The sequence below is a fragment of the Salmo trutta genome, chromosome 9 (genome assembly GCF_901001165.1).
Source record: "Salmo trutta chromosome 9, fSalTru1.1, whole genome shotgun sequence".
Classification (NCBI taxonomy): Eukaryota; Metazoa; Chordata; class Actinopteri; order Salmoniformes; family Salmonidae; genus Salmo; species Salmo trutta.
In genome coordinates, this window is record NC_042965.1 from 20,936,035 (window position 1) to 21,062,275 (window position 126,241).

Here is a 126,241-nt window from a genome sequence, read left to right on the forward strand (position 1 = left end):
CCCCAATCAGAGACCACAAAGAGGTCATTGTGCTGGCCTATCAAAAAGAGAGAGGGGAGAGATTTTGGCGATGGTTTTCGAGTGCAGCTTGCAGGCCTGTTCTCTGTCTGAATAGTTATTTCACACTGTTTATTTAGATGCAGTGATGTATTGTGATTTATCTGACATCAAACAGAGCCACCACAATGTTCCTTCGCCTCATCCATACCATTCCCACCCTTGTCATCAACTCCCACTGCGGAAATTGCTTTGACGCTGCTGGACTCTGTTCAATAAAAATCACTACTCAGAGGTTTACGGACGAGAACAATGTATCAACATTTTTGAGCTATGAGAATGTGTTGGAGAATTGATTGATACAATCAATATGATAAATCAATGTTTACTTTGTGAAACAAAAATAGACTTACCTGGATATCAATCAAATACTTCCCTTGACCTCAGTCAGGTGAGCTGTGACCTGTGACTTCAGATGAGCTGAGATGAGCATTAAAAATCAATCACACACACACACACACACACACACACCCAAACACATTAATGTACACACTTAAACACACACACACACACACCTAACACACAGCTAAAATACAGCTCTTTCTGCCTAATCATTCAGCCAAGACGCAAGTTGGGTGCTGAGAGGATTGGCACCATACTCAGCCTCTGTGGGTGAGCAATGTGAAATCTATGGTAGATCAAACCACATGCCCCAGACAATACCACAGATAAGACCTTCTGCCTTACCTTCCTCAACATTACATTGATCAACTCCGCTTATGCACAATCAAAACGAGAAAAGCAAATGAATTATTCAGCAAGCCATTGCACATAGATCCTAATACCAAGTGGACATCCATTCATGTAACTCAGACTTGCACTAGTCTCCCATAAATCTTCAGTTCATGTGCAGATCTTAAAACCCATAAACAGTACATGTGTAATATAAAACCATGCACTGTTCTGTTTTGGAGTGAATTTAGCTGTGTTTCTATTCTCACATGTCCTCTTGTCCCATGTTTGAGGTTAAGATGCAGTGGGTGGTTCAGACAGACTCACCTTGGGCCACTTGGGGTTGAGTAGACGGGCCTTGACAGCGTCGTCCAGGGCAGCCTGGTAGCGTCCCAGTTTGTGAAAGGCTGCTGAGCGGTTGCTGTAGAGGATGCAGTTATGTGGGTCGGCTCGCAGGGCGTCGCCATAGAGACACAAGGCAGCCTGGAAGTCACCGCGTTGGCACGCCTCGTTGCTCTGCTGAACTCTCTCCATGAACTCTGCCTTGCTGAGGCCACATCTGCCCCCTTCCTCTTCAGCCACAAGCCGTGCCGCACTGCCAACTGTCCGGGAGCCGAAGATCGAAAACTGGAGATAGAGGGCAATGAGGTGGAGAAGTTCCATAATTAGGCAGACTGTTGTATCAGAAGAAAATGATAACGTTTCAGAGGAAGGCATGTCAAAAGGATTGCAAAGTAAAATCATTAAATACAATTTAAAGAGGGAGATGAGAGGAGAAATGTTTTTTGCTTTTACAAATTCTTTGGGTTTAATTTAAACACTAAGAGAGAGCTTGTCCTATCATTGATTCAGCTAATTTAAAAGCCATGTTGGCAGACCAGCAGAACCCCCTGACTCAGCATGAAATAAACAAAGACAATACCTTCAGGCAGTAGTTCACAATAAAACAACTAAAGACTTAGAATTACTCCAGTACCATTGCAGATCCCAAAAATACAGCTTTGTTTCTTTAAAACTATTTAGGAAGTCTTATTAGAAAATGACTGGTTTGGAAATGTTGTGTCAGCTGACCAGAGACGCTTTGTTAAGTACATTATTGAATGAAAAAACTCTCTAGATTGTCAATCTGATGGAGCCGCTTCCACAATACCTCATTCATACCACACCTCCTCCAGCTGAATTCTGGGATAGGACAGAGCAGCAGTCAGCATGCCTGGTAATTACTTCCAGAGGGTGAGAGAGTGAAAGGGGAAGATAGGAGAGGAAGGATAGACGTTGGCTATGACTGAACTACATTCAACATCACACTATTGTGGAAAGTATTAACTGAACAACAATCAACATCACACTATTGTGGAAAGTGTGGTTTTGTCATTCCTCAATGCATCCTTCTGCAAAATGTTAATCACGATAATTACAGCATCACTTAGGGCAGTAAAAATGCATGAAGCTCAGATCTGAACAACCTGTACGGTAACTACTGTCCTCTGTTAAATGTCCTCCTTCACTCCCAGTGCTGTTTGGTTTAAATGCTGCTGCTGAGTGTTACAACTGGAGTGAAAGCATGTTGTAGTAGGATAAATAATGGGATTGGGGTAAATTTAGGCTAAGTGGGAGTGTGCATACAGTAGCTGGTGCAGCCACCCACTGGTAAGAGCTGTTTATGACCTAAGAATGCACATCAACCAATGGTAAATAACAGACTGGGGCCTAGTGTGGTTTGGGGGCTGTTTTGTTGCTGTTCAGTGCATGTGTTTGTCATTGCATTTGTGTTGTGAGCTTATGCATGCAAGCTTTTCTCTGGGTGTCTAAAGGGGGTTGAACACTGGAAGCAGAGTCAATTTTAAACACTTACCCATCATCATCGGAGACAATTTTGCCTGTTTGTTATAAAAAATAATATACTGCTGATATTCCATTGGCCGTCATTGTATTCTTACTAACCACTTTCAACACAATCTAAATTCACTAATGGATGTGTGATTGAAGGTCCCCTCTGTGATCTAGACTAGGGTACGTTCTGGTCTCTGGCCCAACACATCCTGGGGTATCTGTGTGGGCACTGCACTGGACCGGAAGGGTGGAGAGTGAGGGAGAGAGTGCTGAGATAATGAGAGCCTAGACAACTAAGGGTCCCTATAGACCAGCTGGAGAAAACTCCCTAACATGTCATTCCCAAAGGACTGCAGAGCAGAATGAAGGAACACATACAGGCGACACTCACACTAGTGGACCAAAACATGCACAACTGCAGGGGCTGTGTAACCAGTGAGCGAAAGCTATTCAGATATTTAACTCATAGTGAGTAAGACGGACTCCTCCACCAGAGTACCAGTGTGGTAGTTTATGCCTTCAGACCAAAATGAAAACATGTCACATGCCAACAATAACATGATCTGCACCAAATTGAGGGCATGAAAACTGGAGGGAATATGAATTGTTAATGCATCAATCTAAAAATCTAACTGAATTTTGAGGTGCTTAGCCAATTCCTTAGCCATGAAATGTTGCAGGTAGAATCAAGGGTCCACATGCATATGGTTCACCAAGACTCTGTATTTACATAGCAATATCATTGAAATATATACATACAGCGTGGCTACACAGTGTTGGGATACTGTAAATATATACATCTATTATTATTAAAACTGTCTGCGTTTCGGTTTTTCAAAGACTTCTAAATCAACTCACAATAACTGCAGAAATCAAACTAAAATGATGTAGGCTATGTAAAAAAGTAGTAGTTTTAACAATGTTTCCCTGCACCTTTTCACCATTGTAATAACTTAGTAACAATGTTTCCCTGCATTGTAGTTACATAATGTCTCGAAATCTGATTTGCAGCATTAATAGCGTCATCCAGGATGTTGTTCCGGACCATTGTGAGCATTGACCCTGCATCCTTTTGGTTATAAACTGACTGTCGACTCATTTCATCTGCAGCCTAAGCATGAAACATTCTTGCAGTCACCATATTCAGTCGACAGTGCAATAGTAAATGTGATAGCTATTTGACAACTATTCACTAACAAAATGTACCAATATGGTATATCTTTGTAAGTCATGTGACTTTCTAGCAGTTTTTGTGCTCTGTACCTTTTCCTTAAAAGTTGCTTGCTCCTCCATCCTGTGTGTTTGTAGGCTACTTGTCTTCTGCAGCAGGCTTCTCTGATCCCATGATAAAAGTCACTAAATAAAATGCCAATGTATTCTTCAATACGTCTTCCAATTGTTTCCGAAGGCTGTCGGGTAGTCGAGAAACTGTAAAAATATCACGTCAGAAATATTTTTGGGAGTTCTATACAAACTTTTCTCAAGAATAGTGCGCCATGTTGTCAAAAGCTTTTTATTTTTTTCCCTTGCCTTTTCCCCTGTTGCCATAGCGGATTTCTGTGCTGCAGACGTTTCTCGAGACAGTTTACTGCAGGCTACCTCGTGACATCAGAGGGGCGTTAGCCTACATTTTTATTATTCCCTACACCTGTGTTTTTATTGGTTTAATGTGTGGTATTTATTATAATCCAAACCAAGTTGATCTTGAAATTCATATAAAGAGTCTTCAACACAGTGGAATGTCACTGCTTGCTTCTCTCCCGTGATACCCTGATTGGTAATGCTATTTGAGAGACATATCATTTTCCATGGCCCGCAACGCTTGTCTTGAAGTGTGTTAAATTTTTCAATATCCCCATGCATGACAGACAGTTAGCACTGGCATAGAAAACACATATGGTCAGCCACGCAGATATCATGTGAACAATGTCATAAGCATAGCCGCAGGGACTAGGGGTGCTGAGGGTGCTGCAGCACTCCCTGAAAAATCATAATAAAAAATGGGAAAATATATTTTTTCACAAAAATAGCCACTGGGCCTTTACTAGTATTAGTTGACCAACATCTGTAGAGCTGGCAAAAACATTTTTTCAGTATCTCCGCTTTGGAAAAAAGGTATAATTAATAACAGTATGTTGCAGGATTCAATAGTTGGAAGTATAAGAGTTGTTGCCCTGTCCTTTCTCTGCAATTGTCATTCTAATGGAATTCAGATAGAACACAATCCTGACCTCAAACATTTACATCAAAAGGTGCAAAGTTATGGGCAAAGACACAAAACCTCCACATCAAATTAAATATTTTTTATTAATCAAATAACATGGAAAACAACCACCTTTTTGTGCAGTATTAATTTACCATCCTTACAAACTACTTAATGTAAATCTACATTACTGTATTGTACATAGGCTGGTCATCTAGGTTTGTACCCGTAGACTTTCCATCACCACGATGAAAAACAATGCACAATATAGTAATTGAGTACATTGAGACATCAAGTGGTTTGTGATGATGTGATATGATGATGTGGCTCATTTGGTAGAGCATGGCACTTGCAATGCTAGGGTTGTGGGTTAGTGGGACCAGTATGAAAAAGTATGAAAATGTATGCACTCACTACTGTAAGTTGCTCTGAATAAGAGTGTGTACTAAAATGAAAAAGGAATGAATAGAGCATTTCAGTTTTCCCATAGAAATATGTAGCATTTGCAAAGTATTTCAAGAAATATTCCACAAGTATTATCAGACTCAAGCTACAAATACTGGTAAACACTCAAACACATTTAGTTTAAAAAAATTCACAAAAGTAGTGCACTGGGCCTTCACTAGTCCTGTATTAGCGGACCAAACTACTTCCCGTAGCTATGGTCAAAAATCTTAAGAATTACAGGAAATTTGCTTTAAAACGAATTTTCTCTCAGCCTCATGGCACAATGTGTAGATTAGCAGGAAATTAGCTAAAGAACTTCAAATGTTTTTTGTTGGGTGGAGGGGGGTGCTCGAACCTTGCGGGATCCGAGAAACCGCGCTATGCCACTGACAGTTAGGATACTTTCTGCCATTCCCTATAGTTTTATAATGACTCATTGAGGAATGGCATATGCTGACCCATGTTGCAGGAACCTGAAGAGCCTGGAATTGCTTTTTTGAATGTAAATAGCCTACCTCTCGAAATTCAACGTGGACTCAGGGACATAGATGTAACATAGTAAACCTAAATCTGTCTCCATATGATACATTTCGTATTGTATGTATTCATTTGTGGATGTTCATCATCCATTTCGTATGATATATTACGAATTGCAATTCATATTATACAGTGCCTTGCAAAAGTATTCACCCCCTTGGCGTTTTTCCTATTTTGTTGCATTACAACCTGTAATTTAAATTGATTTTTATTTGGATTTCATATAATGGACATACACAAAATAGTCCAAATTGATGAAATTAAATTTAAAAAAGTACTTTTTTCAACTATTATTTATATTTTTTTAACTGAAAAGAGGTGTGTGCATATGTATTCACCCCCTTTGCTATGAAGCCCCTAAATAAGTTCTGGTGTAACCAATTACCTTCAGAAGTCACATAATTAGTTAAATAAAGTCCACCTGTGTGCAATCTAAGTGTCACATGATCTGTCAAATGATCTCAGTATATATACACCTGTTCTGAAAGGCCCCAGAGTCTGCAACACCACTAAGCAAGGGGCACCACCAAGCAAGACCAAGGAGCTCTCCAAACCGGTCAGGGACAAAGTTGTGGAGAAGTACAGATCAGGGTTGGGTTATAAAAAATATCTGAAACTTTGAACATCCCACGGAGCACTATTAAATCCATTATTAAAAAATTGAAAGAATATGGCACCACAACAAACCTGCCAAGAGAGGGCTGCCCACCAAAACTCACAGACCAGGTAAGGAGGGCATTAATCAGAGAGGCAACAAAGAGACCAAAGATAACCCTGAAGGAGCGGCAAAGCTCCATAGCAGAGATTGGAGTATCTGTCCATAGGACCACTTTAAGCCGTACACTCCACAGAGCTGGGTTTTACGGAAGAGTGGCCTGAAAAAAATAAGCGAACATGTTTGGTGTTTGCCAAAAGGCATGTGGGAGACTCCCCAAACATATGGAAGAAGGTATTCTGGTCAGATGAGACTAAAATTGAGCTTTTTAGCAATCAAGGAAAACGCTATGTCTGGTGCAAACCAAACACCTCTCATCACTCCGAGAATACCATCCCCACAATGAAGCATGGTGGTGGCAGCATCATGCTGTGGGGATGTTTTTCATCGGCAGGGACTGGGAAACTGGTCAGAATTGAAGGAATGATGGATGGCGCTAAATACAGGGACATTTTGGAGGGAAACCTGTTTCAGTCTTCTTGAGATTTGAGACTGGGATGGAGGTTCACCTTCCAGCAGGACAATGACCGAAAGCATACTGCAAAAGCAACACTCGAGTGGTTTAAGGGGAAACATTTAAATGTCTTGAAATGACCTAGTCAAAGCCCAGACCTCATCCAATTGAGAATTTGTGGTATGACTCTGCTGTACATCAGCAGAACCCATCCAACTTGAAGGAGCTGGATCAATTTTGCCTTGAAGAATGGGCAAAAATCCCAGTGGCTAGATGTGCCAAGCTTATAGAGACACACCCCAAGAGACTTGCAGCTGTAATTGCTGCAAAAGGTGGCTCTACAAAGTATTGACTTTGGGGGGGTGAATAGTTATGCACGTTCAAGTTTTCAGTTTTTTTGTCTAATTTCTTGTTTGTTTCACAATAAAAAATATTTTGCAACTTCAAAGTGGTAGGCATGCTGTGTAAATCAAATGATACAAACCCCCCCAAAATCCATTTTAATTCCAGGTTGTAAGGTAAGAAAATAGGAAAAATGCCAATGGGGGTGAATACTTTTGCAAGCCACTGTATGTTACGAAATGCAATTTGCACAATATGTTTTCAAATTTGCAATATCTATGATATTCGTTGTGACTAATGTTAGCTATGGGGGCTAAAGTTAGCTAGGCTAGAGGTTAAGGTTAGGGGAAGGGTTGGCTAACACGCTAAGTAGTTGCTAATAGGCAAAATTTTGAAATTTGTCTGTGATGTGTTTGGGTTGCTACACTTAGGAAAAAAAGGTGCTATCTAGAACCTTAAAGTTATTTGGCTGTCCCCACAGGAGAATCATTTGAAGAACCCTTGTGGGTTCCAGATAGAACTGTTTTGGGTTCCGTGTAGAACCCTTTCCACAGAGTGTTCTACATGGAACCCAAAATGGTTCTATCTGGGACAGCCGAATAACTCTTCTGGAAACCATTTTTCTAAGAGTGTAGACGTTTGCGTTATTCGCCCACCCATCCTCCCCAACCAACCTACCTCCTTTCACTTTTGGCTTAAAGGTACTACATGTAACAATTCAACAATGAACCGTCTCTTGTTGTCAAATTTACATTGACTGGGGCCAGCAAATCTCTTGTTGTCAAATTGACAAAAATAATCTGAATTACCTTTATTTGCCAAGTACATTTACACATACCCGGAATTTGCCTTAGTGAGAAGATGCTGTCAGCAATACATAATATGCAATACATAATATACAAACACATCATACAGAAAATACAATATTGGAACAGTCTGTAATACCAACATGTTTCAAGCAGACCACCACAGTCCCTGTGCCTAAGAACACTAAGGTAAACTGCCTAAATGACTACCGACTGTAGCACTCACGTCTCTAGCCATGAAGTGCTTTGAAAGGCTGGTCATGGCTCACATCAACACCATTATCGCAGAAAACCTAGACCCACTCCAATTTGCATACCGTAGCAACAGATCCACAGATGATGCAATCTCTATTGCACTCAACACTGCCTTTTCCAACCTGGACAAAAGGAACACCTATGTGAGAATGCAATTCATTGACTACAGCTCAGTGTTCAACACCATAGTGCCATCAAAGCTCATCACTAAGCTAAGGACCCTGGGACCCTGCAACTGGATCCTGGACTTCCAGACGGGCCGCCCCCAGGTGGTAAGGGTAGGGAACAACACAACCACCATGCTGATGCTCAACATGGGGGCCCCTCAGGGGTGCGTGCTCAGTCCCCTCCTGTACTCCCTGTTCACTCATGACTGCATGGTCAGGCACGACTCCAACACCATCATCAAGTTTGCCGATGACACAACAGTGGTAGGCCTGATCACCGACAAAGATGAGACAGCCTATAGGGGGGAGGTCAGAGACCTGGCCGTGTGATGCCAGGACAACAACCTCTCCCTCAACGTGATCAAGACAAAGGAGATGATTGTGGACTACAGGAAAAGGAGGACCGAGCACGCCCCCATTCTCATCGACGGGGCTGTGGTGAAACAGGTTGAGAGCTTCAAGTTCCTTGGTGTCCACATCACCAACAAACTATCATGGTCCAAACACACTAAGACAGTTGTGAAGAGGGCATGACAAAGCCTATTCCCCCTCAGGAGACTGAAAAGATTTGGCATGGGTCCTCAGATCCTCAAAAGGTTCTTCAGCTGCACCATCAAGAGCCTCCTGACTGATTGCATCACTGCCTGGTATGGCAACTGCTAGGCCACCGACCGCAAGAGTCTACAGAGGGTAGTGCGTACGGCCCAGTACATCACTGGGGCCAAGCTTTCTGCCATCCAGGACCTCTATATCAGGCGGTGTCAGAGGAAGACCCTAAAAATTGTCAGACTCCAGCCATTCTTGTCATAGACTGTTCTCTCTGCTACCGCACGGCAAGCGGTACCGGAGCGCCAAGTCAAGGTCCAAAAGGCTTCTTAACAGCCCCAAGCCATAAGACCCCTGAACAGCTAATCAAAGGGCTACCAAGACCCTTATTTTACGCTGCTACTCTCTGTTTATAATCTATGTATAGTCACTTTAACTCTACCTACATTTACATATTACCTCAATTACCTCATCTAACCAGTGCCCCTGCACATTGACTCTGTACGGGTACCCTTTGTATATAGCCTCGCTTGTTATTTTACTGCTGCTGTTTAATTATTTGTTACTTTTATTTTCTATTTTCTATTTTTTACTCATCTATTTTTTACTTAACACTTTTTTTTTCTTCTTCACTTCTTAAAGAATTGTTGGTTAAGGGCTTGTAAGTAAGTATTTCACTGTAAGGTCTACACCTGTTGTATTCAGCGCGTGTGACAAATAAGATTTGATTTGATTTTAAACATAAAACACAAAACTCTGGAGTATAGGCAGATTACAGTGGGAATATATCCAATTTACAAAGGGGATATATCTTTATAAGCAGCTGGAGGGATGCTGCTGTGGCGAATATGTACAGTGTTGTGTGGGGGTTCGCATAGTGCAAATGCAGTATGGTGCAGATTTGTATTAGAGGTCAAGACATTTGCTGGCCTCAGTCAATTTGACAACAAGAGCTGGACAGTCTTTTGTTGACCAATAAGAAGGCTGTGGCATTACAATACAATTTTGTGTGGGCCCAATAACATAACTCCAACAACTCTCTCTAATGTCAATATGCCTTGTCTACTGCTGTCTTGGCTAGTTATTACTGTTTTATTTCAAGATAGAGCCTTCAGTCCCGCTCAAAATGCCTTAGACAGCTCTTTCGTCCCACCCAACACATATGCAGAGACCTCACCTGGCTTAACTTGTCCCTCCAGAGACGAAACCTCTCTCATCGTCACTCAACACCTAGGTTTAACCTTTGTCTGTACATTATGCCCTGAATCTATTCTACCACGCCCAGAAATCTGCTCCTTTTATTCTCTGTCCCCAACGAACTAGACGACCAGTTCTTAAAGCCTTTAGCTGTACCCTTATCCAACTCCTCCTCTGTTCCTCTGGTGATTTAGAGGTTAACCCAGGCCCTGTAGCCCCCAGTTCCACTCCTATTCCCCAGGCGCTATCTTTTGCTAACTTCTGTAACCGTAAAAGCCTTGGTTTCATGCATGTTAACATCAGAAGCCTCCTCCCTAAGATTGTTTTATTCACTGCTTTAGCACACTCCGCCAACCCTGATGTCCTAGCCATGTCTGAATCCTGGCATAGGAAGGCCACCAAAAATTCTGAAATTTCCATCCCCAACTACAACATTTTCCGCCAAGATAGAACTGCCAAAGGGGGTGGAGTTGCAATCTACTGCAAAGACAGTCTGCAGAGTTCTGTCATGCTATCCAGGTCTGTTGCCAAACGGTTTGAGCTTCTACTTTTAAAAATCCACCTTTCCAGAAATAAGTCTCTCACTGTTGCCGCTTGTTATAGACACCCTCAGCCCCCAGCTGTGCCCTCGACACCATATGTGAATGAATTGCCCCCCCATTTATATTCAGAGTTACACTGTTAGGTGACCGAAACTGGGATATGCTTAACACCCCGGCCATCCTACAATCTAAACTAGATGCCCTCAATCTCACACAAATTATCATGGAACCTACCAGGTACAACCCTAAATCCATAAGCACGGGCACTCTCATACATTTACATTTTAGTCATTTAGCAGACACTCTTATCCAGAGCATCCATTTCATTTCATGCATTTTTTTTTGTTTTTGTACTGGCCCCTCGTGGGAATTGAACCCACAACCCTGGCATTGCACACACCATGCTCTACCAACTGAGCCACATAGATATCATCCTGACCAAACTGCCCTCTAAATACACCTCTGCTGTCTTCAACCAGGATCTCAGCGATCACTGCCTCATTGCCTGCGTCCGTAATGGGTCCGTGGTCAAATGACCACCCCTCATCACTGTCAAACGCTCCTTAATTAAAACACTTAAGAGAGCAGGCCTTTCTAATCGACCTGGCCCGGGTATACTGGAAGGATATTGACCTCATTCCGTCTGTAGAGGATGCCTGGTTAATCTTTAAAAGTGCTTTCCTCACCATCTTAAATAAGCATGCCCCATTCAAAAAATGTAGAACTAAGAACAGATATAGCCCTTGGTTCACGCCAGACCTGACTGCCCTTGACCAGCACAAAAACATCCTGTGGCGTACTGCATTAGCATCGAATAGCCACCGCGATATGCAACTTTTCAGTGAAGTTAGGAACCAATATACACAGGCAGTTAGGAAAGCAAAGGCTAGCTTTTTCAAACATAAATTTGCATCCTGTAGCACAAACTCCAAAAAGTTCTGGGACACTGTAAAGTCCATGGAGAATAAGAGCACCTCCTCCCAACTGCCCACTGCACTGAGGCTAGGAAACACTGTCACCTCTGATGAATCTACAATAATCGAGAATTTCAATAAGCATTTTTCTACGGCTGACCATGCTTTCCACCTGGCTAACCCTACACCGGTCAACAGCTCTACACCCCCCACAGCAACTTGCCCAAGCCTCACTCATTTCTCCTTCACCCAAATCTAGATAGCTGATGTTCTGAAAGAGCTGCAAAATACCTTGACTCCTACAAATCAGCTGGGCTAGACAATCTGGACCCTCTCTTTCTAAAATTATCCGCCGCAATTGTTGCAACCCCTGTTACTAGCCTGTTCAACCTCTCTTTTGTATCGTCTGAGATCCCTAAAGATTGGAAAGCTGCCACGGTCATCCCCCTCTTCAAAGGGGGTGACACTCTAGACCCAAACTGTTACAGACCTACAGTATATCTATCCTACCCTGCCTTTCTAAAGTCTTCGAAAGCCAAGTTAACAAACAGATCACCGACCATTTCGAATCCCACTGTACCTTCTCCGCTATGCAATCTGGTTTTCGAGTTCGTCATGGGTGCACTTCAGCCACGCTCAAGGTCCTAAACGATATCATAACCGCCATCGATAAAAGACAATCCTGTGCAGCCGTATTCATCGACCTGGCCAAGGCTTTCGACTCTGTCAATCACCGCATTCTTATCGACAGACTCAACAGGTTTCTCAAATGACTGCCTCGCCTGGTTCACCAACTATTTCTCAGATAGAGTTCAGTGTGTCAAATCGGAGGGCCTGTTGTCCGGACCTCTGGCAGTCTCTATGGGGATGCCATAGGATTCAATTCTCGGGCCGACTCTTTTCTCTGTATACATCAATGATGTCGCTCTTCCTGCTGGTTATTCTCTGATCCACCTCTATGCAGACGACACCATTCTGTATACTTCTGGCCCTTCTTTGGACACTGTGTTAACAAACCTCCAGACGAGCTTCAATGCCATACAACACTCCTTCCGTGGCCTCCAACTGCTCTTAAATGCAAGTAAAACTAAATGCATGCTCTTCAACCGATCGCTGCCCGCACCTGCCCGCCCGTCTAGCATCACTACTCTGGACGGTTCTGACATAGGTATTTGTAGTTGTCCACATATTCTAAGTGTCTGGTTAGACTGTAAACTCTCCTTCCAGACTCACATTAAGCATCTCCAATCCAAAATTAAATCTAGAATAGGCTTCCTATTTCGCAACAAAGCATCCTTCACTCATGCTGCCAAACATACCCTCGTAAAACTGACTATCCTTCCGATCCTTGACTTCGGCCATGTCATTTACAAAATAGCCTCCAACACTCTACTCAGCAAATTGGTTGTAGTCTACCACAGTGCCATCCATTTTGTCACCAAAGCCCCATATACTACCCACCACTGCGACCTGTATGCTCTCGTTGGCTGGCCCTTGCTTCATATTCGTCGCCGAACACACTGGCTCCAGGTCACCTATAAGTCTATGCTAGGTAAAGCGCCGCCTTATCTCAGCTCACTGGTCACCAAAGTAGCACGCGCTCCAGCAGGTATATTTCACTGGTCACCCCCAAAGCCAACTGCTCCTTTGGCCGCCTTTCCTTCCAGTTCTCTGCTGCCAATGACTGGAACAAATTGCAAAAATCAGTTTACCGATCACGTGTACATAGCTCATCTGTAAATAGCCCAACCAACTACCTCATCCCCATATTGTTATTTATTTTTTGCTCCTTTGCACCCCGGGTTTCTCTACTTGCACATTCATCTTCTGCACATCTATAACTCCAGTATTTAATTGCTAAATTATAATTATTTTGCCACTATGGCCTATTTATTGCCTTACCTCCCTAATCTTACTACATTTGCACGCACTGAATATAGACTTTTCTATTGTGTTATTGACTGTGCGTTTGTTTATCCCATGTGTAACTCTGTGTTGTTTGTGTCGCACTGCTTTGCTCTATCTTGGCCAGGTTGCAGTTGTAAATGAAAACTTGTTCTCAACTGGCCTACCGGGTTAAATAAAGGTGAAATACATTTTTTTTTTTTAAACATAACATTCTGAGAACCATGTTCTTAGAGCTTCTTAGAACATTCTAAGAATGTTATTTAAAAACATATACATTCTGTTCTCAGCATCAACAAAACTCTCTATCCTCTATCTTGTTAAGTGTGTTCAGGTGGGTTGGCTGCGCCCACTAATTGGCGATACCTCATCTTATTGATTGCTTGTTTGCTTTGAAATGGGGTCTGCTTGACTAGACTAAAATTAACATCTTTATATAAGTTAAAAAAAACATGGCATGCTAGCTCCATCCTGGTGGTGCAGTGGACTAATTCAATGGATGGAGAACAGAAGATCATTGGTTTGAATCTCACTGACGCCATGTCACAATGAAAAATAAATGTGTTTGCATGATTAGTGCTTAAGCAAATGAATTTCAAAATAGTTAATCTAAGCTAGCAGTATTATTAAAAATCTAATTGAAATATGTTCTCAGAACATTATTTAATTACCTTTAAATAACCTATAATTTCTGTTCTGACCCTGCTGTTCATCTATGAACATTTGAACATCTTGGCCATGTTCTGTTATAATGTCCACCCGGCACAGCCAGAAGAAGACTGGCCACCCAGAGCCTGGTTCCTCTCTAGGTTTCTTCCTAGGTTCCTGCCTTTCTAGGGAGTTTTTCCCTAGCCACCATGCTTCTACACCTGCATTGCTTGCTGTTTGGGGTTTTAGGCTGGGTTTCTGTACAGCACTTTGTGACATCTGCTGATGTAAGAAGGGCTTTATAAATACATTTGATTGATTGATAGATTGATTGTTCTCAGAATGTTAATAAAACCTCCTAGGACAACTTTCAGGGAACCATAGTAAAACGTTCTCAGAACCTTCCTGCAACCTCAAAATGAAGGTTCCCAGAACAGGAAAAAATGTCACTTCCGTTCTCAGAAAGTTTTTAAAAAACATGACATTTTTCTTATCAGGAAGCGTATGGCTTCATTACCCAAAACCAATGGGAAACCAAAAATGTACGTTCCCATAACTTCCAAGGAACCAAATGTGCTAGTTGGGTTCTGTTTTATGTCGGCTAACCATACCAAACATAACATGTCATACTAATCTGAGTGTCACAGATTTACGATTACTATGTTATGTCTACTTTTTGAGGCCAGGCTGCAAAATTATGCTCCTCAATGGAAATTGTGGATAGAGCTTTTTTCCTTTATATGCTATCCACAATCATAATTTTCAGAACATTGATAATCATCCACTATCGACAACAATTGAAATTGTCTACAATTATGCAGGCATGTGCTTTTGGGCATAGTTTTGAAGACAAATGCATTTATGGATGTTGAATTTACTAACCACACACAGGAGGTAACCCATAATAAACGTTCATTAATGGCCATTAGGCCTATTACCGTTTCAACACTCCGTTATTTGATTTTTAAAGTGGATAAAGCTGTCTGCACTGGCCACCAGAGGACGCTGCCAGCCATACAACTCGTCGACATGTTGCACAGTATATGTCTGTCCTGAGCCTGGCTGGCCTCCCTCTCATTTTGCCATCCTGTGTTTACTGCAGTGATTAAAGTTCAAGATAAAGTTAGAATTGGGCTATGCCTATGTGATAACGAAAGCCTTAAAACATTTGCCTCTGAGGAATTTACAGACAGTTAGAACTTAACATTTATAAAATATGCTTATAGCCTAATATAAAATTGATTGGAATAAAGCAATATTCAACCTCCCCATTGCATAATTCAGAGGGATTCAGGTTAAGCATGGCTTGTCTAACACCGCACAACAACGCAGACCGCACCTTGAGTGCACTCCACTCGGTTATCTAAAGTCGGACTCAGTTATCTAAAGTTGGCACTATCTGTCCTAATATTCTTTTGACGTAAACACTTGAGGAAAACATTTGGTAAACATTCTAGTTCTGATTCTGACTCAGCATTTCAGTTCACAAGGTTCATACATCTAGCTCAGCTCAGACATCTAGGTCGACATATGCAGTCAGGCCTAATCACTTAAAGGTGGACAGAAATCAGACTGAACATTCATTTTCATAAATGGTTTATGGAACTGTTTGCGCAAAGTATGCTCTCGGACTTAACTAGAAATATTTAAACTAAAACGATGCGCGCACTAGGCTACACAACCATGGAGAGATCACAAGGCATATTAGATCACTTTTTACGGTCTCTTGGGATCATTACAAGGGTAGCCTATAATATACAATCAGTCAGAAACTTTGACATATTGTTTTGTCAAATGTTCTCATCATGGGGACAGTACTTGACAGCATGCCAATACGTTATCTTTTTTTCAATTAACCTCTCCAGACGCACGTGAAACGTGAGCAGCTTTTACCTAGTTCGAACTGCACATGACGAGTTGTGATTTTAGACATTGATCACGTCTGCACCAACATGTATATTTTTCCAAGGTTCATCGTGAGATACTCAAGCATTTTATGCTGAGACAGAAAGTGCTTTGTGGAAGACTACATTTGTGTGCGTAATCGTTGGATAGCGTGGTAGCTCTGTTCGTTTTCCATTATTTAGGACAATAGAATAACTTTAATTCAATATTTTTATTTTGTTTATAGGTCCATGCATGATATAACGTTAATGATAATGCTTAGGTCTAAAATATGTAAGTGCTCTGTGATCGCAATTAGTTAAATAGTGTAGGCTACAGCAATGCATTTCTTAAGTCTTTAATAGCATGATAGAGTCTATTTAACTTTGTCGTTTTGCGCTAGGCAATTTTACAGTGAGTTATACATGCGGACAGCGAGATTAGGGGTCATACAGATCATTCATTTATTTATTTTCAGCAAAAATGTATCTGAATATACTTGGGTTTTTTCAACAATTCAGTGCCTTTTGAGAAGTGTATCTTGGTATCTTTTAATTTCAGCTGATTTTAACATTCTGTCATAAAAAGCACGTTCGACAGGTTTGACCATAACAGATTTGATGATATCATCTTAAATCAACCATAAATCCCCTTGTGACAGGGGGAATGGTGGCTGTGTGCAACAGGGTGGCAATTAAATGCATGTGTAGCACATGAGGATGTGTGAAACTTACTCCTCAGCCTGAAGTGTCCCCACTTGTGCCAGCAAATAGCTAGCTTTTCACATGGCTCAGACAGGTAAACCCCTTCATCGGGGCAGCAGTGGCGGTTCTATACCATTTCAACTGGGGGGGGGGGGGAGTAAGCTGGGGCCAGTTGTACTGTTAGAGGGACCAGTTACATTAGACGTTATTGTTGTCATATCGTTTTCTTCACTGTATTAGCAGGCAAAAGACCATGTTCATAATCATTAGTGTTCCGCATTGCCACTGTCTAATAACGGATGTAAAAAAAGAAAGATAGCAAAAATGTGTTATGTAAAAATGATTTCATACTCCACATTTAGGGGGGCCACAAGGGGGTCCAAAATTGTTGTCACAGGGGCACTGGCCCCCCCTGACCCCCCCCCCCCCCCCCTCCCCAGAACCGCCCCTGCGGGGCAGTAACGTGTGCTGAGCAAGCAGCATGACAAGGTACAGCACAAAAAGTGAAATTGATCCAAAAAAATTCTAGCCTGTCTCTCTATGCATATTCGACCGTTCAAAACACCAGCAAAGAGTAGAACCAGCTCACCCGCTTTCACACTATGATTTCACTATTAGATTTTCAATGTTTCTTTTGAAAAAAACATATTTTAAAATGATAGTTTCACCATATTAAAATGAGAGTTCAGTTCACCTAAACATTAGGGATAGAAGTAAATGAATCACGCATTAAATAAATAATAATCTTCAGAAATGACTTTTTCAAAGCAGCAAAATAACTAGGGCTTTACAATGATGGTGAAAAGCTGGAGAAATGTTAGGATTAAGTGGGTTAAAATAATGTAAAACAGCAGTATTTTTGCAGTTTAGCAAGTCTTTATTCATTTAAAAATTCTGATTGATTTAATTCTCCATGTGGTCTATATTAATGGTCTATATTAAAGGGCACCAATTGAATATAGCAGGCTTTTAAAATGCAATATTGGTGCACAATTTCTACTTAAAATATCAAAGGGATGCAAAAGGTTTATAGAACGACCCATTTGTTTTAATGCCTATACTCTCGGTCTTCTCTTTCGACTCCAAGCCGGATCAGTCAGGTTTGAGTCGTCAACATGACATTTGCTGTCGCTGAGCAGAGGCCACTCGCCTAGATGTGTTCGCGGGTTCGACCGAACACAGTCAAAACAGTCGCGACTCTTTTGGTAATGACAATGATATGGACCCCTGCAGCAAAGCCAGCGCAGCCAGAGGACACCGTGTAAAAATGGTCTTTACACTTATCTATAGACTGACCCAGTTTTGACCCCACGTTTAAATAATTAGTTCAGTAATTTATTACACACTGTCTATAACGTAAAATGTGAATACATCTAAAGCAAGGGACATAAAAACGTGCATTTGTGAATACAAGCAAGATACATTTCCTTCTGTATTGGGTATTCTCCTGCTAGGGAGTGGAATGTAATTTAATGTTGTTTCCATTATCCAAATTATGACCATCATTTTAGCAATAGCCTAGTATTTTTGTAGGCCTATCTAGGATTATTTGATAATGCATGATGTAAGTTAAGGTGCCCATTAATTAAGTTACTACAGTTCATAGCCTGTAGGCCCAGCAAATCTAAATATAATATATCATAATATGCAGGACAGTTAATACAGATTTGCTCTAATTTCCAAAGACATTATGTTTATCCTATTTTTCTTAAATGTAGCCGTGATCATATCGGTTAATCAATTTGAGTACATCACCATGCTAGCCTAAAACCAATACATTTAACAGAAATGTACAATATATTATGTTGTCTTAGAACTTATTAGGGGAACGGGGTGTGACAAAAGCTCTAAAATCCCCACCTGTCTAGTCTAGGGAAAGTGGGCGTTGTGTGACATCAGAGGAGTGCCCAACGGTGATTGGTTGCGGAGGGAGATCCCCGGCTGCCTAGTAGGAATAAATCCATCTTCTATCTCTCATCAGTGAAAGCTCGACTGGAACTGTCTGTTGTCCCACTTGACCTGATTGTTGAGAAGTTTGCATTTTACCCTGAAACAGAAGTCTACTAAGGTAAAGTGAAACTTTACTTTGATTGTCTTGGTCTTAAAGCCTGCAATATATGTGCTTGTTTGGATTGTTCAAATTTTCTATTTATAGGGTCTGTTATTGAAGCAATTGTAAAAGCTTTGGAAGAAAATTATAATATGCCTACATAATTAATTTGATGTAAGAAATATGATTATATTTAAGTACCTATTATAAGCACCTATTTTATTTATTTTTTACCTGTATTTATTACACAGTTTGTATTGTCTTAGAGAGGCAGTCTTCTCCCTTGCTTGCTTATAGGTTTTTATTGATGTTCTTTCTGTAGTTCTAATAGAGTGATATTGAACTCAACCTTTAATGTGGGGGATGTTCATTGATGTGGAGCTCTTCCTCTAATGCTTGTATCCACTGCTGATCTTTCTCTGTGAATTAACACTTAAATGTAGCCTAGCGGTCAAGAGCATTGGACCAGTAACCAAAAGGTTGCACATCTGTCTATGTGCTCTTGAACAAGGCACCTAACCAAAACTGCTCTGGATAAGAGCGTCTGCACAATGTGGTGCATGAACACAAGAGTACATTCATGTTAAGCTCTTCCTCCACAATTATTGGAAATGCATGAATTCATGTGTTTTCACACTTGTAACACATGAATGAATCAACTTGTCTGTCCTCAGCTAGAGAAATGAACAACCCACAGGAGAGAGCTCTTCACATGGCCACCCCACTGAGGGAGAGCCTTGCCCTGACCAAACTAGCAGGCACCTCCGTCTACCTGAAACTAGAGTCATCCCAGCCCACAGGATCCTTCAAGATCAGGGGCATTGGACACCTTTGCAAGACAGTGAGTGAATCACCCATACCTACAATCTTAGGCTCATGAGTTAGGAGAGGAAAAGGATGTGGAGTGAGGGGGTGCTTGTGATAAGATGGGGTGATGTTGTTGTGCTAGAATGCATGTTAGGGGCCCCAGCAAAAGAACATGGGGTGTGGATGTACAGGGGAATCGTATATAGCATGTTCCCAGTAGGACCAGTCCAGACCAGTTTGAGGAGGTCAGTCCCTGTCTAAACACTGGACATGTGACTAATTTGATTTGATTAGATATTTTCAATGTGGGGGCCCTTGAGTTCTTCTCATAAAGGGGAACAGAACTGTGTGTCATATCATGTGCTCTTGGTTGTCTTTCAGTGGGCTGAACGAGGCTGTGAGAGATTTGTCTGTTGTTCAGGTGAGTAATCAATCACATCCTTAGCTTGAAATCACCACTTAAAAATCTTTGTCACAATACAAGAAGCATAACATATTATCTCAGAAATCTATATGCTTATGGGATCTTTCAGCCAAGCACTCTCCGTATAGTATCCGTTTTCCTAAAGTGGTCAATGTCATTGCTCCATCACAGGAGGAAATGCTGGTATGGCGGCTGCCTACTCTGCCCGTAAGCTTGGGGTACCTGCCACCATTGTCGTGCCCAGTGTCACCCCGGAACCAACAGTTGAGAGGCTGAGGGACGAAGGCGCCGATGTGGTCATTCATGGCAAGGCGTTGAATGCGAGCATTGAATATGGACAACAGCTTGTGGCCAACAACCCTGGATGGATCTTCATCTCTCCCTTTGATGACCCTCTCATCTGGTGAGTTACAGATACCATATCAATACACTTCATCTGGTGAGTTACAGATACCATATCAATACACTTCATCTGGTGAGTTACAGATACCATATCAATACACTTCATCTGGTGAGTTACAGATACCATATCAATACACTTCATCTGGTGAGTTACAGATACCATATCAATACACTTCATCTGGTGAGTTACAGATACCATATCAATACACTTCATCTGGTGAGTTACAGATATCATATCAATACACTTCATCTGGTGAGTTACAGATACCATATCAATACACTTCATCTGGTGAGTTACAGATACCATATCAATACACTTCATCTGGTGAGTTACAGATACCATATCAATACACGTCATCTGGTGAGTTACAGATACCATATCAATACACTTCATCTGGTGAGTTACAGATACCAGATCAATACACTTCATCTGGTGAGTTACAGATACCATATCAATACACTTCATCTGGTGAGTTACAGATACCATATCAATACACTTCATCTGGTGAGTTACAGATACCATATCAATACACTTCATCTGTTGAGTTACAGATACCATATCAATACACTTCAGCAACATCAGTGTTGCTCTATTTCCTGTGAATGTACTGGTAATAATAGTCAAAGTAAGAGTGTCTTCCATGAAATAAGGAAAGCTGATAAGGGATAAGAAACATTCAACTCTATTCCAATCCAAATGAAACTTTGCGTGGCATATTTTCTTGTATACATTTATTATGCGTAGTATCCTGAGTGTTACCATGCTTTACTGAGTAAAACTTGTACATTATTCTCTGTGCAATGATAGGATGATTGGCAGAATGTATGAGGATATCTTATTGTGCATTTTTGTGCTGCAGTGAACAAGAGGGATTGAAGATAGTCTAATTCTACAAGATTACTGAACCCTCATGGCAGCCAAATGTTTCTGGTTAATTTCACAGCCAAACACTAACTATACACTTCAGCTGAATAGACTTCAATGTTATCAGCAGCATTATAGCAGAACCGGCAGCCTTTTCTTGTCTCATGAACGATTAACAACAAAACTTATTCCGAAAGATTGTTAGTGTTCCATTCCAGTCAACATAGAACTATGTATACAAAGCAGATTCTAAGGACTGCTTTGCAATGTACCATAAAATGTATTGTGAATGAAAAGTAAACCTTTTTTTTCAATGTGTTTGTAGGGAGGGCCATGCGTCTCTGGTGAAGGAGATGGAGTCCCAGCTGCAGGAGAAGCCTGGGGCGATGGTGTTGTCTGTTGGAGGTGGAGGCCTCATGAATGGGGTTGTCGAAGGACTGCGTCGCGCCGGCTGGGACAATGTTCCAGTCGTAGCGATGGAGACCATGGGGGCACACAGCCTCAATGCTGCTATAAAGGCTGGGAAGTTGATCACTCTGCCTGAGATCACAAGGTAAGAAATCGTAAGAGTCAGGTAGGTAGATTTGGTGGGCTATTTATTTATCTCTTTAACATTACAGCCAAACAGTCATATGTTAGCACAAAAAAAGAAGGCAAAGCCGTATGCACAACAACAATTCTATCATTTTCATCTACACAGCATTGCCACAACGTTGGGCCTGACAAGAGTATCTGCACAGACCCTGAAACTTGCTGGCGAACATACCGTTTACTCCGAGGTGGTCACAGACCAGGAGGCTGTCAAAGCTGTCGAGCGCTTTGTTGGTGAGTATCACAAACAGTAGGCTAGACCTGTGTAGAGGATCATATGATTACTACTGTATACCTAAAAAAGCCACAAGCCTCTCTGATACTGAATTCCTCTTCCTCCATCTCCAGACGATGAGAAGGTCCTGGTGGAGCCTGCGTGTGGCGCTGCCCTGGCAGCTGTGTACTGTGACATCATCCCCAGACTGCAGAAGGAGGGCAAGCTGGCGCAGGACCTGGGCCCTGTGGTGATCATAGTGTGTGGAGGCAACAACATCAGCATGGAACAACTCCAGAAACTGAAGCAGCAGTTGGGCATGTCATCTAGCTAGGCAGGCAGACAGACGGCTTTGGGTTCTGCTGACTCTTTCTCCATCACTCCATTCCCCAGATCGTTCCAGCTTTATCTCCCCATCTCCATTGTGCACTACCAATATGTGCATCTGATTATGAGTCATGAACACCATTGGGTCAAATCATTCCAGACTGTGTGCAGTATACTCCTGAAAGGGCATGACTGGCTGAAGGATGAACTGACTTTCGATTAAGCAATAGCTTACGGTTAAGATAGAAAAGCATTGAAAGGCATTGATAGGCATACAGTCGTAGTCTTTCAATTGAATAGCCTAGATGATTAACTTCTTGGTTTAAAATTAACCAAGTAAAGTTGTATTTAGCATGCTTTATGTTCATGTAAACTATACCATTGGTTGTATTTTCTTCAACCTCTTTTGTACTGTATGAGTGATATTTAAAGATAAATATAATTATACACATTTTTCCTGAATATCCTGTCTGGAATACCATTTTTTATAATCTGTGTTATGAATTTACTATTTAGATTCTGGTGAGGCTTCTTTCCTCTGTGCAAATAAATAAACTAAAACGACAAACTAAATGTAACGAAACTAAACCTTCTCATATCTACAGTATTTGTTTGTATTATTGGATGAAATTCTGACCAATAGCCATATCAGACATTAAATGCATCTAATTGACCAGTCATATGGTTCACGTCAGCGCAGGGGTTCAATCCTAAAGATGATATGGTTGGGAGATATTCATGCACTCAGCATTTGAAGGCCTTTTATTTTGTATTTATTTAACCTTGATTTAACTTGGCAAGTCAGTTAAGAACAAATTCTTATTTACAATGACGGCCTAGGAACAGTGGGTTAACTGCCTTGTTCAGGGGCAGAACAACAGATTTTTACCTTGTCAGCTCGGGGATTTGATCAAGCAACCTTTCGGTTACTAGTCCAACGCTCTAACCACTAGGTTACCTGCCGCCTCTTCTACCGGCCTGGCCAATCAATGACCTCCTGACCACCACTGTGGAACACAAGTGGCTCTTTGACTGCTTTACGTTATTGTACCAACGTTTCAACATACCATGCAAGATGGACTAACCATGCCAGTTGAAATGGAATTACTGTAATTACATTGTCTTATAAAGGAAAATTAGGTGACAACCAGTTCTGGTATGATGTAACAAAACTGTCTCGTAAGAAGGCATGTTACGCTATTGTTCCCAAAACAATGTTTACATGTCTATCTTAACAGTTATGATAATCAATATTATCTTAGACAGTTGAAGTCAGAAGTTTAAGTACACCTTAGCCAAATACATTTAAACTCAAATACATTTAAACTTTTCACAATTCCTGACATTTAATCCTTGTAAAAAGCCCCTGTCTTAGGTCAGTTGGGATCACCACTTTATTTTAAGATTGTGAAATGTCAGAATAATAGTAGAGAATGATTTATTTCAGCTTTTTTTTCTTTCATCACATTCCCAGTGGGTCAGAAGTTTACATACATTCAATTAGTATTTGGTAGCATTGCCTTTAAATTGTTTAACTTGGGTCAAACGTTTCAGGTAGCCTTCCACAAGCTTCCCACAATAAGTTGGGTGAATTTTGTCCCATTTCTCCTGACAGAGCTGGTGAATTGAGTCAGGTTGGTAGGCCTCCTTGCCAGCACACGCTTTTTCAGTTCTGCCCACAAATGTTCTATAGGATTGAAGTCAGGGCTTTGTGATGGCCACTCCAATACCTTGTCTTTGTTGTCCTTAAGCCATTTTGCTACAACTTTGGAAGTATGCTTGGGATCATTGTCCATTTGCGACCAAGTTTTAACTTCCTGACTGATGTCTTGAGATGTTGTTTCAATATATCCACATAATTTTCCTCCCTCATGATGCCATCTATTTTGTGAAGTGCACCAGTCCCTCCTGCAGCAAAGCACCCCCACAACATGATGATGCCACCCCCGTTCTTCACGGTTGGGATGGTGTTCTTCGGCTTGCAAGCCTCCCCCTTTTTCCTCTAAACATAACGATGGTCATTATGGCCAAACAATTCTATTTTTGTTTCATCAGACTAGAGGACATTTCTCCAAAAAGTACGATATTTGTCCCCATGTGCAGTTGCAAATCGTAGTCTGGCTTTTATATGGCGGTTTTGGAGCAGTGGCTTCTTCCTTTCTGAGCGGCCTTTCAGGTTATGTTGATTTAGGACTCGTTTTACTGTGGATATAGATACTTTTATACCTGTTTCCTCCAGCATCTTCACAAGGTCCTTTGCTGTTGTTCTGGGATTGATTTGCACTTTTTGCACCAAAGTACGTTCATCTCTAGGAGACAGAACGCGTCTCCTTCCTGAGCGGTCTGACGGCTGCGTGGTCCTATTGTGTTTATACTTGCGTACTATTGTTTGTACAGATGAACGTGGTACCTTCAGGCGTTTGAAAATTGCTCCTAAGGATGAACCAGACTTGTGGAGGTCTACAATGTTTTTTCTGAGGTCTTTGATTTTCCCATGATTTCAAGCGAAGAGGCAAAGAGTTTGAAGGTAGGCCTTGAAATACATCCACAGGTACACCTCCAATTGACTCATGTGATGTCAATTAGCCTATCAGAAGCTTCTAAAGCCATGGAATTTTCCAAGCTGTTTAAAGGCACAGTCAACTTAATGTATGTAAACCCTCTGACCCACTGGAATTGTGATACAGTGAGTTATAAGTGAAATACTCTGTCTATAAACAATTGTTGGAAAAATTACTTGTGTCATGCACAAAGTAGATCCTAACCGACTTGCCAAAACTATAGTTTGTTAACAAGAAATTTGTGGAGTGGTTGAAAAACGAGTTTTAATGACTCCAACCTAACTGTATGTTAACTTCCGACTTCAACTTGATCAGTCAGGATTTGGTTCAGGTGTCCTCTAAGATCCCTCAATTTACAGGGTCATAAAACCCTTACAAATTACTGAATTTCTTGTTGCCTTTGATAAGATGGTGCACATAAGGGAAGGCACTTTTAGAGGTCACTGGCAAATTATCAGAATAGCGTAGTCTGCCCATTGAATATACAGCTTTAGGCTATTTGTCAAATATAAATGGTAAAAACCGTTGACATAATATTGATATTGAAGTACACAGATAGTTACACTTAGTGAGAACATGCTTTGGCCTTGTTGTTCCTCTAATCTTATCTGTGTCCCTGCCTGAGGTGAGGAGCTTTTGCAGAGGGACCACACTGGAAGTCTTAAACTTGTATCCCCCTTCCCTCATCCAATTGGCTGATTATTGAGGGCTGTGACCCAGTTCTGTTTCCTCATTGGCTGGCAGATTTTTAAAAAGGAGGTGATCAGTCAACTGTGTTAGGGGAGACTATAAGGATACTGCTGACCAATATCTAAAACTGACCCTAACGAAATTTTAACCAATTCTGAAATTAAATATCGGTTTGCAGGTCAGGAGTGTCCATATAGACCCTCTGAAGACAGGCTTCCTTCCCCCTGTTAAATGACCCAAAACACCTTAAGAGTCCCGGGCACAAAACATTCTCAGAGTTCCTCACATGCAGCCCAAGATACACGCAGTCTGGGATTTATATAGTATGTGACAGGTCACAATGTGTAGTGTACCAAGGGTGGAATAGGGGTAGGTGACTGAGGAGAGGCACAGATCCAGCTGGAACTGGCCCGGAACTTGTTGCTCTGAAAAGGGGTCTGGTTTATAGCAGACTGGGGTGATGTAACACATGCTTGAGTTGGGACTAGGGCCCTTACATAAAATAAGGAACCCGAGCACCCAACCTTTCACAATAGTCTGTGGGACCACAAGACAACCAACTTTATCTTTCAACACCCTTTCAGTAAAGGTTTTATTTGTCTCACGCGCCAAATACAATGGGTGTGGACTTAACCGTGAAATGATTGCTTGCGAGCCATTCCCAACAATGCAGAGTAAAAAAATTATAAGAAAAAGAAAAACAGTAACATAAGAATGGAGCTATATACAGGGAATATCAGTACCAGATCAATGTGCAGGGCAATGAGGTATTTGAGGTAGATATGTACATGAAGGCAGGGTAACATGACTAGGCATCAGGGTATATAATAAAATAAAGAACAGAGTAGCAGCAGCATATGAGTGTGAGCATGAATGTGTGTTTGTGTTGTCGGTATGCGTGTGTGTATATACTGTACACTACCGGTCAAAAGTTTTAAAACACCTACTCATTCAAGGGTTTTTCTTTATTTTTACTATTTTCTACATTGTAGAATAATAGTGAAGACTTCAAAATGATGAAATAACACATCCGGAGTCATATAGTAAACAGAAAAAGAGTTGGCATTCTCTCAACCAGCTTCACCTGGAATGCTTTTCCAACAGTCTTGAAGGGGTTCCCACACTATTTTATTTCACTCTGTGGTCCGACTCATACCAAACCATCTGAATTTGGTTGAGGTCGTGGGATTTTGGAGGCCAGGTCATCTGATGCAGCACTCCATCACTCTCCTTCTTGGTAAAATAGCCCTTACACAGCCTGGATGTGTGTTGGGTCATTGTCCTGTTGAAAAACAAATGATAGTCCCACCAAGCCCAAACCAGATGGGATGGCGTATCTCTGCAGAATGCTGTGGTAGCCATGCTGGTTAAGTGTGCCTTGAATTCTTGGCTGGTGACACAGACAGTGTCACCAGCAAAGCACCCCCACACCATAACACCTCCTCCTCCATGCTTTACGGTGGGAACTGTAACAATTTGGACTCCAGACCAAAGGACACATTTCCACCGATCTAATGTCCATTGCTCGTGTTTCTTGTCCCAAGCAAATCTCTTCTTCTTATTGGTGTCCTTTAGTAGTGGTTTCTTTGCAGCAAATTGACCATGAAGGCCTGATTCACACAGTCTCCTCTGAACAGTTGATGTTGAGATGTGTCTGTTACTTGAACTCCGTGAAGCATTTATTTTGGCTGCAATTTCTGAGGCTGGTAACTCTAATGAACTTATCCTCTGCAGCAGAGGTAACTCTGGGTCTTCCATTCCTGTGGCGGTCATCATGAGAGCCAGTTTCATCATAGCACTTAATGGTTTTTGCGACTGCACTTGAAGAAACATTCAAAGTTCTTGACATTTTTCGTACTGACTGACCTTCATGTCTTAAAGTGATGATGGACTGTCATTTCTCTATGCTTATTTGAGCTGCTCTTGCCATAATATGGACTTGGTCTTTTATTGATAGCATCACTGTTACTTCCTGTTTGAGCTTTTGATTGTAAACAGGAAGCAGTAGAATAGCGTCATGGTCAGATTTGCTGAAGGGAGGACAATGGAGGGCCTTATATGCTTTTCTGTGGGTTGAATAAAAGAGGTCTAGAGTTTTAGCACCCCTAGTGGTGCCGGAGATGTGTTGGTAAAATTGAGGTAGAATGGTTTTAAATCTCCCTGCGTTAAATTCTGCCCACCAGAAACGCTGCCTCTGGGTGAGTGGTTTCTTGTTTGTTCATGGCCCCATACAGTTCGTTGTTTATGAAGAGACATACCCGTCCCCCTTTGGACTTGCCCGAGGCCGCTTTCGTCCGATCGTGCCACTGCAATGATGTGTGAAGAAAATCATCAACATTTTATCTGCTAGAATAGCATATGCCAAACACACATCTAAGCAAAGACTGGCAAATGAAGTGGATTTACGCTAAGATTAAATGCCAGTGAATGTGGCTGGGGAAAAAACACTGCACGGTCAATATCACTAAAAGTGTTATTTTTTGTCCTCAAGATAAATCACTCAAAATTGTATATAAAAAATATACACTGGATCAAATTTCAAAAGGATCCTTATGTGTGTATGCCTTCATGATGATAGAAGCATAATGACATAGAAGTAGCTTTTAGACTATTTTATTTCAGTGGAAGGAGGCAGTTTTTCAATGTCCCAAGTGTTGCTCAATCAACTCCAACGAGAATAATTCAGAATAAAATTATACATTTAAAAAAATATTTACTAATTTTCTTCATAAAATGTTATCTTATGTATAGTCTTTTTATGTTAAATACTGCACTTTTTATCGGAATATTGACTGTTTTCTGTACGTCCTCAAAGTAGTTTGAGACCTCAGAATGTGACATCACCTATTAAGAGGGCTCTTCTCTTCCACACATCTCTCATTAAAGATATCAAAACAAAATACAGAAATGCAAGGAAACAGAAGAACAAGCAAATCATTGCGAAAGTGACCTCTGTTAATATACTGAAGAAGTACACACTTCAGAAGTATGCCCAGACGGTGTTGGGTTTTTCAAATAAGAGAGTGAAGTTGGAAGGGGACCTTTGCTTTTTTCTGACAAAGGAAGGGAAGCAGAACAGAAACACAAATCAAAAGGAAAGTGAAGGATTTCTTTCTCCGTGATGATGTAATTCGTATAACGACCGGCCGCAAACAAACCATCACACGACTAAAGAACAAAATGCAGAAGAGGCTTTTGACTGACACAATGAATAATCTGCATAGGAAATTCCTGTCTGAGGAACTAGGCCAGTTGTCCTATACCTCCTTCTGCCGCCTCAGAACATTTGGGGGTTGTTACGCCCAATGACACTGATTGTGAAACTTGTCAGTGCAAAACCCATGACAATTTACAGTTCATGGCAAATTCTTTTCACAGCCTTGGGCTTTTGTCCACCAAAAACCTTGAGGACATGGTTGACTCAAGTATGTGTGACCAGAAATCGAAGCTATGTGCTTATGGTGAATGTAAGGATTGCTTCCTCACCACTCATCCAACTCTGAAACCTCCTGGGAATGTAGAAGTTCCTCTGACACAATGGAGAAGATCCAAAAAGATGAAGAGAAGTGCTCCATGATAACCGTGAAGAGGGAGGTCACAATAACAGAAACTGAACTGGTCAGTCAGTTTCAAGATAGACTCGCCAAGTTTAGGCAACACATCTTTAATATCAAGTGGCAATACCGGGCCTATAGGGAGCTTAGGGAGAGTCTGAAGAACAAAGAATGCTTGCTGCATATTGACTTCAGCAAAAACTATTCATGCAAATACAGTCAAGAGATCCAGTCCGTGCATTTTGGAGGATCTCACCAGCAAGACACTCTCCACACTGGAGTGCTCCATACTGCTACATACCAACCACCAATTGCTTTTTGCTCCATTTCACCATCACGGAGACATGATCCACCTGCCATCTGTATACCCCCTACCTTATCACAACACAACTGATTGGCACAAATGCCTTACGAAGGAAAAGAATTCCACAAATTCACTTTTAAGAAGGCACACCTGTTAATTGAAATGCATTCCAGGTGACTACCTCATGAAGCTGGTTGAGACAATGCGAAGAGTGTGCAAAGCTGTCATCAAGGCAAAAGGTGGCTATTTGAAGAATCTCAAATATAAAATAACTTTTTTGGTTACTACATGATTCCATATGTGTTATTTCATACAATGTAGAAAATAGTAAAAATAAAGAAAAACCCTTGAATGAGTAGGTGTTCTAAAACTTTTGACCGGTAGGGTATGTGTGTGTTTTTTGTGTGAGTGTCAGTGTAGTGTGTGTTTATATAACTGCAGAGTCTTGTGAGTGTGCTTACAGTTAGTGCAAGATTGGGTCAGCGCAGATAGTCTGGGTAACCATGAACTATTTAGCAGTCTTATGACTTGGGGGTAGAAGCTGTCTCGGAGCATGTTGGTCCGAGAGTCGATGCTCAGGTACCGGAAGGTAGCAGAGTGAACAGTCTATGGCTTGGGTGGCTGGAGTCTTTGGCAATTTTGCAGGCCTTCCTGATATAGAGGTTCTGGATGGCAGGGAGCTCGGCCCCAGTGATGTACTGGGCTGTCTGAACCCCCCTCTGTATCGCTTTGCGGTCGAGGGTGGTGCATTTGCCATACCATGTGGTGATGCATCCCAGTCAAGATTCTCTCGATGGTGCAGCTGTAGAACTTTTTGAGAGTCCAAGGGCCCATGGCAAATTTCTTCAGCCTCCTGAGGGGGAAGAGGCGTAGTCGTGCCCTCTTCATGACTGTGCGGGTGTGTGTGGAGCATGTTAAGTCCTTAGTGCTGTGGACGCCAACAAACTTGAAGCTCTTGAACCGCTCCACTACTGTCCCGTCGATTTTGATGGGGGCCTGCTCTCCCCTCTTTCTCCTGTAGTCCACGATCAGCTCCTTCATCTTAATGACGTTGAGTGAGAGGATGTTGTCATGGCACCACACTGCCAAGTCTCTGACCTCCTCCCTGTAAGCTGTCTCATCGCCGTCAGTGATTCGGCCAACCACCGACGTATCATTAGCAAACTTGATGATGGTGTTGGAATCATGCATGGCCACGCAGTCGTTGGTGAACAGCGAGTACAGGAGGGGACTAAGCACACACCCTTGAAGGGTGAGGCGGTTTGAGGGTCAGCGTGGCGGGAATGCTGTTGCCTACCCTCACCACCTGGGGCCGTCCCGTCAGGAAGTCCGGGATCAAGTTACAGAGGGAGGTGTTCAGTCCCAGGGTCCCCAGCTTGGTGATGAGCTTGGAGGGGACTATGGTGTTGCATGCTGAGCTGTAATCTATGAACAACATTATCACATAGTTATTTCCCCTCTTGTTCAGGTGGGAGAGGGCAATGTGAAGTGAAATGAAGATTGTCTCATCTGTGGATCTGTTGGTGCAGTATGCGAATTGGAGTGGGTCCAGGGTGTCTGGGATGATGGTGTTGATGTGTGTCATGACCAGACTTTCAAAGCACGTCATAATTATATATGTGAGTGCTACAGGGTGATAGTCATTTAGGCAGGTTACCTTGGAGTTCTTGGGAACAGACATTGGTGTTCATCTTAAAACATGTTGAGATTACAGACTGGGACGATGAGAGATTGAAAATGTCAGTTTAGACACAGCTGGTCTGCACATGCTTTGAGAACACAACCTGGTATTCTGTCTGGCCCAGCGGCCTTGTGAGTGTTAATAACCTCTTTGGGCTAGGGGGCAGTATTTTGACGTCCGGATGAAAAGCACGCCCAAGGTAAACTGCCTGTTACTCAGGCCCAGAAGCTAGGATATGCATATAACTGGTAGATTTGGATAGAAAACACTCTAAAGTTTCTAAAACTGTTAAGAACCTGTCTGTGAGTATAACAGAACTGATATGGCAGGCAAAACCCCGAGGACAAACCATCCCCCAAAAAATGATTTCAACCTACCGTTGTTTCCAATGGCTGTCATGTTTATTATGAGGTGACATCCTCCCAGATTGCAGTTCCTAGGGCTTCCACTAGATGTCAACAGTCTTTAGAAAGAGTTTCAGGCTTGTTTTTGGAAAAATGAGCTAGAATTTGTAGTTTTTCTAAGTGGCTCCCATTTTGGCTGTAGTGTTTTCATGCGCGTGGATGAGAGCGCGTTCTTTGTTGTTTATCTCCGGTAAAGACAATAACGATTCTCCGTCTTAAATTGTATAGTTTATTTACGTATTAGGGTACCTGAGGTTTGATTATAAACGTTGTTTGACTTGTTTGGAGAAGTTTATTGGTAACGTTTGGGATTCATTTTGTATGCATTTTGAAGGAGGGAAACCGGTGGATTATTGAATGAAGCGCGTCAGCTTAACTGAGTTTTTGGGGATATAAAGTCGGACTTTATCGAACAAAAGGACCATTTGTGATGTAGCTGGGACCTTTTGGAGTGCCAACAGAAGAAGATCTTAAAAGGTAAGGTATTTATTATATCGCTATTTCTGACTTTCGTGGCACATCTGCCTGGTTGAAAATGGTTTTTCATGCTTTTGAATGCGGGGCGCTGTCCTCAGATAATCACATGGTGTGCTTTTGCCGTAAAGCCTTTTGAAATCTGACACAGCGGCTGGATTAACAAGAAGTTAAGCTTTATTTTGATGTATGGCACTTGTATTTTCATGAATGTTAAATATTTATATTTCTGTAATTTGAATTTCGCGCTCTGCAATTTCACCGGATGTTGTCGAGGTGGGTCGCTAGCGGAATGCCTGCGCCAGAAAGGTTTGCATACATTCATATAGTCACTGTGGGGACGAAATCTATGCACTTATTGATGACTCGTGGTAAAATTGAGGTAGAATGGTTTTAAATCTCCCCTCGTTAAATTCTGCCCACCAGAAACAATGCCTCTTGGTGAGCGGTTTCTTGTTTGTTTATGGCCCCATACGGTTCGTTGTTTATGAAGAGACATATCCGTCCCCCTTTGGACTTGCCCGAGGCCGCTTTCGTCCGATCGTGCCACTGCAATGATGTGTGAAGAAAATCATCAAATTTTATCTGCTAGAATAGCATATGCCAAACCCACATCTAAGCAAAGACTGGCAAATGAAGTGGATTTACGCTAAGATTAAATGCCAGTGAATGTGGCTGGGGAAAAAACACTGCACGGTCAATATCACTAAAAGTGTTCTTTTTTTGTCCTCAAGATAAATCATTCAAAATTGTATATAAAACATATACAGTGGATCAAATTTCAAAAGGATCCTCATGTGTGTATGCCTTCATGATGATAGAAGCATAATGACATAGAAGTAGCTTTTAGACTATTTTATTTCAGTGGAAGGAGGCAGTTTTTCAATGTCCCAAGTGTTGCTCAATCAACTCCAACGAGAATAATTCAGAATAAAATTATACATTTAAAAAAATATTTACTAATTTTCTTCATAAAATGTTATCTTATGTATAGTCTTTTTATGTTAAATACTGCACTTTTTATCGGAATATTGACTGTTTTCTGTACGTCCTCAAAGTAGTTTGAGACCTCAGAATGTGAATCAGAATCACCTATTAAGAGGGCTCTTCTCTTCCACACATCTCTCATTAAAGATATCAAAACAAAATACAGAAATGCAAGGAAACAGAAGAACAAGCAAATCATTGCAAAAGTGACCTCTGTTAATATACTGAAGAAGTACACACTTCAGAAGTATGCCCAGACGGTGTTGGGTTTTTCAAATAAGAGAGTGAAGTTGGAAGGGGACCTTTGCTTTTTTCTGACAAAGGAAGGGAAGCAGAACAGAAACACAAATCAAAAGGAAAGTGAAGGATTTCTTTCTCCGTGATGATGTAATTCGTATAACGACCGGCCGCAAACAAACCATCACACGACTAAAGAACAAAATGCAGAAGAGGCTTTTGACTGACACAATGAATAATCTGCATAGGAAATTCCTGTCTGAGGAACTAGGCCAGTTGTCCTATACCTCCTTCTGCCGCCTCAGAACATTTGGGGTTGTTACGCCCAATGACACTGATTGTGAAACTTGTCAGTGCAAAACCCATGACAATTTACAGTTCATGGCAAATTCTTTTCACAGCCTTGGGCTTTTGTCCACCAAAAACCTTGAGGACATGGTTGACTCAACCTCCTGGGAATGTAGAAGTTCCTCTGACACAATGGAGAAGATCCAAAAAGATGAAGAGAAGTGCTCCATGATAACCGTGAAGAGGGAGGTCACAATAACAGAAACTGAACTGGTCAGTCAGTTTCAAGATAGACTCGCCAAGTTTAGGCAACACATCTTTAATATCAAGTGGCAACACCGGGCCTATAGGGAGCTTAGGGAGAGTCTGAAGAACAAAGAATGCTTGCTGCACATTGACTTCAGCAAAAACTATTCATGCAAATACAGTCAAGAGATCCAGTCCGTGCATTTTGGAGGATCTCACCAGCAAGACACTCTCCACACTGGAGTGCTCCACACTGCTACATACCAACCACCAATTGCTTTTTGCTCCATTTCACCATCACGGAGACATGATCCACCTGCCATTTTGGCCCACCTTGATGCTACGTTGAAGCAGAAGTACCCTGATGTCAGACTTTTTCATTTCTTTAGTGACTTGCCGTCTGCACAATGCGAGCAAAAAGGGAAATTCTACCTAATTGTCACAAAACCACATAGACAAGGTTTTCAAGAGGTCAACTGGAATTTCTTTGAGGCCAGACACAGCAAGTGGGCACCAGATGGGGGTTGAGGGGCCCTCAAGAGATCTGCAGATAGAGCAGTGCACCATGGAAAGGATATCCAACATGCGCAGGCCCTGTACACTGTCTTAAACGGCCCTAACTCCTCTGTGGAGATGTTATTCATGTTGTTGAGGCAAGAGTAGAGGTAACCCTCCTTCCTCCCCATACACACATACATACATTTGTCTTGTACAGTAGCTGGTTGAGTATTGAAATGTATAAGGTGTTTGTTGCTCTTTATGTCTTATCATATGCTATCTCTTCTCACCTCAGATGCCTGCCTTAGATCATATGCTATCTCTTCTCACCTCAGATGCCTGCCTTAGATCATATGCTATCTCTTCTCACCTCAGATGCCTGCCTTAGATCATATGCTATCTCTTCTCACCTCAGATGCCTGCCTTAGATGCCATTAAAGGAACGATGAAGATTCATCAGGTTGTCAGTGTCTCACCAGGCCAGATAAAATACAGGGACATTACTTGTCTCTGCAAGAAGGATAGTGGCATGTTGGACTGTCTTTGTTTTCAGCTCAAAGAGGCAACTCTGGGTGACCCTGCAGCGTCTAACCAGCTCCCTGCATCTCATGACAAGCATGACACCATATGGCGACCTGGCCCTATTGAACTTTATCATGTAGGGGAGTGGTGTGTTGTCAATTATGACCATGAAGGATACCCTGGCATCATCATGGATGTAGAGAACCATCACATTAAGGTGAAGTGCATCAAGTCCAAAGGAACATATTTGTTGGTATTCTGATGGACAGATAATTTGTCTGATGCCAGAGCCACAGGCTGTTAATAAACGCTCTGTGCAGATGGAAAAATCCACCTGGAAGTATGTGGAAGAGCATTTGGGGTGAAAGGGGGGAGAGATGGAAAGACGGGGCGCCAGAGAGGGGGGGAGGAAGAGAGAGACAGGAATGTGTTTTAATGCTAATTCCAATGATTTTGTACCGACAAAGTATTTTTGAGTTGTTTTTCACAATGAATATGTAACTAAATAGCAGTTCCAATGTTGTTACTACATGTATTACTACGTAGATATCTATTCAGTGTTCAGTATTCAGTATTCATGTTCTGTCCCGTTATAGCTGTCCACCCTGTTACCTTTGCATCTTGTTCAAATTAATTCAGTTACATTGTCAAATATCAAGAATTTGTGTCATGTCTGTGACTATGGCGGATTGAGCGGGTCTAAATTAATTTACCTCCAGGGTTACAAAAAGAGTAAGACACGGCCAACACGGCCAACATCACACAATTATAAACTTGGATAAAATATAATTAATACCCGTCTCAATTTAGAAAGATAAGGTGCAAATTAGATGAAGTTCTGTATAAAACCACACATTGTTTACGACATCTGTTATTTCTTTAGAATTTGGCCTGAACAAATGGACAGGGTTGACAAGGGGACACAAAAGCTTTATGAAAATGTAAATATTATTAAAATAGTCCAATGAAAGTAATTAAAGAGAGTTAAGTGCATGTCCGTAACAGGGTGGACATATATGGCTGATTCACTGAAAATGTGTTTATAATTATCTAAGTGCTGGAGCCAACATTTTCTACAAGTCTAATATTTCCTTTTTATAGTAAAACATTAAAGGGATACAAATTCTGAAATAAAAATGTTAAATGTTGCATGGTCCAAATGGCACTGTTTTGTGATATTGACCCTCAAACAGAAAAAAATATCAAATATTGATGTGACTTAATCCTTCCGCTTAGCCTCCTTGGGCGCATAGGGTGTCCACCATGTGTTTTTCCTGAGTGTGTCTCCTGACACTAACACAAGAGAAATAAGTGAAAAACAAGACGATTACATCAAGAAATGTTTTATTGTGACACAGAAATCTCAAACGCCATCTTATTCTTTACCCCTCTATAATCCATTTTAGAGATCTGTGTTATGTTTCTGATGTGCAGAGGTAAGACAGTAAAAGTTAAGTTAATGCAAACATAAATAATTGTAATAAATATCAAGTAAATGTACAGCACACATTTTCTTATCGCAACACCCCTTTGTATGAATATGTCCATTTTAATGGTCTATTCTAATCCTCCAAAAGGAGGTAAGAACAGAAAGAGAGTGTCCTTGTTAGCAGCGATTTACCCTTTAAAAGAACAAAACCAAACTAATTTGGCAAGCAATCCAAACATCCATCTTAAATATTTTGTGGTAGCTCTCATTGTGTTCTTCAAGTCCCATCCAAGTCAAATGGCTGTTTAACTCACACAAGAAAACATGTTTTACCATGGAGTAGAAATGAATGAGCGATAGAATCCATCTGAGTTCCAAGACATTAAGGTGACATATAACTAGTCATTTCATTGGTAAAATTGGTAAAAAATAAAACCCAAACAAACTGGATATCCAATAAAGAAGACCCTAGATTATATCATTTTTATAATCATATTTTTTTCCCTGGAAGAATAGCACAGAACAAAACAAAACCAAAAAATAATTGTTGAAGTGAAGCAGTAATTTAAAAAAAACTGGCATCAAATATAATGTAGAAGTCTATTTACATGTTTCTTCTGTGAAGTCTTTACACAGCTGAAACATTTTGGTTATGGGTCAAATAAAACAAACAAAAAAGCAGCAGAACCACTGCTCATTCATCACTGGAAATATATAAAAAGGCTAGACCCCCTGGTGAGTGGATTGTGTGTGTTTGGCGGGGGGATTCGGCGCACATTCAGTAGCACACAAGCAGTGTGGGAGGGCAGCTCGGGATAACAACATCTCCCTCAAATTTCACAAAGCAACACGTTTCGCAACCTGAAATGTAAGTATAGCAGACCTGGCAACCCAGAAAGCCAGACTTGACAACCAGGTAGAGCTTTAGTCTGTTAGTCAACTTCAGTGTACCTGACCTTACCCTGCTGCCATGGCTACTAGGATAGTTTCAAAACTCAAAACGGCAACCTCACATAATAGATTAATATGACTTTTTACAAGACTTATATACATACCCTCTTTATAGACTTAAATCAACCATATTCACTGGATATATAGGCTGATAGTTAGTTTTGTCTTTTAGCAGTCCATCTTTACAGGCAGTAACTATATAATGTCATATAGAGTGCTTGTCAACGTTGCAGAGAGATGACCTGGTAAAAAAAATCATAGAGTTCCTTTTAGATATTAAGCCTTGATTCCAGAGGAATATTTGGACTTTCCTTTTCACACAGAGCCTCTTGAGGAGGTGCTTGTGGTAAAGGCATGCCTTAGAAAGTGTACCCTCTGGAAGGGTGGGAGGGAAGCAGTAAGAACTAAGCTTAGAAGACCACACCAAGTCCTCTGGAAGAGGGATGGGGAGAAAAGTGAGGGGAAATAAGGTGGAAGAGAGAGTAACTTTCCCTAGAATCAAAAAGGGTATGTGCCCTGTCTCAGGTCCCTCCCACTATGTGTGTAGTGATCAGTCAGCTCACTGCCACTCCAAAACAGAAGAGATAACAAGGTTAGTGTCAAGGAAAGTGGGGTTAAACTCCCCTACATCAGCTCTGAAAAAAATAGTCAAAACACACTCCTGAAATGCTCAACCTGATTAGAATGTTTTTTAAATTAAGCACGGGCACAAAACAAACATAAAACGAGTAGAAAAAAGAAAAGCTTCAGTGTCTTCTTGGTGAAGCAGGTTGGCCCTCTGTTCTGTGGGTAGTTCCAGGAGAGGGTGGAAGTAAAGTTGGGCAGGAGAGAGGTTGAGAGGGTGGGGCTGTATGGGTAATAAATAGTAGGGTTGGTGTTGAAGCTGCATTTATATGGAGGTGGTGTACTCCATCCATCAGGGCCCTTTAGCCGCTGAGAGGGTCTTCACGGTAGTGGATGGCGTAGCGTAGCTTCTCCAGCATCACATCCAGGGAGCTGTACTGAGGCAGCTTCACCATAAACATACAGGTCTCCACCCGGATGTAGCGAGAGTCTGGCGAACCTGGCAAACACCCAAATAGGTAAACATACCGTATGAAGAAAAATACTCTTAAAACATTAAATGTAATATTTACATTAGTTTTTTTTGTAGGACACTGGCTTCTTACTTTATCATAATTTAAAAAAATATTAGTTGCAAGGACGTGAAGAAGTTTGTATTGCTTATGTTTTTGCTATTGTGAACTCGTGAAGTTGTACATACAACAGCCGGATCGGCTAGTCACGGTAGAACATAGATATGTTTTACTCGTGTTTCTATTCCTTTGCTACTACTGGTATGTAATTGACATTTGGCACTAATTGCATGTGGAAATGTTACATGTATAATATAACCTTTAAAACATTAAACATCTGCAGAAAGAGTCACTGCACTTCTACTATGTTCAAATTCTGTTCTGCTGAGAGTATTATGTGCCGTCTGGAAAGTCATTTTCCATCAATTCCATGTTCTCCAATAATGGCCCATAGTATGATTGTTATTGCCTGGAACAGAAGCAGGCTGTCTTGTTCAGGGACACTAACCTCTAATCTATGGAAGCTACTGCACTCATCAATCTAGTTTTACTGTTCATACTGTTGTGGTTGGAGTCTGACATTGGTTACATTTTTTTGTTGTTGTCTAAAATATAAAAAGTTGGGGTAAAAAGTCCTTTGAGCAGCTCTGACACTTTGGTCTACTCTAAATATTCTTTGGAGTTTGATCATAAGGTCTGAGGTCATTAGCTTTAAGATAACAGCTCTGCATCTTCTCCCCATAGAACATCCCCTACTAATTAACACACAATACATCCAGGAAGGGTGAAAATAGAGAAAATAAATGTTTCAAAGTCCGTCCAAGTTTTAAGACAGTGTGAGCTAATAAGGACGATAAACACAATCCTCCCAAGAGTTTGTGCACAAACAGCACAGAGGACATCAAGCACTTAGTAACCCGTGTGGCTTAGACTCATGTGTCTGTTGTCCCACTACAACCTCCTATGACACACACCACTGACTTTTCCAGGCACTTACCTGCTGCCCCGTCCGGAGGGGCGATCTTCATGGGGTAGGGGGGTACGTGGGCGGTGTCCGGGCCCCCGTCCTTGCAGGGGCAGGTGAAGGGGACGCGCTCCTGGTTGCAGGAAAACTTGATGAACTTGCAGAGCTCCTCCTGAGTGAACACCTCCAGCGCCATCCAGAAGAACTCAATGTGCTGGTCGGTCTCCATCAGACCCACCTGATACATGGTGTGGGCCTACAGAGAGAGAGGTAGCAGGGGTTCATGAAAAACAGGGACAATTATGGGACTCTTCTAGGCAAAGACATTTACTATTACTGCCCACCAAAGTGTCCTAGGGTTTCAGAAGGGGATGTGTACAGTAGGTGTGAGAGTCCTAGGGTTTCAGAAGGGGATGTGTACAGTAGGTGTGAGAGTCCTAGGGTTTCAGAAGGGGATGTGTACAGTAGGTGTGAGAGTCCTAGGGTTTCAGAAGGGGATGTGTACAGTAGGTGTGAGTGTCCTAGGGTTTCAGAAGGGGATGTGTACAGTAGGTGTGAGAGTCCTAGGGTTTCAGAAGGGGATGTGTACAGTAGGTGTGAGTGTCCTAGGGTTTCAGAAGGGGATGTGTACAGTAGGTGTGAGAGTCCTAGGGTTTCAGAAGGGGATGTGTACAGTAGGTGTGAGTGTCCTAGGGTTTCAGAAGGGGATGTGTACAGTAGGTGTGAGTGTCCTAGGGTTTCAGAAGGGGATGTGTACAGTAGGTGTGAGAGTCCTAGGGTTTCAGAAGGGGATGTGTACAGTAGGTGTGAGAGTCCTAGGGTTTCAGAAGGGGATGTGTACAGTAGGTGTGAGAGTCCTAGGGTTTCAGAAGGGGATGTGTACAGTAGGTGTGAGAGTCCTAGGGTTTCAGAAGGGGATGTGTATAGTAGGTGTGAGTGTCCTAGGGTTTCAGAAGGGGATGTGTACAGTAGGTGTGAGAGTCCTAGGGTTTCAGAAGGGGATGTGTACAGTAGGTGTGAGTGTCCTAGGGTTTCAGAAGGGGATGTGTACAGTAGGTGTGAGTGTCCTAGGGTTTCAGAAGGGGATGTGTACAGTAGGTGTGAGAGTCCTAGGGTTTCAGAAGGGGATGTGTACAGTAGGTGTGAGAGTCCTAGGGTTTCAGAAGGGGATGTGTACAGTAGGTGTGAGAGTCCTAGGGTTTCAGAAGGGGATTTGTACAGTAGGTGTGAGGTGGCGTATATGTATTAGCTACCTCGCACTCTCTGCGGGGTTGGAAGAAAGTGGATGTTTTCAGTTTTCAGGGATACAGTATTTTCAACCTAACTTCCGTTTCCCCTGAAAAGCGGATGTGGGGACTCCGCTAAGGCGTTTTTACGCCTGCTACGTTAGGTTAGCTACCTTGAGGAACTCCAGGTTGATGTAGGGCAGGCCACAGGTTCGTAGCTCCACCTCCAGGGGGCTGAGCATGGTGAGGAGCTGCAGCGGGATGATGGAGCCCAGCCCCGCACGCACCGCTGTCATACACTCCACATTCTGTAGCTCCCGCAGGCGTAGGCCCCGCACTGCTCGCGCATACACATCCTTATTCTGCCAGCTACAAACACACACACACAGGACAGACAGTGTAGAGGGATAGAGGGGTTAAACAGAGATAGCACATTCTGTGAAAGTCAGAAATTACTATACTGAAAGGGCAAAATTATTTGGAGAGAAAAACTGACGGCTAAAGGAAATCGCATAGAGAACATCAACAGAGACCCATATGAACTAAACAAGTCCCTGGGCCATAGAGGCAGAATGTCACTGTACCTGACACCAAGGTTGTGCCCCCCCTGGCACAGGTCCACCTCCTCTCCAGTCATAGTGATGTAGGTGAAGGTGCAGCAGGGCCGGCTGGGGGAGTCAGGACTCTCTCCTGAGTGGTGCTGGGTCGAGATCTCTGCACACAGGGCCTCCAGATCGTCCTCGTCACTCACCTGGGTTGCAGAGGGAAAGGGTCAGGTAGAGGTCAATGGAACACTGTTCTTGGGAACAAGGGTGAGAAGTGGTATGGCAAAACTACAGTCTGGGTTTGAACTGTAGAAAGCAGAAGTCAGTAGTGACTGTATGGAGTTTACAGTAGAAAGGGACTGGTCAATAAGCTAGCTATTGGCCGAACCATGGAAAATCTGCATACAGCGTCACCAGTTTTTTTGATGGGTTCGTTTCTGGTCAGAGCTTTCAAAACTTTCAGGGAGTAAGTCAGTTCCTCCTTTCATTTTCAATATCACCGCAACTTCTCCAGAAACATGACTGATATGCATGTCTAAATGACTCTCTTACACCCTCAAACTTCTTGACGTAGTTGTATGTGAGCAGGTCGGCCTCCTGCAGGTCCTGCTCTGGGTCCAGAGGCACGCCCACCAGGCTCTTCCAGAAGGAGCCCAGCAGGTCCAGGGGCAGGGGCACATCTGCCCGGATGGCGATGCCCAACAGCTGGCCAAAGAACTGCAGCAGCTGCTCCTCCGCATAGCTGATCGGACAGGGCGTCAGAATATACTTCCCCTTTGGAACAAAACAGCACAGAAGCACCACAATCAAGTTAGAGACTCTTCTAGCCTATCAGTAATACAGTGATCACTGGCCATGTACTCCCCAGCTGGTTTGCAATCCAGACACGGTTTACACTCCAATTATAAATTGGGTGGTTCGAGCCCTGAATGCTGATTGGCTGACAGCCAGGGTATATCAGACCGTATACCATGGGTATGACAAAACATTTATTTTAACTGCTCTAATTACATTGGTAACCAGTTTATAACAGCAATAAGGCACCTCAGGGGTATGTGATATATGACCAATATACCACGGCTAAGGGCAGTGTCAATTCCGTCGTGCCTAAGACCAGCTCTTAGCTGTGGTATATTGGTCATATACCACACCTCCTCGGGCCTTACTGCTTATACTGTGGAGAGTAGGATTAAAACATATGTACACAAACTATTGAGACGTTCTCATTGTTCCTGGTGTTAAAATGGTGCTGCAACCAGGGAAGGCAAATGGGCGGGTCACTGTACCTTGTTGCGGTGAAGGCAGATGGGGGGGGTCACTGTACCTTGTTGCGGTTGGCTGCTGCACTGGGGCAGGGGAGCAGCAGGGAGAGGGCGGAGCTCTGGAGTTCCTTACACACCTGCCACAGGAAGTGACGAAAGGAGCCGCCTGGGGGAGTCACAGAGGTCAGGGGTCAACTTAGACAGTGTTTCAGTCTTATCAAACAGAGTTTATTCCTATAGGACAAAGGTAGGAGAAGAAGGTTGATACTAACTGGTGCCGTGGACCTCCTCTCCAGTGAAGCGGATGTTGAAGGCATAGGTGGGGTCTCCTCCGCTGGCCAGCTTCACACACAGCTGGGACGAGGGCACACAGGCTAGCTGGCGTGCCGCCTGGCAGAAGTAGGTGTTCTCTGAGGAACGGATCTCTCCTGGAGGAACACACACCATCAACACTCAACGTTGAGGGCATAACATGAATGAACGTAAAACAGGGCTCTGGGCTTGTCCTGTGAGCTCACCTCCAACAATCTCTAGAGGGTCCAGTGTGATCTCGGGGGCAGCGTGGTCTGCAGTCCGCTGTACTGTGGCGTTCAACACCTGGTTCATCACTATCACTTTGTTATCATAGAACACCAGGCCTGCATAGAGATAGGGTGGAGGTAGAATGAGTAGGTCAGCAAGACTGTTTTAATACTGTTCATATGCCCCACCTACAGCTCAAACGATTTAACAACCAGTCGATTCCCTGACACAACACCACTCCTTAATGATACATACAGCACACTGTTGCTGTGTGCCATTGACCTGACAGAGCAGTTCTGATATGTTATTTGTGTGTGTGTGTGTGTGTGTGTGTGTGTGTGTGTGTGTGTGTGTGTGTGTGTCACCTTTGGCCCCAGAGAGCAGTGCTGCAATGCTGTTCTGGTAGGTGTGTGTTTGTCTCAGCTCCACCAGGGGCAGGAAGAAACTCTCCAGGGTGTTGTTGAGAGACTGCAGTAGAGCAAAGCGCAGACGCAGGCTCTCCACAGGCACATCTACACACACACAGGGGAAATGTGAACACAGCAACACATATACGCAAATACACATTCCCACCCACTCACTCACTAACACGCGCTTACACTCATGATTACTGATGTCCAACACCACACAAACACGTGTAAAAATAGACTGTGTATGTAAACTAATGACGTGGTATGTCAGTGAGTAGGTCACATACTGAGAAGACAGGCCACGCGTGGGTCAGCGACGTCACTGGGCTCCAGGTAGGCCTCATGGGGGTGCAGCCTGGCAGGTGTGATGGCCAGGTGACCACACAGCCTGTTGATGTACTGAACCAACGCTACGTCCATCTCCAGACTCCACCTCCTACAGGCCTTCTGGGCATGCCGCGTGTCTATACAGGTACATCTGGAACACCAGAGGAGAGGGAATACAACAGAATGGTTAACCACTACATATGAACAGATCCTCTTAATACAGATGTAGGATCTTAATTTGATCACTATTGTTGCTGAGAATTTTTCTGCACAGCAGGAAATCCAAACGTGTAGTATAGTTGATGTTTAAAAGGCTTCTAAAGTTTGTAATTCCCACTTTAAAAATGTCAGACTTGATTTGCCCTAACGAAAAATGTATCAACTCTTACAAAAATGTCGATTAATTATAATCCACATTTCCTGTTGAAAACTGGCTCAAATCAAGATCCTACATCTGTGTATAATATGGCTTAATCTGGCACCAGCTGGCTTTCTCTAATTACAGAGATTACATGAACTGTACATTGCAGTATAGTGTTTGAGTCAGATGATTAAACGTGACATTTCTTAGAGTACATCATGTGTAAATGTGTGATGTGTGTTGACGTAACAATCACATTGTGTTCCCTGCTCTAAATGTTTACGACCTGCTCCAGTCATGTGTGTTCCGTTCCACACTCTGCTCGGAATGTGAAGGCTGACTGCAGGGACTGGAGGGGGGCGGGTCGCCAGGCTCACCTTTCAAAGTGAAGGTCGTAACCGCAGGCCAGAATGGCCCTCCACAGGCTACGGATGTCCTGCTTGGCCCGGTCCACAGCAAACTTATGGAAGCCCTCCAGAGTCAGGTACTTCTCCTCTGGGACTACGTGAGAGAGGGGTGAGGGAGGAGACAATTCATGTATAAATACATTAACAGTCAGACACAGATGCATGGACTTTATGCTCTGTTTCCATCTCGTCATCTACATTCTAACTAGAGGAAACTGTTACCCAGCTCCAGAGAGATATTGGCTAGACAGATGGGTAACATGAGAGGGTACAGAGTGGTCAGTACCTTCAGGCTTCTTGGCAGGAGATTTCTCTGTGTCCTTCTCATCAGGCCTGGATTTCTCAGGGGGCTTCAGTACAGTCTTTTTCTCACTCAGTGCAGTCCTGATAGAGACATGGAAAAAGGTCAGGAACAGGGGCCAATGGAAAATGTCTGTCCAAATGAGTACTGACGAATGTCATGGATGACATAACAGCATACTGAACGAGTCTTGATTTGACGATTAAGCATAATAAGCAACAATTAATCACTCTCCATTTTTCTTCTGTAAGTGGATAAAGAATCCACAGAGAGCAGTTTTTATTGCTATTTTTTTGTTTCTTAACATGAGAAATTAATTCGAAAGACTCGCTATTTAAGTAACACATTTGAGCGTGGGAAGCATTAAGAGAAGGCTCTTAGGGGGAGTGTAATTTTGAAACCCACTACCTTCCATAATTACAGGTGGGGGTGGAAACTATTTAGGAAAATGGTGTTCAGGGTGGCATTGTGTGTGTGGTGAGGGCTAAAACTCACCTGACGCTGTTGAGCACAGACTTCTCCTTGCTGGGTGGTTTGGTGATGGGTCTCTTGGTGCTCACCACCTTGCCTGCGTGCTGTTCCTTACCTGCCTTGCTGTATTTGTTCTTGTTGGGCTTGGGGGTGCCATATTTACGCAGAATCTGTGGAACATATAACACTGCTCAGACAAACATGGTTGCAGATGCATATAGATGAGTGTGTGTGTGTGTAAAATGATGTGGATGAGGCAGGGTCAATTAAGCATATATCTATTTTGTTGTGTTCAAGCACTCATGGTGAGGGGGTGTACCAACCTGCGTCAGTTGGTCCTCCAGCACCTTCTTGGGCGGCCGTACATTAGTGAAGAAGACGTGGAGGAGGTTTCCAGTTGTCTGGGAGGTGATCTGCTCCTTGCTCAAGTAGATGTCTGACACTTTGACAGGCTTGGCTGGTGTGAGGCTGAGCATCTGCTCTGAGTGGACACAACTCTTGAAGATGTCCATCAGCACGTCTCGTGCACTTGGAACCAACTTGTCCCCTGGGAACATAGGAGAAAAGATTAAGACCCCTCCGGATGTAGGACTTCTACCTGTATTGATAGAGTACAGATGATTGAGCCATAAACTACTTACCTCTGAGAGACTTGTTCAGGAAGTAGTCCTCAAGGGCGGAGCTACCCTGTGTGTCAAACAGGCTTTGGTTGACGCTGGAGGCTGTGAGGATTTCCTCATTGGTCAGCTCCATCAGCTCCTCCTCACCGTCCAGGCTGGATAAGCCAATCAAGTCGCTGCTGTTGAAGAGGCTAGCGCGGATCTTTTCCACTTTGGCTCGGGCGCGAACCTACATTCAGGATGTGCAAAACAGATGAAGGACATGCAAGTCTGTCTCCATCAAAGCAAAAACAAATTATAAATCAACAATTTCAATATATCAAGTTCTTTGTAAAATGCACTTGTGACCCACCTCTATGACAGCATAGCCCTTGATGGGCCGGGCCAAGATGGAGTTGCTGTCCAGAGAAGTGACGGTGTACATGGAGCCCCCGTCTGACACAGAGGCTGTTTCTGCGTTGTCCAGAGGTTCCCCCAGGCTGCCAAGACTGCCCAGGCTCCCCGTGCTGCACAGGGAGATATCCAGGCTCTCCTGGCTGGACACCGTGTGGGGATCCAGGGGCGCTTGCTGTGGGGAGGGGACAGTCGAGGCTGCAGCCACAGGGGTGAGAGGTGGGGCAGCCAGCAGCTCCTGGTCCACAGAGAGCTCACTGGCGGTGCGGGACACGCCCCCCTGAGAGGAGCTGCAGATGGAGGTCTGGCTGGTGGAGGCCGAGGCCGAGACACTCATGGCTGGAGTCACGCTGCTGGAGCTGTCTGGGCTCTCGTTACTGGGGAAGGGGCGCCCAGGCTCGGGGGCAGCTTTGCTGTCCAGGGGGGTGGACACCCCGGCTCCTGCCTTTGGCTTCTTAGGTTCTTCCTCCTGCAGGGGGATGAAGATCTCGTCCTTGAAGAGCCCCCCGTGGGCATGGCAGGCTCTGCGGATGGCGCTGCGCACCACAGCCTCCTCCAGGTGGGTGGGGATGCCAGAGAGCACCAGCAGACGGCTGTGAGCGGTAGGTCCCACCAGGGCCTGGCAGGCATCCGTCACAGCATCACTTGTCACACTCAGCCCCTGGGGATCCTTGTTGGCCAGGTGACGGAGGATCATGAGCAGCGTGAGGCCACGGTGGAACCACAGCATGTCCTCAGGTTTACTACCGGCCATGTTTAGCAGGGCGCTGTCGCTCTCTGACAGACGAGCCCCTCCAGCAGAACCCCTCTTCCCTGAGGCCACCGCGGCCACTGCTGCAGCCGCACGCTCCCTCTTCATCTTCACCTTCTTACGCTTGGAGAGCAGGCTGGGGCTCTGGGGGGTCTGGCCTGGGGAGGAGGAGGAGGATGAAGAGGAGTCGCTGAGATTAGGGGCACTGGTGGAGGACAGGGCTCCCACTCCTGAGCACCCCATGTTGAGGGGGACGGTGACCTCAGCTACAGCCAGGCACACCTCCATCAGGGCGTGGAAGTAGGTGGAGAATCTGCTCTGCTCAGTCCCCAGGGCCAGGCCACCGCCACCAGAGGAGGAGCACCCTGCTCCGGCCCCTGCAGCCACCCAGCCCTGGGTCTCCCGGTCATACAGCTTGCGGAGCTCTGTCTGCAGGGCCATGAGCACAGCCAGGCAGGGGTTAAGCAACAGAGCGATGGAGCTGGACAGGCCTGCAGGGCTTTTCCGCTGCTCCAGGTGGTGGATCTTACGGAAGAGCTCAGCCAGCAGGTGGAAGGAGAGTTCCTTGATGCAGGGGGCCAGATCTGTGGTCCATAACAGCCCACCTAGAACGTCACAGACAGGAAGAGAGAGGGAACAGAAACTCTTAGAAAATAGTGAACAACTTGTTGTCAGCACAAAACAGGATGCAATATTAGTCACATACAACGAGTGACTGAAGGTTATGGAAAAGATGTAGACGTTGGACACCTCATGGATCGCCATGGATGCAGACATTTCAAAGATTTTATGGAAGTGTAGCACCTACCCAGCAGCTCCACCACCTGCAGCAGCACAGACGAGGGCACAGTGTCCAGCTCCTCCTCAGAGTGCTCATTATTCTCCCCTAGCTTCCACGTCAGCAGCTGCTCAGCAAACGCCATAGCCAGGGGGAACTCCAGTGGCAGGGAGTGCAGCACCAGCACCGCGCCAGGAGGGGGCGACACCCCTGAGAGAGACAGTGAAACAAACCAAGCTATTATAAATACATGTTAATCATTTGAAACAGAGAGAAACATAATTAACATACATATGCTGAAAAGAGTTATTACTGTAAGCCAGGACTGGGGGAAATCAAGCACTCACCCAGTTTGATGTGCACTTTGTCGGTGGGGATGATGACAGTGGGGAACTGGTTGGTAGTGGGAGGGGGGGTGAGGCCTGTGTTGGAGGGTGAAGCATCCAGAGGGTAGCACACCGCCTCCATCAGGTTGAGCTGGCCGTTCCGGCGCACCTTGTGACCAAGGCCATAAACCATAACCCGCGCCCATGGGGCTTTGTACAGGGAGGAGCTAGTGGGGAAGAGAGGAAACGCGAGAGAGGCAGAAAATGGGGGCACTGTAAGACATCTAGGATGGTCAAGGGTCATGGGTTAAACTTAGATAAAGGCAATTGGAAACAAAAAAGTATGTTAAATTAGCTCACTCTTTGCGGCAGCCTAGTTGGCTCTCTTTGCAGGAGACGATCACGAAGGCAGCACCTGGGAAGTTGACATCCATGCTGACCTTTGACTCTGATACCGGGAAGTCCTCTGAAGTGAACTGCTCTGGTGCATTCTACATAATGGAACAAGGGAAATAAAGATGAACCATATTAAAACAAAAGATCTCCGTCCCTGGGGAAATATACATTCAGACAGATTCGGGTCATTAGTTAACCCTGTGCAGACCTGTAGGAAGCAACAGATCTGCTTGGTGAGCTCCAGCAGACTCTCCTCCCCCTGGTGCAGGGCGCGGGTGATGGCCACGGTGAGCCACTCCCGGATGGGCTGTGCGTTTCCCTGGTAAAACAGTTCTGTGGGAGAACAGCTCTGGCCCTGCAGATTGTGGAGTAGAGACTGTGCCACCAGGATGGAGCTGGAGCTGATGGTGCCATCTGCAGGACAAACAGAGAACACTCAGCACAACGATCATGGAAAGGTTGCCTAACAAATCAGTCTGTGATACCAGCTCTGGTAACACTGTCTGAAATAAAGCGCTGCAAACATTTTGAAAGATTTCTTACAAGCCAGAATGTCGCATGCCTTAGGTGATGAGCAAACAAACCGTGACAGAGACCTGCGTTTTGAAGTCGGTTTAATAATATTTCCTGTGGATATTTTGTCATAACTTTCCACCGGCAGCAGGACAAAATCAGTGGACAACAGATGAATATATTCAACATTCTGACTTGTAAAGGGACTGTTTGGAATTTTGGAATCTAAATGTTAGAGACGACAGTGGATGCTTGTCCAGTCTACACTCGGATTCTTAGAGGCTAGGTGAAAAGCAGACTCCAAATCACTCCAGTCAGTCAATTGTACACCTAAAAATCCATGTGTTATTTCAGTCTAGTCCATTTTCTAACTTCATTCTATTTAACCCATTATTTTCCATGGATCATCATGTCATCCAGAGAGGGTCCGCTCACCAGGCAGAGGCGGAGCCAGCAGCTGATTGGACAGCAGCTGCAGGTGTTCCAGAGTGATGTCTCTAATGGCTGGGATGTGGAGGAGGCGGGTGAAGGTGTGGGGGCTCTTGGGGGCAAAGATGTTGAGTAGCGCCATGCGGCAGTAAAGCCGAGCAAGGGCACTCTCACAGCGCAGAAGCTCCCTGAAACACAGCAGGCCACGGGGGATGATTTACAGTTCATAGCAGTGTGTTATTTCAGCGTGTGTGTGTTAGTTACCTATGGATCTGGATGTTACTGCTGTCGAGATTAACAAGACCATTGGCAGCAGTACGGCGGGATCCAACAGGGGGACGCTCCAACATCTCAATGGGATACCAGTACCTCACCAGCACCCCCTCACTGCGCAGGTACGTCTCTACCTGTACCAGCTCATTCACCTGAAAACACAGACACACACAGTAAGTAACAAGAGACAAAGCTTAACTTATTTTAGCTTTGTTTCTATGACAACTGAAGTGAAGTGTTCCACACTCACTGAGTCCACGTCCAGAACCACTCCGTGCAGGCCGAAGGTTTTCAACATTCCTCGGATGGCAAACTTGGGCAGGGCTGTTCCGCCTGTGGTGCTGTTGGTGTTGTTGCTGTCTGGACAGCGGATGACTACGGTCAAACCTGAGACGAGGAAGCATACTGTATAAGTAAGAGCAAAGCCGGGTAACTACAGCCTATGTGTTCATAATGATAATGATCATTACAAAAAATTCTTAAAAGAAAATAGTGCTTCAGTAATTGTTAAACCAGCTATCAGGAAAACTCCTGTGTTCACTAATGTATTTACAGTGAGGGTCAAAGGTGATGAAAACAATAACGGTCCGATAACCAAGGTCTCTGGCATGGTGGTGGGTGCAAGTGCAGGGTACCTTTGCGGACTTTATCGATGGTGAACTTGTTGGCCTCATCCTTGATGTCCTCGATGGTGGGGAGGTAGAGGTCCCGGGGGATGCCACCGTTCTCTTCATACAGGAACTCCACTGTCTGCCGGGCTATGTCAACCATGCCTGCACAACATTTCAAGCAATAAAAACAGCACAAAGAACAAACGTCAAAAACCATCCCTTCAAAAAAGTCAAACTGGAGTCAATAGGGAGCTGCTCTTTAAACAGAGCCACAGGGTTGACCACCTCTTACCACATGGTTTTCAGCGAGTGAGTGTCCCAAGCTGCTCAAAGAGCAGAGGAGCAGAAACGAGAGACTGAACATAAATCCTCACCCAGCTGCAGTGCTCCCTTGATCTGGTCCAGACCGGACTTCCTCTCTGCCTCATTGCGGAAGCGACGACGGATGGTGGGGAACACCTTGGTCTCCCAGGCCTTCACCAGCAGGGCATAGTGGTCCTCCTGGGTGGGTGAAACAGTACATTCATGCCAACAGTGAAAAACCAGGATACCAAAAAGTTCATGTGTTATCTGAAGGCTCTTCTCAGAACCATAAGCACCAGAAAGATTTTCAACTCACCCTGGGAATATCGTCATCATCCTCGTCATCACTCTCGTCGTCAGCGATAGGCGGGGGGTGTGCTTCAGGCCCTGAGGTGACCAGGTTCTCGTAGCTCAGCTCTACCTTGTAGAGGCACGACGAGTCACTGTTGTACTCTGTTCCGACAGGGGAGGACAAACAACAAAGACGGTTCTTACCAACGCTACCAACTGGGAGACATATACACAGACCAGACAGTGAGGGTGAGGGTTAGGACTGCGGTGGCGAGGTGGGGTTGACCAAACAGCAAACGCAACCGAGGACTGAAATCACACCAGGTTAAAAGGTCCAATGCAGCTGTTTTCAATATCAAATCATTTCTGGGGACCATTTAAGTACCTTACTGTGATTGTTTTCAATTAAAAATGGTAAAACATTTCTCAAGGAATAATTTTGCTAGGACTGTCTGGGAGTGGGGAGGAGAAAAGTGAAAAGTTGCTGTTATTGGCAGAGCGGATTGAAACTCTTTCTTGTTGGTCTATTAACTCATTTACCGCTTAATGATGTCACTAGGAAGGCCAATACTCCCTCCCACCAAAACAGGCAGACATTCCAGACGGTCTTTTCAAACAGCTCTTACACTAAAAGGATCACCATAATTTACACAATTTCACAGTATTATTTAACCTCAGTGTGGTAATATATTTAAACACAGGAAAATCACCTTTTTGACTGCACTGGGCCTTGAAGTAAAACAACACATTTTAGGTTACGTGACCGGAAGGTAACTGAAACAGATGCATTTGGTGCAAGGGGAAAGTGAAAGGAACATACGTTGCTGGGCAACTGCTACCGCGGCGATCCGACAGGGAGGTCCGTGGGATCCAGAGTCAGATGCCACACTAGCACCCGCATCATTGTCGCTGTCAGATGCCATGGCGAAGGGGAGGGCCTCGAAGTTGGCACTGATTTCCTCTGCCAGGTCAACACAGAGGTCAGCAGCATTGCGGTGTGCTTGGCCCTCTGCATACGCAAACGCCCGGCAACCAAAGTTGGCACGAATCTTTGTGTTCTAAACAAAATGCAAAACACACCATGATGACATACAAGCTGCATCAATTAGGCGTTATCTTGTTTAACTTGTTATCTTGTTTTACCCACCTTCTTCTGAATGTGCACCAGAGGCCACATGCCCCCTGCTACATCCTCCAGGAAGGGGCTGAGGCGGTGGCCACAGTAGGTGAAGTAGACCCGCCCTTTAGAGACCTGGCCAGGGGGTGGAGGGGTGCCCTCAGAGCGCTCCCAGCCAATGCCCGCCACATCCCCTGTAAGCAGGAAGAGAATGGTCACCATCCAAGATACAGTTCAAAATCAGATGTTTCACCAAAATTTTTGAAATATGCAATACACATTGGTTCCATAAGCAAAAAAAGTCAAATGAATGATGGAAAAATAGGAGGTAGATGATATTATGAAACTAGATGAGAGGATTGTTTCCCATCTCACCAGGAAGTAGGGCTACGTCCAGCCTCACACTCTTCCACTGCAGCAGACTGGAGCCATTATAGTGCACAGCCCTACCATTACTGAAAGGAAGAAACACAGAGACAGAGGGGGAGGATGAAAAAGACAGGAAAGAAAAGTCAGCACTCAGTCTCAGACAGGGCAGTGGGAAACCTCACAGAGATTACATATGTAAAATCCATATGAACACATACTTGTGAAAGAGGCAGGTGCCAACAGGGTTGGTCCATGCTCCGTCTCTCTTCTCCGCCTCTGTGGCAAAGCCAAAAGACACAATAGGGCCGCTGTCATCTTCCGAGTCTCCATAGGAAACAATCTCTATTTCCCAGTAAAAGGAAGGAGCCTACAGGAAAAAGAGGGAGAGGAATTTAAAGATTCCAAATGAGTCAGCCTGCTTCATAAGCATGCAAAACTGAATTATCATCAATATAAAACCTAGCATGTGCCATTCCCAAGACATCCAGTAAGTGTAGGGGTGCCCACCTGAACAGGTACAGGTGAGGTGGCATAGATGAAGGTTCCCCTGGGCAGGCCTCCTCCAGCGCTGGGGTCGGCCAGGAAGGTGACGGAGGTAAGGCGGGATGAGAACATGCAGGCACGCACTGGAGGGAACACCCTGGTTGGACTCCATGTAATCTCCTTGGGCTAGGGAGAGATATAGAGTGGAGCAGAGAGTGTTACAAGGCCCCACAAACTACAAACTGAATCCCTTCATCCCTCAAAAAATCATAGTATGGTTTTATGTCAGTTATTCGATCAGTAGATCAATGAGTAGAGGCTACAGCGACACCCACCTGGCACCTGTCTGTCTGGAGGGGAGGAGGTGGCGGGCGAGCGCAGTCTCGGTACAGCATCCTCACTCGCTCACACTGTGCCTCGACCATGCCCAGACGCTCCCCTGCACAACACAGCAGAATCAATGCTACGCTCATAGAGAAAATACGGCCGGTAAAAGTACAGTCATGCTGCATTGTAGAAGTTGTGTCATCATTGAGCACTATGCTACTGGGTGAGAGTGGGTGGTCACTCACCAGGACTGCACTCCTGGGCCACTAGGTTAAGCACCTCCACAGCAGCAGGACACTGCTGAATGAACTCTTCACAGAACGAGCTGTCCTCCAGGAGCTGGGCCATCACCAGACATGCCCTGGGAGCCAAACACAACAGACACATTTAAACCTCCATACTAACTAAGCAAAACAAATTTATGACATACAGGTGCATAGACACACTTGGCGGAGCAGCAAAACATCTTGACCGAGGTAATGTCCTCATTAGTGATTTACCTGGTCCTGATTTCAGCCAGCAGGCGGACAGCGGCCATGACAGGACTAGAGCCATCTCCTGAACAGGGGAGGGAGGTGTGGATGGACAGACTACCCTCCTGTGGCAGTAGCATGGACTGTACCGCCTGCACCACCTTCTCTGTGATAGACAGCTTGTAGAGGGGCAGCGCCTGGGAGAGAGAGGGGGAGAGGGACATTGATGAGAAGAGAACATTAAATTAGTCTACTGCCATCATACATTAAAGCCTTATGTGCACTTGCATCATTTCCAGTCGATTTACATGTGTTAGTTACACGTGTTAGTTACACGTGTTAGTTACACGTGTTAGTTGCACGTGTTAGTTACATGTGTTAGTTACATGTGTTAGTTACACGTGTTAGTTACACGTGTTAGTTACACGTGTTAGTTAGTTACACGTGTTAGTTACACGTGTTAACTACATGTGTTAGTTACACGTGTTAGTTACACGTGTTAGTTACACGTGTTAGTTACACGTGTTAGTTACACGTGTTAACTACACGTGTTAGTTACATGTGTTAGTTACATGTGTTAGTTACATGTGTTAGTTACATGTGTTAGTTACACGTGTTAGTTACACGTGTTAGTTACACGTGTTAGTTACATGTGTTAGTTGCATGTGTGACTTCTCTAACCCTCCCTGTCCTTACCTCAGAGCGGGGAGTGCAGAGGCGGGAGATGGGCACCGTCAGGATGTCGGAGGCCTTGCAGGCCTTCCTGTACTCACAAGAAGGGAACTTTACTGTGGCGAGGCCCTCCTGCTCATTGATGGACATGACCAGGCCCACGCTGTCCAGCACTCCTTTACCCACCACCTGAGGAAGCAGAGGGACCATGAAGAGAAACATTCACTGATAGACCATTCACTACTATAGATCTTTCTGCCCACAGCACTATTGGCCTGGTATAGTGTTGTTGGCAGACAGCATGTGAATTTCAGAGACAGGTACAATTTGTATTGCTAAGTCTTCTAATGGATCTATCAACTTCTGCTCATCTCCTAACCCACCTGGACCTCTGAGCCGATCTTGATGGTCTCCTTGAAGCCTCCGAGGGCGCAGAGTGCTGCCACAGCCTGCCTGCCGATGGCCTGGAGTTTAGCCAGCTTCCTGCTGCTGCTGCTACCGTTCTCCAGGATGCTCTCAGCATACTTCCCCAGCTGTGGGATGAACATCAGCGCTCTGGACAGCACCTGGCACAATCATCAGCAGCGTTAAATCCATGCGTTATCACTATGACCTTCATATACAGTATATTCTTAGAATTACATGGATCTAGCATTGCAAGTAGATCTTAAAATGGCTGCAGCTGCCTCAAAAACCTATGCATTCTGATGGTGCTTTACCTTCTCTGCAGTGCTGGTCCAGATCTGGGCGGTGTTGGATTCAGGTGCTGTGAGCAGGCTGTGCAGCAAGGCGATAACCTCAGCAGCCATACTGTTGGCCACATGGCCACTGATAAAGGGCCTGATTGGGTCGGACCTGAACAGTGGAGGGAGAAAGAGGAGACCGCTCAGAACCACTCTCCCGTGTTTTTATTTATTTATTACCTTGACACATTTTGGGGAGTAAATAATTTTTCATTATTAAAAGGTTTCTTTATTATAAAAAATACTTTGACATTTTTGGGGTGGTTATTTCATTCCTAGGCTTTTTTTCCTTATCTTTAAAAAAAAGATTTTATCATAGGCATGCAATACCATTGACAGCTGTTACAAATACGCATCCCACAATAGGGAAGTGGGAGCTAAAGGTTCATCCCACAATAGGGAAGTGGGAGCTAAAGGTTCATCCCACAATAGGGAAGTGGGAGCTAAAGGTTCATCCCACAATAGGGAAGTGGGAGCTAAAGGTTCATCCCACAATAGGGAAGTGGGAGCTAAAGGTTCATTGTCCCCCAGAACACCTCACCATTTTCAGCCCACTACCTCGGTGCGGTGGACACACAGAAGCGTACAAACAACCAATGACCCTAACAAACTACAAAGAACATAAACATGAATTACATACAAAAAATACCACAATAAATACAACTAAACAAACAAAAGAACCAACAACTACAATTATCATACGACTGGCGATCCAGGAGCACCTTCCCTTTGTCTAGGAAATCAAATCAGGCCCATCCCTCGACGACCTCCCACTTTCTTTTGCAATCAATCCTTCTAGTGTATAATAGTGTTCGACAGTTCTTTTTAAAGAATCCAATTACTAACATATTTGTTTTCTGAGTTTTAGAAATGAAAAACTTCCCCAGCTGAATCAAGAGATTGTATATCGTGTTGCATCTGTCCCTTAAGTCACCCAATAGAACTGTTTGTGGAGAGATCAAAAACAGGGAGGAACCACTCTTGTACTGTTGCCCAAAAGTTAGCAACTATGGGTCAATATCAGAAGATGGGTAACAAATTCCTCTACTTCTACACCACAAAAAAGGCACAAATAAAAATCTTCAATGCCCCATATTTGTAACTGTCACGATCGGGAGACAGACGCAGGAATGCGTAATAGGGTTTTTTATTTAGCCCACATTACGGCAAGCCGTGTAAAGGCACGGGGACAAAGAGCAAACAAACACTATACAAAAACACAGGGTTGAAATCCAAATAAAAGAGTGAGGAGTACCTCGAATAAATAACACAATGAGTAACACACGGGACAAGACCCGTAATCATCTGCACAATCCACACGGTCACGAAAGCCCAAAACACAGCACAGGTCCTCACACGCACCAATGGACATTGTAACAATAATCGACAGCACCATGGTGAACAAAGGACACATATATACAAATACAATCAGCGGAAATAAGGGCCAGGTGTGCGCAATGAAAGTTCCAGAGGGATCCGTGACAGTAACATCTTGTTATTAGCCAAAAATGTGTACAATATCTTCAATTGAAACATTCAGATAGTGGAGTCTAATGATGTTTTATAAATCAAACCAAAAACCTGTTTCTAAGGGATGGGAGTATCAAAATGATACATCTTTACTAATTTTCTCTCGTTAAACATCTGAGATTTAATATGCCTACAAACAGTTTCTATTTTCTTTCCCTTAACTTTTTCTTCCATTCCGTTGGAATTTTTTATTTCACCTTTATGTAACCAGGTAGGCCAGTTGAGAACAAGTTATCGTTTACAACTGCAACCTGGCCAAGATAAAGCAAAGCAGTGCGACAAAAACAACAACACAGAGTTACACATGAACAAACATAGTCAATAACACAATAGAAAAATCTACGTACAGTGTGTGCAAATGTAGAAGAGTAGGGAGGTAAGGCAATAAATAGGCCATAGAGGTGAAATAATGACAATTTAGCATTAACACTGGAGTGATAGATGTGCAGATGATGATGTGCAAGTAGAGATACTGGGGTGCAAAAGAGCAAGAGGATAAATAACAATATGGGGATGAGGTAGTTGGGTGGGCTATTTACAGATTGGCTGTGTACAGGTACAGTGATCGGTAAGCTGCTCTGACAGCTGGTGCTTAAAGTTAGTGAGGGAGATATGTCTCCAGCTTCAGTGATTTTTGCAATTCGTTTCAGTCATTGGCAGCAGAGAACTGGAAGGAAAGGTGGCCAAAGGAAGTGTTGGCTTTGGGGGTGACCAGTGAAATATACCTGCAGGAGCGCGTGCTACGGGTGGGTGTTGCTATGGTGACCAGTGAGCTGAGATAAGGCGGAGCTTTACCTAGAAAAGACGTATAGATGACCTGGAGCCAGTGGGTTTGACGACGAATATCTAGTGAGGGCCAGCCAACGAGAGCATACAGGTCGCAGTGGTGGGTAGTATATGGGGCTTTGGTGACAAAACGGATGGCACTGTGATAGACTACATCCAGTTTGCTGACTAGAGTTTTGGAGGCCATTTTGTAAATGACATCGCCGAAGTCAAGGGTCGTATTCTTTTGCTGCCAGTAACTGATTTGACTTATGATTTGTACCTCCACTGAGTATACAAACATTAGGAACACCTTCCTAATATTGAGGTGCACCATTCTAAGTGCTAAACATTTTGATAGAATACAGGTGTCACAGCACCCCAGGCGCTGCCCCTTGTTGGTAGTTCTCCCTGTTCAAATGAAAAAGCATGCAAGCAAAGATTCTTTGATTTCTGTAAAAATTCCCATTGAGAAAGAGTTAATTGCCATTAGTAGTTAATCATCAGCAGTCAACCTATCATAACATAAATACAAACATTATCCTAAGTGGATATTATCATAGTCTTCAGTGAAGATGACATTACAGTCAAGGTCTGATAACAGGGTTGGATGCTCCTCGAAATAAAAACATTGTAATGAAATATTGTACTTGCACCTGTAATATCTAGTGAGGTAATAATAAATGAAGCCCTTCAGAGGAAAGCAGTTATGTGACAGTTTTCTTATGTTCTACTAGTATTACTAGTGGAACAGTGTTATGATAGTTTCTAATCCACTAGTATTACTGTTATGAAAAATGCATAATCTAACGTTTGCACAGCTCGAGTCAAACTGACCTGGCCAGTTCAGAGTTCCTGTCCCGACACACAGCAGTCTGAGCGGTCTTCTTCTTGTCCCCCGTGGTGACTCCTCCAGCGGCCTCCTGGGCCAGAGCCTCCACAGGCGGGCCCACGCTCACTATCAGCCCAGACTGGGCCCACTTATTGGCCTTCCTCAGGGCGGCTGCAGCCTCCTCTGTGATTACCTCACAGCTACCACTCTGGTGGGGTGAAGAGGCAGATCAGCCAGGAATAATGGTATGATTAATGAACATGCCTTCACAAGTTCACATTTTTCTTTCACTTAGTGACAGCCAAATGACATATGAAGCCACATTAAACCGGCCAGACCTTGGTCATGTCTCTGTCCATCTTCACCACTTTCTCCATGTTTGCTCCAGTTCCAAGGCGGAATGGCCGGCCCTCTGAACTGCTGCAGGCCACCAGAAAGAAGGTGTCAGAGAAACTTTATGGATGGTTAGGCACACAAAAGGTGTCAGGAGGTATTATGATGAGTCTTACCTGAGCAATGGCTGAAGCACCTCATGAGAGGACTGGTCCTCCCTCTTGTGGATAAAGATGGACAGTTTGCCATCCACAGCCTCGCTCTCCTCCCCAGCATCCTTATCAGACTTTAGGGTTCCCTTGGGGCTGGAGCGGCTCAGGCTGGTGTCTGGCTCTGAGGAGCTGGGGGACAGCAGGGTCTGGCAGCCTGGTGAGGGACATGGTGTTAGAAAGATCACTAACTGAGATCAGAGATCTCCTGACCCACATGTCGAGACCAAAGGCTCCTACCTGGTACTACGTAGTCAGCCAGCTTGGCCAGCAGCAGGGCAGCAATGCGCGAGGCGGGGTCAGCGGCGTCCTGCTGCTCAGCATCCAGGGTGTTGATGGAGTAGCTCCAAGCGGGCAGCGCCACGTTGCCACAATCCTCCACACTCATCAGGGGCAGGGCAGCACGGCACAGCTGCAGGATGATCAGCACCAGCTTGGGAGACGGCCGCTGGTCCAGCAGCAGGGACAGGAGCTTGGACACACAGGCTGGCTGGCTCAGGATGGCCTTCCCTATGTGGCTCCTGGAGAAGCAACAGACAGTCAGGAATAATTAGAAGACGACAACCTAACAGTCATTTCTAAAACACAGAACACAAAATAACATTGAGCCCTCATGTTGATAGGAGTTTGTTTAAGGCGTTGTCCAGTTGTCTGGTGGTGTTTACCTAGACAGGTCGTTGAGCAGGCTGAGGACATCCTGCAGTGCGTCGTTCCCTGCTGCCTGGTTCCCACAGCACTCTGTGGCTCTGGCCAGGTGGTTGGTCAGCAGGCTGGATACCTGCCGGGCCAGACCCGAGTGCACCGCATCTGTTGAACCACCTTTAGAAAGGGGTAGAGGGATTTCTGTAGTAGCTAGAATCACCACACACTGATGATTACTGTAAAAAAAAACCTGATGTGAGGTTGCATCTTAAAGTCTGATTATCTGTATTCAAAGATGAAGTCATACTTATGTTTCTGAACATAAACTATTTAAAATCCACCCATCTTTCCTCTGGTTTCTGAATTAGTGGCCTAATTCAACTTTTGCCAAGCTTGCCTAACTTTTACCTCCAACTATTCTTCTGCATCTTCTCCTCACTTTGATAGAAGACCCTGAAGACATTAAGACAGTCTTTCAAACCTTCTTCTTTAGCTAAAGGCACAGTGCAATATCAAGATATTGGAAACTGAAATGTTCTTACATGTTCTGCTTGAGTGCTGAAGTTCTCTTAATTTCTTGGAGTGAGCTACCTGTTTCACAAGCTGATAAGTCCCCACCCTCAAAAAACTAGATTGCATACCTTCCACCTTCTCCCACTCAATGCAGCGGTTGGCCAGAACCTGGAAGGCAGCCCAGGCCATGGTGGCCACCTTCTGCTTCTTGGTTTGCTTCTCATTGGAGCTGCAGTCCCTCTGGCCACTCAGGCTGCACAGGCGGTCCATCAGATGGACCAGACCACTGCGTACCAGGCACTGCTCCTCACTCCTACAGGAACACAGGACCAGACGGGTTGGGGTTTGGAGGAGGGCAATTATTGGAAGTCAGGCATTTTTGGGTGCCAGGAGAATGAGTTAAGTTGTTTGTTACAAAAGCAGTTACAAAGCAGTTTTCCAAGAGTAGCATGAGGAAGATGGAGAATCATTTTCTTGCCTCGTATAGGGGATGGTGCAGAGCATGCCAATACTGTTAGCACAAGCGATGGGGTAGCGGGCACATAGTGACACTACAGACGTCATGGACTCCCCAAAGGCCTCCTGAACTTGCTCCACCATTCCCCCACAGGTCAGCTCCTCGATCCTGCAGAGGACACACACAGATACACATACATTTACAAAACTGCATTTTCTTTCAGAATGTTAATTGATGGTAGGTTTGTGTGTGAGTGTGTCTGTGTCCATCCCTTACCTGGGCCCTCCTTGCAGCACCATTGTAACAGGGCCCACCAGGTGAGTGACCCCGCCCACCCTGACTGCGGCGGTGAGCAGCTCCCTCATGTGAACCAAGGCCTGCTTCCTCGTGCTGCCCCGCCTCCACCGTGTCTGAGCCGCAGACAGGAAACTGCTGCTGGACACCTGGAGGAGGAAGAATTAGGGTAAAATATGAGTAGACTGATCTTCTCTAATCATTTGGCACCAAAAACAATTTCAGTGTGTATGTGCAGTGACTTTGTGACGGAGGGCTGGACTTACTGACTGGTCGGGCGTGGTCCCAATGAAGGCAAAGAGCTGTCCCAGCAGCACACTGTACGTTGGCTTGTCCCGGCAGTCCTCCATGGCTAGAGACTGCAGCAGTGTGAAGGAGCTGCTGCGGTGACTGGTAGGGTGGTGTCGCCTCCTACAGTAGGGGAGGACAACAAAGTGGAGGGGTGAGTACTCTCTCCATTCATCATCAACTTAGTGTAGTTACGCTTGTAATCCACTTTCTTGGTGTCATCAAAAACAGTTCAGTGTACAGAGAACCTTTGGCTGCTGTGTGTGAACTCCAGGTCCTGGTTGGCGATCATTTCCAGGTCGGAGGGTGCAGACATGCTGCGCAGGAAGACTGGCTGCTTCACCCCGGGGACCACCGTCTTAGTGTCTGACACAGACTTACAGGCTGCAACAACAAAAAGCCAGTACCGGTTACCTCTATTTCATCATACTACATGCAGGCAGTCAAAGTAAATCAGGCAGGGCTATAGAGGAGCAGTTGTAAGCTAGGGAAGAGTAGTAGGCTGGGGAGGTGCAGTAGGTTGAGGAGGTGCAGTAGGCTGGGGAGGTGCAGGTTGGGGAGGTGCAGTAGGCTGGGGAGGTGCAGGTTGGGGTGGTGCAGTAGGCTGGGGAGGTACAGGTTGGGGAAGTGCAGTAGGCTGGGGAGGTGCAGGTTGGGGAGGTGCAGTAGGCTGGGGAGGTACAGGTTGGGGAGGTACAGGTTGGGGAGGTGCAGTAGGTTGGGGAGGTGCAGTAGGCTGGGGAGGTGCAGTAGGTTGGGGAGGTGCAGTAGGCTGGGGAGGTGCAGGTTGGGGAGGTGCAGGTTGGGGAGGTGCAGTAGGCTGGGGAGGTACAGGTTGGGGAGATACAGGTTGGGGAGGTGCAGTAGGTTGGGGAGGTGCAGTAGGCTGGGGAGGTGCAGGTTGGGGAGGTGCAGTAGGCTGGGGAGGTGCAGATTGGGGAGGTGCAGTAGGCTGGGGAGGTGTAATGTAGGAAGGTGGAAGCTGAGTTGTACCTGGTGTGCCAGCAGGCGTGGTGTTCAGGCTCCTGCAGTGAGGAGCGATGGTGACGTGGAGCAGCAGCTCTGTGCGGTTCATCAGGCTCTTCACCAGGGCTTTGGTTTTGGCCAGCGGCACAGCACCTTTTAGGTGGACAGAGTTCACCTCCTGGAAGAACTTCTCCCTGTGGACAAATTCAGATGATCACAAACCAGAAGACAACATGGAGTCTTCGAAAGCAGTGTAGATGTTACCTCATCAGTCAACATCTGTATTGTCACGTCGCTCTTCTCTTACCTCAGTGTGAGGACAACGTTTTCCAAATCACTGCAGTCCAGTGGGACCTCTTTTAGTGAACACAGCAATTCTAGTTCCTTCATTTTGTTCTGCGGAAACAAAAACAAATTATGTGAGCTGAACAGTGAACAATTTTAAGAGAATCTGTGGAGAATTAGAGGTAGAGAGATGTGTACCTCAAAGAAGTGGTAGTCATGGAAGAATGGAGCATTGTTCTCCAGCTTTCCCTGCTGAGCTTCCTCCACCTCGTTCTGCCACTTCTGCTCCAGCTCTGCTACACTCTGGGGGGGGGAGACAAAGTTATACACACATACAAACACTTGGAGAGGGAAAAGCTGAATTGTGCCACTTGTGTACCTGCAGCTGGCGCTCCATGGCGTTGATCTTCTTGAAAGTCTCGGCCATGATCTTACAGAGCAGGTCGTACTCCTCAGCGTGCTCCTCACGGTACTGGAAGTTGACGAGTGACTGGAGAGCATCCACCAGCGTCAGGTGCTTTATCACACACGACACTATGACCTCCTCCATAACGTCTGGCCTGATCACTTCCCTGACACGGGCAAGTCAGAGAGAAAGGGGGAGAAAAGGATAGACAGTAATGACTGGTTAAAATAGAATTAGGATGGCAGTTGTGCAAGCCTGCCGTATATATCGTCACCCCTTCTCACTTGATGCTGGGACGGAACTGTGGTCGCCCCCTGCCGGACACCTCTCGTAGCCGGCCCATGATTCCTGGAGGCAGGCGGATACGGGGCAGGTCAAAGTAGGCCCCGGGCATGAGGCCCGGGGGAGGGATGAGGACATCAGAGGGGTAGGTGAACTCCTGGTCCTCCTCGATGGTGAGGGGTAAGGGTGATGGGCTGGGGGTGAGGGCTGGAGAGAGGGCACCATTAGCCTCCACCTGCCATTGGCACCTGAAGGAAACACAAAGCAGATAGTCTCTGCTGTGTCACACATGTTATTTTACTAATTTATTCTTATTACATTGGTTATAGCTGTATACCACTGTGCTTCTACATTGCAGTGCATTTGTGCTATCTATAGGGTGTGCTCTGTATCATTCTCCATTTATGCTGAGTCACCTTTGGAGCAGCTTGGAGCAGAGCAGGTCATGGCAGGCGTCCTCCTCTCGGGTTACTTCAGGTCCGTTGTAGAGGATGCGGAGCATGGAGCAGGCCAGTACAGACAGACCCAACGCCAGGTCTGCCAGGAAGGGGAGACCCCCAGAGACATCCTCCGATGACTCCTGGAGCGGGAAAACAGAGACAGTTCAATGTAACACTGTAACAACGTCTGGGTGTGTATGTCCAACATGGCAGCAACATGCCAGAACTCATGCGGTGTTTTACAACTCCACAGCTGTTTGTACCTGGGCTCGGACAGTGCAGGAGAACCCCCACATGGCTTTGTCTGGGGTGTTGTGCTCGCGCCCACTCCTCATCTCAAAGGAGAACGTCACTGTGTCCCCCTCCACCTTGACCAGGTCTTTGGGCCAACCTGTCCCGAGGACACTGCGACTGCCATAGCCCAGAGTGTTGCCTCCATACTCAGTGACCTTGCGACTGTTAGTGTTGGGCCCGGCATACATCACCAACTGGAACCCCAGAGAGAAAAGATCAAGTAAATACTCTTCCTCATAGAGCTTTGCAATACTAGACATGTTATGCCATAGCTTTATCAAGGAAATGTGATGTGGGGTGGAGAGGTGCAGGGATTGGTCACCTTGTCGTAGTCGTACTGCGAGGAGCAGCGGGAGTCGAAGCGCAGGTAGAGGCAGCGTGCTCCTGGGATGTGTACCGTCTCTTTGAACTTATAGTTGTCTCGCACAGGGTGGACCGTCTCCACCGTCTTCCCAGCAGCCCACGGGGCAGGGATCTTCAGGCCTGTTAGGAAGCCTGGCTCCTCCCGCTCATCTAGGATTCTAAAGCTGGAGAAGGACAGACCGTCATCGGCGACAGAGGAAGTTGTCAGGGACAGAGGAACAGTCGTCAGGGACAGATACACAAACACACTTGGAAAACCAGGCTTATGGTCCTGATGAACATGGCCTACACAGAGGACCGTGTGTGCACTTACCTGTCATCAGCAGCAGCAGGTGTCTTTTGGCCCAGCGGCCCTCCTACCAATGGAGTGCTGTCAGTGAAGAGAGGAGACTGGGTCTTGAGCAGCAGAGCAGTCTGGGAAATGACCAGTGGAAACCCATATAAATATATACTCATTCTCCTTCCAAATGATCTTCAACCTTCATTTAACAATCACCATATGTCCACCCATATTCCACCACAGAAACTAGAAATGACAGCCACAAGTTCTAAACCAGAGAAGAATATCTGCATTGAGGTGAGACTGTTTGGGAGCCCCCACCTGGCTGGTGTAGAGGACTAGCTGTACTAGCTGGGGCATGAGGGCGTCGGCGAGCGCAAGTGTCTGCAGGTTGGGGTGCATCAGAGAGGTGAGCAGAACTGGCAGCAGGTGCCCCAGCATTGTAGCCTTGGTAATCTGCTCCAAGCCCTTCAGCCTGCAGCCCAGGAGGAGAGGAAGAGGGGAGAGGGGGAGGAGAGGGGAAGAGTAGGAAAGAGAATGAGAGAGAAAAGTGGGATGAGAGGTATGTAGAAGAAGAGGCAGACAGAAGGGAACATGCAGATACACAGGCAACAAGTTGAGGGCTAGGGGTAAGCAGACAACAGGTAAAATGACAGGTAGACACATAACAGGTAGACAGGTAAAGCAGAGAGAGGAGTGGTGATGGTCACCTGGTCTCTCGGTCGGGGATGTCACTGTTGATGAGGGCGGTGGTCACCTGCTGCAGGCTCTCCAGCACCTCGTCACACCCCACCAGGATCTTGGTGGCCAGCGACAGGATGCTGGTCTGCAGCTCCTGGGAACCACACACAGAAAAGGCAATGCTTCCGTAACAGTGCCTACTTGCTTACAACAGGAAAAACAAGCACATGAATTCCCAAAAAATGTACAGTCGCAGCTATACTATGTGCCTGTGGGTAAGAAAACAAACACCCATAGATAAAAGCACTAAGAAAACAGGGCTTACTGTTGAATATGCTAAATGGGGTGGCTATGCTGTGTCATGATTGAACATTTCCTTGCTCCATTGCTGCAGCAATTGAGTCCGCTCAGAGAGAGAGAGAGAGAGAGAGAGAGAGAGAGAGAGAGAGAGAGAGAGAGAGAGAGAGAGAGAGAGAGAGAGAGAGAGAGAGAGAGAGAGAGAGAGAGAGAGAGAGAGAGAGAGAGAGAGAGAGAGAGAGAGAGAGAGAGAGAGAGAGAGAGAGAGAGAGAGGCGGACATATGGACTCCACATGGACAGACAGCAGTAGGGGTATTTAAAGGGGGTGTTTACCTGTACCTTCATTGTTTCCCCTTGTAGGGAGTTGTCACTGTCGTCGTTGTCGTCGGGGCGGATCAGAACAGTGTTGCTAAGCAGGTGGTTCTGAATGGCCATGAGGTAGCGCAGGCTTGATGAGGCCACCTGGTAGAAGGGGACGAGGGAAGTCAGTACACAAGAGCTAACACACAATCTACTGCTGATTAGACAACAGACGGTCTGACCAGACAAAGCCCAGTTGATCCTCAGTGTAGTTGAGCAGCGACAGAGACACATACTGGCACAGTGGAGAGAAGCTTCTGGAAGTCGTCCCTGGCGACAGTCTGACATTTGGTGATAAGACGGCAGGATTCACGGACAACGGTCTTCAGGATGCTGTGCAGGAGTTCATCACTGAGTCTGAAGGGGAAACACAGGAGAGAGATGCTCAGACTGATTCATCTGAACAACCCTCTTATACAGAGAGACAGTGTCATATTGCATTATTATTCATGGGATAGAACATTTTATGGCATCAGGTTACTCAGTGAAACCATTTAGCTCTGGTTAGGGGAGGAATTGGGAGTTATCTTTCAAGCAGGAATGCATGAAATTGCAAAGTGTTGAGCAAATCTCTGCAATAGTTGTGCTCTACCTGTAGTGGTCATCTTCGTCACTCCCAAATCGATTTTTCTGCAGCTGGTCAGCCAGGTTGGTGAGGATGACATCACGGAGCTGAGACAGACCACTGTTCCTCTCCCCTAAAGATCACACAGATACACACAGACCACATTTAGCGATTCCATTGTACCAGGTACGAAGATGATTAGAATGTGTTAAGAGTGTGCATAAAACCCAATGAATAGGTTGCAACTATCACCTTCTGTCAGGACCAGCTTCAGCAGGTTGTTGAGTTCAGACTCCCCCTGATACAAGGTATTCAAACCCGAGCTACAGAGAGGGAGAGATAGAGACCGAGACAGTAGATGTCAATCAAGGGAACGATAGTTGTCTCAAAGTTCAGGTCTTTATGTGTGTCCTGTGATTACGGTTATGGATTTGTGCTGTACTGAGTTGTGTTTACCTGATAGCCAGGCACACTTCTGCCTGGATCTCTGGTCCGATCTGATCCACCGGTGCCATGAGCAGCTGCCACAGGAGCAGACCTGAACGCCGCACGCTCTCCCTGTTCTGCTCCGACTGAGGGTTGAAAAACCTGAACACCACCTGAACGACAAACACCAATGTGTAAATATGAGTGATTTAGACGTCAGATGGACTCCAGGTAGCATCACAGTAGCAGGCTGGATCTCCAGCACCACCATACCTGAAACACCACCAGGATGCAGCGGATGATGCAGCTGTCCCCATTGACCATGGCTTTCTCCATGATGTCACAGATGCTGCTGAAGTGGCGAGCATCGATGGGGTGCTGCTTGCCCAGGAGGGTGCCCAGGGGCAGGCTGCTGCTGGCTGCCAGCAGGTTGAGCTGGTGGATGCACATAGCGCCCACATGGTGAAGCAGCTGGTTGATCACCTCACCGGTGGCCACCGTCTCCTCTGCAGCAGGGAGAGAGAGGAAGGGAGGGTAGTAACTATTAACTGCCTGATCTGACGTGAATGAAGAAGCTGGTTCAGAGACTATTTAGCCTATGATTCTGCAGCACATCACTTGAGGTCAGCGTCAATTGACAAACAGGATTAGGGCTGTTTTGGTTACCTTTGGGTTCTTTGATGACATTGCTGACGCCAAGTCTATGGCACATGTGATGGAAGGCCTGGTTGCCAGGGTTACACCACTGGTCCATGTAGTCACTGGAGCAGGTCCAGATCAAGTTGTTGAGGGCGTCATAGCAGGCTCCTACAGGCACATAGGAAAGGGTGCAGGGGTTACAACACAAATAAATGCTGCACTTTATACATTGCAGCTCACACAGAAAAAACCTTACCTAGCCCTGCCACCTGGGCACCCCTGCCCAGAGAACTACCAGGGGCATCAATGAGGTCTGCCCGGCTGCTGAACTGACCATCAGCTAGGTTGAACACCAGACTGGAGGAGAGGACTGATCGGAGAAAGAGAGGAAAGCAGTCAACAAACATACCACTGACAGTAGAAAGAAAAGAGACTTAAAAGCACAACAGAGAATCCCAGTGAAGGTGAACATGTCTGCTCTTACTTTTCAGGGAGGACAGACCGCTGGTGCCTCCAAACAGGGAGCGTGTGGTAGAACTGCCAGACACGCCGGGCGGAGATGCCAGCATCACCAGAGAGGTCCCACACACATACATGGGCGTCTTCCTCAGAGTCTTCAGAGGGAGGCCACAGCTAGTGTTCACTGCTGTGGAAGAGGAGCAAAGACATTCTTCAATACACAACATAAATATACAGGACTAAGGGACGTGAAGTGTGAATCGCACAATGTGATGAGGATAATGGATTCAATCATCATTCTCACTGCCTGGTTATTACACATTTAATTGAGTGTGAAACAATGTGTATATATACAGTATCTCACAAAAGTGAGTACACCCCTCACATTTTTGTAAATATTTGAGTATATATTTTCATGTGACAACACTGAAGAAAGGATACTTTGCTACAATGTAAAGTAGTGAGTGTACAGCTTGTATAACACTGTAAATTTGCTGTCCCCTCAATAACAACACACAGCCATTAATGTCTAAACCGCTGGCAACAAAATTGAGTACACCCCTAAGTGAAAATGTCCAAATTGGGCCCAATTAGCCATTTTCCCTACCCGGTGTCATGTGACTTGTTAGTGTTACAAGGTCTCAGGTGTGAATGGGGAGCAGGTGTGTTACATTTGGTGTCATCGCTCTCACACTCCCTCATACTGACTGGTCACTGGAAGTTCAACATGTCACCCCATGGCAAAGAACTCTCTGAGGATCTGAAAAAAAGAATTGTTGCTCTACATAAAGATGTCCTGGGCTATAAGAAGATTGCCAAGACCCTGAAACTGAGCAGCAGCACGGTGGCCAAGACCATACAGCGGTTTAACAGGACAGGTTCCACTCAGAACAGGCCTCGCCATGGTCGACCAAAGAAGTTGAGTGCACGTGCTCAGCGTCATATCCAGAGGTTGTCTTTGGGAAATAGACGTATGAGTGCTGCCAGCATTGCTGCAGAGGTTGAAGGGGTGGGGGGTCAGCCTGTCAGTGCTCAGACCATACGCCGCACACTGCATCAAATTGGTCTGCATGGCTGTCGTCCCAGAAGGAAGCCTCTTCTAAAGATGATGCACAAGAAAGCCCGCAAACAGTTTGCTGAAGACAAGCAGACTAAGGACATGGATTACTGGAACCAGGTACTGTGGTCTGATGAGACCAAGATAAACTTATTTGGTTCAGATGGTGTCAAGCGTGTGTGGCGGCAACAAGGTGAGGAGTACAAAGACAAGTGTGTCTTGCCTACAGTCAAGCATGGTGGTGGGACTGTCATGGTCTGGGGCTGCATGAGTGCTGCCGGCACTGAGGAGCTACAGTTCATTGAGGGAACCATGAATGCCAACATGTACTGTGACATACTGAAGCAGAGCATGATCCCCCCTCCCTTCGGAGACTGGGCCGCAGGGCAGTATTCCAACATGATAACGACCCCAAACACACCTCCAAGATGACCACTGCCTTGCTAAAGAAGCTGAGGGTAAAGGTGATGGACTGGCCAAGCATGTCTCCAGACCTAAACCCTACTGAGCATCTGTGGGGCATCCTCAAACGGAAGGTGGAGGAGTGCAAGGTCTCTAACATCCACCAGCTCCGTGATGTCGTCATGGAGGAGTGGAAGAGGACTCCAGTGGCAACCTGTGAAGCTCTGGTGAACTCCATGCCCAAGAGGGTTAAGGCAGTGCTGGAAAATGATGGTGGCCACACAAAATATTGACACTTTGGGCCCAATTTGTACATTTTCACTTAGGGGTGTACTCACTTTTGTTGCCAGCGGTTTAGACATTAATGGCTGTGTGTTGTGTTATTTTGAGGGGACAGCACATTTACACTGTTATACAAGCTGTACACTCACTACTTTACATTGTAGCAAAGTGTTATTTCTTCAGTGTTGTCACATGAAAAGATATACTCAAATATTTACAAAAATGTGAGGGGTGTACTCACTTTTGTGAGATACTGTATCTAAATAGTGTGAGTGTATTATGAGTATTGAGTGTGAGTATTACCAGACTGCTCTTCCTTGACAGTGTTGGAGATGGCAGAGCCGGTGAGAGCAGCCAGCGTGGCAGAGTGGGAGGCGCGGAAGCGCGACATGCGGCTCAGCAGCAGCTCATTTAGACACTTGGAAGACTCGCCCTCCTTCCGTGTCAGGATCACCCTCTCCTGCAGGACGTCTGCCACACACAACCCTGTCTCCGTCTGCACCGGGGGGAAGAGGGACAGAGGGGTGAGAGAGGGGAACGAGGGAAGAGCTTTGCTAAGCATTGTTGAGAGGCTAGTTGAAGCATGCTCACTTACCGACAGCTGAAAGACATCCATGAAGACGGAGTGGCCTTTCTGGGTCTTCTCATTAAGGCTGGCGGGAGACCACACCCAGTACAGGTAGGTTCCATCTGAGCACAGGTGCAGCGTGGTCACGCTGCTGCCCACAGGGAAGTGGTGGGCTGGTATTGACACAATCTGACATGCCTGAGACGGGTAGAAAGAGCACAGTCAGTCTTTTAGTGGAGATACACTACTGTGTAATTGAGTCATCATAAGTGACGTCATGAAGCCTGTTGCTAGATGCCAGCTGGCGTACCTGAAGGGTGAAGGGGTCGATGACCTGGCACAGCTGATGGGGCTTGAAATCAAAGGAGGCGGGGCGGTGGAGAAGGCGGCCGCTGCTGAACACCACCCAGCCCGTCTCAAACTCCTCATTCCGACAGTACACAAACCCCCTGCACAAACACAAAACCAGGCTCTCCATTTCCTATGACATTTTGCTCAGAAAATGAAATCAGAGGGGGATTTCCAGTAGGGTAGAAGAAGGGAACAGGAGGTGTCCCTGTGGCAAGGGTATTTTAGTGTGGCACTCTCACTTTTTGGGGGGGTAGATATTGCAGATAATTGTGGCTTCCATCAATGTAATTGTCTGCATAATTTCCAATCCCCCATATATGTGTGTGTGTGTGTGTGTGTGTGTGTGTGTGTGTGTGTGTGTGTGTGTGTGTGTGTGTGTGTGTATATACACATATAGACACACATATAGTACCAGTCAAAAGTTTGGACACACCTACTCATTCAATGTTTTTTCTTTATTTTACTATTTTCTAAATTGTAGAATAATAGTGAAGACATCAAAACTATGAAATAACACATATGGAATAATGTAGTACCCCAAAAAAGTGTTAAACAAATCAAAATATATTTTATATTTTCGAGATTCTTCAAAGTAGCCACCCTTTGCCTTGATGACAGTTTTGCATTCTCTCAACCAGATTCATGAGATAGTCACCTGGAATGCATTTCAATTAACAGGTGTGCCTTGTTAATTTGTGGAATTTCTCTCCTTCCTAATGCATTTGAGCCAATCAGTTGTGTTGTGACAAGGTAGAAGAGAGCCCTATTTTGATAGACGACCAAGTCCATATTATGGAAAGAACAGCTCAAATAAGCAAAGAGAAACGACAGTCCATCATTACTTTAAGACATGAAGGTCAGTCAATGCGGAACATTTCAAGAACTTTGAAAGAGTTAACTCTGTTGCAGAGGATCCGTTTTTGATTTTTGGTTCTAACTGCCATGTCTTTGTGAGACGCAGAGTAGGTGAACGGATTATCTCTGCATGTATGGTTCCCACCGTGAAGTATGGAGGAGGAGGGTGATGGTGTGGGGGTGCTTTGCTGGTGACACTGTCTGTTATTTATTTAGAATTCAAGGCACACTTAACCAGCACGGCTACCACAGCATTCTGCAGCGATACACCATCCCATCTGTTTTGCGCTTAGTTTGACTATCATTTGTTTTCTAACAGGACAATGGCCCAAAACATACCTCCAGGCTGTGTAAGGGCAATTTGACCAAGAAGGAGAGTGATGGAGTGCTGCATCAGATGACCTGGCCTCCACAATCATCCGACCTTAACCCAATTGAGATGGTTTGAGATGAGTTGGACCGCAGAGTGAAGGAAAAACAGCCAACAAGTGTTCAGCATATGTGGGAACTCATTCAAGACTGTTGGAAAAGCATTCCCGGTAAAGCTGGTTGAGAGAATGCCAAGTGTGCAAAGCTGTCAACAAGGCAAAGGGTGGCTACTTTGAAGAATCTCAAATATAAAATATATTTTGATTTGTTTAACACTTCTTTGGTTACTACATGATTCCATATGTGTTATTTCATAGTTTTGATTCACTATTATTCAACAATGTAGAACATTTTAAAAATAAAGAAAAACCCTTGAATGAGTAGGTGTGTCCAAACCTTTTAGTGTGTGTGTGTGTGTGTGTGTGTGTGTGTGTGTGTGTGTGTGTGTGTGTGTGTATGTATATATACACACACACACACACACAAACTAATGGACAACAACTCTTATGCTTCTACTTCCAGAGTATACATACATTTTCCTCTCACTCTCTCTCTGCATTATCGCTCTCTCTGCATATGAAAGCAGGGGTGCCATGTTACCTCAGTGTCCCATGCAAACCGGAGCCCAGCTTGCTGATTCCTCTCCCAAAGGAGTTAGTGGTGTAGAGATAGAACCCGTCTGTGGCCAGACAGCGCCCCAGGTCTGTGTCTGCAACAGCAGGGAGGGAGGAAGAGACGGAGTGAGAAACAGCGGAAGAGGGAGAAAAAAGGAAGGAGGGGTAAAGAAACAGGGAAGGAGGGGAAAGAGGGAGGACAGTATAGAGAGCAAGGGACAACAACAGTGAAAGGGGTGAGGCAACAAGACAATGTCCATCCATTTGCTTTCTCACATCTTCCCGCCAGTGTGAGGAACCATGGTGCAGACAGCAGTGACAGTCATACTATAGCCCTTATTGTCCGATTGATCATTTGTGTTTACGTATACTATATAATTATAATAATCATTTGTATTTCCTATTACCACGTCATATATGATTCTATGCCTGTAGTTTTCCATGTGGGCCAATTTCTCGATTAACTCTGAAAAGCTATCCAAGGACTGTTCCATAAGGGTGTGTTTTTAGGGTGGGATATTGTTTTTTCGTAGAATCCATTTCATTTTCTCCCATACTTTTATAGTGTTCTTAACTATGAAGTTGTTAATATTCTTAGCTTTATCCTTTGAAAATAGACACGTAAAAAGATTCTGGGGATGAGCATGCACATCTTCAATATGTACCCATTGCTCCTCTTCAGTACGTTTAACTATATGTTGCAAGTAAAAGCCTTGGGTGGCGAGTTGATACAATTCCAAGTCTGGAAGGTTAAAACCCCCCTCAGACTTAGGAAGATGTAAAGCTTTCCTTTTTATTCTAGGAGTTTCATTTACCCATATAAAGACTTATGACCAAGTATACTTCTTTAAAGAATGTCTTCGGTGGGGTAATTGGTATTACCGAAAATAAATCTAAAGAATTGGGAGCCATGCCCTTCTAAAAATGTTTATTCTACCTGTAAAATTTAAGGGAAAATTGTTCTATTTAAATAAATCTGTTGTTTTCATGTTGTTGAATAATGGGATAAAGTTATCTTCATATATTTGTTGTCCCTTAATAAGCATCTTAAGTACTCTGTATATGCCATTTAGCAGACACTTTTATCCACAGTGACTTACAGTCATGTATGCAGACATTTTATGTACAGAAGGGTTCATTAAGTCCCCCAGCCAGCCAGTTAGAATACATTCTCTTGCTGCCATGTCTATGCCTCTCAACTGGCCTCCTATAGTGGGAGCTGCTGAGGTCCTATAGCCTTACAGGGCTCTCCAAGGTCAGCCCATCGATTGGAGGAAACAAGCCATCACCCTCTCTTCCTCCCCTTAACTTCAGCTAGTCACCACCCTGCCCTATAACCAACACATGATGCCATCCTCAGCAGCCTCAGCCAATGAGACAGAATGAAATCAGCATGATGACTCCATGTCTCCCTCTCCGGCTAAATGTTGGAGTTCTAACTGGCTGCAGACAAAGGACCAAATATAAAAGATCTAAAGAGGTGAGCAGATAAATCATAATGAGAGGCAGCGAGGATTTTGAGGGCCAGCAGAGTCACCCCACTCCAACAAGACCTGTCAATTAAATCACAAAATAAACATGTCTAGGTCTATTCACTACCTGTATCCACAAAATAGGAAACACACCTACTGCACATACAGAGCACTCCCACACAAATTACTCTATAAAGGTACTGTGGGAAAGAATACTCTGACAGCACAAAATAGTTCAATAGACCGGAATAACTTTTGAGCTTTCAAAAATAGCATACACACAGGCTTTAAAAAAGCGTCAGTATAGAGACAAAGTAGAGTCGCAATTCAACGGCTCAAACACGAAACGTATGTGGCAGGGTCTACAGTCAATTACAGATTACATAAAGAAAATCAGCCCAGTCGCGGACATCGACGACTTGCTCCCAGACAAATTAAACAACTTCTTTGCTCGCTTTAAGGACAATACAGTGCCACTGACACGGCCCGCTACCAAAGCCTCTGGGCTCTCCTCCGTGGCCAACTTGAGTAGAAATTTAAACGTGTTAACCCTCGCAACGCTGCCGGCCCAGACGGCATCCCTAGCGGCGTCCTCAGAGCATGCGCAGACCAACTGGCTGGTGTGTTTACAGACATAGTCAATCAATCCCTATCCCAGTCTGCTGTGCCCACATGCTTCAAGATGGCCACCATTGTTCCTGTACCCAAGAAAGCCAAGGTAACTGAACTAAATAACTATCGCCCCGTTGCACTCACTTCTGTCATCATGAAGAGCTTTGAGAGACTAGTCAAGGATCATATCACCTCCACCTTACCTGTCACCCTAGACCCACTCCAATTTTCTTACTGCCCAAATAGGTCCACTGATGATGCAATCGCCATCACACTGCACACTGCCCTATCCCATCTGGACAAGAGGAATACCTATGTAAGAATAGTGTTCATTGACTATAGCTCAGCATTTAACACCATAGTACCCTCCAAGCTCATCATTAAGCTCGAGACCCTGGGTCTCGACTCCGCCCTGTACAACTGGGTCCTGGATATTCTGATGGGCCGCCCCCAGGTGGTGAAGGTAGGAAACAACATCCCCACCCCGTTGATCCACAAGGGTGCGTTCACACCCATAAATGCGAGGTCATGCACGCCTCCAACTCAATCATCATGTTTGCAGACGACACAACAGTAGTAGGCCTTTTTACCAACAACGACGAGACGGCCTACAGGGAAGAAGTGAGGGCCCTCGGAGTGTGGTGTCAGGAGAATAACCTCTCACTCAACGTCAACAAAAGAGATGATCGTGGACCCCGCCATCCACATTGACGGGACAGTAGTGGAGAAGGTGGAAAGTTTTAAGTTCCTTCTGCGTACACATCACGGACAATCTGAAATGGTCCACCCACACAGACAGTGTGGTGAAGAAGGTGCAACAGCGCCTCTTCAACCTCAGGAGGCTGAAGAAATTTGGCTTGTCAACTAAAACACTCAAACTTTTACAGATGCACAATTGAGAGCATCCTGTTGGGCTGTATCACCGCCTGGTACGGCAACTGCACCACATTCAACCGCAAGGCTCTCCAGAGGGTGGTGCGGTCTGCACAACGCATCACCAGGGGCAAACTACCTGCCCTCCAGGTCACCTACAGCACCCGATGTCACAGGAAGGCCAAAAAGATCATCAAAGACAACAACCACCCGATTCACTGCCTGCTCACCCCTTTACCATCCAGAAGGCGAGGTCAGTACAGGTGCATCAAAGCTGGGACCGAGAGACTGAAAAACAGCTTCTATCTCAAGGCCATCAGACTGTTAAACAGCCATCACTAACATAGAGAGGCTGCTGCCAACATACATACTCAAATCTCTGGCCACTTAAATAAATGGACTTAATAAAGGTATCAGTAGTCACTTTAAATAACGCCCCTTTAATAATGTTTACATATCCTACATTACTCATCTCATATGTATATACTGTATTATATACCATCTACTGCATCTTGCCTATGCCGCACGCCATCGCTCATCTATATATTTACATGCACATATTCTTATTCATCCCTTTACATTTGTGTGTATAAGGTAGTTGTTGTGAATTTTTTTGATTACTTGTTAGATATTACTGCATGGTCGGAACTAGAAGCACAAGCATTTTGCTACACTCACATTAACATCTGCTAACCATGTGTACGTGACAATAAAATTTGATTTGATTACCTTTGCTCTCTGCCCCTCCATTGCTGCTGTCAGGCGTAGGCAGCATGTCCTCAAAGCCCCAGGAAACGCTGTGCTTGCCCCCGAGCAGACAGGACGGGGAGCCTGGCCCCCCCTCCAGCACTAGAAGTCTGGGTGGGACAGACGGGGAGAGAAAGAGGTCACAACCACGGCAAGACAAGGAAGGGACACAAGTGTGTCTCACCAAGCACATCCAGACATAAGGATACTAGACTCACTTGTAGAGCACATCAGCCACAGGGAGCTGGCCCAGGTCTGTCTGTTTCTGCAGCAGGTGAACAGTGTGGATAAAGGTCTTTAAGGACCCCCTGGAAACACAAAGCACATGTGTTAAACTAGGGAAATGGAGGGAGCGAAAGTCAGTGCAGTTGAGAGGTCTCAGGTAGTTCTAGTTGGTGCACTAGAGGGAATGTTGTTCCATGCTTCAGCTGTGTCGTGTGTGTGTGTGTGTGTGTGTAGTGTGTGTGTGTGTGTGTGTGTGTGTGTGTGTGTGTGTGTGTGTGTGTGTGTGTGTGTGTGTGTGTGTGTGTGTGTGTGTGTGTGTGTGTATGCATGCTTCTAGGATAGTACAGTATAGTATAATGTGTGTACTTTCTGCTTCAGTGTTGTCCACATAGAATCATAGGATTTATAGAATATACAGTGCATTCGGAAAGTATTCAGACCCCTTGACTTTTTCAAAATGTTACTTAACAATCTTAATCTAAAATGGATTACATTTTGAAAATCCTCATCTACACACAATACCCCATAATGACAAAGCGAAAACAGGTTTTTGGAAATGTTTGCAAATGTACTAAAATGTAAAAACGGAAATACTTTTACATAAGTATTCAAAGCCTTTGCTTTGAGACTCGAAATTGAGCTCAGGTGCATCCTGTTTCCATTGATCATCCTTGAGATGTTTCTACAACTTGAAGTGGAGTCCACCTGTTGTAAATTCTATTGATTTGACATGATTTTGAAAGGCACACACTAGTGATGCACCGATATGACATCTTTGGCCGATACCGATACTTTCCTTGCCAAAAATAATCGATGCCGATAACTGATATTTAACATTTTAGCAGCCTTTTAAGCATTCTAGTACAGTTAAACTGTTAACACACACATGGACGCAGCGGTCTAAGGCACTGCATCTCAGTGCAAGAGGCGTCACTACAGTCCCTGGTTCAAATCCAGGCTGTATCACATCCGGCCATGATTGGGAGTCCCATAGGGCGGCGCACAATTGGCACAGCGTCGTTTGGGCCGTCATTGTACATAAGAATTTGTTCTTAACTGACTTGCCTAGTTAAATAAAGGTTTTATATATATATTATATATATACACACACGCGCGCACACAGAAGTTATTTTGTTGGCATTTAGGTATGTCCACATTACCAGTAAAACATAATCAAAACCTATTTCTTTCACTTACTTGATGTGCTGTTCCGTTGTTCATTTGTTCAGTTGTTTCATTCTCAACCAGGATTTCTATGGAACGCCGTTTGGGTCTTTGCGTGTCAAAAAAGATACACGTCAAATAACATGACAATCTGTTTCAGTAGCTATAGGTAGCTAGCTAACTATATAGCTAGGTGTCTTCACCTAAAATAACCCTAATTTATAAGACAGCCCATATTTGTTGAATGGTTGTCGGACCCATCTATGTGAAGCTAGCCACAATAAGGATTAGCCACAATAGTGGACCTTGCGGTTAGCCTTCAAAATAAAAGTATGGCATAATGCTACTATTTGTATTCATATGCATCACTGTCAATGACATACCTTTATTTTGAAGGCAAACCGCAAATTCCACTATTGTGCCTACTCCTTATTGTGGCTAGCTTCACAACACATTACCCGGTCCGGTCAAGCCCCACGAACCAGATGAAGCTAGCTGGCTTCTTATAACGTCAGCTTTGGGCAACAGGGTTAAGTAGCTGGCTAGCTATTTATTTTCATGAACTGAAGTTCAATTTCAATATGCGAACAACAATACTTACTCACAAGGATTCCTAAATCATTGCTAAGTAAAATGAAAATGACTGCAGTTTCTACTGGTCATTGTTATTAGGCTGGTTGTATTGGTGCTAGCTAAGTACCAGGCTAAAGTTAGCTCCCCCAGAAGTTGCGGGCGAACAAATGATGCTTTATTACCAACGCGGTATTGTAAACACATCGTTCTTGGCCGGTGCTTGCTTGTTTGCTGACGTTTTTGTACAGCTTTGACAGTGCTACTGTATCTTTTTTGACACGCAAAGACCCAAACGGCATTCCATAGTATGTATGTCGTGAAGCTAATAGCAGTGACGCTATTACTATGTAACTCCGGTAGGGCAACATCTGAAAAATAGCGCACTTGGTAGTGTGTACCGGTACTCGACCAGTCGACCAGCCAACATCACCAACGACAGAACGGTATATTGTCAAGGGTTGTCTCGCTGAAATGTTCTTACTCTTTCAAATGACTGCTCGACTTGTTGACTGCTCGATCCACACAGTAGACAATGTGTGGGCTAGGTCAGGAATGCTGTGTTGCGCAAAATGTTATGTGCCGTTATTACGTCATGTACCTACGTTATATAGGTATGCACGGTACCTTTGACATCGGTTTTTAACATTGGCGTTAAACTAGACATCGGCCAATACCAATGATGGCATTTTTAGCTAATAACGGCCAATTCCAATATGTTCACCGATATATCGTGCATCCCTAGCACACACCTGTCTATATAAGGTCCCACAGTTGACAGTGCACGTCAGAGCAAAAACCAAGCCATGAGGTTGAAGGACTTGTCCGTAGAGCTCCGAGACAGGATTATGTAGACACACAAATCTGGTCTAAGGGTACCAAAATATTTCTGCAGTATTGAAGGTCCCCAAGAACACAATGGCCTCCATTATTCTTAAATGGAAGTTCGGAAACACAGAGACTCTTCCTAGAGCTGGCCGCCTGGCCAAACTGAACAATCAGGGGAGAAGGGCATTGTTCAGGGAGGTGACCAAGAACCTGCTGGTCACTCTGACAGAGCTCCAGAATTCCTCTGTGGAGATGGTTGTCCTTCTGGAAGGTTCTCCCATCTCTGCAGCACTCCACCAATCAAGCCTTTATGGTAGTGGCCAGACGGAAGCCACTCCTCCATAAAAGGCTCATACCTTTTGCCAAACTCCAAGCAGGCTGTCATCTAAAGGACTCTCAGACCATGAGAAACATGATTTTTCTGGTTTGATGAAACCAAGGTGGAACTTTTTGGCCTGAATGCCAAGCGTCACGTCTAGAGGAAACCTGGCACCATTTTTACAGTGAAGCATAATGGTGGTAGCATCATGCTGTGGGGATGTTTTTCAGCGACAGGGACTGGGAGACTAGTCAGGATCGAGGGAAAGATGAACAGAGCAAAGTACAGAGAGATCTTTGATGAAAAGCCGCTCCAGAGCGCTCAGGACCTCAGACTAGGGTGAAGGTTCACCTTCCAACAGGACAACGACCCTAAGCACACAGCCAAGACAATGCAGGAGTTGATTCGGGACAGGTCTCTGAATGTCCTCGAGTGGCCCAGCCAGAGCCCGGACTTGAACATCTCAAGAGAGACCTGAAAATAGCTGTGCAGCGACACTCCCAATCCAACCTGACAGAGCTTGTGAGGATCTGCGGAGAATTGTAGCGTCATACCCAAGGCTGTTATCGCTGCCAAAGGTGCTTCAACAAAGTACTGAGTAAAGGGTCTGAAAACATATGTAAATGTCATATTTCCATGTATTTTTTTGTACGCATTTGCACATTTCTTTTTAAATGTTTTGCTTTGTCATTATGGGGTATTGTGTGTAGATTGATGAGGAAAAATTATATTTAATACATTTTACAATAAGGCTGTAACGTAACAAAATGTGGAAAAAGTTGAGGAGTATTTGAAAGACATTGAACTGTATTTGAAAGACATTGAAGTTATCATTGTGTGTCAGTGTTTTTGTTTGTGCCTGTGAGTGTGGCTTAGGTAACTGTATTCACATGAGTCTTGCTGGTTCCCACATGTAATAAACAACAGATGATTCAGCCTGGAACCAGCATCCCCCTCCCCACCGCAGGCCCCTTTACACTAACACATCATTCTCACCAGCTGGTGACGTCACACTGATGAGAAACAGGTAGCCTATGCAGTGCACACAACAACAAAAAATGCAGTGATACGGCACGCGCATACTATCAGAGGGGGAGACAGAGGATAGCCTAGCTCTTTAACTAGCCACCACTGTTGGTGAAGACAGAGCACTAGGACTGGATGGTTCCCTGACACAATGGGCTCTCAGGCTCTACAGAGGGGACACAAAGGGGGATGGTTCTGGTTTTGACAAGTCAAGCTCAGTTGTCAACAGCAGAAGCCGGGCCGCAGCCAGTGGGGAAAAAAGGGTGCTTCCTATGTGAAACACACAAGACCCCAGTGCAACAAGCATCACTGACAAAGCAAACAATAACTGAAAGGCCTTTTTCAAAGATAGAATCTTAAAGGGCACTCTATTTAGTGAACAACAGGCGCTGGCAACGATAGGCGCTTGCTAGCTACGACAGGCGCTGGCTAGCTACGACACTGACTAGCTAGGACTAGGGATGCACGATATATCGGTAAGCATATTGGAATCGGCCAATATTAGCTAAAAATGCCAACATCTGCATTGGCCCAATGTCTAGTTTAACGCTGATGTACAAAACCGATGTCAAAGCTGACGTGCATACCTATATAACGTAGGTACATGACGTAATGACGCCACGGAAAATACAGCGCTACACGTGCAATACAGCATTCCTAACCTAGCCCACAATGTCTGCTGTGTGGATTTATTTTGAAGTTTCAAAGGAAGATAACAAAAAGGCCATATGCAACATTTGTGTGCTATTAGTTCCCAAGGAGGGGAGAAAGTGAAATCTTTCAATACCACAAACGTAATTACTCATTTGAAAGTGCATCACCCCCAGACGTTCAGCAACTACTTAGAACAAAAGCAGAAAAGAAACAAAGCGCACACTTTCAACAACTAAACAAGTTCAAGTCGAGCAGTCATTTGAAAGAATAATAACATTTCAGCGAGACAATTCAAAGGCAAAATCCCTTTAAGACCAAGATAACGGAATTCATTACCCTTGACAATCAACCGTTCTCGGTCGTGGATGATGTTGGCTTTCGCCGACTGGTCGAGCACCTCGAGCCCCGGTACACACTACCAAGTAGGCGCTATTTTTCAGATATTGTGTAACTCTGGTAGGGCAACATTGTTGAAACATACATCCATGAGTTACTTGCTATGGGCGTCACTGCTATTACCTTCACGACTGACATTTGGACCAGCGATGTCAGAGCCACGAGCATGCTGAGTCTGACATCACAGTGGGTCGATGAGGATTTCATACTGAGGAAAGCCGTATTGCATGCTCAAGAATGTGCTGGTTCTCATACTGCTGCTGCCATTTCAATGGCATTTGAGAACATGTTTGAAACTTGGAAATATGAACACACTCCTAGCTCCATTCGAACAACTGACTCGAGAAATATGCCCATCAACTGCGTCTGCAGTAGACGTGATACCCTCTGTCATGGCATTGAAACACCTGCTCAACAAAACTGCCCACACAGACTGTGGGTTAAACTTGCAAAAGTACTCGAGGCTGTGAACAAGCGAGTCGGTGGCATTCTCTCTGAGCCTCTTTACTGTGTCGCTACTTCGATGCAGACAAGAAACAGGGTTTAAGTGAAATGTTACAGACACAGCTGGACAAGATGGAAACGGACACAGTGACAGTGCGCACCGAGGAAGAGAGGCCAGGGACAGACAGAGATGAAACTTCACTGCTTGACATGTATGAGGAAATCCTGGTTGAGAATGAAACGACCGAACAACGAAACAGCACAGCAAGTAAGTGAAAGAAATAGATTTTGATTATGTTTTACTGGTAATAACTTTTTGGTCAGTGTGTGTGTGTTGTTTCAACTATTTAACTGTAGTAAATCGCTTAAAAAGGTTAGCTAAAATTCTAAATATCGGTATCGGGTTTTTTGACAAGGAAAATATTGGATATCGGTATCGGCCAAAAATGTTGTATCGGTGCATCCCTAGCTAGGACACTGAATAGCTAGGACACCTACACGGGCCAGCTACGACACGGGCTAGCTACGACACTGACAGGGGCTAGCTAGGACACTGACAGGGGCTAGCTAGGACACTGACAGGGGTTAGCTAGGACACTGACAGGGGCTAGCTAGGACACTGACAGGGGTTTGCTAGGACACTGACAGGGGCTAGCTAGGACACTGACAGGGGCTAGCTAGGACACTGACAGGGGTTAGCTAGGACAATGACAGGGGCTAGCTAGGACACTGACAGGGGTTAGCTAGGACACTGACAGGGGTTAGCTAGGACACTGACAGGGGCTAGCTAGGATACTGAAAGTGAAAACAGAAATGGGATGACACAATACGGCTTGCATAATCACCATGTGGGCAGTATTTTGAAGCTGGAGTAAATGAGCCAGACAGCTAAGCAGAATCAGATGATCCAGAATACTACTCTATCCTCTTAGTGGCTCCCGAGTGGCACAGCGGTCTAAGGCACTGCATCTCAGTGCTAGAAGCGTCACTACAAACCCTGGTTCGATTCCAGGCTATATCACAACCGGCCGTGATTAGAAGTCCCATAGGGCAGCGCACAATTGGTCCAGCGTCATCTGGGTTAGGGTTTGGCCGGGATAGAATTTGTTCTTAACTGACTTGCCTAGTTAAATAAAATAACTAAATACATTTTAGTCACTTGTGGTGTCTGCTGGTGTGGTCTCACCTGGCGCAGGCGAGGGCTACCAGGGCAGCGGCGGCATTCTCCCTCTGCCTGTGTGCATGGAACATGTATGTCGGAGCCTGTCCCTGCTGGGTCTGTGCTGTCTGCTGGACCCCCTCCTCCAGCCAGGAGCAGAGCAGCCCCTCCAGGCCGTTGAGGCAGTCTGCGGGTTCCTTGCTGAGGCTGAGGGGCTGGCAGTCACGCAGGCAAGACAGCAGCACCTCTGCCGTGACCCCACAGAGCGCTGGGTCACTGCGTGTCTGGGACTGCAGCAGGGGGAAGACCAGTAGCAGGCCCACACGGGAAGTGAAAGGCGCCTGTTCAGGCTGCTGCAGCAGGCCCTGTCGTTTTAGCAGGGCCAGAGCCTCCTCATCTCCCCCTCCGGCCCCCTCCCGGTCCTGCTGTTCCTCCAGGGCCAGCTGACGCTGGGCCCCCCACAGGCCCCGCAGCGCATTCAAACGGTACTCAAACAGGCGGGCATACGCATTGCTTTGGTTACCACAGACGGCACGGAGACGCTCAGCCAGCTCCGCAGGGTTCTTCGTTTCGAATGTGAGGATCTACAGAGAGGAAGAGAGAGAGAGGAAGAGAGAGAGGGGAAGAGAGAGACAGAGAGACCAAGAGAAGGAGAAAATGTGTGAGGGATACATAAAACAGTCATGAAGATCTATAACCAACAGGAGAAAGTACAAATCCTTGGGGAGACAATGGGTAGAGATCTCAAAGTGTTGACCGCATTCAGTATAGTGCACGGACTGTAAATCACCATCTAGCTGGGGTCTGGCTACCTCTTAATCCAATTACCAGCAGAGCACTACTTCAATATGAGATGTCAAATCAAATCTCATTTGTCACATGCTTTGTAAACAGCAGGTGTAGACGAAGACTGAAATGCATACTTAAAGGGCCCTTCCCAACAATGCAGAGAAAAATATAGAACAATTACAACACAAGGAATAAATACACAATGATTAACGATAACTTGGCTATGGTGTACCAGTAACGAGTCGATGCGCAGGGGTACAAGGTAATTGAGGCAGATATATACAGTGTCTTCAGAAAGTATTCACACCCCTTGACCTTTTCCACATTTTGTTGTGTTACAGCCTGAATTTAAAATGTAGTTATGTCGCTGGCCTACACCCAATACCCCATAATGTAAAAGTGGAATTATATATGGAGTGATTTCAGTGCCAACAGAAATTGTATTTGAATTTCATAATTTTTTATTTGTATTAGGATATATTGAATTTGAATGTAATATTATTTTAATTTGTAATGCAATTCATGAATTGAACATGTATTTCAGGATTTTAAATTGAATTGAATGAATATTGCATTCAGTTATAAAATTCAATTTCAATTAAATTTAATACACATTAAATATTTATATATTTGGTTTCAATATGGTAGATATTGCATTAATTTTCCATGTATCAACTTTACAAACTATAATTTCGAGTTGATCCAAGTTTCATAAATTCAACTGATGTATGTATTCAGATTCAATTCTCTAAATTCAGAATAAAACCCAGAGACAGCATCCTGGTACTGTGCCAGCAAGGAAAGGAGACCAGATAGAATCAAACGCTCTCTGTGGTAAACAGTAGATTCTAGCGGTTTCTGAATTTATTTTCTTCCTATGAATTTGGCTCTAGCATTTGAACCATTTTGGCTATAAGCTATTATGACCCCATTCATGATAGCAAAGACACTCTGGAACATGGACGTGATGATCACAGGCTGAGCAGGACACGATAGGAAGTGGATATAGTTGAATAGCCCTATCATAGCCTTCTAAGAATAGCCTCTCCATTCTATTTAATCTTGCTCTTGTGACTGACTGGGTTCAAACCAGGTCTCCTGTATGTCACAAGACTATTAGCCCACTTAGCTAAAGACTATAGGGATAAGTTCAGGAAGTGCATGTAAAGGACAACACACTACTTGCTTAGTGAGTAGCCTACCGCTTCCCCCTGATTCAGCTCATACGGAGACTCGAACACAGGACTTCTACCTTTAAAACACGCGTGACCGCCCTCCTGAAGCATTCCAACCCATCATGCTATTAAAAAAGGCCTTCTTGTAGCTGTTTTGCTACAAGCGGTAATAAGTCTGGTAATTACGAGGCTACTCATCACATTTATGGATAACCAAACCACCTCTGTTGCCTCTCTCATTAAATGGGGTGCACAGATCTGTCTGCTTCTTTTTACCACAGAAACTGTGGTTGTTGAGTAGTAGGCCTGATTTCAAACCCAGTCAGTTATATTGGTACTGTGATCTCTGAGTATGAGGTCAAAGGGAGGTGAAATGTGACCGAGGTGGTTTCGATTAACCTTGCTGGAGACTAAAGACGTGTGTTAGCTTCCTAAACCTAATTTCTACCAGCATGTCACATGTGCAACCAGAGGAAAAAATAAACTCTAGACCACCTTTACTCCACACATAGATGCATACAAAGGTCTCCCCCGCCGTTTATTTGGCAAATCTGACCATAATTCTATCCTCCTGATTCCTGCTTACAAGCAAAAACTAAAGCAGGAAGTACCAGTGACTCGCTCAATACGGAAGTGGTCAGATGACACGGATGCTACGCTACAGGATTGTTTTGCTAGCACAGACTGGAATATGCTCCAGGATTCATCCAATGGTATTGAGGAGTATACCACCTCAGTCAGTCATCGGCTTCGCCAATAAGTGCATCGACGACGCCGTCCCCACAGTGACCGTACGCACATATCTCAACCAGTAAACACGCGCTGGAACTTGCACAGAACTTTCACAACATTCAAGTTTGCGCTCAGCAGACCTGAAATTTGCTGTGCCAAACATTTGAGGGAACATTGGTGGTGGCTGCATCATGTTATGGGTATGCTTGTCATCGGCAAGGTCTATGGAGGTTTTTTTTTATAAAAAGAAACGGAATACAGCTAAACAGGCAAAATCCTAGAAGAAAACCTGGTTCAGTCTGCTTTCTAACAGATACTGGGAGACAAATTCTCCTTTCAGCAGGACAATAACCTAAAACACAAGGCCAAATAAACATTGGAGTTGCTTACCAAGACAACGTTGAATGTTCCTGAGTGGCGTAGTTACAGTTTTGACTTAAATCTACTCTTAAATCTATGGCAAGACTGGAAAATGGCTGTCTAGCAATGATCAACAACCAATTTGACAGAGCCTGATGAATTTTGTGCAAATATTGCATAATCGAGGTGTGCAAAGCTCTTATAGACTTACCCAGAAAGACTCTCAGCTGTAGTCGCTGCCAAAGGGGGATTGTAACATTGACTCAGATGTGTAAATACTAATGTAAATGAAATCTGCATTTCATTTTCCAAAAATTTGCAAAAAAATCTAAAAATCTGTTTTCACTGTCATTATGGGGTATTGTGGGTAGAAGGGTGAGAAGAAAAACTATTTCATCCATTTAGAATAAGGCTGTAACGTAACAAAATGTGTCAAGGGGTCTGAATACTTTGTCACTGTACATATACAGTGCATTCGCAAAGGATTCAGACCCCTTCCCTTTTTCCACATTTTGTTACGTTACAGCCTTATTCAAAAAAATGAAATCCTCATCAATCTACACACAATACCCAAAAATGACAAAGCAAAAACAGGTTTTTAAAAATATGTTTGCAAATGTATTAAAAACAGAAATACTTATTTACATAAGTATTCAGACCCTTTACTATGAGACTCAAAATTGAGCTCAGGTGCATCCTGTTCGCATTGATCATCCTTGAGTGGAAAGGCACACACCTGCCTAGATAAGGTCCCACAGATGACAGTGCATGTCAGAGCAAGAGTTCTTTAGCAAAAACCACCTAAAGGACTGACCATGAGAAACAAGATTCTCTGGTCTGATGAAACCAAGATTGAACTCTTTGGCCTGAGTGCCAAGCGTCACGTCTGGAAGAAAACTGGCACCATCCCTACGGTGAAGCCCGGTGGTAGCAGCATCATGCTGTGGGGATGTTTTTCAGCGGCAGAGACTGGGAGACTAGTCAGGATCGAGGGAAAGATGAACAGAGCAAAGTACAGAGAGAATCTTGATGAAAACTTGCTCCAGAGCATTCAGGACCTCAGACTGGGGTGAAGGTTCACCTTCCAACAAAACAATGACCCTAAGGACACATCCAAGACAACGCAGTAGTGGCTTTGGGACAAGTCTCTGAATGTCCTTGAGTGGCCCAGCCAGAGCCCGGACTTGAACCCGATCTAACATCTCTGGAGACCTGAAAATAGCTGTGCAGCAACGCTCCCCATCCAACCTGACAGAGCTTGAGAGGATCTGCAGAGAAGAATTGGAGAAACTCCCCAAATACAGGTGTGCCAAACTTGTAGCGTCATACCCAAGAAGACTCGGGGCTGTAATCGCTGCCAAAGGTGCTTCAACAAAGTACTGAGTAAAGAGTCTGAATACTTATGTAAACGTGATATTTCAGGTTTTTATTTTTAATACATTTCTATAAAGCTGTTTTTGCTTTGTCATTATGAGGTATTGTGTGTAGATTGATGAGGGGGGTAAAAAAACTATTTAATACTGTCACAGGATCCAACGAAAGTGGCGCCCCTCCTCGGTCGGGCGGCGCTCGGCGGTCGTCGTCGCCGGCCTATTAGCTGCCACCGATCGTTGTTTCAGTTTCGTTTAGTTTTGTCTGTCTGTTCCGCACCTGTTTTATGTATGTCATTAGTGGGGACTTATTTAATGTGTTTTCAGTTGGGGATTTTGTGCGGGATTGTTGATTGTCCATTCAGGACGGTGGTCCGTGTTTTATTACGGGTTTTTCCTGACAGTTTAAGGAAGAGAGGATTTACCGGGCTGCGCCCCGTGCCTTTTTGTGCCGCTTATATATATTGTTTGTTCGCAATATTGGGAGTGTGTTTTTCCCAGGCAGTCTGTCTGTAGCGCCCTGTGCCTCGCGTTTTTGTTTTGTGTGTCAAATTATTAAAAGGACACTCAACTCCAGCACCTGTCTCCTGCATCTGATTCCGCCTTACACCAGTCCAAGTCAACTGTGACAAATACATTTTAGAATAAGGCTGTAACATAACAAAATGTGGAAAAAGTCACAGGGTCTGAATATTTTTTGAATGCACTGTAGGTAGGGGTAAAGCGGCAGGGCAACAGGATGGATAAACAGTAGCAGCAGTGTAATATTTGTATTTATTTAACCAGGATAGAAAATCTTACAACAAAAAATACACACAAAAGACAAAGTGTCACAACTTACAGATACATTTAAAGATTAGAAACAACTGCAGCTATCAAAAACAGTGTCGTCGATCAGAGTCTTAAACAGGCAAGTACGCTAACTCCCCTCACTGTAACATCTTTTGGAACCATGTTCCAGGATGTAGGGGCATTATGGGAAAAATATTGTTTCCCCATCTCAGTTCTAACCTTAGGAACAGACAAGGACAGCAGCGACTGTGAAAGAAGACTGTATTGAGTGACTGATCTGGTCAGTAAGGAACAGAGGGAGTTGTCCTATCAATGCTTTGTACAGAAAAGTGCACCAGTGCTTTATCCTCCTGGTGTAGAGAGGTCCATTTTGCATCATGGCATATAAATCACAGTGATGGGTGAGTGATCTAGCATTTGTGATAAATCTTAACGCGCCATTGATACACTGTGTCCAGAGTTAAGGTACATGCTGAGGCCTGCATATAGACAATATCACCATCATCCACACCGATAAAAAAAGTGCTTTGAACAAGATCCTTTCTGACTGACATTGAAAGGTTTGTTCCTAAAATAGAAACCCAAATTCAACTTCAGTTTCTTGGTGAAGTTATCAATGTGCTGTTTAAATGTGTTGCTAAATTGAATATATCAGGGAGGAATAAGAGGTTAGACCCTTTAAATCCAATGATATATATTAAAGAATGAGAATACATTAGTGTGGAAATAAACTACTCCTTGTTGAATTTCTAACCCACAGTAATTTTACATTACAATTGTATTAATGTTGCAGATGTTCTTACCCAGAGAAACAGTTAAATACAACGTTACATACTTTTTCTAAATAAGTGGTGTGAAAAATGTAGAGATTGTGGGGTTATTTCAGAGGAGATAAAAATACCAATATTGTGCATCATCTGCACTTAGGCAGCACTTCAGCCAGGTATCAATTACAGTGTGTAGCCCAAGACTCCACTATACCATTTAGTAGGCACATTTTTTATTGATTCAATTTCAGATAGACTAATGTTACGGTAACATTCATTCATTGGAGGCTGGGATTGTGCACCGACCTTCTCCACCTTGTTCTGCAGAAGGGCTTCTACTCCATGATACTGACATAAATAGCCAGCATCTAAGCACCATGGGCTGATGGGATGCTGGATGACCTGATCAATCATGAGTTTGGCTAAGTTAGCCCAAATAGAGGCAGGTATTAATAATCCACACTAGACCATAAGGTCACATGACATAGGGAAACAGACTTAAACACCCACAGTAGAAATCCACTTTTTTAAGCGGAAAGACGATGGCCAGAGCTTACCCATAATGTTAAGTCATCATTTTAGTCAAAGTATGATATAAACTCAGCAAAAAAAGAAACATCCTCTCACTGTCAACTGCGTTTATTTTCAGCAAACTTAACATGTGTAAATATTTGTATGAACATAACAAGATGCAACAACTGAGACATAAACTGAACAAGTTCCACAGACATGTGACTAACAGAAATGGAATAATGTGTCCCTGAACAAAGGGGAGGGGGTTAAAATCAAAAGTAACAGTCAGTATCAGTTGTGGCCACCAGCTGCATTAAGCACTGCAGTGCATCTCCTCCTCATGGACTGCACCAGATTTGCCAGTTCATGCTGTGAGATGTTACCCCACTCTTCCACCAAGGCACCTGCAAGTTCTCTGATATTTCTGGGGGGAATGGCCCTAGCCTTCACACTCCGATCCAACAGGTCCCAGACGTGCTCAATGGGATTGAGATCCGGGCACTTCACTGGCCATTACAGAACGTTGACATTCCTGTCTTGCAGGAAATCAAGCACAGAACGAGCAGTATGGCTGGTGGCATTGTCATGCTGGAGGGTCATGTCAGGATGAGCCTGCAGGAAGGGTACCACAAGGGAGGAGGATGTCTTCCCTGTAACGCACAGCGTTGAGATTGCCTGCAATGACAACTAGCTGTCTGATGATGCTGTGACACACATCCCCAGACCATGACGGACCCTCCACCTCCAAATCGATCCCGCTCCAGAGTACAGGCCTTGGTGTAACGCTCATTCCTTCGACGATAAACGCGAATCCGACCTTCACCCCTGGTGAGACAAAACCGCAACTCGTCAGTGAAGAGCACTTTTTGCCAGTCCTGTCTGGTCCAGCGACGGTGGGTTTGTGCCCATAGGCGATGTTGTTGCCAGTGATGTCTTGTGAGGACTTGCCTTACAACAGGCCTACAAGCCCTCAGTCTAGCCTCTCTCAGCCTATTGCGCACAGTCTGAGCACTGATGGAGAGATTGTGCGTTCCTGATGTAACTCAGGCAGTTGTTGTTGCCATCCTGTACCTGTCCCGCAGGTGTGATGTTCGGATGTACTGATCCTGTGCAGGTGTTGTTACACGTGGTCTACCACTGCGAGGATGATCAGCTGTCCGTCCTGTCTCCCTGTAGCGCTGTCTTAGGCGCCTCACAGTACGGACATCGCAATTTATTGCCCTGGCCACATCTGCAGTCCTCATGCCTCCTTGCAGCATGCCTAAGGCACGTTCACGCAGCTGAGCAGAGACCCTGGGCATCTTTCTTTTGGTGATTTTTAGAGTCAGTAGAAAGGCCTCTTTAGTGTCCTAAGTTTTCATAACTGTGACCTTAATTGCCTACCGTCTGTAAGCTGTTAGTGTCTTAACGACCGTTCCACAGGTGCATGTTTATTAATTGTTTATGGTTCATTGAACAAGCATGGGAAACAGTGTTTAAACCCTTTACAATTAAGTTATTTTGATTTTTACGAATTATCTTTGAAAGACAGGGTCCTGAAAAAGTGACGTTTATTTGGGCTTGAAGTGAAAAATCCGAACTACCCACTTCGTGCAAATCTGTGTGAAAGAGGTGTCTTTCCTGTGAAATGACATACAAATTATTTTCAGCCTACATTTCGTTTCAGGGCTGGGTTTTATTTCAATGTTCCCACCTACCATCATGGCATTGTTTACTAATCAGAAACAGCTACAAAGTTATTCCTCTTCCTGAATGAGATGAGTCAAACAGCCATGTGTCCACTTGGCCATCCAGGCCATGGAGCAAATAAAACAGAAAATTATCATAATCCATTGGATAATTTGTACATTTTCACAAATTTTTCGTTCAGTCTGTATTAACAATATATACTGCTCAAAAAAATAAAGGGAACACTTAAACAACACATCCTAGATCTGAATGAAAGAAATAATCTTATTAAATACTTTTTTCTTTACATAGTTGAATGTGCTGACAACAAAATCACACAAAAATAATCAATGGAAATCCAATTTATCAACCCATGGAGGTCTGGATTTGGAGTCACACTCAAAATTAAAGTGGAAAACCACACTATAGGCTGATCCAACTTTAATGTAATGTCCTTAAAACAAGTCAAAATGAGGCTCAGTGGTGTGTGTGGCCTCCACGTGCCTGTATGACTTCCTTACAATGCCTGGGCATGCTCCTGATGAGGTGGCGGATGGTCTCCTGAGGGATCTCCTCCCAGACCTGGACTAAAGCATCCGCCAACTCCTGGACAGTCTGTGGTGCAACATGGCGTTGGTGGATGGAGCGAGACATTTTATTTATTTATTTATTTCACCTTTATTTAACCAGGTAGGCAAGTTGAGAACAAGTTCTCATTTACAATTGCGACCTGGCCAAGATAAAGCAAAGCAGTTCGACAACATACAAAAACACAGAGTTACACATGGAGTAAAACAACATACAATCAATGATGCAGTAGAAAAAATAAGACTATATACAATGTGAGCAAATGATGTGAGATAATGGAGGTAAAGGCAAAAAAATGCCATGGTGGCAAAGTAAATAAAGTATGGCAAGAAAAAACACTGGAATGGTAGATTTGTAGTTTGAAGAAAGTTAAAAGTTAAAATATAAATAATATGGTGCAAAGGAGCAAAATAAATAAAATAAATAAATACAGTAGGGGAAAAGGTAGTAGTTTGGGCTCAATTAAAGATGGGCTATGTACAGGTGCAGAGATCTGTGAGCTGCTCTGACAGCTGGTGCTTAAAGCTAGTGAGGGAGATAAGTGTTTCCAGTTTTAGAGATTTTTGTAGTTCGTTCCAATCATTGGCAGCTGAGAACTGGAAGGAGAGACGACCAAAGGAGGAGTTGGCTTTAGGGGTGACCAGAGAGATATACCTGCTGGAGCGCGTGCTACAGGTGGGTGCTGCTATGGTGACCAGTGAGCGGAGATAAGGGGGGACTTTACCTAGCAGGGTCTTGTAGATGACCTGGAGCCAATGTGTTTGGCGACGATGATGAAGTGAAGGCCAGCCAACGAGAGCATACAGGTCGCAGTGGTGGGTTGTATATGGGGCTTTGGTGACAAAACGGATGGCACTGTGATAGACTGCATCCAGCTTGTTGAGTAGGGTATTGGAGGCTATTTTGTAAATGACATCGCCGAAGTCGAGGATTGGTAGGATGGTCAGTTTTACGAGGGTATGTTTGGCAGCATGAGTGAAGGATGCTTTGTTGCGAAATAGGAAGCCAATTCTAGATTTCACTTTGGATTGGAGATGATTGATGTGAGTCTGGAAGGAGAGTTTACAGTCTAACCAGACACCTAGGTATTTGTAGTTGTCCACAAATTCTAAGTTAGAACCGTCCAGAGAAGTTATGCTGGATGGGCGGGCAGGTGCAGGCAGCGATCGGTTGAAGAGCATGCATTTAGTTTTACTTGTGTTTAGGAGCAGTTGGAGACCACGGAAGGAGAGTTGAATGGCATTGAAGCTCGTCTGGAGGGTTGTTAACACAGTGTCCAAAGAAGGGCCAGAAGTATACAGAATGGTGTCGTCTGCGTAGAGGTGGATCAGAGATTCACCAGCAGCAAGAGCGACATCATTTATGTATACAGAGAAAAGAGTTGGCCCAAGAATTGAACCCTGTGGTACCCCCATAGAGACTGCCAGAGGTCCAGACAGTAGGCCCTCCGATTTGACACACTGAACTCTGTCAGAGAAGTAGTTGGTGAACCAGGCGACGCAATCGTTTGAGAAACCAAGCCTACTAAGTCTGCCGATGAGGATGTGGTGATTAACAGAGTCAAAAGCTTTGGCCAGGTCAATGAATACGGCAGCACAGTAATGTTTCTTATCGATGGCGGTTACGATGTCGTTTAGGACCTTGAGCGTGGCTGAGGTGCACCCATGACCAGCTCTGAAACCAGATTGCATAGCGGAGAGGGTGCGGTGGGATTCAAAATATTCGGTAATCTGTTTGTTGACTTGGCTTTCGAAGACCTTAGAAAGGCAGGGTAGGATGGATATAGGTCTGTAGCAACTTGGGTCAAGAGTGTCACCTCCTTTGAAGAGGGGGATGACAGCAGCTGCTTTCCAATCTATGGGAATCTCAGACGACACGAAAGAGAGGTTGAACAGGCTAGTAATAGGGGTTGCAATAATTTCGGCAGATAATTTTAGAAAGAAAGGGTCCAGATTGTCAAGCCCAGCTGATTTGTAGGGGTCCAGATTTTGCAGCTCTTTCAGAACATCAGCTGAATGGATTTGGGAGAAGGAGAAATGGGGGAGGCTTGGGCGAGTAGCTGTGGGGGGTGCAGTGCTGTTGAATGCAGTAGGGGTAGTTAGGTGGAAAGCATGGCCAGCCGTAGAAAAATGCTTATTGAAATTCTCAATTATAGTGGGCTTATCGGTGGTGACAGAGTTTCCTATCCTCAGTGCAGTGGGCAGTTGGGAGGAGGTGTTCTTATTCTCCATGGACTTTACAATGTCCCAGAACTTTTTAGAGTTGGAGTTGCACGAAGCAAATTTCTGTTTGAAAAAGCTAGCCTTGGCGTTTCTAACTGCCTGTGTGTATTGGTTTCTAACTTCCCTAAAAAGTTGCATATCGCGGGGGCAGTTCGATGCTAATGCAGAACGCCACAGGATATTTTTGTGTTGGTTAAGGGCAGTCAGGTCTGGGGAGAACCAAGGGCTATATCTGTTCCTGGTTCTAAATTTCTTGAAAGGGGCATGCTTATTTAAGATGGACAGGAATGCATTTTTAAAAAATAACCAGGCATCCTCTACTGACGGGATGAGGTCAATATCCTTCCAGGATACCAGGGCCAGGTCGATTAGAAAGGCTTGCTCGTTGAAATGTTTCAGGGAGCGTTTGACAGTGATGAGTGGAGGTCGTTTGACCGCTGACCCATTACGGGTGCAGGCAATGAGGCAGTGATCGCTGAGATCTTGGTTGAAAACAGCAGAGGTGTAATTAGAGGGCACATTGGTTAGGATGATATCTATGAGGGTGCCAGTGTTTGCGGCTTTGGGGTTGTACCTGGTGGGTTCATTAATAATTTGTGTGAGATTGAGGGCATCAAGCTTGGATTGTAGAATGGCTGGGGTGTTAAGCATGTCCCAGTTTAGGTCGCCTAGTAGCACGAGCTCTGAAGATAGATGGGGGGCAATCAGTTCACATATGGTGTCCAGAGCACAGCTAGGGGCCGAGGGGGGTCTATAGCAGGCGGCAACGGTGAGAGACTTGTTTTTGGAGAGGTGGATTTTTAAAAGTAGAAGTTCAAATTGTTTGGGTACAGACCTGGATAGCAGGACAGAACTCTGCAAGCTATCTCTGCAGTAGATTGCAACACCGCCCCCTTTGGTCGTTCTATCTTGTCTGAAAACGTTGTAGTTAGGGATGAAGATTTCACAGTTTTTGGTGGACTTCCTAAGCCAAGATTCAGACACAGCTAGGACATCCGGGTTGGCAGAGTGTGCTAAAGCAGTGAATAAAACAAACTTAGGGAGGAGGCTTCTAATGTTAACATGCATGAAACCAAGGCTATTACGGTTACAGAAGTCATCAAAAGAGAGCGCCTGGGGAGTAGGTGTGGAGCCAGGCACTGAAGGGCCTGGATTCACCTCTACATCCCCAGCGGAGCAGAGAAGGATAAGTATGAGGGTACGGCTAAAAGCTATAAGAATTGGTCGTCTGTGACGTCCAGAATAGAGAGAAAAAGGAGCAGGTATCTGGGGGCGATAAAATAGCTTCAAGGTATAATGTACAGACAAAGGTATGGTGGGATGTGAGTACAGAGGAGGTAAACCTAGGCATTTAGTGATTATGAGAGAGATATTGTCTCTAGAAATATCATTGAAACCAGAAGATGTCATAGCATGTGTGGGTGGAGGAACTGAGAGGTTGGATAAGGTATAATGAGCAGGGCTAGAGACTCTACAGTGAAATAAGCCAATAAACACTAACCAGAACAGCAATGGACAAGGCATATTGACATTAAGAAGAGGCATGCTTAGCCGAGTGATCAGAGGGTCCAGTGAGAATCAGACAGCTAGCCGGGCCATAGGTAGCAAGCTGGTGGAAGATGGGAGGGAGGTCTGTTTTTAGCCGCCTCGTGCGTTTCCGTCTGTGGGTTAGTGGGGTTCCGTGTGGAAGGGGGGGACCTGTCCAAGTTGGCAAAATAGTTAGTTATAGTGGCCCAAGAAAAGTGTCCGACAGACCTATTCAGATCGCAGCCGAAAAGACAGCTAACGATTAGCTGGCCGCAGATGGGCGATCAGGTTACGTCGCGACGGAGGGGCCAGTTGGACAACTCCCTCGGGCAGATAACGTCGGTGATCCAGTCGTGAAGACCCAATGGGGCTCCGCATCGGCAGTAAAACGGGTCAGGATAGGTGAGTTGTAGCCCAGGAGACACTTCAGCTGGCTAGCTCAGGAGTAGCCCACGAGTGGCTGACGGAATTCTTCAGCTGGCTAGCTAGCTAGCTCCGTAATAGTGTGTGTTAATTCCGAGACCGACGTTGCCAATAGTCACTCAGGTAGCAGCTAGTTAGCTGCAAGATCCAGGTGTAAATGTCCAGAGCCTGCGGTAGAAATCGAGGAAAGGAGAGAGAATAGGTCCGATATGCTCTGGTCTGAGTCGCGCTGTACAAAAACTGGCGATAGCTTTTCGAGCTAATGGATAGCTGAGGACAGCTAACCGTAGCTAGCTGAACTTCAACGTTAGCCAGTGAAAATGGCTAACCTCTGGCTAGCTTCTGTCGTGGAATTCAGATGAGGTAAATAATACTTTCTTTTTTTTTTTTTTTTAATTGATGAGGCGGGTTGCAGGAGAGTGCTTTGAGGTTGAGTATTTAGAATAAAAAAATGTAAAAAGATAAGTGAAGAAAAAATATGTAAATATATATATATATACACGGGACACGACAGGACGTCTGAACTGCTACGCCATCTTGGATAGAAAATAATAATAATAACATAATAATAACATGATGTCCCAGATGTGCTCAATTGGATTCAGGTCTGGGGAACGGACGGGCCAGTCCATAGCATCAATGCGGTCCTCTTGCAGGAACTGCTGACACACTCCAGCCACATGAGGTCTAGCATTGTCTTGCATTAGGAGGAACCCAGGGCCAACCGCACCAGCATATGGTCTCACAAGGGGTCTGAGCATCTCATCTTGGTACCTAATGGCAGTCAGGCTACCTCTGGCGAGCACATGGAGGGCTGTGCGGCCCCCAAAGAAATGCCACCCCACACCATGACTGACCCACCGCCAAACCGGTCATGCTGGAGGATGTGGCAGGCAGCAGAACGTTCTCCACGGCGTCTCCAGACTCTGTCACGTGCTCAGTGTGAACCTGCTTTCATCTGTGAAGAGCACAGGGCGCCAGTGGCGAATTTGCCAATCTTGGTGTTCTCTGGCAAATGCCAAACGTCCTGCACGGTGTTGGGCTGTAAGCACAACCCCCACCTGTAGACGTCGGGCCCTCATACCACCCTCATGGAGTCTGTTTCTGATCGTTTGAGCAGACACATGCACATTTGTGGCCTGCTGGAGGTCATTTTGCAGGGTTCTGGCAGTGCTTCTCCTGCTCCTCCTTGCACAAAGGCGGACGTAGCGGTCCTGCTGCTGGGTTGCTGCCCTCCTCCACGTCTCCTGATGTACTGGCCTGTCTGCTGGTAGCGCCTCCATGCTCTGGACACTACGCTAACAGACACAGCAAACCTTCTTGCCACAGCTCGCATTGATGTGCCATCCTGGATGAGCTGCACTACCTGAGCCACTTGTGTGGGTTGTAGACTCCGTCTCATGCTACCACTAGAGTGAAAGCACCGCCAGCATTCAAAAGTGACCAAAACATCAGCCAGAAAGCATAGGAACTGAGAAGTAGTCTGTGGTCCCCACCTGCAGAACCACTCCTTTATTGGGGGTGTCTTGCTAATTGCCTATAATTTCCACCTGTTGTCTATTCCATTTGCACAACAGCATGTGACATTTATTGTCAATCAGTTTTGCTTCCTAAGTGGACAGTTTGATTTCACAGAAGTGTGATTGACTTGGAGTTACATTGTGTTGTTTAAGTGTTCCCTTTTATTTTTTTGAGCAGTGTATATCTCTGAACATTTTAGTAATGGTATAATTGCGTGATATGATAGCATTTTGCAAACCTGCTCCCCCCCGTCGCCCCAAGAGGAATGGTTTTGTCAACTAAAGTTTTGAGTCAACACGCTCCACTGCTTTGATTGGTGTAACATTAGCTAGAAACAACAAGTGTTTATCCAGATAGTGAAAAGGCACCAGCAAAAGAAAATTCAAGGCTCTTATAGTTACAGTTGGAAGTCAGAAGTTTACATACACCTTAGCCAAATACATTTACACTCAGTTTTTCACAATTCCTGACATTTAATCCTTGTAAAAATTCCCTGTTTTAGGTCAGTTAGGATCACCACTTTATTTTAAGAATGTGAAACGTCAGAATAGTAGAGAGAATGATTTATTTGAGCTTTTATTTCTTTCATCACATTCCCAGTGGGTCAGAAGTTTACATACACTCAATTAGTATTTGGTAGCATTGCCTTTAAATTGTTTAACTTGGGTGAAACGTTTCAGGTAGCCTTCCACAAGCTTCCCACAATAAGTTGGGTGAATTTTGGCCCATTCCTCCTGACAGAGCTGGTGTAACTGAGTCAGGTTTGTAGGCCTCCTTGCTCACACAGGCTTTTTCAGTTCCGCCCACAAATGTTCTATGGGATGGAGGTCAGGACTTTGGGATGGCCACTCCAATACCTTGACTTTGTTATCCTTAAGCCATTTTGCCACAACTTTGGAAGTATGCTTGGGGTCATTGTCCATTTGGAAGACCCATTTGCGACCAAGCTTTAACTTCCTGACTGATGTCTTGAGATGTTGCTTCAATATATCCACATCATTTTTCAACCTCATGATTCCATCTATTTTGTGAAGTGCACCAGTCCCTCCTGCAGCAAAGCACCCCCACAACATTATGCTGCCACCCCCGTGCTTCACGGTTGGGAGGGTGTTCTTCGGCTTTCAAGCCCCCTTTTTCCTCCAAACAAAATGGTCATTATGGCCAAACAGTTCTATTTTTGTTTCATCAGACTAGAGGACATTTCTCCAAAAAGTACGATCTTTGTCCTCATCTGCAGTTGCAAACCGTAGTCTGGCTTTTTTATGGCGGTTTTGGAGCAGTGGCATCTTCCTTGCTGAGCGGCCTTTCAGGTTATGTCGATATAGGACTCGTTTTACTGTGGACATAGATACTTTTGTACCTGTTTTCTCCAGCATCTTCACAAGGTCCTTTGCTGTTGTTCTGGGATTGATTTGCAATTTTCGCACCAAAGTACGTTCATCTCTAGGAGACAGAACGCGTCTCCTTCGTGAGCGGTATGACGGCTGCGTGGTCCCATGGTGTTTATACTTGCGTACTATTGTTTGTACAGATGAACGTGGTACCATCAGGAATTTGGAAATTGCTCCCAAGGATGAACCAGACTTGTGGAGGTCTACAATTTTTTTTCTGAGGTTTTGGCTGATTTCTTTAGATTTTCCCATGATGTCAAGCAAAGAGGCACTGAACTTGAAGGTAGGCCTTGAAATCCATCCACAGGTACACCTCCAATTGACTCAAATTATGTCAATTAGCCTATCAGAAGCTTCTAAAGCCATGACATACTTTTCTGGAATTTTCCAAAGGCACAGTCAACTTAGCGTATTTTCTGACCTACTGGAATTGTGATACAGTGAATTATAAGTGAAATAATCTGTCTGTAAGCAATTGTTGGAAAAATGACTTGTGTCATGCACAAATTAGATGTCCTAACCGACTTGCCAAAACTATAGTTTGTTAAGAAGAAATTTGTGGAGTGGTTGAAAAACGAGTTTTAATGACTCCAACCTAAGTGTATGTAAACTTCCAACTTCCCTTGTGAGAATCATGAGCATGGGCTGACTTGGCTTCGCTGTAACCACAGCTGAAGACTGCTAGCAGCCTACCAAAAGATTGCACAGTGTCCAATGCAATATAGAAAAACATATCACCTAGCCTATCTTTCAATAGCTTTCCATATTACCGAAGCTTCATCTTATTCTAACTATTTCTATGACGGATTTGCGGCCGCAATTTTTTAGGGATGCACCGATATGAAATTTCTCCGATACCGATATCCAATATTTTCCTTGACGAAAAACCCGATACCGATACCCGATATTTAAAAATGTAGCAGCCTTTTAAGCAGTCTACTACACTTAACATTTACATTTTAGTCATTTACCAGAAGCTCTTATCCAGAGCGACTTACAGTAGTGAATGCATACATTTCATTTCATAATTATTTTTTTTCTGTGGGATTCGAATCCACAACCCTGGCGTTGCAAACACCATGCTCTACCAACTGAGCTACAGGGAGTGTGTTAAATAGTTGACACATACACTTACCAAAAAGTTATTTTGTTGGCATTTACATATGTCCCAATTACCAGTAAAACATAAAACATTTTTCACTTACAGCTGTAATGTTTTGTTAAATTGTTCATTCGTTTCGTTCTCAACCAGGATTTCATCATACATGTCAAGAAGTGAAGTTTCAGCTCTGTCTGTCCGTGGCCTCATGTCGTGGGTCCTCTTCCTCGGTGCGCACTATCACTGTGTCTGTTTCCATCTTGTCCAGCTGTGTCTAACATTTCACATAAACTCTGTTTCTTGTCTGCGTTGAAGTAGCAGTCCTTGTACCTAGCATCAAGCATGGTGGCGACACAGTATAGAGGCTCAGAGAGAATACCACCGACTCGCTTGTTCACAGCCTCTAGTAGAGTACATTTGCAAGTTCTAACCCCACAGTCTGTGTTAGCAGTTTTGTTCTACGAAATCCTCATCGACCCACTGTGCTGTCAGACTCAGCATGCTCATGGGCAGTGTCCGAAATTAACTTTTTGTCTCACCTGCCAAGGGTACTGGTAGATGAAAAAAATCCACCAGCCAAGCATATTTTTTACCAGACAAAATAATAAATTGCCTTTTCGTGTCACAAATACATTCATTTCAGTACATGTTGAATACAAACTTAAAGAAGCCAGAGCAAAAATTGAAACAAAATGTTTATATATTGATCAACGGTTAATCAAATCAAGTTTATTTGCAGAGCACATTTAAAAACTGTAGTTGACCAAAAGTGCTGTACAGAGTGCAAAAACATCAAACAGTGGGCACACAATGAAATAAACAAAACTATCAGATACAATGAATAAGAGTACATAGCAGTGAAAACAGGGCAACAGCAATGGTAAAATACAATTATGAGAAGTGCAGTGGACATAGAACTGGTGCTCTCCTGATACAAAGGGGAAACAGGTCTACAAATCCTTTACTTTGAGTAGAAATACCCTGATTAAATACAGGTAAATAAGAGGCTTATCAGATGCTGGTTCATTTTGGCTGTGGCTAGATTTCATTTCCCAGCCTGAATACAACTGAAGAAGTCTTGAACTCAAAATTCTACTGAAGTATTTGCTATTAAATGTACTTTAGGATCAAACATAAAAGTACATTTGAAGGTTTTGGTAACCTATCAGATTCTTAATCATTTTAATCAACTTAAACCTTAGACTCCTCACCCACTACCGCAATCACCCTCTTTGCATGGTCCATGAAGTCTGGCCTCCTGCTCCTGACAGAGTCCTGGTGTCACAGCATCACAACTTTTAACAGATCATACTCCCTGATCTCTGGAGAGGACAGCTGGACCATAAGGAGATCTGACAGTGTGTCAGACTTTAGGTTGGACCGCCAATCGGTTTTCACCTGTTTCATGGTATTAAAACCTCTTTCACATTCAGCTGTGGAGGCAGGAAAGGACAGGACCAGGTCAACCAATGCCAGAAAATCAGGACAGGAATGCTGATGGCTCCTGTTGACACGGAACCAGGACATCTTCTGCAGGGACTGGGGCTCTTGGTACATCAGCACCTTCAGGACAGTCCACTGGTCAGGGATCCTTTCAACATGGATGCCAGAGGTCTCCAAGACAGGCTTGAAGTGGTCCACCAGGGTTTCCAGTTCAGTGTCACCAAAATCTAGAATAATTAAATACATTACACAACAAGCATCATGCAGTTTTAATTCTCAAACTATAAAAATATGATGATGAACCTGAACCCAACCTGACTGACCTGTAATACATAACAAAGTAACCTGCTGCTGCATCTCCTGACTCTGGCCAGTTGGTGAAGCTGACCAGCTTGGTGGCACACAGGACCCTCACAGTGGCATCCTGGAACCTGTCAGTCATACTCTCCACTAGCCTGTCAAGCATTACGTCCTGTGATGTGACGAGGGTCTTGCTGTCACCTCTGGTCAGCAAAATTCCCTCATATCTGTTGGCCATTTTGGCCTTCATCATGGGCCCTTCTCTGATGATAAAAGGCTCATTTTACCATCCTTTCATAATTTTCCTTTACAACACACTCTCACTCACACTCTCTCTCCCGCTCTTATTGACGTAATCCTTTCTCTTAATTCTCTTAAGTATTTCTTATTGCAGCTTAAATAAACATACCTGGTTTTGTACTTCTTAAGTACTGCCTGTGTTGATGGTGGACCTCTGCAGACAGGCAGACAGGTTGCTCAGGTGTGTTAGTGTGTCATGCAGGAAGCCACAGAAGCGGATAACAACATCCTCCCTCGCAGTACTGTAGTATTTCCTGGCCTTGGCCTGCTGGACACCTCTGGCATTTTGGGCATCAGCAGATTGAATCTTAAATACATAAAGAACAAATAGGCAATTAATTGCTGTCCAAAAAAAACGATATTAGATATGACACATTTTATCAGCATAAAGCATTGAAACATGATGTAACTGTGTTTGTTGTTATTTACTGGACATTACATATTGACGATGACTTTGAGTACTTAGCATAGCAATCTAGGGCCACTACCTGTTCCAGGTGCTGGACAAGCCCCTGGTAATCTCGCAGGAAGTGGTCCAGTGCACGCAATAGGTGTAAACTCTTTGGCCTGCTTCTCATTTCTATATGTTGAGCCCACAGTCGTTCCTTTTTTTCCCCATCCAAACTGCAAAAATTAAACATCAAATTAATTCAATAATAATTAAATATACAATCATGTTATCTAATATAGCTGGAAGGTGATTGTGCTAAATTAGCCTTCTACCCTTCGTTTACTTAAGAATCAACACGATAAGGCTGGTAAAGTCAATTGTGTCACAATGCTTTAAAATGTAAACAGCATCTGGAGACAAACATTAAAATAGAATGTTACAGAACCATAGGAAAGCATGGAGATCCATGTCAGCATCAGTAGGCCTATAATTGTATGGTATTTATACACTATTTTGAGGTGAACCAAAGCTTATCAACGTCTGAGAAATAACCTACAATACTGGACCACGTCTGCTAAATAGACTTAAAAACTCGCTACAAAAAGTACTAGTCTAGCTACAAGAGTAACAACATTTTCACTTACTCGCAGATCCACTCGAAGTCAGAAAGTGGTCTCGCCTTCTTGCCAATGGCATGTACAGTCCTAAGCAGTATCTTCATCTTCGTGCTGGTCTGCTCTGACATTGCCATTAGCGCCGTCACAGAGGCTGTCAAGAGGAGAGGCTCCGATTGAGGACGGGACATAGACACGCAGGCAATGTGACACTTGCTGTGTGCATGGTCACAAATGTTCTCCAGCTTCATAATTCTATTTCCGATGACAAATTAGTTGTTTCTGCTTTTATCTTTAGCATACTGGCGACACACAGAACAACTCATCACCACAGCCTCCGCATCATACTGTAGCCAGCCTCTTGAAACTCCTTTATCGCCAAACCTCTATTTCTCACAAAACTTTCTTTATGTGATTCATCCTCCTTTTCGTCGGTGGGTTTTCGTTTTAAAGTTGGCTTACTCCAGGTAAATGTCGCCACATAACAGCTATTTAATGAACGGTAGCTAGCAGCAGACCTGTGGCAAGTGAGCGATGTTGAGTAGCCGATGTACCGTACGGTAAACAGTGCCGTGAAACTAGGAGCACTAGAGATGGTCTGTGGTAAGCTGGCAAACATAAGTAATTTCCTACGAGCCATCATGCCAGATATTTTATTACATTACTATTTTGGTACAAACATTTACCCGCCAGTGTGGCGGATAGCCTTCTGAGATTCTCGCCAAATGGAAAATCTGGCAGGTGTTCATTTCGGGTGTTCATGCTCATGGGGCTGACATCGCTGTTACAAATGTCAGTCGTAAAGCTAATAGCAGTGACGCCCATAGCAAGTAGCTCATGGATGTGCGTTTCAACAATACTGTGTAACTACGGTAGGGCAACATCTGAGGTTGAGGTGCTCGACCAGTCAGCAGGAGCCAACATCATCCACAACAGAGAACGTTTGATTGTCAAGGGCAATGAATTCCATTATCTTGGCGTTAATGGCTTTCGCCTTTGAGTTGTCTCACTGAAATTCTCTTACTCTTTCAAATGACTGCTTGACATGAACTTGTTTAGTTTTTTTTGCTTTTGTTCTAAGTAGTCGCTGAACGTCTGGGGGTGATGCACTTTCAAATGAGTAATTAAGTTTGTGGTATTGAAAGATTTCACTTTCTCCCCTCCTCTGGAAATAATAGCAGCACAAACATTGCATATGGCCTTTTTGTTATCTTCCTTTGAAACTTCAAAATAAATCCACACAGCAGACATTGTGGGCTAGGTTAGGAATGCTGTGTTGCACATGTAGCGCTGTATTTTCCGTGGCGTCATTACGTCATCTACCTACGTTATATAGGTATGCACATCAGCTTTGACATCGGTTTTGCACGTTGACATTAAACTAGACATCGGGCCGATGCCGACATTTCTAGCTAATATCGGCCAATTCCGATATGCTTACCGATATATCGTGCATCCCTACAATTTATGGAAGATGCCAAAACTTGAGATAACAATAGATGGCGAAGTCAAAGACAGGCCAGTGGTTCCCATCTGTGGCGAAGTTTTCCCTAAATCAATACTTATGACTATCCAGCTCGAGAACCAGCCATAAACCTTGTTCACATTGGCAGTTTGAAGAAACTCAAATTCAATTTCTTTGCATATCCGATTATGTTATTTTTCCTGCAGTCTGAACAGCAAAAAAGCACTAAGTACAGATATTTCACGCCACACCTTCGTAGGTGGTTTGAAGTCAGATACAAATCTGATTCCTGGCCATGCGACTTGTCAGAATGGTCAAATCTGAATTGCATACAAAACATGCATTTCATGTGGGGGGGACCCACCTCCCATGACCCACCTCATTATACACTGATTTGTGCAGCCCTGTTAACCTCCTTCTCACATAAGAGTGAGGTTAGTGAGAGCAGGGGGAGGGTGGATAGTGGTGACAGTACAATAACCAGACACGCTGCAGATGCTCAGGTTACATTCCATCCATACTGCCACTGCAGAGAGGACAAGCAACATATACTTGTCCTGTACTGCCATTGAACCAATGGTACTGTGCTCTTCTTAGGAGTGGCATGGGCAATAAGGGCTTTGCTTTGACCTCCACCCGTCAGACCCAGAGCTAATCCAGTCCCACTATGAAGCAGCATAATCAAGATGTCACACTACTGCACCTGGGGCACAGGTCTATGGCTAGCTAACACAGCTGCTCCATCGCCCCAGTCATTGCTCCATCCTTACAAAAAATAAGAACATTTTAGAAGCAGGAGGTGTACGCAGTGAAGTCTAGTGCTCTCAGTTTGATTCATTGTCAATGTTCACCTGTAGCATGCCATCTGTCTGTTACCATCTATCAATCTATGTCCCATTTATTTGTCTGTGTTTAGGTCTACCATCACTGATATGGCTTTAAAATAAGGAGCGTGCAAAAATTGCGCATCGGCCATTGCACGTGCACTAGGCTTCATTGCAAAGTTTATTTAGGACATTACATTTACTATTAGATTAATACATGGCTATTAGCAATAGGTGTTATAGAGCTGGTGATCAAGCTAATGTGTTTTGAGTTTCCACTTCCTCAGGTGGTGAATGAGCATCAATTGATTTAGGCCTATATAATATTAATGCATATAAAGACGAAGGCAAATTCATGTCTATTGAACAAACAAATCAGACCCTATTTTGACAGTAAAATAACACAAATAGCCTAATTGTCAACCCAGAATTCATGATAATCACTGGATTAAGTTGCACAACAAAATATTTTGAATCAAGCATTCTTGCTTGGAAATGTTAGATGTAACAACTTATTTATTTAATACCATCTCAGTAGTCTATTAGACTTTCTTAAAGTATTGTGAATGACTTTATAAGATGAATGAAATTAATTATATTGTGCGACACTGCGAAACACATTTTTTGGGTGCCACCAAATCATGGGCTTGTCCCACCAACTGAAAAAGTTAGTGGCACCAGTGACACCAGGGGAAAATGTTAGTCCGGAGCCATGATGATGTCAGGGTTGACTGGACAGGGCCTTTTAACATTAGAACCACCTGGCCTTTCAGCCTTCAAGTATCCACTAGAGAACATAGCTGGGCGTTCCATTTAGCATATGCATATCAACCCGCAAGGTGTACAAACATAAGCGCCAACACTTGATAAATAGTGCATAAACTATTGTAAATGATGAATTGAAAAAAGAAATATAAACATAAAAAAAGGATATGTTTTATATAATTCTACAAAGTCCTAGAAAAAACCTAGGCCTATAGCCTATTTTCAATTCCCTTACAATAAAAAATTATGTAATCTATTTGATCAACTTTATTTGTAGATTTGATTAGTAATAGAGTTATAGTAATTAATGAAGTTCAGTTACAGCTTATTTTTGACAAAGTAGAAACTAAAAATATTATAATAATATAACCAGCCAGTTGCACAGGTGAAATTGTTTGCCATTTTCCTAAACAAAAGCACAAGCGCATGAACAATTGTAAAGGATAAATAGCATAAAGAAATATTTTTGTTAATATATTCATGACAAGATATAAAAAGTCATTTTTGATTGAATGGGACACTGTATTGTGTCCTTATATGCGTGCCTTTACACATGAATCAATCTCCTCTTCATGCTTCGGGTCCACAGTCAGCACACAGCATTGGGGCTTTGTGTGAGCAAACCCCACCAACAAAATCCCACCACTGTGTGGGGCACTGCACACAGTTCTCATGGGCCTTGTTTCGTGTGCACCTGCCGCAGGTGTCGCATAATCTCTCTGAAGCGGTTGCGTGGAATGCCCCACCCCTTACCTATCAGACCAAAATGACTCCACATCAATGCTCTTCCGCCATGTGCCCCGCAGACATATAAAGGTCCAATAAATGCTTTGAGTCCAGACATGTCCCACATACTCTTTCCTTTTCTGTGCGCATGAGCAACAGTACAATCGCTGATGTGCTGCAACATCTACACGTCACATACCGTAAACTCGTCACTCTTTTCTTCCCAAACCGTGCCATCCCTCCCCGATTCCAGTCTCATCGTGGCAGTTGAGATCACTACCTCAGTTGGCTCTGTTCTGGTTTTTCTGCGGCGAGGTTCAGGCATCGGAGGCGAAGGATCGAAGTGAACATCCGAATCAGATGAAGACTCTTCATTAGCAACGTCGATTTCAAGATCCGATCCTCCATCCTACTCATCTAAATGCGGCAGCATTTGCAATGCTGTCAGTGCGTACATTAGTTTGTTTCGGCTTGCCATTGTGAACTACACACATTATTTTGTACTCAGTGTCTGATGTGACTCTCAAGCAGAGAAATTATATACCATTTCATAATAAAATAATTAGACCACCCACAATTCTTCATTACACTATTACATTACACTATTGTTCTAAATTCCATCCTCATCATTCAGATCAAATTCAATCACCCTTTTCACCCTCCTCATCATTCAGTTCATTGAAGTCACATGCAGCATTATCTGTTTCTATCTGATTTCTATCGCCCACTCATCCGCCGACAACAGAATAGAATATTTTAATTGTACGTTTAGTATGTTACTCTTTTTTGCTTAGTAGCCAGAGCAATGCTGCCGTGCGAGTGGTCTTGTGCTGAATGCATGGGCAACATAAATATTATTGGAAAAAGTTACATTTGGAAATCTTGAATTTTGAGAGCTATTTAATGAAGGTAAGTGTCATAGAAACTGCAGAACATGTTCTTTCTGATACTATAGAAATCAAAATGTTTTATCTGCATGTGACTGAAGGAGGATTTGATAAAGTAAGCTGTGTGTGAATATTTATGAAGGCACTGTAGTTTGGGCAAGAGAAAAATTTTTTAATTAATTTTGAATTCAGACTGTAACAACAAAATATAGAATAAGTCAAGGGGTATGAATAAGTCAAGGGGCGGCAGGTAGCCTAGTGGTTTGAGTGTTGGGCCAGTAACCAAAAGGTTGCTAGATCGAATCCCCGAGCTGACAAGGTAAATATCTGTTGTTCTGCCCCTGAACAAGGCAGTTAACCCACTGCTCCTAGGCCGCCATTGTAAATAAGAATGTTCTTAACTGACTTGCCTAGTTAAATAAAGGAAAAATAAAAATGAATACTTTCTAAAGGCACTGTATATACTGTCAAGCTTGCCAATGATGAAGCATTCTGTGCTGAACAAGACCTCTTGGCTACTTACTGGCTTGAGGAGCTTTCAGGAACGCTGAATTTACTGTTTCCTATTGTATTTGTCCAGTTTGTGTGCCATGCCAATGTGCTTTGAAGAATTTAAGTGACGCTTGGGTGAGCTGATGAATACAACAATAATAGCCTGCCACCACTCAAGAGCACCCAATGTCTGGACCAGAGGGGACACGGTTCCCACAAAGGGTGGGGATTTAAAGGCCATGATAATAAGCTACCCTTGCTAGCTAGCTACGTCGTGAGTCATCATGCCTACACAGTGTTATTCCTATAGCAACTAACATTATCTACCTCTTCAAAATGTAGACTGTCTGCTAACTAGCCTGTTACAGTAAACAATGGTCAACGTTATGCTTCAATGTTCTCTTTAGTTAACTAGCATAGTTATAGGTTAGCTATCTGCATGTCATGCTCCTCGTCAAGCCGACGTTGGCGTCCTTAGCTAGCTAATTTTACACATGGACATGACTAGCTAAAAATGTGTTGCTATTAATGTGACTTTATTCATATGGAATTATATAACTTGCTGCTTGGCAATCCCTGTTAGTTAATGCTGAGCGGGTAGGTAGGTAGCTAGCGCTTGACCATTTAGCTAGCTAAGTTAACTAACGTTAGCTGTGTTCGCTTTCTCCAAGAAAACATTCGAAATGCAACCGTTGAGATGCAGACTAACAGTACTCACCTCCTGCTCAGTGTCCCCCTGCTCAGACACACCGATTTCACTGGGCAGTTCAGCCAGATCCGTGACCCGAATCAGTCCATCGTGAAGGAAAATAGTCTCTTCCTTCACTGACAACCACTGGGACGAATCCACGGCCCCGGAGCCCATCTCTCTCTCCTCCGAGAAAAATGCCAGAAAGGTTGAACATTAAAACAAATCCAATCCAAAATGACAACAACACTACCCGACAGACATGCTGTCAGTCAGATGAGAAACTCAGACCTACTCCGACCCAGCTAGCTAGCTTGGTAACGCCAATCGTACTACCAAATATTTGTGGGTACCACTTTGCTGCTACGGGTGCTAGCTAACGAGGCTTGCTAGCGAACATAGGTCAGCCAGCTGATCGCACTGTGTGGGGCAGGTTCTTTCTTCAGCTACAACCTGTACCATTGAGCATATCGTACTGTCTTTACAGAGCAGTGGGCGTGACACTGTCTCTAAACCGTAATATTTAGAGCATAGTTTAGTAACTGACTGTCTTCTCCAGCTGAACACGAAGTCTGAGCATAACCAAAACACGATAAGAATGCAGGAAAAACGGCTCCGATGATGGTCCAACAACTGATTATTAGTGGCCGGACAGATCATGGAAACCCCACAGCTGTCGGTGAGACGCCATGTTTCTTAGGCCAACAGTTACTGTTCCCAGCATACATTGCGATTTAGCCTACAATAAACATGTTAACAAATTGAACCCCCAAAATATGAATTTATTATCAATACTAAGATTATATGTATGTCTCGTCATAGTTTGTTTAATACTCATGGTTTCATTTGTACATTTTCTGATTGTGGTGACAATGTAGGTAAATTATGACAATCTGACACAATATTCAAAGCAAAAGCCTTTAGGTATGAAGTGCAACACTGTTTACACTACACAATTCAACATTATCCACTGATGACACTCAAAATAAAAAACAATTATCAATGAATATGTGTAAAGGTAGGTGGTCAATCGCCTTACTGTTAAAGGTACGAGGGCGCCACCTCCTGAGCATTTTTTAAGGCTCTTGGCTGAAAGATAGTGCACCTTTACAACATTAGGGAAGCTTGTAATCTGAGATAACGAAAAACAGATATTGGTTATATTTAGGTGCTTTAATCGAGAAGTACATAGACTTAATATAAATATATTAAATGAAAACCATTTGTCAGGGGTCTTCTCACAATTCACAACTCTAGTTATTATTTAGTTATTATCTAGTTATTATCATTATTTACAGTTGAAATCAAAGGTTTAGGGTTTGGATCAGGATGGTATTTCGAGCAGCAACACAAGTCCGTTTTGCATAAGGCTTGCAAAACTTACAGGTTGATGTTAGACAGATGTATTGCATACTGTATACACATACAAAATGATTCCCATTCTGTGGTAAGGGGGCTGATGTTTGGGAGACATCAGCCTAGGTTTTTTTGGGCTCAATGATCCTTAGACATAGTTTATAGAGGCGAACAGGAGTCCCTCTTTTTGTATCTTTACTTGTGCCCTGAGCGTTGTCTTCCTCTTTCCTCCATATTTTAAAATACTTGAATTAGGCCCCCCCCCACAAAAAATATATATATATTTTTTAATATAAAATAAAAAATATTATATGTTAACACTAGATCCCACAAGCACTGTTTCAACTGTATACAGTATACTGCTATAGCCCATTTATTATTGTTATCACATTGGCACTAGGTAGAACAGTGACACATTGCGTGTAACAATTAGCAATAATCAGCTTTGTGAAGAGATCACATTAAAAAGTCTAAGAGCCAGTTGTGGCTCTTTGCAAATATATCACGTTTTAATTGAGCCAACCTTTTCCCCAAAGACAGTCTTTTAAACTTCACACATCGAGGCAGAATAGAGACACAAAGTCCTGCAGGACGGATAGGAGAATCTTGGTCCTCTCCAAGTATCTGATCTGACCAGCCAGCAATGTGGTGGAGGAAGCGGAGAGAGATCGAGGGACAGAGGAGAATGATGATCCAAGTAGACAGTCAGTGGATAAGAATTAAGAGATGTTAAGGGAAATACGCAAACAATTTCAGAAAGGAAATAGGGGGGACACAGTTTGCTGGTGTGTGTGTGTGTATACATACGTGTGTGTATGCTTGTGTGTGTGCGTAAGAGATGTGTTAATGCATAAAGTCGTTATCTAATCCATTTAAAGGAAGGTAACTAACTGCAAGATAGAGCAGATCCTCTTAATTAATCACAGTAAATCTAAGAGTGAAAGAGCTCAATATAGAGCCACAAATGTGCCAGAGTGCAAGATTGTACTGTATGTACCGGTATACGGCTACTGTCTCACCTGCGGGTGCAATCACAATGGTACAGTCTTTGATTCCATGTTGTGAAGATCATCTCTCTTCTCCAGAGGGGGAATGTTGTATTTACATTCATCCAAATGCTTGAGGGTCCCACAAAGGAGCAGGCTATCTGTAACACAGAGAATAACAGAACATGCTGTAGCTACATGAGTCATGATGATATAACTGATAAATTACACAATTACGACCTTTCCCTTCAATCGGATCCATACTGCTTTATATCTATATAGACAAAGCCACATCGTTTGTTATCCTTCATGGCTGAATTTTTACTGAGGCAGTTTGTATTATACTTCACAACACAAAACCACTGTTTGTGATCAGGTGGTTTTCTTGGTTATAATATTGTCCATGCTATGGACCCTAACTATTCAAAACCACCTTTTTTATGGATTTCTTCTATTTCTTAACCTCAGAGCACACAGACATGTCATTTGGGCGATGCCACTGAAATGTAACAAAAAATATTTCAGGCTCTAGTAACTCTGTTCCCTCACATTCTGAATGGCAGACACACGCAATCCATGTTGTCTTCTTCTTCTTCTTCTTCTTCTTCATCTTCTTCTATGATATCATGGCGGTCCGCAAACAATCGTTTAGGTGCATGCCGCCACCTACTGTGCTGGAATGTACGATCAATCATGATCTGCCCAATTCTGTACTACCATGAATTCAAAAAATTAAAATCCCTACTAACTTCTACCATATACTCCCACTCCCCCCAACCCCCCTAAACTTGATCTACATCATACTGAAACACTCCACCTTTGGGATTGTTCAGCATGTCAACAACGATTTCAACAGCAACATCTGTTACCCCCAATATCTATTTTGCAGTCTCCACAATAATCTTCAACCTGGCATTTCTGCTTTCCACAACCCAAGTCGTATTGATAACCTTACAAATAAAAGCTATGAAGTCAACTTTATTCATTATCAAAGTGACCTTTGACACCGCACATTCATGAGCACAAGATTTCTGAACAGGCCTGCAAACCATGCCAGGACCAGCAGAAACACTAGACCCGACAGTAGGTCCACTTATTACAGGAGCAGCCATGGAAGCTCCATCATTCCACATTGTAGTTCCACCAATCTGTCTTAAAGCCTCTGCATATGATACATTATGACTAATTCTATATCTCAGAGCCTCTCTCTGCACCTGGCATCCACCAAATGCTGCACTATGTTCCCCCCACAATTCCAACACTTAACCTTCACATTGCTCCCACATTCACCATAATCATGTTCCCCTCCACACTTGACACATCTTTCCTTCCTTTACATTGAACAGTGTGTCCCATTCTTTGGCATTTAAAAAAATGGGGATGGGACAAATTCTCTGACATTGAAACTAAGGAATCCTAGCTGTACTTTCCCAGACATAACCTTCTCAAACCTCAGCAGCACTGATAGGCTTTCACTTCTTTGATCTTCTTTCCTACTGATTAACCTTTTGGCCTCAATCACTCTTCCTCCCTTCACATTTTCTTTAATATCATCTATGGACATAGATATTGGGACCCTAGTAATGACTCCCTTAAATCTAGCATAAAGACAAGAGACATGGCTTTTAATCTTCGTCAAATTAAGCTTTTCCATTTTCAGAATCTTCTCTTGCTGGGCCTGGCTACCACAAACTATTAACTATTTCCAATGAATCAAGATACTTTCACTTCAACTACCTCTTTCTCTACAGCATTAGTTAGTCGGATAGGGTGTAAGTGTGGTCTCATCAAACACTATCACCACTTTCCACTCCAACACATCATTACTCTTGCTTCCTACTTTGGCCTTCTTTATGCTTTCTTAACTAGAGGCTCCACTGCTTTCTATATCATGAACTCTCTTCTTCCTATGTCTTTCCACTACAGACCATTCTGGTCCTTGACCCTCATCCTCCCACTCCATAACATCAGAACTGACACCCATATTGTTTGCATTCCAGCACAGCTGTTGCTTCACCAACTTTTTCTCAATTTCCTCCATTTTGTCCGCACTACTCGCCGCCATTTCCGACTCCTCGGCTCCAGCAGTCACCTCGTGCCTTCTTTCCCAACCACGAGTGGGCATTCTCATCGATCACACTGGTTTCCTGCTTCACAATCTATGTCTCAATTGTCTCAAGGCTTAAACAGGCTTAAACATCCTTCTTTAACCGGTCTCCTCCCCTTCATCTACACTGATTGAAATGGATTTAAGAAGGGATATCAATAAGAGATCATAGCTTTCACCTGGATTCACCTGGTCAGTCTATGTCATGGAAAGAGCAGGTGTTCTTAATGTTTTGTATTCTCAGTGTATGTATGTATATATATGAGCTGAAATAAAAGATCCCAGAAATTTTCATTACGCACAAAAAGCTTATTTCGCTCAAATGTTGGGCACAAATGAGTTTACATCCCTGTTAATGAGCATTTCACCTTTGTCAAGATAATCCATCCACCTGACAGGTGTGGCTTATCAAGAAACTGATTAAACAGCATGATCATTACACAGGTGCACCTTGTGCTGAGGATAATAAAAGGCCACTCTAAAATGTGAATTTTTGTCACACAACAAAATGCCACAGATGTCTCAAGTTTAGAGGAAGTGTGCAATTGGCATGCTGACTGCAGGAATGTCCAACAGAGCTGTTGCCAGAATATTGAAAGTAAATTTCTCTACCATAAGCCGCCTCCAATGTTGTTTTAAAGAATTAGGCAGTACGTCTAAACGGCCTCACAACCACAGACCATGTGTAACCATGCCAGCCCAGGACCTCCACATCTAACCTCTTCGCCTGCGCGATCGTCTGAAACCAGCCTTCCGGACAGCTGATCCAACTGTGGGTTTGCACAACTGAAGAATTTCTGCACAAACTGTCAGAAACCATCTCAGGGAAGCTCATCTGCATGCTCGTCGTCCTCACCCAGGTCTTGACCTGACCGCAATTTGGCGGCGTCCCAGTTCTTCCATGGCCTGCATACTCACCAGACATGGCACCCATTGAACATGTTTGGAATGCTCTGGATCGACGTGTACAACAGCGTGTTCCAGTTCTCGCCAATAACAGCAACTTCGGACAGCCATTGAAGAGGAGTGGGACAACATTTCACAGGCCACAATCAACAGCCTGATCAACTCTATCCCAATCAAATCAATCAAATGTATTTATAAAGCCCTTCTTACATTAGCTGATGTCACAAAGTGCTGTACAGAAACCCAGCCTAAAACCCCAAACAGCAAGCAATGCACGGTGGCAAGGAAAAACTCCCTAGAAAGGCCGGAACCTAGGAAGAAACCTAGAGAGGAACCGGGCTATGAGGGGTGGCCAGTCCCCTTCTGGCTGTGCCGGATGGAGATTATAACAGAACATGGCCAAGATGTTCTACCGTTCCTGCTGTCTCTAGAGAGTTGAAAACAGCAGGTCTGGAACAAGGTAGCACGTCCGGTGAACAGGTCAGGGTTCCATAGCCACAGGCAGAACAGTTGAAACTGGAGCAGCAGCACGACCAGGTGGACTGGGAACAGCAAGGAGTCATCAAGCCAGGTAGTCCTGAGGCATGGTCCTAGGGCTCAGGTCCTCCGAGAGAGAGAGAGAGAGAGAGAGAGAGAGGGAGAGAGAGAGAGAGAGAGAGAGAGAGAGAGAGAAAGAGAGATAATTAGAGAGAGTATACTTAAATTCACACAGGACACCGGATAAGACAGGAGAAATACTCCAGATATAACAGACTGATCCTAGCCCCCTGACAAATAAACTATTGCAGCATAATTACTGGAGGCGGAGACAGGAGGGGTCGGGAGACACTGTGTCCCCGTCCGACGATACCCCCGGACAGGGCCAAATAGGTAGGATATAACCCCACCCACTTTGCCAAAGTACAGCCCCCACACCACCAGAGGGATAATTTCAACCACCAACTTACTATTCTGAGACAAGGCCGAGTATAACCCACAAAGATTAACTCCACGGCACAAACCCAAGGGGGGCGCCAACCCGAACAGGAAGATCCCGTTAGTGACTCAACCCACTCAAGTGGCACACCTCTCCTAGGGACGGAATGGAAGAGCACCAGTAAGCCAGTGACTCAGCCCCTATAATAGGGTTTGAGGCAGAGAATCCCAGTGGAGAGAGGGGAACCGGCCAGGCAGAGACAGCAAGGGTGGTTCGTTGCTCCAGTGCCTTTCCGTTCACCTTCACACTCCTGGTCCAGACTACACTCAATCATAGGACCTACTGAAGAGATGAGTCTTCAATAAAGACTTAAAGGTCGAGACCGAGTCTGCGTCTCTCACATGGATAGGCAGATTATTCCATAAAAAATTGAGCTATATGGGAGAAAGCCCTGCCTCCAGCTATTTGCTTAGAAATTCTAGGGACAGTAAGGAGTAAGGAGGCCTGCGTCTTGTTACCGTAGCGTACGTGTAGGTATGTACGGCAGGACCAAATCGGAAAGATAGGTAGGAGCAAGCCCATGTAATGTTTTGTAGGTTAGCAGTAAGACCTTGAAATCAGCCCTAGCATTAACAGGAAGCCAGTGTAGAGAGGCTAGCACTGGAGTAATATGATACATTTTTTGAGTTCTAGTCAAGATTCTAGCAGCTGTGTTTAGCACTAACTGAAGTTTATTTAGTGCTTTATCCGGGTAGCCGGAAAGTAGAGCATTGCAGTAGTAGTCTAACCTAGAAGTGACAAAAGCATGGATACATTTTTCAGCATAATTTTGGACAGAAAGTTTCTGATTTTTGTGTTACATAGATGGAAAAAGGCTGTCCTTAAAACAGTCTTGATATGTTCGTCAAAAGAGAGATCGGGGTCCAGATTAACGCCGAGGTCCTTCACAGTTTTATTTGAGACGACTGTACAACCATCAAGATTAATTGTCAGATTCAACAGAAGATCACTTTGTTTCTTGGGACCTAGAACTAGCATCTCTGTTTTGTCAGTTTAAAAGTAGAACATTTACTGCCATCCACTTCCTTATGTCTGCAACACACGCTTCCAGGGAGGGCAATTTTGGGGCTTCTCCATGTTTCATCTAAATGTACAGCTGTGTGTCGTCTGCATAGCAATGAATGTTAACATTATGTTTCTGAATGACATCACCAAGAGGTAAAATATATAGTGAAAACAAAAGTGGTCCTTAAACGGAGCCTTGAAGAACACCGAAATGTACAGTTGATTTGTCAGAGGACAAACCCATCTACAGAGACAAACTCATATCTTTCCGACAGATAAAATCTAAACCAGGCCAGAACTTGTCCATGTAGACCAATTTGGGTTTCCAATCTCTCCAAAAGAATGTGGTAATCGATGGTATCAAAAGCAGCACTAAGGTCTAGGAGCACGAGGACAGATGCAGAGCCTCGGTCTGACGCCATTAAAAGGTCATTTACCACCTTCACAAGTGCCATCTCAGTGCTATGATGGGGTCTAAAACTAGACTGAAGCGTTTCGTATACATTGTTTGTCTTCAGGAAGGAAGTGAGTTGCTGCTCAAAAGCTTTTTCCCCAAATATTGAGAGGAATGGGAGATTCGATATAGGCCAATAGTTTTCTTTTTCTGGGTCAAGGTTTGGCTTTTGCAAGAGAGGCTTTATTACTGCCACTTTTAGTGAGTTTGGTACACATCCGGGAGATAGAGAGACGTTTATTATGTTCAACATAGGAGGGCCTAGTACAGGAAGCAGCTCTTTCAGTAGTTTAGTTGGAATAGGGTCCAGTATGCAGCTTGAAGGTTTAGAGGCCATGATTATTTTTCATCAATATGTCAAGAGATATAGTATTAAAAAACTTGAGTGTCTCCCTTGATCCTAGGTCCTGGCAGTGTTGTGCAGACTCAGGACAACTGAGCTTTGGAGGAATACGCAGAAGAGTCCGTAAATTGCTTTCTAATGAACATGATCTTTTCGTCAAAGAAGTTCATGAATTTATCACTGCTGAAGTGAAATCCATCCTCTCCTGGGGAATGCTGCTTTTTAGTTAACTTTGCGACAGTATCAAAAACACATTTTGGATTGTTCTTATTTTCCTCAATTAAGTTGGAAAAATAGGATGATCGAGCAGCAGTGAGGGCTCGTCGATACTGCACGGTACTGTCTTTCCAAGCTAGTCGGAAGACCTCCAGTTTGGTGTAGCGCCTTTGCCGTTCCAATTTTCTGGAAGCCTGCTTCAGAGCTCGGGTATTTTCTGTAACCAGGGAGCTAGTTTCTTATGACAAATGTTATTGTTTTTTAGGGGTGCGACTGAATCTAGGGTATTACGCAAGGTTAAATTGAGTTCCTCAGTTAGGTGGTTAACTGATTTTTTTTGCGATTGAGATGTGCCGCGCTGCTCTACTTAGCTATATGGAATTGTTTTAAGGTCATACCAAGGATCATTTTATGACCACCGGCATCCAGAATAAACAAAGAATGGGTACAAAACCTGTCGCGCACCAGACAACAATGTGCACAAGCACTTACAAACAACCAATACCACACAAAGACATGGGGGGAACAGAGGGTTAAATACACAGCACGTAATGAGGGAATGAAAACCAGGTGTGTGGGAAAACAAGACAAAACAAATGGAAAATGAAAAATGGATCGGCGATGGCTGGAAGACCGGTGACGTCGACCGCCGAACACCGCCCGAACAAGGAAAGGAACCGACTTCGGCAGAAGTTGTAACAGTTCCCCCCCAGTATAGAACGAACGGAGTACGCCGGGGCCCCCTCGATGTCCAGAGGGTGCGGAGGAACCTCCCGCACCTCAGACTCCTGGAGCGGGCCAGCCACCACCGGCCTGAGGAGAGACACATGGAACGAGGGATTAATACGGTAATCGGGGGGAAGCTATAACCTGTAACTCACCTCGTTCAGTCTCCTCAGGACTTTAAATGGCCCCACAAACCGCGGACCCAGCTTCCGGCAGGGCAGGCGGAGGGGCAGGTTTCGGGTCGAGAGCCAGACCCGGTCCCCCGGTGCGAACACCGGGGCCTCACTGCGGTGACGGTCTGCGCCGGCTTTCTGGCGCAGCACGGCGCGCTGAAGGTGACATTGGGCGGCTACCCATGTTTCCTCCGCGTGCCGGAACCAGTCATCCACCGCAGGAGCCTCGGTCTGACTCTGATGCCAAGGAGCCAGAACCGGCGGATACCCCAGTACGCACTGGAAGGGGGAGAGGTTAGTGGAGGAGTGGCAGAGTGAGTTCTGGGCCACCACCATGACGAACCCTCCACTTCCAAATCGATCCCACTCCAGAGTACAGGCCTCGGTGTAACGCTCATTCCTTCGACGATAAACCCGAATCCGACCTTCACCCCAAAACCACGACTCGTCAGTGAAGAGCACTTTTTGACAGTCCTGTCTGGTCCAGCGAAGGTGAGTTTGTGCCCATAGGCGACGTTGTTGCCGGTGATGTCTGGTGAGGACTTGCCTTACAACAGGCCTACAAGCCCTCAGTCCAGCCTCTCTCAGCCTATTATGGACAGTCTGAGCACTGATGGAGGGATTGTGCGTTCCTGGTGTAACTCGGGCAGTTGTGTTGCCATGTCCCGCAGGTGTGATGTTCGGATGTACCAAACAGACGTGGTCTGCCACTGCGAGGATGATCAGCTGTCCGTCCTGTCTCCCTGTAGCGCTGTCTTAGGTGTCTCATAGTACGGACATTGCAATTTATTGCCCTGGCCACATCTGCAGTCCTCATGCCTCCTTGCAGCATGCCTAAGGCACGTTCACGCAGATGAGCAGGGACCCTGGGCATCTTTCTTTTGGTGTTTTTCAGAGTCAGTAGAAAGGCCTCTTTAGTGTCCTAGGTTTTCATAACTGTGACCTTAATTGCCTACCGTCTGTAAGCTGTTAGTGTCTTAACGACCGTTCCACAGGTGCATGTTCATTAATTGTTTATGGTTCATTGAACAAGCATGGGAAACAGTGTTCAAACCCTTTACAATGAAGATCTATGAAGTTATTTGGATTTTTACGAATTATCTTTGAAAGACAGGGTCCTGAAAAAGGGATGTTTCTTTTTTTGCTGAATTTCTAGGTCACAAGGCTGCTCGTTATGGCGCACACCTGTCACCATCGTTTACGAGCACCTGTGCGTCATCAGACTCACCTTCCCTGATTACCTCCCCTATATATGTTTTGGTTCCTTTGGTTCCTTCCCCAGGCATTATTGTTTCTGTTTCATGTTTGTGTTTCTTGTTTTGTATTATGTTGTGTTTATTTATTAAAACAATCATTCACTGAACTTGCTTCCCGACTCTCAGCGCACATCATTACAGCTGACCAGTAGTAGTGTAAAAAATTGGGAAGACCCAGCCTGCCTGCAGGCTTAGGTCTCTCTAGATATACCTTTTCCATTCGTGGATTTGACTTACTCCAAATGAAGTTGGAAATGTAGCTGTCCAGTTGTTTGAACATCTACTTTGGCAGAAAAATGGGAATCATTTGGAATAAGTACAAAAACCTAGGTAGTACAGTCATCTTAACAGAATGAATGCGACCTGCTAATGAAATGGGAAGAGACGACCACCTTATGAAATCCTGCTCAGTGCGCTCCAGGAGTGTTTTGAAGTTATGTTTAAACAGAGCCTTAAATGAGCGGGACCTTTATCCCCAAATAAGTAAAGACCTGATGCTCCACCTTAAATGGGAAATTAGCAAACCCAATACATTCTGCTAACTGATTAATGGGAAGCACATCTTTTGTTAGGTGGCCAACGTGAGTAAAACATTTAAACGTGTTAACCCTCGCAATGCTGCCGGCCCAGACGGCATCCTCAGAGCATGCGCAGACCAACTGGCTGGTGTGTTTACAGACATATTCAATCAATCCCTATCCCAGTCTGCTGTGCCCACATGCTTCAAGATGGCCACCATTGTTCCTGTTCCCAAGAAAGCCAAGGTAACTGAACTAAATAACTATCGCCCCGTTGCACTCACTTCTGTCATCATGAAGTGCTTTGATCATATCACCTCCACCCTACCTGACACCCTAGACCCACTCCAATTTGCTTACCACCCCAATAGGTCCACAGACGACGCAATTGCAATAACACTGCACACTGCCCTATCCCATCTGGACAAGAGGAATACCTATGTAAGAAATATGTTAATCGACTACAGTTCAGCATTTAACACCATAGTCTCCTCCAAGCTCATCATTAAGCTCGATACCCTGGGTCTTGACCCCGCCCTGTGCAACTGGACTTTCTGACGGGACGCCCCCAGGTGGTGACGGTAGGAAACAACATCTCCACCCCGTTGATCCTCAACACTGGGGCCTCACAAGGGTGCGTTCTCAACCCTCTCCTGTACTCCCTGTTCACCCATGACTGCGTGGCCATGCACGCCTCCAACTCAATCATCAAGTTTGCAGATGACACTACAGTGGTAGGCTTGATTACCAACAACGACCCGACGGCCTACAGGGAGGAGGTGAGGGCCCTCGGAGTGTGGTGTCAGGAAAATAACCTCACACTCAATGTCAACAAAACAAAGGAGATTATCGTGGATTTCAGGAAACAGCAGAAGGAGCACCCCCCCATCCATATCGACGGGACAGTAGTGTAGAAGGTGGAAAGTTTTAAGTTCCTCGGCGTATACATCACGGACACACTGAAATGGTCCACCCACACAGACAGCGTGGTGAAGAAGGCGCAACAGCGCCTCTTCAACCTCAGGAGGCTGAAGAAATTTGGCTTGTCACCAAAAACACTCACAAAGTTTTACAAATGCACAATTGAGAGTATCCTGTCGGGCTGTATCACAGCCTGGTACGGCAACTGCTCCGCCCACAACCGGAAGGCTCTCCAGAGAGTAGTGCGTTCTGCACAACGTATCACCGGGGGCAAACTTCCTGCCCTCCAGGACACCTACATCCCCCGATGTCACAGGAAGGCCAAAAAGATCATGAAGGACAACAACCACCCGAGTCATTGCCTGTTCACCCCACTATCATCCAGAAGGCGAGGTCAGTACAGGTGCATCAAAGCTGGGACCGAGAGACTGAAAAACAGCTTCTATCTCAAACAGCCATCACTAACATTGAGTGGCTGCTACCAACATACAGACTCAAATCTCTAGCCACTTTAATAATTAGATGTAATAAATGTATCACTAGTCACTTTAAACAATGTCACTTTATATAATGTTTACATATCCTACATTACTCATCTCATATGTATATACTGTACTATATACCATCTATTGCATCTTGCCTATGCCGCACGGCCATCGCTCATCCATATACTTATATGTACTTATTCTTATTCATCCCTTTACACTTGTGTGTGTATAAGGTAGTTGTTGTGAAATTGTTAGATTACTTGTCAGATATTACTGCACTTTTGGAACTAGAAGCACAAGCATTTCGCTACACTCGCATTAACATCTGCTAACCATGTGCATGTGACCAATACAATTTGATTTGATTTGATGTAGGTGTGCAATGATGTATTCTTTGGCCCTGGTAGGGGCCACAAATGTGTTCTGCTCGCCGGAGGGAGTAGTGATCTTCAGCACTACTGGGTAGAGAATGCCAAACTTGGTGTTCAGACAGGGATGTAGGAGCCTCCTCACCTCGTTGAAGGCTGACCTCCTCTTCATGACTGCCGCCGTGTAGTCCAGGTAAATGTGAATCTTCTGGCTGTCGTAGGTGATGGGAGCCACTCATGTAGCCTTACAGAGAGCATCCTCCTTCTCCTGAAGGTAATGGAATTTGTCCTCCACGAAGAATGGGGCAGCTACCCGTTCTTCGGTGCGGACTGTAAGCTTCTGTGCGCACGGTCAAGGGTGGGGGCGTAATCAAGGCCTAGAATTTCCTGTAGCAGTTTAGCTATGAACAGGGTAGGCTGCAATCCGCCTACGGATTGAGTCCCTCTCTCACACCGAAAATGCAACACTTCCCCCAGTGCTGCCTGTTCTCAAGGTTCTCCACCTTGGAAGTAAGTTTGACGACATCTGATGATAGCCGGTTGACTTGCTCTTCCAGTGTCACTACTTTGTCAGAGTAAGTATTTGTGCCTTCCAGGCTATTCAGATGGGTTTCACTAAGTCTTCTTTAACGAAGTCGATCTTTGTGTTGACCTCAGTGGCGAGAGTGGCTATTTGTGTGGATAGGTCAGTGGATAGTGACTCCACCTTAGCCAGCACCGTCTGTTCAGACTTAACGATAGCCACCATTACCTTGGCTAGGTCGGGGGGATCAGAGTCTGTGTCAGTGTCCGGTGAGCCCTAGGCTTTTGTGTCTCGTGGCCGTTGTTGTTTCGACATTTTATAATGAAAAGGCCAAAAATGTCTGAAAAAATGACCAAATTTGTGAATTGAGTTTGATTCCTAATTAAATGTTACAAAAGTAACACAGTAGGGAAGGTGTTGGTCAAGTATTAATAGTAAATTGTTCACCCTGGACAGGAGCACCGAGAAAACGGTCACCAGCTCCCCAAATTACATGTATCTAACCCCTTATTTTTGGCACTAAGCAGTCTCCATATATACTTCCATTATTTTAACTGGTAAAGGTGGACCTTCAGACAAGTCTTGTGAGGGCTGTGGGTGAGCAAAACAGCCGACATGTAAGTGTTTGTGATGTCTCATGGTCTGACAAACACCGCTCTAGCGCTGTCACCTTTCACCGCAGATGCGGAAACGTGAGATAGGCGGATGCGGTGGATTGAGACGCATCCAATGCTGAGACCACCGGACAGCTGATGAAACTGTGGGTTTGTACAACCAAATAATTTCTGCACAAACTGTCAGAAACCGTCCCAGGGAAGCTCATCTGTGTGCTCATCACCTAAACCAAGGTCTTGACCTGACTGCAGTTCGGCCTCCTAACTGACTTCAGTTTGTCCGTTTCAATCAGCTGACGAACACTGCTCTAGCTCTGTCACCTTTCACAGCAGATGCGGAAACGTTATGTTGGCGGTTGCGGTGGATTGAAACGCATCCAATGCAAAAAAACAACAACATATATCTCTAGCTTAAACAGACAGATTTTTATAGGGATTTTTGTATCATGCTAATTTGATTTCCACGGGGGAGTGGACATCGACCTTAGGGGGAGCTGCAGCACCCTCAGCACCCATACTTCCTGCGGCTATGCATGGGGGTTATATCATTTTCCATAAAAATGGAAGACAGGTCTCAGACAATTTCGTATTATTCTGTACGTAAATCCGAGACACTAGTGTGATATGTTACGTTTCATATGGTATGTATTAATTTGTGGATGTCCATCATCCATTTCGCATGATATGTTACGAATTAGAATTCCTTTTATATGTTACAAATTTGAGAAACGTACTATAAGTTACGAATTCTAGCTAATTGGCTAACGTTAGCTTAAGGTTAGGGTTAGGGGAAGGGTTAGCTAAAAGGGTTAAAGTTAGGGTTAGGATTAGCTAACATGCTAAGTAGTTGCAAGTAGCTAAAAAGTCGTAACTAAAATGCTAAAATGCTAAAGTTATCAGGGATGAGATTTGAAATCACAAACTTTGGGTTGCTAGACATTTGCGCTGTACAACCCACCCCCGACCAACCACCCTACTTTAGTTTTTGCCTTAAGTGACCATCTGTCTTATGTATCCATACCAAACATAACATATCATACTAATGTCAGTGTGCCGGATTTATATTTACTATGTTATGTCTAGTCTATGAGATCAGGCTGAATGCACACGTAACAAATCTGATACAGCAGCCTTGTCGACTTGCTTCACACAGTAGTTTAGAATGAAGTCAACAAACAAGAGTTTGGGGTGGAAGAAGTCACCACTGGTTGGAGAAATCAGAGAAGCCTACAGGTGTAAGGTGAGGTGATCGGTGATGTATTAAAATTACACACCCTCCTCACTTTATGATTAAATAAGAGAAATGGTATGAATGCAGTAGCATTAAGAAGTTAAGTACAGTAGCCTATACAGTTGACTCCAATTGTCATCAAGAGGTTGTAGCCTAAAACTTAGTAGCCTACATCATCTTGAAGGAATGGAACATTTAAATTGAACCTGTCCCTACCTGCATAGGCTACCATACAAAAAATTAGACCTACTATATTTGTAATCAACAGCCTTTATTTTCATGGGATCTAAAAGTTTCCTTTGATATTTTAATTGCAGTCTTGATGTTAAATTATTGTCTTGGTTTCAATGCCAGAGGCAAGCGCCAGAATCATTGTGATCGCAGTGACACGACACTGAAAAAAACTTGCCTTCAAATGACAGGTATGCTTTTAACCTCTCCATACACTCAGGTATTATTTGGGGTATGAAAGTCATATGGGGAATCAAACCCGTTTATAGGCTACATTAAAAATACTTTTACTATGAGTGCATTTTTTAAGCGGAAAATGTAACTTACATTTTTGTTTTTATTTATAGGTATGTATTCAAATACTGTATATTGTATAAGACATACCCATTATGCCCACTAATGGCACCACATCAAGTAAATTAGTTTGCATCAGGCTGGTGAGGAGAGCTATAGGAGACAGGCTCATTGTAATGGCTGGAATGGAATTAATGGAACGGAGTCAAACATATGGTTCCCATATGTTTGATGATTTTGGTACCACTCCATTAATTCCATTTGAGCCCTTCCTCCTATAGCTCCTCTCACCAGCCGCCTCTGGTTTGCATGTAACAACTTTATCACTCGGATTCCAAATCATTGTCTTCACTTGGTAAAAAGTAGGATAAACACTTTGAGACCTGATGCAAAAGAAAAATTGACAAGCAAGTAGCATCAACACCACAAACAAACACAACCTACTTATTATCACACCACAAAGACCAAAGACAGTACACAAGATAATGATCTCAAGTTTGTCCATATCAGTTAGCTTTTATTGATCTGTGTAAACCTAACTCCTTGTAAAATCTTTACATGCAAATTCATTTGCAAACATACATAGATATTTATATTTCTTTTCTCTCCAGTGCATGCACTACTTATTTACAGTTACATAAATAAAACCAACAAATCATTTCATTAAATACAGTAGGCAGAAAAAAATAGAGAACAGTTGTATCCTCTTTAGGTTTAGAGATACTTACTATCTAGAAGAGAAAAGAGAAACTAATGAAGGTTAAAGACCACTGAACCGGTTCAAGAACAGAACAGATAGGCTACAGTAGTACTGTAGAACCAGTGATAATCAAGTGCATACGCAACAAAATAATGTTGAAATTGTGGCCACTGGTGGACAGCAAGACAACACAGTTCAGACAGGCTCTCATTACTGCGTGAGCCCCTGGTTTTACCCATCAAAGGAGGAGACAGAGCACTTGGTGAAAAGGCATCACTCTATGGATGAGATTAATCTCCATTAATATCCTGCCTTCAGGTACTAGACGGTGAGATCAATTTGTTAATGTGCCCTCTGAGTGTCATCTGAGCTCTGGGTACAGGGTCCTAGCTGTGCTCTCATCCCCGTCACATTACCAAGCTGAGGATGCTCCGAAGAGAGGCTAAAGTAGCCTGTCACATGAACTAATTTATAATCCATTGGAAACCAAATGATAACAGCAATAGTCCTAATACTCATGCAGCATAAATCCATGTATGTTGCGGTGGCCTCAGTGTTTAAAAAAAGCATTTGGAACAATGTTAAGGGTTAGAGACGTAAACCATCAAATTACAATATAATTTGTTTTCTTAAAAAGTCTATGTATATATCATGAACCACAAGACGTCTCATGCATAGGGGTTTTTGAGAAACTTGCAAACAGCTGTATAAATTGAGGTCATTCCATTGTATAAGGTGTGCTTTGCTTGAATTGCGGTAATTGGTCAACAGCCACACGCCAAAGCTTTGAGTGATTGGTGCAGCAGAAAAGGATGAGGCAGGAAGGGAGGGGACCAGTGTGGGTAAAAGGGGTGGGGGTGTGTGACTGCTCCAGGCACAAAAAACACAGGGGTCACGAGCACAGTGCATGCAAGTTAAGCAGCACATTTTCTTATGACAGCCTTACAATGTCTTATTTAGTATGTCTAAGGTGGAGCAGGATTGAAGTGTCAGTGAAAAATTTGATAATGTGCATTCAATGTAAAAATTGTCAGTCAGTAGACTCTGTAAGCTGTCATTGTAAACCATGTGCATTAGAGAAGTACACACCTGTCATAGTAGACATCTCATTACTAGCCAGGGAAATAATATTTTTTCCTGTCTCCTCTCTCCCTTCACCGTAAACAAACACCTGAACCAGATGGTCAACTTTTCAGTGCAAACATTCTCATAAAAATGTTTAACATTTTCAAACTACCTCTATAAACCAACCTGGTCTCAGAACATTTTGTATTTTCTTTACGTAAACCCGAGGCACTCCATTCAGTATGATATGTTATGTGTTGTATGGTATGTATTCATTTGTGGTT

The 126,241-nt window shown here is 44.3% G+C and overlaps 3 protein-coding genes across 7 annotated transcripts; 1 reads left to right on the forward strand and 2 right to left on the reverse strand.

The window, feature by feature from the left end:
* Nucleotides 1-410: 410 nt before the first annotated feature.
* LOC115200143 (tetratricopeptide repeat protein 28-like) lies at nt 411-4,162 on the reverse strand. 2 transcript variants are annotated; one of them, XM_029762924.1, is made up of 2 exons: nt 1,057-1,397; nt 411-477 (listed from the first exon to the last, which is right to left on the reverse strand). In XM_029762924.1, exons 1-2 carry the CDS (start codon nt 1,390-1,392, stop codon nt 469-471), a joined length of 345 nt encoding a protein of 114 aa, XP_029618784.1. In that variant the 5' UTR covers nt 1,393-1,397; the 3' UTR covers nt 411-468. The 2 variants fall into 2 exon arrangements, with proteins under 2 accessions (XP_029618784.1, XP_029618783.1); XM_029762923.1 differs by lacking the exon at nt 411-477 and adding an exon at nt 3,826-4,162 and having other exon boundaries at nt 895-1,356.
* A 14,605-nt stretch (nt 4,163-18,767) lies between these two features.
* LOC115200144 (L-serine dehydratase/L-threonine deaminase-like) lies at nt 18,768-23,104 on the forward strand. The gene is made up of 7 exons (XM_029762925.1): nt 18,768-18,896; nt 19,553-19,719; nt 20,067-20,106; nt 20,281-20,512; nt 21,702-21,929; nt 22,077-22,201; nt 22,316-23,104. The coding sequence occupies exons 2-7, from the start codon at nt 19,561-19,563 to the stop codon at nt 22,513-22,515; spliced, it is 984 nt and encodes a 327-aa protein (XP_029618785.1). The 5' UTR covers nt 18,768-18,896; nt 19,553-19,560; the 3' UTR covers nt 22,516-23,104.
* A 13,177-nt stretch (nt 23,105-36,281) lies between these two features.
* On the reverse strand, nt 36,282-109,186 carry LOC115200145 (probable E3 ubiquitin-protein ligase HECTD4). 4 transcript variants are annotated; one of them, XM_029762927.1, is made up of 76 exons: nt 108,531-109,186; nt 82,696-83,252; nt 76,102-76,191; nt 75,866-75,993; nt 72,166-72,274; nt 70,301-70,439; nt 70,018-70,188; nt 69,726-69,918; nt 67,707-67,868; nt 67,479-67,592; nt 67,250-67,390; nt 66,857-67,089; nt 66,614-66,756; nt 66,410-66,480; nt 66,185-66,290; nt 65,829-65,949; nt 65,572-65,694; nt 64,964-65,088; nt 64,575-64,728; nt 64,287-64,387; nt 63,933-64,137; nt 63,580-63,804; nt 63,293-63,456; nt 62,879-63,124; nt 62,568-62,760; nt 62,387-62,491; nt 62,211-62,299; nt 61,931-62,097; nt 61,186-61,321; nt 60,916-61,060; nt 60,632-60,798; nt 60,377-60,523; nt 60,027-60,211; nt 59,794-59,838; nt 59,409-59,562; nt 58,984-59,264; nt 58,711-58,900; nt 58,540-58,621; nt 58,207-58,409; nt 55,051-55,186; nt 54,715-54,897; nt 54,356-54,520; nt 53,687-53,856; nt 53,432-53,547; nt 53,195-53,298; nt 52,884-53,045; nt 52,595-52,743; nt 52,383-52,462; nt 52,038-52,201; nt 51,711-51,948; nt 50,916-51,052; nt 50,671-50,797; nt 50,321-50,458; nt 49,936-50,072; nt 49,677-49,837; nt 49,419-49,600; nt 48,679-48,884; nt 48,435-48,565; nt 48,096-48,301; nt 47,779-47,958; nt 46,179-47,575; nt 45,848-46,055; nt 45,530-45,753; nt 45,231-45,376; nt 44,721-44,818; nt 44,405-44,528; nt 43,627-43,817; nt 43,295-43,441; nt 42,926-43,045; nt 42,680-42,835; nt 42,470-42,573; nt 41,698-41,919; nt 41,185-41,351; nt 40,774-40,969; nt 39,408-39,630; nt 36,282-38,397 (listed from the first exon to the last, which is right to left on the reverse strand). In XM_029762927.1, exons 1-76 carry the CDS (start codon nt 108,675-108,677, stop codon nt 38,261-38,263), a joined length of 13,389 nt encoding a protein of 4,462 aa, XP_029618787.1. In that variant the 5' UTR covers nt 108,678-109,186; the 3' UTR covers nt 36,282-38,260. The 4 variants fall into 4 exon arrangements, with proteins under 4 accessions (XP_029618787.1, XP_029618786.1, XP_029618789.1 ...); XM_029762926.1 differs by having other exon boundaries at nt 65,566-65,694; XM_029762929.1 differs by lacking the exon at nt 59,794-59,838.
* Nucleotides 109,187-126,241: the final 17,055 nt, after the last annotated feature.

Bases quoted from the DNA above. Each gene is read 5' to 3' on its own strand.
- LOC115200144 (XM_029762925.1), top strand. From the start codon at position 19,561: ATGAACAACCCACAGGAGAGAGCTCTTCACATGGCCACCCCACTGAGG. The intron at 19,720-20,066 runs GTGAGTGAATCA...GTTGTCTTTCAG, and splicing joins TTGGACACCTTTGCAAGACA to TGGGCTGAACGAGGCTGTGA. The intron at 20,107-20,280 runs GTGAGTAATCAA...GCTCCATCACAG, and splicing joins GAGATTTGTCTGTTGTTCAG to GAGGAAATGCTGGTATGGCG.
- LOC115200145 (XM_029762926.1), bottom strand. From the start codon at position 108,677: ATGGGCTCCGGGGCCGTGGATTCGTCCCAGTGGTTGTCAGTGAAGGAA. The intron at 67,090-67,249 runs GTAACCAAAACA...TCCCTGCTGCAG, and splicing joins TGTCATCAAAGAACCCAAAG to AGGAGACGGTGGCCACCGGT. The intron at 60,524-60,631 runs GTAAGGGATGGA...TGTCCTCTGCAG, and splicing joins GTGCTGCAAGGAGGGCCCAG to GATCGAGGAGCTGACCTGTG.
- LOC115200143 (XM_029762923.1), bottom strand. From the start codon at position 3,855: ATGGAGGAGCAAGCAACTTTTAAGGAAAAG. The intron at 1,357-3,825 runs GTACAGAGCACA...CTCTATCTCCAG, and splicing joins AAGCAACTTTTAAGGAAAAG to TTTTCGATCTTCGGCTCCCG.